We start from the raw sequence: 144,179 nt of genomic DNA, 5'->3' as shown, positions 1-144,179 counted from the left end.
ACATCCACGTCTGTCTACATCCACGTCTGTCTCGTCTGTCATCCCACGTCTGTCTACATCCACGTCTATCTACATCCACGTCTGTCTACACCCACGTCTGTCTACACACCACGTCTATCTACATCCACGTCTATCTACATCCACGTCTACATCCCACGTCTATCTACATCCACGTCTCATCTACATCTACACCCAGGTCTGTCTACATCCACGTCTACATCCACGTCTGGTCTACATCCACGTCTATCTACATCCACGTCTGTGTACATCCACGTCTGTCTACATCCACGTCTATCTACACCTGTCACATCTCTGTCTACATCCACGTCTGTCTACACCCGTCGTCTGTCTACATCCATCGTCTGTCTACACCCACGTCTCTCTACATCCACGTCTGTCTACATCCACGTCTGTCTACACATCCACGTCTACACATCCACGTCTGTCTACATCATCCACATCCACGTCTGTCTACATCCACGTCTACCTATCCATCCACGTCTATCTACATCCACGTCTGTCTACATCCACGTCTGTCTACATCCACGTCTATCTACATCCACGTCTGTCTACATCCACGTCTCGTCTACATCCACGTCTCTACATCCACGTCTGTCTACATCCACGTCTATCTACATCCACGTCTGTCTACACCCACGTCTATCTACATCCACGTCTGTCTACATCCACGTCAGTCTACATCCACGTCGGTCTCGACCCACGTCGGTCTCGACCCATGTCTGTCCACACCCACGTCTACAGCAACGTATATCTACCTGCACGTATACATTTACGTCTGTCTACCTGCACGTCTACCTACATCCATATTTATCAACATCCACGTCGACATCAACAGTCGTCCGCATCACGTGTATCAACATTCACACCTTTTTACCATGTCCTCCTACACAGGGTGGAAGAGCTGTCCACGCGAAATGTGGAGTTGCCCCCAAAGCAACTCTATTTCCTCGCTGGACAGTGAAAGAAGAACATGTGACACCAGAGTAATGGTAAGTTTTCCCTCGCATTTTCATTATTTTGCAAGTATATCAGGTTTTGCCATTTATCAGACGGGTCCAGAAATGTACAGGTCTTTCTATATTACCGTCCAAAAGAAAGTATACCAAATAATTTTGCCGTTTAAAATCTTAATTTTGAACCTAGATCCAGGAAAATTTACAGACACATGTTGCAAGGTAATTGCAGCTTATGTGTAATGACAAATTTCTCGTCTCGCGAACTGTCTTGCTCTAACGCTCATTTTCTGAAAAAGTAACATGCACGTACTTCACAAAATGCACGTGCATAAAAAACCGTATAAATGCAGCTCATGACACAAGGCATTGTCACAGAATAAAAAAGCACACAAGAAAAATGCCACGCCTGACCGCAGTACACAGAGAGGGAGCCGTAGGAATGGCCCAACAAGGAGGGTCACATGACCTCATCGCGAGAACCTTGGCTGCACCCGGGTATGCATCACCAAGTTGTTTCAGCGTCTCCGCCAGACAGGGCAGAGAGTAGACAGGCCGATAGGTGGCAGACCGCGGGTGACCACGCCCCAGGAAGTCCGCTACATCCGGGTAATCCTAATCAGGAACCGCTTCATCCGGGCAACAACAACGGCTCTCGGACATCGTATCAGTCGACAGACAGTATCACGACGACTGCGTGAACATGGTATTCGAGCACGGCGTCCATACCGTGGGGTGGTACTGACACAACAACATCGGCGTAACAGGCTCCAGTGGGCAAGACACCTTCGACGTTGGCAAGTCCGAGACTGGTCACGTGTCCTCTTTTCGGATGAGAGCAGGTTCTCCGTATTCACAACGGATGGCCGTCAACGTGTGTACAGACGTATTAGAGAACGTTTAGCTCCTAACCCCAGTCAACGTGCGACAGCTTGAACAGTGCCTGAGTGACGTCATTAGACGCTTGACGTCATCCATGCGCGAACGTATTAAGTTACCTCCACAAGATTCAGTTAAATAGGTAATTCATAATTAGCTGGGGTTAATCCATTCTATCAGATAGGGGAGTAAGGTGTGTTTTCTTTGCTATTTACCTACTCCACTGTCTCACAACTGGGAGTTCTCACAAATGGGAGTAGACCGTTGCTTGTGTCAATGCTCAAGGAGGACATACTCGCTACTGAGGCAGTGCATGGCACTAAATTGTGTACCTGGCTTTTTGACAAACATATGTTTTATATTTCATAAGAGTATTCATTCCTGCATTATTTAAACAAACACAAGTCAGAAATAACAATGATAAAGAAATGAAAAGGAAACACACATGAGGGTCCAAAAAGGGATCATAACAAGAAAACTGAACAAACAGAAATTTGTTGAAATCGTTTTTGTTGTCTTTTAATTGGCTTTCGAAACTAGTGGTATGCTTTCTTTTGGACGGTAGTGTATAATAGCTTGACACCCTCTCTATTTATTGCAATAACGCGGTAAGCGAGGGCACCCTCCGGAGTGTCGAAGCACTATCGCGGAAAATGATCGTTTCAATACGAAATATGACAACCTCATCAGAATTTTTTGCTGTCAATTCTTAGATATAGTTATTTTAGGTCTTCTTTCACAGTTTAGGCTGTAATGCGTCAGTATTTTTTCATTTATTGTCGAAAAATCAAACAGTACATTTTACATGGAGTTGTATTGCAACTGTCCATTGCGTTGGATGTTTACGTTGAACTATCCATGTATACTCAGTCCAAAAAGAAACTGTGCATCTCAAAAACCCGTATAGATCATTAAGGAATAGAAGTAAAGTTATGAAATAATATGATAAACGTGTTATTACCACATTGAATTGATTGTTACGCATTTCCCGATAAAATCATGCATCATGCGTGGGAAGTCACTACCATGTGATGTGCACGTGCAACCATACACCACTTTCAACAGTTGAAATCAGTGAATGCTGACAATAAAATTTGAAGCGTTGCACTGCATCCCTTAAAAAAAATACGAGAATTTGGCTGTTTATTCAGACAATATGCCACGACTGTCAAATGCACAACGTAATCAAGCAATTGGTTTGTTTGAAGCAGGTGTCAACAGACACATTGCCAGACGCGAACTAACCTGTAGAGGTTTAAGATTCTTTGAATATATTCCTCCTTGGGGTACTTATAAGCATTTAAATGTCCATTTAAATTCCCTACGACAGTTGTAACAATATTTGAATAAAATATTTACAAAACAAAAACTACGTTTTGTCTTGTGAGACCACCCTTACAGGGCCTTCCGGCCCCCTACAGTCAAGAGCAGGTAACTCTAGACCGTAACCTCGTACCTCACTTTCCATGCTGAACGAAGTCAGACAGAATGCGGGGAGGTGGGCGGGCGTACCCCAAGGAGGAATATATTCAAAGAATCTTAAACCTCTACAGGTTAGTTCGATTCTTTTTTATATATTCCTCCTTGGGGTACTTATAAGCATAAGACAGACTCCTAAAGACGGATCTCAGGAGCGGCATTCTGTCTGCTTAAACACCCCCGACAAGAAGTGGAATTTCCCAAGCTAATTATAGCAGAAAAGGCACACTTACCCGGTCACGTGTCCACCAAAGCCAATCAGGCGGGGGCATGAGCCAGGGTCAGGGTTAAACGTATGCAAATTTGTCCAGCGAAACCTCGCTAATGCAACGAACGAGACACACCCTCCCTCCTTCCCGTAATCTACTCGGAAGTGAAGATAAGGGTCCCGAATAAACCCAGAAACGAAATGCCGGAATATGAACAGCAAAGTTTCCAAGGGCAGTTTAGTCTAGAGCTTCTCGGTTAGAAAGCAAGAGACATGGGAATAAAAAACCAGCACCACATAAAACCCATCACCAAGGGAAAAATGTAACAAGATTTGTAAAACCCAACACCAGTGTTAAAAATTGGCAGATAATGGTTCACACAATAATGTTTTAAAACCTCGAAAGCTCAATCGGCTAGAGAGGTGGAACCATGCCCACTGGAGAGAACTGACTGACCGAACCGAGCACGCTCACTGGAGAGTCTGTCAAGTTGGTAATGACGGATGAACGTACTCGGACGGCTCCAAATAGCCGCGGAGCAGATCTCCTCAATGGGCAGGGCTGCAGCGTAAGCTGTCGATGTAGCCACTGCCCTAACCGAATGAGCTTTCAACCCAACAGGCGGGATACGCCCTGTTTGAGTATAACTCATATGTATGGCAGAGACAAGCCACCGAGAAATGGTCTGCTTGGTGCCGGAAGACCAGCCTGAACCCGCCATAACAACAAAACAATTGGTTACCCTTACGGGTACCCTTGTTCGTTTGATATAAGCCTGAAGTGTCTTCTGGGACATCTAAGGCGTGAGCGTCGTAGAGAGGTACCCGGACAGGGAAGGCTGAGTGAAAGCTGGGAGCTCAATAGGCGCCGTCACATGGAAGGGACTATCCTTCTTAGGACGGTAAGTCTCAGGCAGCCGAATGCTAACTCTGTCTTTGTGAAAAACAGTAAACGCGGGATCGGCCGACATTGCATGAATATCGCCAACCCGCCTGCCAGAAGTCACCGCCACAAAGCGCCGTCTTCCACGTCAACAGCTGGAGGAAAGAGCCGACAGATTGTGAAACAGTGGACGGACAGCCAATCAAGAACGATTGACAAGTCCCGCGGGGACTAATCCGTCGGACAACGGACGGATTCTGTCCACGCCTGCTAAAAGCTGTACAAGAGGGTGCTGCCCCAAGAGAGCACCGTCAACAGGAATATGAAACGCAGAAATAGCCGTAGAATATCCCGAACAGTGGAAGCCGCTAGACCGGCTTCCAACCGAACTGGAGGAATTCTAACACACAGACTAAATCTGTAGAAAGGGATCAAGAATCCCCTGTTGACACACCAGCGCGAATAACAGGCCCATCTATCCTCATATTGAGCGTTTGTCGAATCCCTCCATGCGAAGCCAGAATTGTGTCTGCAACTGGTGCAGGAATTCGCTTCGCATGGAAGCGATCCCTGATAGCGGCCAAGCCACCCACTGAATCCTGGGATTGGTGGGGCGCTCCGTTCTGGGATAGGAGGTCCGGTCGAAAAGGTAATAGAACAGGAGGCTGAGCCAGAAACCTGAAATTACGGAAACCAGCTTTGTGCCGACCAAAGGGGTGCCAGAAGCACAAGTAGCCGAGCTGGTTGTGCGGTCAGCTCGCGACAGGACCCTGGAAATCAGTGGTATCGGGGGGAACGCCCACAGTACCCTGTCCGTCCAATCTAGCTGAAAGGCGTCGTTGGCTAACGCACCCGGATCCGGAATCCGGGAGCAAAACACAGGAATCTGGTTCGTCACCCCAGACGCAAACAGATCCACCTGGAACGACCCGAACAACTGGGAGATAATCCCGAATATCTCCCGGTCGAGCATCCACTCGTGTGGGGCTAGTATACGCCGTGAGAGAGCATCTGCACGGACGTTGTCTACCCCCGGGAGATAAACAGGCAAAACCCGAATGTTGAACTGATCGCACCACAGTAGAAACTGCCACGCCTCCTGAAGGAGCGACGGAGACACTGTGCCGCCTTGCTTGAGAATGTAAGACATGGCCGTTTGATTGTCCATTTCTAGACGAACCACACGGCCCTGCACCAACACCCGGAAGCACTCGAACACCTTGCGGACTGCTCTCAGTTCTAACACATTGATGTGTAGGCTGACCTCCTGCTCCGACCAGAGGCCGGAGGCTGAGTGCTCGCCCAGGACCCCCCCCCAACCTGTGAGGGAGGCGTCCGTCTGAACTGAGAGGGAAGGTGTCGGGGTGTCGAGGGGGATCCCCCTGGACAAATTCCCGACTTCCGTCCACCATCGCAAGTGAGGGATTAACCACTCTGGCGTTATGAGCATAATCTCGTAGCCCTGCGAGTGGGACCACAGCTGAGCTAATGCTTGCTGAATTGGTGCATCCTCAAGCGCGCCGCGCCAAACCCGTCCACTGTCGCGCCATGTTGCCGAGCAGCGAAGCCATGTTGGGGCGGGCGCAGCGGGTGACTGGAGGAACTGTAGCACAGTCCTCCGGACTTTGGCGATGCGGTCGAACAGAAAACAATCCCTAAGCGCCGTGTTGAATCTGGCTCCCAAGAATATCAGATCCTGCGTCGGAGCGAGGTCTGATTTCTTGAGATTGATAATCCAGCCCAGTGACACCAGAGTATCCAGCACGCACAGTGTGGAGGCTCTGCTTAACTGAGCCCTAAGGCCCGTAGAAGCCAATCGTCCAGATGCGGGTGACAACACCTGCCCTGAGACCTGGCTAACTGAGCTGGGATTAGCATAAGTTTGGTGAACACCCTTGGCGCCGTGGAGATGCGAAGGGAGCACGCGAAACTGGTAGCACGTCCGTCGAAGGAGAACCGGAGGTACTTCTTGAATTCGAGTGCATTGGAACATGGAGGTATCGTCTTTGAGATCGATTGGCGTAAGCCAATCCCTGTCTCGGCGGAGGAGATCACTGACCTGAGTGTCTCCATCCTGAAAGGCGGCACCTCCAGTAATTTGTTCAGCCCTCTGAGATTCAGAATGGGTCTGAACCCTCCGTCCTTTGGTCACGAGGAAGTAGGTGGAATAAAACCCTCTTCGCTGACTCACAGGAACCACCTCGATGGCGCCTTGGTCAGTAAAGACTGAACCTCGACACGGAGGACATCCGCCTTGTCGGTCGCGGGGGTCGGCACAGGCGTGTGCGAACCCGGAGAAGGGCGGAGGAGGATCGCGCCTCCACTGTGGCAAATGGCCATCCCTGGCGTGGACAGGACCCAGGGATTTGAGGTGGCTGCCTCCCACTCCCGGAGGAATAGGGACAGCCGACGCCCGACGGGGGCGTGTGGCAGAGGCAGTGCACCCCACCGTCGGCAAGTCTCCGCTTGCGTGAGTGGGGGCAACAAGGGCTCTGGGGAATGAATCAGTGGGAAGCGGGGCTGGCTTCCCCTTGCCCGAAAAGACTGCTGCGCTGGAGCAGGCTTGCCCCTGCCTCTCGTCGCCTGCTCGCTTGGACTGCAAAGGGGCAGCCCACTTAACAACATCCTTCGCCCGAGGCAGAAGGGTAGCGGGCATAGCGGGGAGGACCGATGGCGAGGAGCGGAGGGCTGCTCTAACAAAGGCTTTGAGTCCTTAAAGGTAGAGACAGCCTCCGCGGCCTCCCTTACCACCTGCAAGGCCCCAGGGAACAGGGAAAGATCCCATGGTATAGGGCAATGACAGTAGAGCTTGCTGTGTGGCGGCGAATACAGCGCCACAGACAGCCACAGGCGGCGCAAGCCCATGGCGGCACCCATCATCTGGCTGGCACAGCACGAATGCTGTCCCGAGCCAGATCGCGAGTGCGATCCGTTAACTGCAGCGAGAGCACCGACTCCGATGAATCGGCACCGCCAAGCGCTGTGGGCCACCAGCTGTCCCTGCAACGCGCGACAGGTAGGCTGAATGGATGGCTACTTTAAGTTGCTGGGCGGCGCACGGTAACATTCTTGAATGACCGGTAGGCGAGACTTCAGCGGCAGTGGCGTACTAGCGGAAAAGGGGGAGCGCCCTGCCCTGCCTGGCGAGGCCAGGGAGGGCGAAAACGCGACCCTCCTAGCGTGACTGAGGCAAAGGCGCTTTTCGTCCACCACTGGTGGTTGAAGCGTCTCCTCACCTAACTGGTACCGCCTACCTCGTCAGGCAAATCAAAAGCGCGGCGAGTACCAGCCAGGGCGGATTCACCACCTCACTGACCAGTGATGGGAGAATGCGTGGCGTGCCTCTGCGACCGGTTAGGTCGAGAGCGCCTCCCCGGGGCGAAACTCCGGCGGGGTCGGGTGCGGGGCGGGAACAGCCACCTGCGGCAGGACTTGGCGATCTTATCCCGAACCTGCGCGGTGGCGAGAGGCAAAGTGCGGCACACCGCCTCCGATTCCACCGTCCCTTCCTCCTCCTCCATATCGACCTCGGCAGAATCCTCGGCCGCCATAATCTCAGACTCCTGAGAGAGCGCCGAGGAGCGCCCGAGCAGGACCAGAAAAACTCATAAGGTCAAGAGGAGCCAGGGGAAAAACATCGCCCTGCGGGAGGAACCCGCACCAGGTGGCCGAGTGGCCGAGAGGAACCTGCGCAACAGGCTTCCGGGCAACAGCAGACTGGCTGCCAGGCCGAGGTATCCCGAACTGGTGGCGCCTGGCGACCGCCAGTCGGGGACACCAGGCAATGACAGGGGCAAACCTGTATCGCCCGGCACCAGGCACCTGTGACAGACCAGTGCATAAAGCCAGGTCGCCACCAGGCGCCGAGGGCATGCCATCACCAGGGCGAAGCCAGGATCAAGCCGCCCGGGGCGGCGTTCTCGAGCGAAGCTTCGGGCGCAATAACCCCAGATGTGTCAGCCCGCCCCGGCGACCGGCGGCTGAGCTCCTTCACGGAACCCATAGCGCCCGTATCAATCAGGGACTTGACTGACGACATCTGCTCCTGGAAAAAAACGGTTAACGAATCAACAGGAACACTTTTTACAGGTGCTGAATCAAGAGGGGGGGTGGCGGGTACAGAGACGGAAGCAGTAGGAGATGCCGAAGGGGCATGAGTGCGTGAAGACGAAGCCGCCTTGGTCGCCTTAGCTTTCTTGGGAGCCGGCTCCGCGTGGGAAGCGGCTCCCGTGGACCCCTTTTTTTTACTATGGGAGCGCTTGGACGGGGGATCCTGTGCCCAGAGATCACCCCCCGCCCGAAGCAGGTTGCCGTAAAACAGCGTGTCTATCCGCCTCGCCCGAATGGTTTGGGGCGAGAACATGGCACATGCCGCACACCCCTCTTCCTCATGTTCCTTCTGCACTAAACAGCGTAAGCAGACCTCGTGGGTATCCCGTACGGGAATTGCAGCAAGGCACGAAGTACAGGGTTTAAACTGCAACAAGTAAAAAACCTGTGCAGCAATCTACCCTATACCCACATACAAATACATGTAAAAAGACGCATGGGCGACACAACTAATCACGACAAGCGTGGCATGCAGTTGACAACCTAGTACACACTGCAGCATAACTAACAATTCACGGTTTTAGCGTAATATAGAAAATCACGAGCAGTAGACATCGCCCTACACGTACAAAGTACAAATAAAAAACCACTAAAACCACCTGTAACATTGAAAAACCACATGGGAAACCAATGAACAGGAAGGCTAGCGAAGGGACCTGTCCGCCATCTTGACACGCACTAGCGAGCCGACCGCGACAGGTACCAAGTTACAACGAGAATTATGAATGAAAAATTCAGAAAAACCTCCAATTCGCCCATGCAGGGAAAAAAGAGAACCATACATACAGTTGCAGTTTCTGAAACACTCATAACTCTCTTAGTCGCAAGGAAAAACCTTCTGGTATGGACCCACGTCTTGTCGGTACAACGACAGCATGGAAAGTGAGGTGCGAGGTTCACGGTCTAGAGTTACCTGCTCTTGGCTGTAGGGGGCGGGAAGGCCCTGTAAGGAGGTCTCACAAGACAAAGCGTAGTTTTGTTTTGTAAATATTTTATTCAAATATTGTTACAACTGTCGTAGGGAATTTAAATGGACATTTAAATGCTTATAAGTACCCCAAGGAGGAATATATAAAAAGAATGCGGGGACACCAGAAATGGGCTTCACACATTGTGCCCATATGGGGATTCGAACCCGGGTCTTCGGCGTGACGAGCCAACGCTTTAACCATTAGGCTACCCCACCGCCCGGGTGTCTAGGAGGCTGGAGAACTGACCAAACTGTCATCCCCTCTCCTCTATGAGCCATGGCCGCACCCAGGAGTGCCTGAGTGCAGCTCTCCTGGCCCTTTGTGGTTGGAGTTGTAGCTGGTCTGGCTGCTGCTCGTCTTGTGTCATTTGGATTTCTGCTTTAACAACGGCCATTGACTTGTCCATATTGCTGGTGCCACCGGTGGGAACAAAGGAAGTCATTATTGTATTTGATTTCGCTCATTCAACATTGGTAGACGCTTAGTGATCTGCTTTACCCGAATGTGCAATACTAATATCTGAATGATAGTATGAACAATGTAATACTTTGGAATAACCTGGGCCCCGTTTCACAAAGCTCTCGTGCGCTAAAACTATCGTAAGTCATTGTTACAGTATAGTAAGTACGCATGCTACGAGAAAAGTTACGAGATTTTAGGCTTACGAGAGCTTTGTGAAACGGGGCCCAGGACTTGGTAATTCCTTAGGTAGATCATGTATTTGTATATTTGTTAATACACTTCTGATCGTACATGATTTTTGTTTTTACATCAAATCCCTGTCAGGGTGTACAATCGTACTTGATAATACAAAATCGTAATAAATACGCCAAAATACGCCAGGTAGGCAGGTCTACAACAAAACATTCTTCTTCACAACAAATATCTCTAGAATAACGTTTGATGACATGACGGTTAAAACTACAAACTGTCAACTCCTGGACAGTAAAATCCCAAAGCAATGGACAGTTTGTTTGCTAAACGTGAGCAACTCCATATAAAATGTACAGTTTGATTTTTCGACGATAACTGAAAGCATACTGACGCATTAAAGCCTAAACTCTTAATGAAGACCTAAAATAACTATATCTAAGAATTGACAGCACAAAAATGGCGTGTCTGCTGATGAGGTTGTCATATTTCTTGTAGAAACGATCATTTTCCACGATCTTGTTTCGAGACTCAGGAGGGTGCCCTCGCTTAACGCGTAATTGCAATAAATAGAAAGGGTGTCAAGTTATTATGGAAAGATCTGTACATTTCTAGACCCGTCTGCCAAATGGCAAAACCTGATATACTTGCAAAATAATGAAAATGCGAGGGAAAACTTACCGTTACTCTGGTGTCACGTGTTCCTCTTTCACTGTCCAGCGAGGAAATGGAGTTGCTTTTGGGGCAACTCCACATTTCGCGTGGACAGCGCTTCCACCCTGTGTTCACTGACCCCCAAGACTCTGCTGGTGATGCCCAGTGTTGAAAGGGATTCGGTAACAATCTGTCCGTTGTTATCAGACAGACCATTATATCAGGCGCGTACGTGGCAAGCCAATTTTTCTGTGTAAGCTTTATATTTAGATAGGATTGAGGGCTTGCCAAACCTTTTCAATAACAATCATGTGTAAGCCCGGGCTTTTTTCATAATGGCAGCTACGCCCCTGATTGACACGCCCTTTGAAAGAAAGAATCGCACTCTCACGAACGTCTCGTGGATAATGCAGTGTGCTATATTTAGACAGAGGAAAACCCATCTGCACCACAGGCCCTCGTGTCTTTGCGAGGATTAAAGATGTTAAAAACACATAAAACATTTGAGATGACCCCCGACTTCGATATGCTACACAGTACAATCACAATGTATTGTACTGTGTAGCATTTCGAGTCGGGGGTCATCTCAAAAACATTTTTATAAATCTTTAAATCTTCGCAAAGACACGAGGGCCCGTGATCTGCACCACTAAACTGTTTGTCCATACCGAGAGAGTTCGAATCTATTTTTAGACACGGTACAGTATTGTGATATGTTGGGAGTGCCAGAGGGATGGATGTCGTAGCAAGGGGTTGGAGAAGGGGATAGTTAGTTTACACGATAAACAAAACGGTTACGCCAAAAACATTGAGATACATGTCTAAAAAAACCTCAGATATGTTGATAGCTGTGACGTCTTAAATGTAGGCTATACCGTGAACTCGGTTATCTCGAATCCTTGATAACCCGAAGCTCGATGTAGTATCTGATTATAGTTCGTCTCTGATGCTCAGACACACTCGGGGCGGTGGGGTAGCCTAGTGGTTAAAGCGTTCACTCGTCACGCCGAAGACCCGGGTTCGATTCCCCACATGGGTACAATGCTTGAAGACCATTTCTGGTGTCCCCCGCCGTGAAATTGCTGGAATATTGCTAAAAGCGGCGTAAAACTAAACTCACTCACTCAGACACACCCTCTGTGGCTAACCTGTTTTGCTTGCTTTATTTTGTTGATTGTTGTGTAACACTGCACCAAGCAAATATCCGCCTACATTACGGCGTTCTGTAAATATTCATGACTAACAGATGGACCCGTGAAGATCCGGGTTAGAATAGATCTTCAGTAAACCATGCTTGTCGTAAGAGGCGACTAACGGGATCGGGTTGTCAGGTTCGCTGACTTGGTTGACACATGTCATCGTATCCCAACTGACCCGTGAAGATCCGGGGTAGAATAGGTCTTCAGCAACCCATGCTTGCCACAAAAATGCGACTATGCTTGTCGTGAGAGGCGACTAACGGGATCGGGTGGTCAGGCTCGCTGACTTGGTTGACACATGTCATCGGTTCCCAATTGCGCAGATCGATGCTCATGCTGTTGATCACTGGATTGTCTGGTCCAGACTCGATTATTTACAGATCGCTGCCATATAGCTGGAATATTGCTGAGTGTGGCGTAAAACTAAACTCATTCACTCTCTCACTCAACGTACCCCAACTGCGGAGATCGATGCTTTTGATTTTGATCACTGGATTGTCCGGTCCATAATTGATTATTTACAGACCAATACCTCTTACGACAAGCATGGGTTGCTGAAGACCAATACTAAACCGGATCTTCACATGTAAAAGATAAGATATATACCCAGGGTATGTAACATGAAAAGATAAAATATATTCTTATCAAAGGTGGATTAGTATGTATAATCTTGCTTCTGTTTCTTACGTCTGGACTGGACGTTGAATCCGCCAGCTGATTAGATCGTATGCTTGATAAGAAAATATCCCAACAGCGACATGAAAAACAATACAGACCAAATCATTTGGGACCAGCGTCAATATTCAAGAAGTCATTTTAACTGAAACACTGGTGACAACGGCGTAAATCGCACGCACGCACGCACGCACTGACTCTATAAGGGCAGAATTTTTATTTTCTGTGTTTCTCATCGCCCGCCCGACCCCCCAGAAAACCTTATTGTAACACCAACACCGCCGACTCGATCTTAAAACGTATAAAAATGTTTATCTTATAATCAGTCGCTGCCACAAGTCCAAAGAACGCGAGAAATTGTGGTAAGAATTATAATAAATGACAATCAAGAACATTATTCAGATAATTTTGTCTTTGAGTTGTTTTGGGTTGTTTTTTTCCCGACCGACCGACACATGTTCAAAATTTGGTGGCTCTGTAAAACACATAGAAAATGTTGCCCTAATAAGCCAATTCTGAACATGCCGATGACCCATCCATGCCGATGACCCCACAAACAGTGAACAGGTCACAGTCTATATTCATCTGAACTTAAAATATACCTTGCGTGATACAACCACGTCATTGGCAGCTTCTCCTGTAGTTTCGTGCCACGCTTGTCACGGAATAGTTAGCCTTTCTTTCGAACATACGGAATTTGATATAGAACCTCGTGTTCCTTAAAGAGATTTTTGTGGCAATATCATTAGTAGATGAATACAAGGCGATATTAAGTATTTATACACTATAGGTGAAGACAATATTACTGTTATACAGTGGAGGAACAACAGGGCCGTAGGCAGCCAGGGGGCAGCTGCCCCCCTAGAATCTTTTTACAGATTATTTTTTGCACATCAAAGTATTGATCTAACACTCTTTCAATGTGGATAGTGCCCTCACTATTAACAAAAGTTAACTACGGCCCTTAACAATATTACATTTATGAACACAGGAGGAGGCAGTGTTGCTCTGCTGTATGCAGCGGGAAGCAATATTACATTGTTGTACGCTATAGATTACACTAACGCTTAGTCCCTGAATATATATCATTTTGAGGGTAACAAATAAACCCATCTAAATTGAAAAGGAGCCCCAGTGAGTTGGGAGAACCTGGGAAATGTAGAGTTTCTTCATTTAGGGCTTTTGCATTGCAGGGAGGGCTTGGCAGTAGGGAAAATAATGTGGTTCAGGGACTGGGAGACAGACATGGATGAGTGAGTGTGGTTTTACGATGCTTTTGGCAATATTCTAGCACTGACTGACTGACTGAGTATGGTTTTACGCCGTTTTTAGCAATATTCCAGCAATAACACGGCGGGGACACCAGAAATGGGCTTCACAAATTGTACCCATGTGGGGAATCGAACCCGGGCCTTCGGCGTGACGAGCGAACGCTTTAACCACTAGGCTACCCCACCGCCCTCAATATTCTATCAACATCGGCTGGACGACAGTACAACCATGTGTGGAATCGTATCCGTGTCTTGGACCTGACGAGCAAACGCTTTAACCATTAGGAGGAGAAGGAGCAGGAGGAGGAGAGAATATACCCAGAAGCAGGACAAGTGATTACGTGGTTACAGTATGGATGAGGCAATATTACATTGTTATACACTATCGAGGAGCAATACTACGTGTTAATATTTTAATAGACATTTTAACTACATATGTTGCATGTAAAACTATCTGTACATATAAATTGACCCAATCGAAGTAGATGCATTACTTTGGAAACACAGTTATAGTTTGCATTGCATAAGTTTCCTTAGAGGTAGAGTGCTCTTTTGTCTATGTAATACTGAAGTATCGTGATACCGATGGCATCAAGTACAACACTGGAAGAGCGCATGTGAAGTCCCTGAACGTTTTTACAAAACTGACGTGGTCCAACTTTAAGCACATCATACCCTTTAAGAGGATATTTACCCCATAGATGGGTAAATAGAGGAGGCAATATTACATTGTTGTACCCTGTTGAGGAAGCAATATTACATTGTTGTACCCGGTTGAGGAAGCAATATTACATTTTTGTACCCGGATGAGGAAGAACATTACATTGTTGTACCCTGTTGAAGAAGCAATATTACATTGTTGTACCCTGTTGAGGAAGAATGTTACATTGTTGTACCTTGTTGAGGAAGCAATATTACATTGTTCTACACTATTGAGGAAGCAATATTATATTTAGTACATTGTGATATTACATTGTTGTACCCTGTTGAGTAAGCAATATTACATTGTTGTACCCTGTTGAGGAATAATATTACATTATTGTACCCGGATAAAGAAGCAATATTACATTGTTATACCCTGTTGAGGAAGAAGATCACATTGTTGTACATTGTTGTACCCTGTTGAGGAAGCAATATTACATTGCTGTACCCTGTTGAGGAAGAATATTACATGGTTGTACATTGTTGAAAAGCAATATTACATTGTTGTACCCTGTTGAGGAAGCAATATTATATTTCATACATGGTGATATTACATTGCTGTACCCTGTTGAGGAAGAATGTTATATTGTTGTACCCTGTTGAAAAGCAATATTACATTGTTGTACCCTGTTGAGGAAGAATATTACATTGTTGTACCCTGTTGAGGAAGCAATATTACATTGTTGTACACTGTTGAGGAAGCTATGTTACATTGTTGTATACTATTCAGGAAGCACTATTACATTTCATACATTGCGATAGGAGACGATATCACGTGGTTGTCGCTGTTGAGGAAGCAATATCACACTGCTGTATACTATTGAGGAAGCAATATTGCATTTCATACATTGCGATAGGAGACGATATTACGTGGTTGTCGCTGTTGAGGAAGCAATATTACATTTCATACACTGTGATAGGTGACGATATTACGTGGTTGTCACTGTGGAGGAAGCAATATTACATTTCATACACTGTGATAGGTGACGATATTACGTGGTTGTCACTGTGGAGGAAGCAATATTCATTTCATACACTGTGTTAGGAGACGATATTATGTGGTCCTCAATATGGAGGAAGCAATATTACATTTCATACATAGGAGACAATATAGGAGACTACATTTTATACACTGTGATAGGAGACGATATCACGTGGTTGTCGATGTTGAGGAAGCAATATCACACTGCTGTATACTATTGAGGAAGCAATATTGCATTTCATACATTGCGATAGGAGACGATATCACGTGGTTGTCGATAGGAAGCAATATCACACTGCTGTATACTATGGTTGTCGCATTTCATACATTGCGATAGGAGAAGATATCACGTGGTTGTCGCTGTTGAGGAAGCAATATCACACTGCTGTATACTATTGAGGAAGCAATACTAGTATTGCATTTCATACACTGCGATAGGAGACGATATTACGTGGTTGTCGCTGTTGAGGAGGCAATATTACATTGGTGTATACTATTGAGGAAGCAATATTGCATTTCATACATTGCGATAGGAGACGATATCACGTGGTTGTCGATGTTGAGGAAGCAATATCACACTGCTGTATACTATTGAGGAAGCAATATTGCATTTCATACATTGCGATAGGAGACGATATCACGTGGTTGTCACTGTGGAAGAAGCAATATTACATTTCATACACTGTGATAGGAGACGATATTACGTGGTTGTCGCTGTTGAGGAAGCAATATTACATTGGTGTATACTATTGAGGAAGCAATACTAGTGTTGCATTTCATACACTGCGATAGGAGACGATATTACGTGGTTGTCGCTGTTGAGGAGGCAATATTACATTGGTGTATACTATTGAGGAAGCAATACTAGTATTGCATTTCATACACTGCGATAGGAGACGATATTACGTGGTTGTCGCTGTTGAGGAGGCAATATTACATTTCATACACTGTGATAGGTGACGATATTACGTGGTTGTCACTGTGGAGGAAGCAATATTCATTTCATACACTGTGTTAGGAGACGATATTATGTGGTCCTCAATATGGAGGAAGCAATATAAAAATTTCATACACTGTGATAGGAGACAATATTACGTGGTTGTCACTACTGAGGAAGCAATATTACATTTTATACACTGTGATAGGAGACGATATTACGTGGTTGTCACTGTGGAGGAGGCAATATTGCTGGAAAGATTTCCGCCGTAACCCCCGTATTTTCTTTTAATCATTAATAAAAAAACTAAGCCTAACCCTAAACCTGACCCTAACCCGTCGAAATAATCCTAATAAATAGAATACATTTCAAGCGGGGGTTACAGGCGGAAACCTTACATATTGCTTTTATACACTGTGGTAGCAGACCATATTACGTGGTAATTCACTGTGTTGGAGGCAATATTACATTGTTGTACACTGGAGGAATTAGTGAGTGGGTATGGTTTTACACTGCTTATCGCAATATCCCACTCTACTCATGTGTGGAATCGTAGCCATGTCCAAGGACGTGACGAGCACCCGCTTTAACCATTAGACTTCCGCCACTGCCCTGCGAAGGGCACAGTTTTTTATGTGTTTCACGTAGCCACCAAATTCTGAACATGGGTCGGTCGGGAAAAAACAACAACAAAAAACCAAAGCAAACAATAAAGACAAAAATATCCAAATAAAGTTCTTGATTCTCACCTATTGGAATTCGTATTACAATTTCTCGCGTTCTTTGGACTTGTGGCAGCGACACAAAAAATTAAAATGATCAATGCTCCGTCAATACAGTTCGGTAAGAACTTCCCACAGTTCAGTTCAAGTGAAAGGCCATGTCTTCTAGCTACAGGTGCAGCATGCCTGAGGTGCAACCAATCTAAAACTGAAGTTACTTTATAAATTTACCATTTAAAAGTGTTATAGTGTGCAGGCGGTGAGGGGAATGAAGTGGGGACGGGTTGACATGACAAGGGAGGATTGACCTGTGGGGCAAAACCGTATGAAATGCTAAACTAACCTGTAGGGACATCACAGTTGAAACCAGTTGTTGATCTCCCGTGTGTAGGGACGGCTTGTGTGTTGTGCTGGTGCAGTGCTGAGCCCCAGTATTTTACACAAGGCCAATCAGGGGTAAGTTGTGATGAACAAAGGAGTGACCCAAGCTGTCCATCCCACCACCCACTTTAAAGTAGTTGAATTAAAGAATACTGAACAAGAGGTTGATGCCAAAAGTATACATCTGTACACACTTATTTTGATACAATAATGAAAAAGGTTTAATGCATTATTTCATCATGTGTCTGTGTGAGTGGCTGACTGTGTGCGTGCGCACGTGCAACAATGCAGCACACACAAGATTATACACTGTTGTAGGATGTATATATATGAACAAGTAATTTTGTCAGGTGCATAATTATATAAAAACAGAGTCATATAGTATCTTACGATAGTATCTTCGTCGTCATCATGCGTATGACGTCACAGTTAGTGACAATAGCAGAAGACGTATTAGGAATCATAGGTGATAATAACGCTAGGTTTGTGACGTCATCATGTTTTATGTGTGTGTCTGTGTGCGTGCGTGCGTGCGTGTGTGCCTGTCTTCTTCATACACATCCTTTTTAATACAATACTGAAAGAGGTGAATGCATTAGTTTGTCATATGTATATATATGTACCCGTGAAGATCCGGGTTAGAATTGGTCTTCAGCAGCCCATGCTTGTCGTAAGAGGCGACTAACGGATCGGGTGGTCATGCTCGCTGATTTAGTTGGCGCATGTCATCGCATCCCAATTGCGTGGATCTATGCTCATGCTGTTGCTCACTGGATTGTCTGGTCCAGACTCGATTATTTACAGACCGCCGCCATGTCGCCTCTTACGACAAGCATGGGTTGCTGAAAACCAATACTAACCCGGATCTTCACATGTAAAAGATAAAATATATATGTAACATGAAAAGTGTGTGTCTCCGTGTCTGTATGTTGTGTCTGTGAGTGTGTGTGCGTGCGTGCGTGCGTGCGTGCTTGTGTAACACTGCCACATAATCATGATCATACGGTGTGGTAGGAGTCTATATATGTGAATATACATCGTAGAAGGAGGTTATGCGCACTAATTTCACGTTGTTAAGCGATGTCATGTTCATGATTATAGTTAATGAGTGAGTGAGTTGAGTTTACGCCGCACTCAGCAATATTCCAGCTATATGGCGGCGGTATGTAAATAATCGAGTCTGGACCAAACAATCCAGTGATCAACAGCATGACCATCGATCTGCGCAATTGGGAATCGATGACATGTGTCAATCAAGTCAGCGAGCCTGACCACCCGATCCCGTTAGTCGTCTCTTACGACAAGCATGGGTTACTGAAGATCAATATTCTAACCCGGACCTTCACGAGTTTCATGATTACACATTGTCGAAGGCGATTATATGCAATAATTATACATTGTGGAAGGAGGTTATGTACAATAATTACACATTGTGGGGCGATGTTATGTTGATGATTATACATTGTCGAAAGCGATTATATATTATAATAATACATTGTGGGAGGAGGGAGGTTATGTAGGATAATTTTACACCGATACCAAGAATATTCCCTATGTTAGACACTCCTTAACATAAACACAATTCCAGTCTCCTTAGCCCCTCACTCACTCGTGTTTATACCTTCCTGGGTCACCTTGCCATAGACTGATACCACTGAAAGAGACCGAGTTTAACAACAGTAATCCACTCCCGAATTTTAATGTCGGTACCCCACTCACACAATAATGAAGAAGCTGTCTCCGCTCCCGCAACCAGGGAGAGAGAGACGAGGCCCAGATACCGCGGAGACTGCATTGACTACGCCCCACGTCTGACGTCGCTCTCGCCAGTGACGGGGATCTATCACCTTGGCGGCGACTTGACGTTTTGACAGCGTCGCCAGACGGACGCTATTAATAGTTGTTGCTAGGAAAGCCATACATCAAGTCCCCCGCCCAGTGCCATCTCGGGGGTGTTGCGCGTTCAACTGTCATATCACCAGTCGTGGTGTTGCCTTGGAGGAGTCGGCGTGGTAAACACAAAGCCAGAGTTGTCGATGGGCGCTTACGTCACCAAGAATGGAATGAAGACAAAAATACTGGTTTCTGTCTAGCAGGGTGATAAATTTGGAATGTGTATTTTGATCCCCGAGGCCTATATACAACCTTGGTTCAGGTGATATGAAGACTTAGGCCATTGACATATTCGTGTTCCCAAACATTCAATATGTGTGGGTGTAGGTAAAATCTGAAAGGCCAGTTGTTCCACCCAGTCATTGGACGGTGATTGTAATCAGTGGGATCTCTTTGGTGACAATTTACAGTGGTCTGTGATCTATATGAAACCGAGACACTGATTGCTCAGTTTGTGCTGTGTGTGAAATTGTGGCAATGTATGTTTGTACTTGGTGACGAGAGTGAAACTGGAACATTGTATGTGTGTAATTAGTGACGAGAGTGAAACTGGAACATTGTATGTTTGTAATTAGTGGCGAGAGTGAAACTGGAACATTGTATGTTTGTAATAAGTGACGAGAGTGAAACTGGAACATTGTATGTTTGTAATTAGTGGCGAGAGTGAAACTGGAACATTGTATGTTTGTACTTGGTGACGAGAGTGAAACTGGAACATTGTATGTTTGTAATTAGTGACGAGAGTGAAACTGGAACATTGTATGTTTGTAATTAGTGACGAGAGTGAAACTGGAACATTGTATGTTTGTAATTAGTGACGAGAGTGAAACTGGAACATTGTATGTTTGTAAATAGTGTCGAGAGTGAAACTGGAACATTGTGTGTGTGTAACAAGTGTCGAGAGTGAAACTGGAACATTGTATGTCTGTAATAAGTGGCGAGAGTGAAACTGGAACATTGTATGTTTGTAATTAATGGCCTATTTCCAAATGAGGCATTCTATGTGCGTAATTAATGGCATTCTATGTGCGTAATTAATGGCCTGTGTGAAACCTGTACACTGTGTGTTATTAGTGGCCTGTGTGAAACCTGTACATCGTCTGTGTGTAATTAATGGCCTGTGTGAAACCTGTACATCGTCTGTGTGTCATTAATGACCTGTGTGAAACCTGTACATCGTCTGTGTGTAATTAATGGCCTGTGTGAAACCTGTACATCGTCTGTGTGTAATTAGTGGCCTGTGTGAAACCTGTAAATCGTCTGTGTGTAATTAATGGCCTGTGTGAAACCTTTACATCGTCTGTGTGTCATTAATAGCCTGTGTGAAACCTGTACATCGTCTGTGTGTAATTAATGGCCTGTGTGAAGCCCGTACATTGTGTGTTATTAGTGGCCTGTGTGAAACCTGTACATCGTCTGTGTGTAATTAATGGCCTGTGTGAAACCTGTACATCGTCTGTGTGTAATTAGTGGCCTGTGTGAAACCTGTAAATCGCCTGTGTGTAGTTAATGGCCTGTGTGAAACCTGTACATCGTCTGTGTGTAATTAGTGGCCTGTGTGGAACCTGTACATCGTCTGTGTGTAATTAATGGCCTGTGTGAAACCTGTACACTGTGTGTTATTAGTGGCCTGTGTGGAACCTGTACATCGTCTGTGTGTAATTAATGGCCTGTGTTAAACCTGTACATCGTCTGTGTGTAATTAGTGGCCTGTGTGAAACCTGTACATCGTCTGTGTGTAATTAATGGCCTGTGTGAAACCTGTAAATCGTCTGTGTGTTATTAGTGGCCTGTGTGAAACCTGTACATCGTCTGTGTGTAATTAATGGCCTGTGTGAAACCTGTACATCGTCTGTGTGTAATTAGTGGCCTGTGTGAAACCTGTACATCGTCTGTGTGTAATTAATGGCCTGTGTGAAACTTGTACATTGTGTGTTATTAGTGGCATCATCTATGTAATACTTATGTAATACAAGCAATCTATTTACCTATGTAACATATTTACCTGCATCATCTATGTAATACTTATGTAATACAAACAATCTATTTACCTATGTACCATATTTACCTGCATCATCTATGTAATACTTATCAAATACAAGCAATCTATTTACCTGTGTACCATATTTACCTGCATCATCTATGTAATACTTATGTAATACAAGCAATCTATTTACCTATGTAACATATTTACCTGCATCATCTATGTAATACTTATGTAATACAAACAATCTATTTACCTATGTAACATATTTACCTGCATCATCTATGTAATACTTATCAAATACAAACAATCTATTTACCTATGTAACATATTTACCTGCATCATCTATGTAATACTTATCAAATACAAGCAATCTATTTACCTGTGTACCATATTTACCTGCATCATCTATATAATACTTATGTAATACAAGCAATCTATTTATTTATGTAACATATTTACCTGCATCATCTATATAATACTTATGTAATACAAGCAATCTATTTACCTATGTATCTATGTAATCTAAAGAACACATGCATAAACATATTTCTGCCTATGACCAATATATACAGATGTCTATGTAATGGATGTTTGTATAGTATTACAATTAACTACCAATATGTGTACACGTTTTGCATGCACTTTTCTATGCAATATAGTAGTATGACCAGAAATTATTGAGAACTTAAGGAATATGTTTAATTGGATTTCTAGTATAAACAACCTGGACCAGCTATCAAGTGTTTGGTTTCATTCAAGAGAGACAACTCCGTTAATCCGTTTTCATTAGTTTGTGAAGAGTTATCCCCCTTTGTTTACTTGCTAGCAGACGACATTTTCAGTGACCCAAAACATCGTTCAAAGCATTCACAGGCCTGGTTTCGGACCCAAAATATGACATTACTAGTTTGGCCAAGCTATTGCCCTGACCAAAAATACATATATTGATACACTTCCGTGCCCTCTCCCCTACACATTAACTAGCTCATCAAATTACCACATAACCTTGAACTCGAACCCGTGACTCCAAACTGTAAAATACCAGGCGATCCTCCAGCAATGTTACCTATTATTTATTTAAGTTTATAAATTTCACAACCAAAACGAAACTCAACAGGCATTGCAGAAAAGCAACTGCAAGACTGTCAGACAGTGATGATTTTCCAAAGAGGAATCCAGCATTAATCTTGTGTGAAAAGCAACATAGTTTGTTAGTTTTCGTATGACGAAAGTATTTTGCTTTCTAAAAGAATCCTTGGCTCCCGAATAAACCTCTGAGAAACGAGCCCGTATCATAGGGAGAAAAACGCTAATTTGACAGAAAATAATGCGGTTCATCCCAGAAGACACAGCTATGACGTCACAATGACGTCATACAGGTAACGCGATATGTGTGTTTGCTTAAGCCTCAGACGACGAAGAATGGAAGTTGCCAATATGAAGGTCGCCACGTGGATGGCTATATCTCTTGTTTCTGGATGAGAGTGCTCGCTGCTTAATGATGGAGAATTTTACTGGGCACGAGATACTCACAATGAATGCAAAGGTCTTTGATGAAAAACAATATTGTGATGCTTCGATATAAAAAGGTGGAATATTTACAAAGTGTAGTATCAGTTTAACTTCTCGTTCGTCGTATCTGTGTACATCTGTGTGTTATATGTACACGTGTGTGTGTGTGTGTGTGTGTGTGTGTGTGTGTGAGGGAAAGTTCATTACATGTTAAACGTACATTAACCGCATATACACATGTAGTTACACCTCAATATATATATATACATTAAATAAATTCCTCAAGGTAGATCTATAGTAATACACAATGCACGATAATAACATTATTGATGTACCGATGGGAAAGTTTAAATCCTAGAAATAAATACTTACTTAAATTTAACAATGTTTGAGGACTTGTGGAATTGATAAGATTAACAAATGCTGCAACAGAAGGATGTCCATGGTAGGCAGGGGGAATATATGATATTCGTAGATTTGAAAAGGCTTTGGATACAAGTGAGGAATGGAATTCATTTTCAGTTACATGACTGTGTGTGACCTTTGAACAGGCCCGTTTACACATTTGTGTGAACTATGTACATTTGAGTTAGTTAGTTTTACGCCGCACTCAGCAATATTCCAGCTATATGGCGGCGGTATGTAAATAATCGAGTCTGGAACGGATAATTCAGTGATCAACAGCATGAGCATCGATCTTCGCAATTAGGAACAGATAACATGACATTGTGTCAACCAAGTCAGCGAGCCTGACCACCCGATCCTGTTAGTCGCCTCTCACGACAAGCATGGGTTACGATCAATATGCTAACCCGGACCTTCACGGGTTTATGTACATTTGAATGTGCCCTGTGTACATTTGTGTGTTCTATGTAAACGAGTGCTCTAAAGAAAGTAAACAGTGTGTTTGACCAAATTTGAAAAGAAAGAAAAGCATAATATAAATGAACATCTGTTTAATTTCAACAGAGTATTCATACCGTTTGACTGACACTGAAATGTTGAATCAATAGTGAGTGTGACCACCACTAGCTTCCATACACGCCTAGACAGATCGACGCATTAGTGACGTAAGACGACGAGTGACGTAAGACGTGATCCGTTGCCATTGCTGCAGGAGACATTGTTCCAGTTGTTGAGCGGTGACAGGTGGTGTTGGTAGTCTTCTGATTTGTCGATCCAGGTAGTCCCCTATGTGATCTATTGGATTCATGTCGGGAGAACAATGCGGCCGTCATGGCTGTACAGGCAAAACCTACTCTCGTCGCTGAACATCACACATCGCCATTCCGTTGTCCTCCATCTCAGCCGTACACTTCTGTTGTCTTCCATCTCAACTGTACACTTCTGTTGTCCTCCATCTCAACCGTACACTTCTGTTGTCTTCCATCTCAACTGTACACTTCTGTTGTCCTCCATCTCAACTGTACACTTCTGTTGTCCTCCATCTCAACTGTACACTTCTGTTGTCCTCCATCTCAACTGTACACTTCTGTTGTCTTCCATCTCAACTGTACACTTCTGTTGTCCTCCATCTCAACTGTACACTTCTGTTGTCCTCCATCTCAACTGTACACTTCTGTTGTCTTCCATCTCAACTGTACACTTCTGTTGTCCTCCATCTCAACTGTACACTTCTGTTGTCCTCCATCTCAACTGTACACTTCTGTTGTCCTCCATCTCAACTGTACACTTCTGTTGTTGTCCTCCATCTCAACTGTACACTTCTGTTGTCCTCCATCTCAACTGTACACTTCTGTTGTCCTCCATCTCAACTGTACAGTTCTGTTGTCCTCCATCTCAACTGTACAGTTCTGTTGTCCTCCATCTCAACTGTACAGTTCTGTTGTCTTCCATCAACTGTACAGTTCTGTTGTTCTCCATCTCAACTGTATAAATCCGTTGTCCTCCATCTCAACTGTATAATTCTCTTTCCTCTATCTCAACTAAACAGTTCTGTTGTCAAATGTACAGTTCATTTGTTTAGCTTAACACCTTTTTTTAGCAAAATTCCAGCAATATCACGGAGGGGGACGCCAGAAATGGGCTTCACACATGTGGGGAATCGAACCCGGGTCTTCGGTCATCCAAAACGAAAATTGTTAGTTAAGTGTTTGACCGAAGTTAAATAATGTTCGATACCGATATATTTTCATTACCCCTTCCGTCATCTGGGAGGCAGTCATGGTTCTGGTGCACTAACACATTACAAGACCAGTTTTCGAAAAGACAAAAAAGCTTGCAACCCTCCCCGCGGGGCTGCCTACATAGCCTGGCTTCTGTTCCCAGCAGAAACAATTAAAAACCACCGACTCATGTAGGACTGGGCAACTTTTATCGGGAATCTAAACACCCCCTACGGCGCGTACCGATATATATGGCCTTTAATTGATGCACGGCTTGTTTACATCTGCCTTACAAAATAGCGCTGCTTGCTACCCTACCTGTTGTCATGACGTCAAAAGGGCAAATTCTGTACGAGCTCTGACGTCATAATTTCCACCTGTGTTCTGCACGTGAAAACAATCCGCCCGCAAATAGCCCCGGCGAGCTCGGTCGGTAGTGCCTATTCTGAGCTGAAACCGTCTTGGCTTCGATCAAAAACAGTGTTTGTCTTGCGCATGATACTGAAATAGTTCCGCGCATTGATAGAACATTCAAGTAAAGGAGAATTTTCATGGCTTCCTCGAAATGAGAACAGCCACGTACTTCCTCAAGACGCCAACTCCAACTATTGTAGGGTCGACGATGGTGGTAACAGTTTAGTGGGTGTTATTTGGTACAGTATGGCAGGGGCGTGGTGGTACTGGGTACAGTATGGCAGGGGCGTGGTGGTATTGGATACAGTATAGGAGGGGCGTGGTGGTATTGGATATAGTATAGCAGGTGGATGGTGGTATTGGATATAGTATATCAGTTTTGTGGGGGTATGAGCAGGTTTGTACAGTAGAGCAGGTTTGTGGGGAGTATGGTACAGTAGGGTACAGTAGAGCAGGTTTGTGGTGATATTGGGTACAGTAGAGCAGGTTTGTGGTGATATTGGGTAGAGCAGGTAGGTACAGTAGAGCAGGTGTGTGGTGATATATGGTACAGTATAGCAGGTTTGTGTTGATATATGGTACAGTAGAGCAGGTTTGTGGTGATATATGGTACAGTAGAGCAGGTTTGTGGTGATATATGGTACAGTAGAACAGGTTTGTGGTGATATTGGTACAGTAGAGCAGGTTTGTGGTGATATATGGTACAGTAGAGCAGGTTTGTGGTGATATATGGTACAGTAGAGCAGGTTTGTGGTGATATTGGGTACAGTAGAGCAGGTTTGTGGTGATATTGGGTACAGTAGAGCAGGTTTGTGGTGATATATGGGTACAGTAGAGCAGGTTTGTGGTGATATATGGTACAGTAGAACAGGTTTGTGGTGATATTGGGTACAGTAGAGCAGGTTTGTGCCAAGATTTGTCACAGTCTAGCCAGACGGTATATGTTTCATGGAAGATACCATGTCTGTACACTCATATTGCTGTGTATATTGACAGACCACGCCCACATTCCATTGCTCACCTGGAGATATGTCCAATAATAACACTGCTAAGTGTTCAGTCATGCATCTGACGTCAGAGCTGAACAGGTGTGAATGTTATTTGTAAATGTAGCTCATACAATAATAAATATCGAGAGGACATTGACGTACTTCGGCAGTTGATCATACACAAATACAAGGGTGAAGCAGTCGTTTGACGTGGGGGTCGCACGGGAGTAGGACTATGTAACTGTTTTTCACGCGTGTGAAACTAAGCCATGGGTGAGCCTACCTTTTCTATTTGGCAGCTGGTTCTGTGACAGTTGTTCAGGATGGACGAGTATATTAACTTTAACACCGAATGTATTCATTAACGCGTTAATGCCCAATGTGTTAAGGTGTCTTTGATAAAAATATCAATCAAAGACAAAAATATTTCAAGTTGTTACATCAAACGGAGCTTCTGCTTAAAAATGTCCGCAGGGGATCATCTCAACAATATTTTAAGTTGTTTCAACACACTGAGCTACGGCTTAAAATGACCGCAGGAGATCATCTCAACAATATTTCAAATTGTTTTAACACACGGAGCTTCGGCTTGGAAATGTCCGCACGGATTAAAATGTCCACAGGGGACCATCTCAACAACATTCCAAGTTGTTTTAACACACGGGCGTTTCAGCTTAAAAAATGTCCGCAGGGGACCATGTCAACAATTTTCCGGTCTAGCACATGACATCTTAAAAGCATGTATTGTACAACATCACGACGTGTACTGTACAACAACACGACGGTATACACTGTAAAGCATCACCTCTGAGTGGCGCGTGGACCGTGAAGATCATGGTTAGAATTGATTTTCAGTAACCCATGCTTGTCGTAAGAGGTGACTGACGGAATCGGGTGATCAGGCTCGCAAACTTCGTTTACACATGTCATCGGTTCCAAATTGCGTAGATCGATGCTCATGATGCTGATCACAGGATTGTTTGGTCCAGACTCGATCTTTTACAGACCGTCGGTATATAGCTGGAATATTGCTGAGTGCGGCGTTATACGTAATTCATTAGAACGACCTACTGATGACAGTACATACCTTGATGGCACAAAGCCCCTGTGTGATGATGTGCTATGATCCAATCACATGAATGACAAATGAATAAATGTATGCTCATTGGCATTGTATCAAATGTATCATATCATGTATGAATAATCGTATGGTCATTGGCATTGTATAAATACGTCAAATATAAATAAATGTGCAATGAATGATGTGAAAAAGTGTGCTCAAAATATGTGCTGTGTGCTCTTTGACCTTGTTGAATGTTGAAATATTGACAAATAAATAAATGGATATCTTAAACTCTTGACTGTTTCTGGTGGGGTAGGGGATGTTTGTCCTGCGATGCACTTTGGGGGGGGGGGTATTTTGTCCTCACTCACTCACTCAATTGTGTTGTGCGGGGTAAGTTATTGGAACAATGACGGTGTCACAGATGAGCGTTTTGGAGTGAATTTTATTTGAACATTTACGGTGCCGCCGTCCCAAAGTGCTGCCATAGCTGTCACTGATCTGAAAGCAGCCTGTCGCAGTTGCTGTCAAGTTATAGACAAATACACACGAGTGTGTGTATTACATGTCCACACACTTCAGCTCCACGCAGCTGTGCCTGGGGCTTGTCTCAAAAGTACCAAAGATATTTCACCCCATGACGGGCCTGGCTGACAGAGTGTCATTGCGCCTGACGATAAATCGAGGCACTTATTTCGATGAATACAAGCCACCGGGTCATAGCAGGCATTTGTCCCACAACGGCGTAAAACAACTATCATTCATATATCCACACGCCATGTACAGGGTCGTTGACTTCTGTCTGATATCTCCGTAAAACAACATTCACTCACTCACACACACACTATGTACAGGGCTGCTGAATACTGTCTGATATCGGCATAAAACAACACTCACTCACTCACTCACCATGTACAGGGTTGTTGACTTCTGACATTGGCGTAAAACAACATTCACTCACTCACTCACCACCATGTACAGGGTTGTTGACTTCTGTCTGATATCGGCGTAAAACAACATTCACTCACTCACTCACCATATACAGGGTTGTTGACTTCTGTCTGATGTCGGCGTAAATAACATTCACTCACTCACTCACCATGTACAGGGTTGTTGACTTCTGACATCGGTGTAAAACAACATTCACTCACTCACTCACCATGTATAGGGTTGTTGACTTCTGACATCGGTGTAAAACAACATTCACTCACTCACTCACCATGTACAGGGTTGTTGACTTCTGACATCGGTGTAAAACAACATTTACTCACTCACTCACTCACCATGTATAGGGTTGTTGACTCACATCGGTGTACAACATTCACTCACTCACTCACCATGGGGGTTGTTGACTTCTGACATCGGTGTAAAACAACATTTACAACATTCACTCACTCACTCACCATGTACAGGGTTGTTGACTTCTGACATCGGTGTAAAACAACATTCCTCACTCACTCACTCACCATGTATAGGGTTGTTGACTTCTGACATCGGTGTAAAACAACATTTACTCACTCACCATGTATAGGGTTGTTGACTTCTGACATCGGTGTAGAACAACATTCACTCACTCACTCACTCACTATGTATAGGGTTGTTGACTTCTGACATCGGTGTAAAACAACATTCACTCACTCACCATGTATAGGGTTGTTGACTTCTGACATCGGTGTAGAACAACATTCACTCACTCACTCACTCACCATGTACAGGGTTGTTGACTTCTGACATTGGCGTAAAACAACACTCACTCAACCTCCTCGTGTGAAACCTCACCCCTACAGCGCAGATTGTCGACTTACAACATCTGCTGGTGGATTTGGTTGAAAAGAGAATGGATCTGACAGAGGCTCTTGTGTTCAGATATCTGTCAGCACTATTCCTAGTTTAAGCAAGTCATAGTTCCCTAAAACATATAACTAAATCATTACAACCGATCTGCTAGTCTCCTTTTATACTTTTAATGATATTGCTGTAATTGATAAAAATACTTTATTCATTAAATGAATGAATTTTGAAAATAATTATTTTGTACATGTTAACAATAATATAACAAAAATGTTTTTAAGACGCAACTTACATGCGCCTACTTAAACTTATATATACTTTCTAAAACTACATGTATTTTAAGCACAATTTAGCGTATCATATTATGCAATGCTCTTATATAATTTAAATGCTATACCTTTTAAACACAATGGTTGTATATTCTCGCTAAGTCTTTTTATTTGTATTGTTCATTTTATACTCCATTTTGCAATATGCTTTCTTATATTTCATAAGCTTTAAATGGTTAGTGTCTCATAAGCCAGATATGACTGGATCACCGTTTTTTATGTAACTATTTTGAATGTCTTGATTGTACCTGTTGTAACTGTTATGTGACACTTTAATAAAACACTTCTGTCTGTCTGACTGTCTGTATCGTGTACGAAAACAACATTTGCAGCGCAGTCGGGAAGATTGAAGTCGTCCTCCCAGCGGGGTGAGAGTAAGGTTTCCTGGTGTCCTCCCCGTCAGCATCCTGCACGAGCTTCCTATGACGTCAGCAAGGTCATTGTCCCGTTTAATATGCATGCAAGCGCCCCTCAAGGTCACGGCTGGTGACCAGCTCGCTCAGTTGGGTGACAGAAGAAAGAAGAAAGAAAATTATTTTATTATAGTGTCACACACATAATTATGTGTCCGGCCAGACTGGCCTATGAGACACTTAGAGCATAAAATACATCATACATAAAATAGTATTTTAAAATGTAACATGACATACTGTAGTAAAATAATGGGCCATTATGCTATGTATGTCTAAGGTTTTGTCTAAATAAAAACATTTTCGACACTGTTGCGGCTATGGATTTTATATGATGTTCATTTGACATTAGATATGCAGCTTTATCCACTTGTGATAAGTTACTGAAAGTGTTATCATGTATATATATATATATATATATATATATATATATATATATATACATTTCCCCGGGGTCAAACCCGATGCCCATTAGTTGGGCGAACTGGTGTTTCAGCAATGATGTCGTCCTGTGAGGGGAGACCCTCGCTGAGTGCGGCGTTTAACAACAAACAAACCAATGTAATTGAAGGTCTCCGGTGGGGGCAGTCTGGGTGTGTCTGTGGGGCTTGGTGAGAGGGGGTGAGGTAGGGATATAGACTAACTCTTGATCACTAAAAATATATAATTTTAATAAAAACACATTATATTGGAAAAGTCAGATGGGAGATTCAGAACTTGAAGAAGATAAACATGTAAGGTTCCTTGACTCGCAAGCTCGGTCGATATTGTTTTACTCAGGTCAATAAAAACCGATATCGACGTCTACAAGAGTCTATAATTGTATAATACCAACCCATCTACAAACACTGATATCAACCCATCTACAGGCACTGATATCAACCATCTACAAGCACTTATATCAACCCATCTACAAACACCGATATCAACCCATCTACAAGCAATGATATCGATCTGTCTGATATCAACCATCTACAAACACTGATATCAACCATCTACAAGCACCAATATCAACCCATCTACAAACACTGATATCAACCCATCTACAGGCACTGATATCAACCATCTACAAGCACTGATATCAACCCATCTACTAACAACGATAGCAACCCATCTACAAGCACTGATATCAACCATCTACAAGCAATCATATTAACCAGTCTACAAGCACTGATATGAACCCATCTACAAGCACTGATATCAACCATCTACAAGCACTCATATCAACCATCTACAAGCACTCATATCAACCCATCTACAAGCACTGATATCAACCCATCTACAAGCACTGATATCAACATCTACAAGCACTCATATCAACCCATCTACAAGCACTGATATCAGCATATCTACAAAGACTGATATCGACATCTACAAACACTGACATTAACCATCTACAAGCACTGATATCGCCCCATCTACAAGCACTGATATCAACCCATCTACAGGCACTGATATCAGCATATCTACAAAGACTTATATCGACATCTACAAACACTGACATTAACCATCTACGAGCACTGATATCGCCCCATCTACAAGCACTGATATCGCCCCATCTACAGGCACTGATATCAACCATCTACAAACACTGATATCAACCCATCCACAAGCACTGATATCAACCCATCCACAAGCACTGACATCAACTATCAACAAGCACTGATATCAATTCCCTGTGATTGACTGTGGAGTTTTCATTTGTCCATAGTTGATATCGGGACGGGCACGAATTTTGTGAAGTTCCTTAACAGAGAATAACCTTGGATACCTGGAGAAATATGTAAACCGTATTGTGTGTTCGGCTCAAATGCACACTGTAAGCATTGAAACTATTGCGGATTGTTACGGGTGTACTTTATACCTTGAGTAGTTTGGCTCAGAACTTATCATCCACAGAAACCGCGTTGAGTATAACAGCAGTGTAGGGTGCATTGGCCTTGTGGTTACAGCATTCTCTCGTCACGCAGAAATCCCGGTTTCGATTCCCCACATGGATACATTATAGTGTCCCCGCAGTTAATGTTGATAGAATATTGGTAAAAGCGGCGTAAAACTTAACTCACACCCTCACTCATTCACACTCACTCGGACCAACTCACTCAATCACTTAAACCAGCTCACTCACTCACTCTCACTCACGTATCGGGCACAGGTGGCCAACTGATGCGCTGAGATCCTATTTCTCAGGTAAAATGTATAAATTATACATGATTGGAAAATCTATGCTAACGATACCAGCCCATAACATGTGTATTTAATGACTTCTTGCATAATGACGTTATTTGTGAGAGGCGGCGAGTGGTTCAGTGTTCCCAGGCGACTCTCGAACAGGGTGCGCTATCAATAACTGATCAATAATCTTTTACTGGAACAATTCTTGTCGTGTTCTATTCTATATATTCTTCTCTAGGCTTGTGATCTCAGTTTCGTCTCGTTATTTTCAACATCTTCGTCAATAATTTAGAAAGTTTCAAGTGGATATATAGTTGATTACAGCCTAGGCATGGAATCTAGGGCGCTTTGCATGACGGGAAGAAAAGAACGCACGTTGGAGGTGAAAATGAGTGAATATTGTTTTACGCTGCAATTAACAATTCGCGGTCTATATTACGTCAAAATAATAAAGTTGATTCGTACCTCAGTGACGAGGTGGGGGTAGTCCAGTGGTTAAACCGTTCGCTCGTCGCGCCAAGGCCCGGGTTCGATTCTCTACAATGTGCGAGGCCCATATCTGGTGTCCCCCGCCGTAATATTGCTGGAATATTGATAAAAGCGACGTAAAACCAAACTCACTCATTCACTCACTATACGTTCAGCCTGTTGATCCAGTAGTCCTCGGACAATAGTGGGGGCGGTGGGGTAGTCTAGTGGCTAAAGCGTATGTGTACAATGTGTGAAGTCCATTTCTGGAGTCCCCCGCCCTGATATTGCTGGAATATTGCTAAAAGCGGCGTAAAACTAAACTCACACACTCGCTCGCACAATATTGAGTGGCTGTCAAGATATAGGATGAGGATGAGCATGAGGATGAATGCTGCTGCTGCTGCTGGTTTTGGTGGAGGTGACGACGACGACGACGACGATGATTTTGGTGGAGGTGATGACGACGACGACGATGATGTTGGTGATGATGATGATGATGGTTTTGGTGGAGGTGATGACGACGACGACGACGACGATGATTTTGGTGGAGGTGATGACGACGACGACGACGATTTTGATGGGGGTGATGATGACGACGACGACGATGATGATGGTGATGATGATGATGATGATGATGATGGTGGTGGAGGTGACGACGACGACGATGATGATTGTGATGGTGATGATTTTGGTGGAGGTGATGACGACGACGATGACGATGACGATGATGATGATGTACAAAACTTAGTTAACATTTTGGAAAATGAAAACACGTTCGCTGGCATACAACTTCCTCGACGTCAGCGGAGTAGTTGAGGGCTCAAAGAATGTCAGCTAAAAATACTCCCAGCAGCCAGAGATCATTAATGAGGCTACATCCAACTCCTTGCCAATATCAACTTTGGATAAAATTACTATACAGCTTCAGAGTCATCTATTCTTACCATATCCAACAGAAAATAAACACAAACAAAAACAATCTCGCGTCTCTGCCCTTTCGCTCCACCCACGTGAGATGGGCGGTAAGGTTGATACGTATCCTCAGTAAGGGCTTGTATACATCTCCGCAGGACCCGCATCGAGCTGTGTATCGGCGTATAGGAGTCATGTGTCAGATGCGTGGACGGTAGAACACAGTGACTGCTGCAGGCGGCGAGTCTCGCCTCCCCCACATTGCTATTAACAGCCTGTGTGTACCTTCTATATTCGTTTCGATATATTGACTGCTGTTTTCTTCTGCAGTTACACAAACTTCCCTATATCGTCTGTGGAGGACTGGAAGAGCGTCACTTTGAAATTACGAAATTTATCATCATTTTCTTGATATACTTTATCATTTGTCATCAAACCGTTAGGGTTTCTTATTCAACATCTCCCTTATTTATCGCAATCATCATCATCATCATCATCATCATCATCATAAAGATCAGGATCACCATCGCCATCATCACCATGTTCATTATCGTAATATATTCATCATATACAGTATGTTTATTTGCTGTTTACGCCGCACTCGCAATATTCCAGCGGTACTGTAAATAATCGGGTCTGGACCAGACAATCCAGTGATCAACATCATAAGCATCGATCTCCGCAATTGGGATATAATGACATGTGTCAACTAAGTCAGCGAGCCTGGCAACCCGATCCACAACAAGCATGGGTTTTACTTCTTTGAGTGGCTTTTGGAGTTGATTGTTCACAACATGTGTTGCGGGGCGGTGGGGTGGCCTAGTGGTTGACGCGTTAGGTCGTCATGCCGAAGACCCGGGTTCTTCACGGGCACCCTTGATACAAATTATGGTATGTGGTAAAACTTGTCTCGATATATTTCCTACACCCTAATGCAGAAATATCAAAATTATCGCCAAGGTATATATTGTCTCTGCCGGAGTCTATGCACTAAAACAGCCATTATCTATTACTTTAGCAAATCTCCATTCCTTGTAGATAGTAGAGTGGTAAAACAATGGAATAACGTCACAAATGTAATTCACATATGCTCCCAGGGTAACGTGAGCCTGTCAGAACTATCGTGCTGGCCCACTGTGGCACCGTGCCGAATTTACCACAGATACCAATGTCAGTCAGTGAGTTTAGTTTTACGCCGCTTTTAGCAATATCCCAGCAACATCACGGCGGGGGACACCAGAAATGGGCTTCAGGCATTGTACCCATGTGGGGAATCGAACCCAGGTCTTCGGCGTGACGAGCGAACGTTTTAGCCACTAGGCTACCAAACCGCCCCACCAATGTCAGACGCACTATTCATCTTCTTTATGTTGATGGCGCTCGTCACACCGAAGTACCAGGTTCGATTGCCCGCCTGGGTACAATGTGAAACCCATTTTTGGTGTTCCCCGCCGTGATATTGCTGGAATATTGAAGCGGCGTCCAACCCAACTCACTCACTCACTCGTTATGTCGAACGCTAGGCACCGTCACAGCAAGTACAACGTTAACGTCTTTCGGTGTGACACCGACCTTCACCTTTCCAGACAGGCTCTGTATCCTCTAGTCTGTCTCACAGTCTCTGTACCACATTATTTTGCCTCCCGTCCAGCCCTTTCTACTCTGCTAAAGTGAGTGAGTGAGTTAGTTTTACGCCGCACTCAGCAATATTCCAGCTATATGGTGGCGGTCTGTAAATAATCGAGTCTGGAACAGACCATCCAGTGATCAACAGCATGAGCATCGATCTGCGCAATTGGGAACCGATGACGTGTGTCAACCAAGTCAGCGAGCCTGACCACCCGATCACGTTAGTCGCCTCTTACGACAAGCATGGGTTACTGAAGATCAATATTCTAACCCGGACCTTCACGGGTCATTGTGCTAAAGGTGAGGTGAAATTGGATTTTACGTCGTGCTTGAGAATATTTCGCTCATATGACGACGTGCATGCGTGTGTATGTGTATGTGCGGCTGCTTGTACTAGCCCAGACTGAAGCTGGTTTTATAGTGCTAGCCCACTGAGATACCATGCCGCAGTCAAGCATGAATACCCCACTCAGACACATTATACTGACTCCGAGCCGACCAGTCCTTGCTGTACCCATTAATGCCGAGCGCCAGGAAGGGACCAACAAGTACCATATTTTAACGTCTTTTGATATGACGCGGTCGGGGATCGAACCTGCGACCTTCCGCTCTCCGGGCGGACGCTCTTACCACTACACCACGGAGGCGGTCCATTGTGCTAAAGCCTAGATGAAGCAAGTGTAGAATTCCTCAGGTTCGGGATCTCCCATCTCACTGGGACTCCTTTTCAGTTTGTCTCTATCAAAATTACATGCATTCAGAGACTAAACGATAGTCTATGTATCCTCTGACGCGGTCAGGTGAGTCAGATCAGATACACCTGGAGATTTAAAGTAGCACATTCCGAGCCTACGCTGTCGCAGCCCCTGAACCACATCATTTTCACTTCAGCAATGTTGAAGCCCGAAATGAAGCAAGTCCAGATATCCTCTAGGGCTGGGACGGGTCCAAATTTTCTACCCGGGTACCCCATCCCCTACCGTACCCGGATACCCGTTACGTTAATTCCTGACATCAAATTTGTAAGAAAAGGCGATATATTCTTCAGCTCGGAGGCTAAAATTTCGAGTTTTTCAATATCTTAACCATGTATTATATTCAAAAGAAGTGACTGTAAATTATGTCTAAATCTTCAAAGACAATACAGCCTTTTAATCATGACAGAATAACATATTGCATTATTTAATCTATTAGTCACATGATCATAACGGGTAACAATAGTAATGATAATAAATGCATATTTATAATGCGCCCTTTCCACACCCTAAGACATGTATTTTAAAAGCGCTACAGAATATTTACACTGGAGTATTGAGACGGGTACCCTGGTCCAACTCATTACCCACCCGTCCCGGGTATCCGGGTTACCCGTCCCAGCCCTAATTTCCTCAGGGTCTGATCTCGCATCTCACTGTGGCTTCTTTTCAATTTAAAAAGTTTTTATCAAAATTATAAATATTCACCGACTAGGCGTTAGTATAGTCCCGATCCTAGTACATGCTTAACTTGCACAGGTGAGTACTTCAACCCACTAACAGGACGAAACTATCTGTCTATCCGTTGATGGTTTTTTGGGGTTGGTTTGTTGTTTTACGCCGCACTGAACAAAATTCCAGATATCTGACGGCGGTCTGTAAATAATAGTCTGGACCAGACAATCCAGTGATCAACAGCATGAGCATCGACCCAGGCAAATGGGATACGATGACCAGCCAGCGAGCCCGACCACCCGATCCCGTTAGTCGCCTTTTGCGACAAGCATGGGTTACTGAAGACCATTTCTAACCCGGATCTTAACGGTGAGTACGTCAACTCACTAATAGGACGAGACGAGCTGTCTATCCGTGACTTGTCTTGCAAGTCTTGCAGTTGGTTTCACAGGAAATCTCGAGAAGCGAAGCAATGACCTGGGTTTCATATAGGTTATATACTCATGCTCATAAAATACAGTCACTCCTTTACTAACACGCATATATGCTGAGAGAAACAAATAAAGGAACACAGGTAAATTACAGTGTTCCTTCAGTGTGTTCCAGTTTTCATCATCAGCTTTGAATAGCGCTGTGGGAGGAAATAAAGGAACACTGCCATTAAGTTGTGTTCCCTTATTTGTTTCCCTCAGTATATATAGGGGTCGACAACTTTATGGGTATATTTCAATTTTGTAGATGATATTTTGAATAAAAATACATTTCCGGGACAAAACGTAAGTCGTTGTTTGTGTTGTTATGCTGTTGTTGAAATATTCCTGTTGTTGCTGAGTGGCGGTGGGGAAGAACCTACTGGTTAAAGCGTTTGCTCGTCACCCAAAAGACCCGGGTTCGATTCCCCACATGCGTAGAATGTGTAGTCCATTTCTGGTGAAATTGAGCATTGCTAAAAGCGGCGTAAAACCACACTATTGCTACCAATGAACGATGGACACCATCACACAGGGCGACGTTAAACGCCTGCAGCCTGATACTAGTATGTCGTTCCAGGGTGAAAATGGCCGATGGGTTGATAACCACCTGATAGCAGAGACCATATAATAAATATGGTCTCTGCTGATAGGTTCATGACCAGAGTTCCTGATGTCGAGACCCATTCTTTCACTTACCCTTCCTTTACACATACAAAAATACGGCGAGTCTTCATCGTCGGCGTTGTGGTTGATGGGGTGGTGCCGTAGTTAACCGTGCAGTTTGCCCGCTCGTGTCCAAGAACTCGGCTTTGTCCGAGAGTGGGACAAGCTATACCGGTGGATGTGTTACTTCACTGACCTGTGTACAGGTCGTGACGTCACGTGACGTGGTGTTTACTGTTATTTACAGATAACACCGAGTGCTGATCGGAGGGGGCGTATAACTAGAGGGAAATAGCGAATATTTGCTAAAACTGTTAAACAAAGTATATGTAAAAACTGAAGCACAGAAGAAAGTACACACCTAGTGTTTTGGGATTAACCCCCCCCCCAAAAAAAAAAAACAAAAAACAAAAAACAAACAACAAAGAACAAAACAAAACAAAAACAAACAAACAAAACAAACAAACAAACAAACACACACACCCAAAACAACAACAAAAACAACACAAAAAACGACGTAAATAATTTAAAAACTATCTTACAGGTCAGAAACATTGTGTATGTGTTTTGTTTAGATAGGAATCCTAAGGCACCATTTGTGTGCTTTTTTTGCAAGCCATTTTATATGGGATTTCATGCATTTGGGAAACAAATTGAAACAGTTTATTATGTTTTGGCTAAAAAACCGTTTCACGTTGTTGAACGTTATGTTGTTGTTGAACGCCACACTTAGCAACATTCCAGCTATATGGTGGCGGTCTGTAAATAATCGTGGACCAGACAATCCAGTGATCAAAAGCATAGGCATCGATGTAACCAATTGGGACACGATGACACGTGTCAACCAAGTCAGCGACCCTGACCACCCGATCCCGTTAGTCGCCTCTTACGACAAGCATGGGTTGCAGAAGATCAATTCTAACCCATATCTCCATGGGTCTAAACGTTTAACGATGATTAAAGCGCTTCCATTATGTCATGAACACATGTAGTAACTTTCCAAGTACATAAGTCGTAAACATTTTCGTCTGTCCATATCACGCTCTGTGAGAATTACAAATATAATATTGCCTATAGGGGCTTGGTTTAATCCCATTCCGCCATGTTTAATATCCACCCGGACATAACCTACCACCCATCCCATCCACCCGGACATAACTTACCACCCATCCCATCCACCCGGACATAACTTACCACCCATCCAATCCACCCGGACATACCACCCATCCCCACCCGGATCCACCCGGACATAACTTACCACCCATCCCATCCACCCGGACACCCATCCCATCCACCCGGACATAACTTACCACCCATCCCATCCACCCGGACATAACTTACCACCCATCCCATCCACCCGGACATAACTGACCACCCATCCCATCCACCCGGACATAACTTACCACCCATCCCATCCACCCGGACATAACTGACCACCCATCCCATCCACCCTACCCACATCATGAAACACTTATGAAATTGGTCGGAATGTTAGTGTAGATAATTTGGAGTGAGTGAGAAAAAGTTGATTACGCCGCAGCTATTTATATTCTGAAAAGGATGTCATTCCTGATTTTTACACTTTAACGGAACTTCGATTAATTTCTGTGGAACACTTGCCATTACTCTGTAACATTAATCATAATATGAATATTTTGACAATGATTTGCTATGCAATCTCAATGTAAGCCTTCTTGTAAGGTCTACTGTGTTAATAGATTGTATGAGAATATTGCCATTGATTGTTTCTCTGTATCAGAAATAGACTGTTTGAATTGAAGCCAACAATTGGTTATACCTACTTGGGTTGTCAGTCAAGACGTGATGAGGTAATTTTACGACGATGTCGTATTGGCCACAGTCGGTTTACTCATGACTATCTGCTGAAAACGGATGGGGATGGACCCCCCATGTGCGTCTCTTGCGATGAGGTTTTCACCATCAAGCATATCCTGCTTGAATGCGTGGACTTATCGTCTGCAAGGGACTCACATTATGATGCAACAAATCTGAAAGATCTGTTCTCCCGCGTGAGGGCTCATCTCATAGTGAACTACCTGAGGGAAGTTGATCTGTATCATAAATTGTAACTGTGAAATGTAACTATCATAAATTGTAACTGTGAAATGTGACTAACAAATTGCCTGCCTTTATATTTGGTGCTATGACTTTTTCTGCTTTTAAATGACAATGTAATGAATATATGTTTTTGAAATAAAACTCATTCCGAGTATGTACTTACAATGTTTATTAATGCAAACTTGTTCTCGTCACTATATGGCTGGAATAATGCCGATGTGACGCAAAACCCAACTCAACTCAACTCAACTCAATTCTCTGTATCAGAGAATTATTGTCATTGTAACCATTGTCTCTGAGTACAACCATGCTTGGTTGTCATGCTTGTAACCTGATTGTGCTGGAATTACTTTGGAGCATGACCAGTGAGTGAGTGAGTGAGTGAGTGAGTGAGTGAGTGAGTGAGTGAGTGAGTGAGTGAGTGAGTGAGTGAGTGAGTGAGTGAGTGAGTGAGTGAGTGAGTGAGTGAGTGAGTGAGTGAGTGAGTGAGTGAGTGAGTGAGTGAGTGAGTGAGTGAGTGAGTGAGTGAGTGAGTGAGTGAGGGAGGGAGGGAGGGAGGGAGGGAGGAGGAGCGAGCGAGCGAGCGAGCGAGCAATATCCCAGCTATATGGCGGCGGTCTCTACATAATCGACCTGACTGGTAGAAGTCAGCGTCCGGTGAGGTGAACAATAGGTTCAGAGTTGGTAAGTCTGTGGTTAGCAGACAATGGGACGGGTACCAACAGACAAAACATGTTCACAATCGATCCCATTCATGACGTCAAGGGTCAACGACAAGGGTACAGTTTCGACAGATCCGAATCGAGTACGACTCACCATGCACTTCCTTGGCAAGTGTGGCCGTGCCTGACGACGTCGAAAGGACATCCGGATTTAGTACTAGGTCGGTTAATGTGTGGTACGTTATCCCTGTACTTCGATCCACAATTCATAATGTGAAGGGCCGATGGGGTAGCCTAGTGGTTAAAGCGTTCGTCGTCACGCGGAAGGCCCGGGTTCGATTCCCCACATGGGTACAATGTGTGAAGCCCATTTCTGGTGTCCCCCCGCCGTGATATTGTTGGAATATTGCTAAAAGTGGCGTAAACATAGACTGAGTCACACACTCATGACAGGTTCTGTCCTCCAACATATATCAAATGTGGCTGTTTTCACCTGTACGGTGAGTACTTGGATCTGTACTTGGATCTGTACTTGGATCTGTACTTGGATCTGTACATGGATCTGTACTTGGATATGGATCTGTACTTGGATCTGTACTTGGATCTGTACTTGGATCTGTACTTGGATCTGTACGTGGATCTGTACTTGGATCTGTACATGGATCTGCACTTGGATCTGTACTTGGATCTGTACTTGGATCTGTACATGGATCTGCACTTGGATCTGTACTTGAACATTGCTAAAAGCCGCGTTAAGCCCCGACTCACTCACACGATGTGCAAGGAGAGGTCTCTACAGAACCATCAGGACACCCTCCAGCACCACAACACCCATGTAATGCCATGACCAGCAATAATGCCGACCAGTTGCCTGAACTTGGCGAGGCGCTGCATGAGGAGTCGGACGGTTTTCCTTAAATTGCCATTGGAAGACTCATTTGCAGTGTTCTTCGTCGAGTGAATGAGCGTTTGAAAATCGAGGCGGTTTTATACACTACAAATACGTTCCCATCCACCCATCAGTATTGTGTTTCGAACTGCCCCCGTGCTGTAGTGGTTAGATCGTCCACCCGGAGAGCCCGGAGTTCGACCCCCGCCCGCGTCATACCAAAAGACCTTAAAATATGGTACTTGTTGGTCCCTGCCTGGCGCTCGGCATGAATGGGTTAATCAAGGACTGGTCGCCTCGGAGTCAGCTGCTACAACAACTAATACTACTGCTGCTACAACAACTACTGCTACTGCTGCTGCTGCTACAACAACAACTACTACTTCTACTGCTGCTGCTGCTACAACTACTACTACTGCTGCTACTACTGCTACTGCTACTAACAGCTACTACTACTTCTACTATTACTTGCAGACGATACGTATTGCATTATTTTTCAGAATATTTTCTGAGAACCGCGTATTGGGTAAAGGGTTGCAACCGGTCTTCTGTCATAATCGTTATGGTTTCAGTTAAAACCAACACATTCATTCGCCTCTGAAGTTTCCCTTCCAGTTAATTATACTTAATTAACAAAACGGTATAATATACATACTGTGAATTGTCTTAAAAAGAAATACTTCTTAACTATCCAATCTATTTCTTAGGCTTATGTTATCAGAATCATATCATTTGGATCCATGGCCTCACGCACTCACTGTCAGCTCCCAATATGTCGGAATACGTATGGCAATACGCATACCAGTATTGCAATATACAGAGATCATTACACGAGCATGTGTGTCATACGACTTATACGGAACGTGTGTGAAAGTTTGTATTGCCCGAGCGAGAGCGAGGGCGAGGGCATTACATAATTTTGCACGATCGTCGTATGCCATATGACACTTGCTAGAGTGTAATAATTTCTTTATTATCCATTTTATTCATGTACATTTGTGCAGTAAAACACGGAAAGACAGTGTGACCGTCCTCTTCATTGACGTCATGTTCAATTGTTTAATGACGTCACAGATGACGAAATACAGAAACAATGGTTGCTAGGCAACAGTGATATGTGCACATGTGTAATATGATGTATATGACACTGGTTATGTTTCACCATAACAATACAATGTATTTTCTAATGCACAGCTCAAGTACTACACATTCATCTGCAGTTTGATCCACATCTACATCTGCGACATGTACTACATTTAGGTCTACATCTACTCCATCCATGTACTACAACTTCATCTACTACAACCGCCTCCGTGGTGTAGTGGTTAGAGCGTCCGCCCGGAGGGCGGAAGGTCGCGGGATCGATCCCTGACCGCGTCATATCAAAAGACGTTAAAATATGGTACTTGTTGGTCCCTTCTTGGCGCTCGGCATTAATGGGTACAACAAGGACTGGTCGGCTCGGAGTCAGTATAATGTGTCTGAGTGGGGTATTCACGCTTCACTGCGGCATGGTATCTCAGTGGGGTAGCACTATAAAACCAGCTTCAGTCTGGGCTAGTACAAGCAGCCGCACATACACATACACACGCATGCACGTCGTCATATGAGCGAAATATTCTCAAGCACGACGATAAACCCAATTTCACCTCACCTCACCTCATCTACCACATCTACACCGTCATCTACCACGTCTACTTCTACTACATCTACGACTACACCTACAGCATCTATATACTACAAGTTCATCTACTACATCTACATCGTCATCTACCACGTCTACTTCTACTACATCTACGACTACACCTACAGCATCTATATACTACAAGTTCATCTACTACATCTACATCGTCATCTACCTCGTCTACTTCTGATACTTTACGTCTACATCTACTACATCCATGGACTAGTTTCTACTACGTCTTCATCGCCATCTACCACGCCTACTGCAAATACAAATACGACTACATCTACTACATCCATGTACGACAACTTCATCTACATCGTCATCTACCACGTCTACTTCTACTACATATATGTCCTACTTCATCTACTCCATCTACATCGTCATCTAACTCGTCTACTTCTACTACATCTACATCTACGACTACATCTACTACATCTATGTACTAAAACTTCATCTACTCCATCTACATCGCCATCTACCACGTCTACTTCCAATACAAACATGACTACACCTACAACATCTATGTCCTACAACTTCGTCTACTACATCTAGATCGTCATCTAACTCGTCTACTTCTACTACATCTACGACTACATCTACTACATCTATGTACTAAAACTTCATCTACTCCATCTACATCGCCATCTACCACGTCTACTTCCAATACAAACATGACTACACCTACAACATCTATGTCCTACAACTTCGTCTACTACATCTAGATCGTCATCTAACTCGTCTACTTCTACTACATCTACGACTACATCTACTACATCTATGTACTAAAACTTCATCTACTCCATCTACATCGCCATCTACCACGTCTACTTCCAATACAAACACGACTACATCTACAACATCTATGTACTACAACTTCATCTACTCCATCTGCATCGTCATCTACCACGTCTACTTCTACTACATCTACGACTACATCTACTACACCTATGCACTACAACTTTATCAACTACATCTACATCGTCATCTACCACGTCTACATCTACTACATCTACGACTACACCTACAACATCTATGTACAACAACTTCGTCTACTACATCTAGATCGTCATCTAACTCGTCTACTTCTACTACATCTACATTTACGACTACATCTACTACATCTATGTACTAAAACTTCGTCTACTACATCTATCGTCATCTACCACGTCTACTGTTATTTTATTGACATCATCTATATCGTATCATCACTATAGCCAGAAACAATATATTTTCCCTCAAATTTTACCCACGTTTGTATATATGTATTTTCCAAAATAATCCATCACACATAAATGTCAGGTACTCCGCCTGCCAGTACACACGAACTCGAACTCACGTAACACAGGTGTCACATTCTAGTTATAAATCACCCCCACGGAACAAATATCTCTGAACGCCCCCTCCCTCTACAGTAGACGCTCCATCGACCCTCCAGAAACACCTAGCGACCTCGTCCACGCGACATAACTATCACTACAAACCTCCTTGTTGCTATACCAACAGATCTTAATTAAAAATATTCCTTTACCTCCAAAAATGGAATAAGTCGATAACAGCCGATGAACAAGTACTCTATGACGTCACATTGAAGCTAACTTGGGCCTATCTTTAAATGCTGAGCCATTGTGACGTCATGCTAGCGTGACGTCACAAAGGGTCGATATATTGGGACACACACTCGTCGCAGAAGCTATTCATAGACGAGTTCCATAACAATGCACTTACTGTACACTCGTATCAGCGGGCAACGATAGAATTAACTGCTAACGCCCTCCGTATACCGAACCCCCACCCCCACCCCTCTCCTCCAAACTCCCTCTCCTCCCCACCCCTATCCTCAACGCCAACGACTACCTTTACCTATAGATATATGCATTCCGTTGGTAGCGTCTCAGATCATGCCTTCTCGTTGTAGCTATATATCCTGGGTTTATTTTTAACCTGGTACCTAGTCGCATTGATTCAATCGAAGAACTATGCACAGACCCCAAGCGAGGTCTTGTCTGGTTAGCGTTCAGTCCAGCGCGTGGTGTTTTGTGACGTCACGCTGGTAAGCTCCGTTGCCTGTTTGGGGGGCCGTCTCGCGCTGAACGGAATAGGCAGAGAAACCGATGTAATAACAAATCTGTTTTCCCACAATCAAATTGTCGTAGATCGCGTGAAGTGTTTTGTCGGAAAGTGATTATGATGTTGAGAACAGAATTGTTTATCTCACAGGGCTAAAAAGGTTCCTAGGAGTAAACTCAACGTACAGTTAAATTAAGAATTCGATGAAATGGGGAATAAAACTAATTTGCATGCTGCTTGTTTAAATGATATTTTCCATAAGTTAATTTCATGTACACATGTGTTGCCTATATTATGACGTTTCTGTAAATTATCATTATTTATTGAAAAAGACAACATAAAAACTTTCATTATTATGATTATTATAGCAAAAAATGTCATTTATGTGCAAATATTGCTTTAATTACCCAAAACTTTAAAAATATAATTAAACGAAATTGCATTTTAATATCACATGATAAATGCAGATTCACATTAGGTTTTCTACAATGTTAAAAAACCAAGTAAACAAATATGAAAATGATATTTGTCGGTGGGCGATAAGCTTATATATTCACCTATAAACAATGCCATATGTTCGCCTGTACGGAAGATATTACGCAACGGTGAAACATACCGTTCATGCTCATCCATTATGTCTCCATTTAAAGGAACAAACTCGCGTTCGTGATTAACACACAGTGTTGTTTTAACAGTAAATTTGCGTGGCCTAGAATATTGCCTGAGCAACATAGCAACCAGCAAATACGAAACTCGGCCTGCGAATTCAATACTGAGTTGTTTTGACGTCACAGATACGTCACAGAGGATTTAGGCTGCTAGCGCCATGCAAGTTGTGATTGAGTGAAAGATGTCGGCTTGTAAAGGTGGAACAGTTCTTCACACTCGCTTTAAAACTATGTGGAGTAAAGAAATATGCAGCTTGATCCTCTGACGAGGAGATATGGTCATGGCCGATCGAGCCAAGGGGCAGATCCGGGTTGGATTTTACGATATAGAACGCACGATCGGAAAAGGCAATTTCGCTGTTGTGAAACTAGCGAAACACCGAATCACCAAAACTGAGGTTTGTGTTGTTTAAGTAGAAAAAGTGCAACTCATAAGTGTTGTAGCGTGTCAAGAGGTATGTGTTTCCGAGCAGTTTGTGCAGGTGCTTGATCAGATTTCACTGACCAGATAGCAGCTTTCTTCCTTCCTTTCTTCATGGATACAAAGAAGGAAGGATTGAAAGAGGGGAAGTGGGGACAAGTTTGCGGATACCGGCACAGAAACAAATTCCTACCTGGCATAACGCCATTCAAGATGTTTATAACTTGTCATGTAATACGTGAGATATTTATGTTTTTAAATACCAACTTTCAGATAAGGGTCAAGGCTTCAAGTTGTCGTCTGTTCCACAACCAGTTACCACTCTACTCCTCCATACAAAGATATTCGGCATGTTTTGTTTTCTAATGTCTGTTGAGAAACATGTATTTCTTTATTTGACAGTTTGGTTTCTTAGACGTAAGCTATTGGTTCTAATATTCTGTGTAAATGTTAATATTAAGACAGCAAGATATGGTATGGATTTACATTCACCTGATGAAGGGGCAAGAAGTAGCCCAGAAATGTTGTGTTGTAAATATTAAAGAAGTTGTAAATCCATACCATACGTTAATATTAAGGGTTTGTAGAAATCACTGCGCATGGTATGTACCTGTATGTTTAATGTTTCCCATACTTAAAATGAAGGCCCACCCACTGTCATTCCTTATCGCCCCATATCACACTAGTGTAATTTGTGTTTGGATATGCGTGGTGTATACAGACAATATTCACTGACTATGCAGTGTGTATTAGTCCTGTTGACCCCCCATGAACACAGCCCATACCTCCCTTAGATCAATACTAATTTGTATGTTTGTGTACTACATTCATTGACTATAGAGGTGGATAATTGCGCAGAATATACAATTTCACATTGTGCTCGTTAAGGTGCTAAGTTGGTTGTATATTCTGTCACCACCACCGTGCGTCACAAATTCATATCTGTTGTGTGTGGTTGTATATTCTGTTACCACCGCCATGTGTCACAGATTCATCTCTGCTGTCTATATCTGTGGTTGTATATTCTGTTACCACCAGCCATGTGTCACAGATTCATCTCTGCTGTCTATATCTGTAGTTGTATATTCTGTTACCACCGCCATGTGTCACAGATTCATCTCTGTTGTCTATATCTGTGGTTGTATATTCTGTTACCACCACCACGTGTGACAGATTCATCTCTGCTGTCTATATCTGTGGTTGTATATTCTGTTACCACCACCATGTGTCACAGATTCATCTCTGCTGTCTATATCTGTAGTTGTATATTCTGTTACCACTGCCACGTGTGACAGATTCATCTCTGCTGTGTATATCTGTGGTTGTATATTCTGTTACCACCACCACGTGTGACAGATTCATCTCTGCTGTGTATATCTGTGGTTGTATATTCTGTTACCACCACCACGTGTCACAGATTCATCTCTGCTGTGTATATCTGTGGTTGTATATTCTGTTACCACCACCACGTGTCACAGATTCATCTTTGCTGTCTATATCTCTGGTTGTATGTTCTGTTACCACCGCCACGTGTCACAGATTCATCTTTGCTGTCTATATCTGTAGTTGTATGTTCTGTTACCACCACCACATGTGACAGGTTCATCTCTGCTGTCTATATCTGTGGTTGTATATTCTGTTACCACCACCATGTGTCACAGATTCATCTTTGTATATCTGTGGTTGTATTTTCTGTTACCACCGCCACGTGTGACAGATTCATCTCTGCTGTCTATATCTGTGGTTGTATGGTTCTGTTACCACCACCACATGTGACAGATTCATCTCTGCTGTCTATATATGTGGTTGTATATTCTGTTACCACCACCGCCATGTGTCACAGATTCGTCCATACTGTTCATGATATATTGCTTGTATAGTGTGTTCATTGCTAACATGAAGGATTGTCTAAAGGCCCAGGGTACTAGTGGACACCAGGGTTGTTCCAGGGACCAGTGTATTTGATAATGTCATGACTGTCCAAGTGGCAGTGCATTTGTCGATGCCATGATTGTTTAACACGTTTAAGGGTCCACTGCATTTGTTGACTCAATGATTGTCTACATGTTGATGATGGGGGCACGGTGGGGTAGCGTAGTGGTTAAAGCGTTCGTTCGTCACGCCGATGACCCGGGTTCGATTCCCCACATGGGTACAATATGTGAAGCCAATTTCTGGTGTCCCCCGCTGTGATATAGCTGGAATATTGCTAAAAGCGGTGTAAAACTAAACTAACTCACTCACTCACTCACTCACTGATCGTTGATCGTTTGAGTAGAACTAAAAGTGTATTTGGAGAAGTGTTGATTGTTCAAGACCAGGGTTATACCTTGACCAACAAAATTATGGTCCACAGGACTCACTAATTTCAAGGGTCTGTACATGATATACGATGGTTCTGTACAGTAATGAAATCAGTCCCTTCTGCATTCAGGGATGAATTTTTCAGAATTCCGTGGCAAATTTAAGTAAATTCTGCATCCCATTTCTCAAAATTCTGCAGTTAAAAGCAACAAAATAATGAAATTTTATCTGATTTTGTGAACATAATTGCAGTGTCAGTGTCCACTCACTAATTTCAAGGGTCTGTACATGATATACGATGGTTCTGTACAGTAATGAAATCAGTCCCTTCTGCATTCCGGGATGAATTTTTCAGAATTCTGTGGCAAATTTAAGTAAATTCTGCATTCCATTTCTCAAAATTCTGCAGTTAAAAGCAACAAAATAATGAAATTTTATCTGATTTTGTGAACATAATTGCAGTGTCAGTGTCCACTCACTAATTTCAAGGGTCTGTACATGATATACGATGGTTATGTACAGTAATGAAATCAGTCCCTTCTGCATTCCGGGATGAATTTTTCAGAATTCTGTGGCAAATTTAAGTAAATTTTGCATCCCATTTCTCAAAATTCTGCAGTTAAAAGCATCAAAATAATGAAATTTTATCTGATTTTGTGAACATAATTGCAGTTTCAGATTCAAATAATATTATTCTAAGGTGCTTAAGAAAAGATTACTTTATCAATAAATCATCTTTATTCGTGAATATTTTGAAAAATATCATTATAAAAAATGTCTCCTTTCGTTTTTTGTATAAATAAATAATAAATAAAAATAGATAATAACTGATTTGTATAGCACCTTCCTTCCAACTTTTGCTGCTCAGTGGCGCTTAAATCAGTCATACTTGTGACATCTACCTCTACTTCGGTTGATAGTCAATCTTGATTCAACTTTCGAAATAAGTCAATTCCACGGCAGAAAAATGGGAAATTCTGAAGGTATTCTGCATAAAAATACATTTTCTGCGGACTTTCTACATCAAAAGGTAATTTCCACAATTTATTCTGGAATCGTGGAATCTAGGAGGGGCTCAGGGGTGATGTGGTAGACTGTTCAGTAAGATTTAGTGATTATTCTAATTCAGGGATTTACAGGACATGAATTAATGTGTCCTATACGCATAACAATTGACAATGGATGCATCGAAATTAATTAGCGCGTCCATGTTGACGAGAAAAAAGTCCAAATACTTTTTTTTTTAAATGTCGATCAAGTAATCTTGTAGTGCTAATGAAATCTAACAGACAAAACCAACCTTGTGAAAAATATTGTTATTGCAAAAAAATGTTCCAAAATTGATTGTGTTCGATTATGAAAAAACATGATCGATTGCTTGGTTGTTTTGTCATTGCGACCAATCTTCGAATATTTCAATTAATCGGACCACCACTACCCAGGACCCTTGAAAATTAAGAGTATGAGTCCCAGGGACCCTCAAATACAGGACTGAAGGTAAATCCCTGCTAATTACATGAACTTGGTTTCTTGTCCTGAAGTTTGAACAGTGCACACTGTCTCCAACGCTTGAAAACTTTAAGCATCATCTCAAAACCTTTCTCTGCAAAACGTTTTATATCAATGGACTTCATTAACTCTTTATTCATGGTTAGCGCTATGAGCATACCTGGTGTGGAGTTTAGCGCTATATGAATGGGCTCATTATTATTATCATCATTATTATGTTATTGAGCGTCCCAGGGGACACAATGTTCAGTTCTGTGTAATGGACGTACATTTATGCATTGCGTAAAAGCCTGCGAGAGTCCAAGGATTGTCTGATGATCCATTGGTATTTGTTGATACGAGGAGTGTCTGATGATCCATGGTATTGTTGATACGAGGAGTGTCTTATGATCCATGGTATTTGTTGATACGAAGAGTGTCTGATGATCCATGGTATTGTTGATACGAGGAGTGTCTGATGATCCATTGGTATTTGTTGATACGAGGAGTGTCTGATGATCCATGGTATTGTTGATACGAGGAGTGTCTTATGATCCATGGTATTTGTTGATACCAGGATTGCCTAATGATCCATGGTATTGTTGATACAAGGATTTGTCAAGGATCCATGGTATTTCTAGATATTTTTATTGCAGTATACATTGTATTTGTTGCTGCAAGGATTGTTCAAGGGTCCATTGTATTTGTTGATACAAGAATTGTTCAAGGGTCCATTGTATTTGTTGATACAAGAATTGTTCAAGGGTCCTTTGTATTTGTTGATACAAGAATTGTTCAAGGGTCCATTGTATTTGTTGATACAAGAATTGTTCAAGGGTCCATTGTATTTGTTGATACAAGAATTGTTCAAGGGTCCATTGTATTTGTTGATACAAGGATTGTTCAAGGATCAATTGTATTTGTTTCTACAAGGATTGTTCAAGGGTCCTTTGTATTTGTTGATACAAGGATTGTTCAAGGGTCCATTGTATTTGTTGATACAAGAATTGTTCAAGGGTCCAGTGTATTTGTTGCTACAAGGATTGTTCAAGGGTCCAGTGTATTTGTTGCTACAAGAATTGTTCAAGGGTCCTTTGTATTTGTCCATTGCAAGAATTGTTCAAGGGTCCATTGTATTTGTTGATACAAGGATTGTTCAAGGATCAATTGTATTTGTTTCTACAAGGATTGTTCAAGGGTCCTTTGTATTTGTTGATACAAGGATTGTTCAAGGGTCCATTGTATTTGTTGATACAAGAATTGTTCAAGGGTCCTTTGTATTTGTTGATACAAGAATTGTTCAAGGGTCCTTTGTATTTGTTAATACAAGAATTGTTCAAGGGTCCATTGTATTTGTTGATACAAGGATTGTTCAAGGATCAATTGTATTTGTTTCTACAAGGATTGTTCAAGGGTCCTTTGTATTTGTTGATACAAGGATTGTTAAGGATCCATTGTATTTGTTGCTACAAGAATTGTTCAAGGGTCCATTGCATTTGTTGCTACAAGGATTGTTCAAGGATCCATTGTATTTGTTGCTACAAGGATTGTTCAAGGGTCCATTGTATTTGTTGCTACAAGGATTGTTCAAGGGTCCGTTGCAAGAATTGTTCAAGGGTCCTTTGTATTTGTTGCTAAAAGGATTGTTCAAGGGTCCATTGCATTTGTTGCTACAAGGATTGTTCAAGGGTCCATTGCAAGAATTGTTCAAGGGTCCAGTGCATTTGTTGATACAAGGATTGTTAAGGATCCATTGTATTTGTTGATACAAGGATTGTTCAAGGGTCAAGTGCATTTGTTGCTGCAAGGATTGTTCAAGGGTCCAGAGCATTTGTTGCTACAAGGATTGTTCAAGGGTCCATTGCAAAAATTGTTCAAGGGTCCTTTGTATTTGTTGCTAAAAGGATTGTTCAAGGGTCCAGTGCATTTGTTGCTACAAGGATTGTTCAAGAGTCCATTGCAAGAATTGTTCAAGGGTCCAGTGCATTTGTTGATACAAGGATTGTTAAGGATCCATTGTATTTGTTGCTACAAGGATTGTTCAAGGATCCATTGTATTTGTTGCTACAAGGATTGTTCAAGGGTCCATTGTATTTGTTGCTACAAGGATTGTTCAAGGGTCCACTGTAAGAATTGTTCAAGGGTCCTTTGTATTTGTTGCTAAAAGGATTGTTCAAGGGTCCATTGCATTTGTTGCTACAAGGATTGTTCAAGGATCCATTGCAAGAATTGTTCAAGGGTCCAGTGCATTTGTTGATACAAGGATTGTTAAGGATCCATTGTATTTGTTGATACAAGGATTGTTCAAGGGTCCAGTGCATTTGTTGCTACAAGGATTGTTCAAGGGTCCTTTATATTTGTTGCTACAAGGATTGTTCAAGGGTCCATTGCAAGAATTGTTCAAGGGTCCAGTGCATTTGTTGATACAAGGATTGTTAAGGATCCATTGTATTTGTTGCTACAAGGATTGTTCAAGGGTCCATTGCAAAAATTGTTCAAGGGTCCTTTGTATTTGTTGCTAAAAGGATTGTTCAAGGGTCCATTGCATTTGTTGCTACAAGGATTGTTCAAGGATCCATTGCAAGAATTGTTCAAGGGTCCAGTGCATTTGTTGATACAAGGATTGTTAAGGATCCATTGTATTTGTTGCTACAAGGATTGTTCAAGGGTCCAGTGCATTTGTTGCTACAAGGATTGTTCAAGGGTCCTTTATATTTGTTGCTACAAGGATTGTTCAAGGGTCCATTGCAAGAATTGTTCAAGGGTCCAGTGCATTTGTTGATACAAGGATTGTTCAGGATCCATTGTATTTGTTGCTAAAAGGATTGTTCAAGGGTCCATTGCATTTGTTGCTACAAGGATTGTTCAAGAGTCCATTGCAAGAATTGTTCAAGGGTCCAGTGCATTTGTTGATACAAGGATTGTTAAGGATCCATTGTATTTGTTGCTACAAAGATTGTTCAAGGATCCGTTGTATTTGCTGCTACAAGGATTGTTCAAGGGTCCATTGTATTTGTTGCTACAAGGATTGTTCAAGGGTCCACTGTAAGAATTGTTCAAGGGTCCTTTGTATTTGTTGCTAAAAGGATTGTTCAAGGGTCCATTGCATTTGTTGCTACAAGGATTGTTCAAGGATCCATTGCAAGAATTGTTCAAGGGTCCAGTGCATTTGTTGATACAAGGATTGTTAAGGATCCATTGTATTTGTTGCTACAAGGATTGTTCAAGGGTCCAGTGCATTTGTTGCTACAAGGATTGTTCAAGGGTCCTTTATATTTGTTGCTACAAGGATTGTTCAAGGGTCCATTGCAAGAATTGTTCAAGGGTCCAGTGCATTTGTTGCTACAAGGATTGTTAAGGATCCATTGTATTTGTTGCTACAAGGATTGTTCAAGGGTCCAGTGCATTTGTTGATACAAGGATTGTTAAGGATCCATTGTATTTGTTGCTACAAGGATTGTTCAAGGGTCCAGTGCATTTGTTGCTACAAGGATTGTTCAAGGGTCCAGTGCATTTGTTGCTACAAGGATTGTTCAAGGGTCCATTGCAAGAATTGTTCAAGGGTCCAGTGCATTTGTTGATACAAGAATTGTTCAAGGGTCCTTTGTATTTGTTGATACAAGAATTGTTCAAGGGTCCTTTGTATTTGTTAATACAAGAATTGTTCAAGGGTCCATTGTATTTGTTGATACAAGGATTGTTCAAGGATCAATTGTATTTGTTTCTACAAGGATTGTTCAAGGGTCCTATTTGTTGATACAAGGATTGTTAAGGATCCATTGTATTTGTTGCTACAAGAATTGTTCAAGGGTCCATTGCATTTGTTGCTACAAGGATTGTTCAAGGATCCATTGTATTTGTTGCTACAAGGATTGTTCAAGGGTCCATTGTATTTGTTGCTACAAGGATTGTTCAAGGGTCCGTTGCAAGAATTGTTCAAGGGTCCTTTGTATTTGTTGCTAAAAGGATTGTTCAAGGGTCCATTGCATTTGTTGCTACAAGGATTGTTCAAGGGTCCATTGCAAGAATTGTTCAAGGGTCCAGTGCATTTGTTGATACAAGGATTGTTAAGGATCCATTGTATTTGTTGCTACAAGGATTGTTCAAGGGTCCAGTGCATTTGTTGCTACAAGGATTGTTCAAGGGTCCAGTGCATTTGTTGCTACAAGGATTGTTCAAGGGTCCATTGCAAGAATTGTTCAAGGGTCCTTTGTATTTGTTGCTAAAAGGATTGTTCAAGGGTCCAGTGCATTTGTTGCTACAAGGATTGTTCAAGAGTCCATTGCAAGAATTGTTCAAGGGTCCAGTGCATTTGTTGATACAAGGATTGTTAAGGATCCATTGTATTTGTTGATACAAGGATTGTTCAAGGATCCATTGTATTTGTTGCTACAAGGATTGTTCAAGGGTCCATTGTAAGAATTGTTCAAGGGTCCTTTGTATTTGTTGCTAAAAGGATTGTTCAAGGGTCCATTGCATTTGTTGCTACAAGGATTGTTCAAGGATCCATTGCAAGAATTGTTCAAGGGTCCAGTGCATTTGTTGATACAAGGGTCCATTGTATTTGTTGCTACAAGGATTGTTCAAGGGTTGCTACAAGGATTGTTCAAGGGTCCTTTTTGTTGCTACAAGGATTGTTCAAGGATCCATTGCAAGAATTGTTCAAGGGTCCAGTGCATTTGTTGATACAAGGATTGTTCAGGATCCATTGTATTTGTTGCTACAAGGATTGTTCAAGGGTCCAGTGCATTTGTTGATACAAGGATTGTTAAGGATCCATTGTATTTGTTGCTACAAGGATTGTTCAAGGGTCCAGTGCATTTGTTGCTACAAGGATTGTTCAAGGGTCCAGTGCATTTGTTGCTACAAGGATTGTTCAAGGGTCCATTGCAAGAATTGTTCAAGGGTCCAGTGCATTTGTTGATACAAGGATTGTTAAGGATCCATTGTATTTGTTGCTACAAGGATTGTTCAAGGGTCCAGTGCATTTGTTGCTACAAGGATTGTTCAAGGGTCCAGTGCATTTGTTGCTACAAGGATTGTTCAAGGGTCCATTGCAAGAATTGTTCAAGGGTCCAGTGCATTTGTTGATACAAGGATTGTTAAGGATCCATTGTATTTGTTGCTACAAGGATTGTTCAAGGGTCCATTGTATGTTTCATACAAGGATTCCTCAAATGTACATTGTATTCATTGATACAAGGATTTCATGAGGTTCAGGTGTACCTGTTGATCAGATTGTATTGTCGCTATCTGTAAGTGTAACAGCCTGACACAAGAAGCGTGGGTTGTACTTACATCAAAGTCTGATAACAAGGGGCTATTAATAGCAGAGTATGTTGATCCTTATCATATCTGATATTTATAGATGCAATGCATTGTCTGCCTTGCGACCTGGTATCATCCATGCAGCCACTTTAACAGGCGTTATGAGCCATATCACACAAGAGAGCTGATAGCAGGGATAGAAATAGCAAGCAGATAACAGGCAGATGTGTTAACAATAAATATGATAATTATCAATAACCATAATAATAACCTGGGCTGCAGGTAGAGTGAGCAAGGGTGCTTGAGCTGATGATGAGCCAAACTAGCCTGACTATGGCACGATCACCGAGACCCCTCCCTGCTGCATTTATTTTAATCTGTAAATTATCATAATAAACACTTAATGGTTGCTTGGCTACTCTTTGCAAATACTGACTGATGGTTGCAAGGCTCTCCACCCAAATAATGTCTGATTGTTCTTAGGCTGTTCTACCCCACTACTGCCAGATGGTTGCTAGGCTGTTCTGGCCCACTACTGCCAGATGATTTGCTAGGCTGTTCTGGCCGACTACTGCCAGATGGTTGCTAGGCTGTTCTGGCCCACTACTGCCAGATGGTTGCTAGGCTGTTCTGCCCCACTACTGCCAGATGGTTGCTAGGCTGTTCTGCCCCACTACTGCCAGACTGTTGCTAGGCTGTTCTGTCCCTCTACTGCGAGATGGTTGCTAGGCTGTTCTGCCCCTCTACTGCCAGATGCTGCCCCTCTACTGCCAGATGGTTGCTATGCTGTTCTACCCCATTACTACCAGATGGTTGCTAGGCTGTTCAACCCCACTTCTGCCAGACGGTTGCTGGGCTGTTCTGCCCCTTTACTGCCAGACAGTTGCTAGGCTGTTCTACCCCACTACTACCAGACGGTTGCTAGGCTGTTCAACCCCACTACTGCCAGATGGTTGCTGGGCTGTTCTGCCCCTCTACTGCCAGATGCTGCCCCTCTACTGCCAGATGGTTGCTAGGCTGTTCTACCCCATTACTACCAGATGGTTTCTAGGCTGTTCAACCCCACTTCTGCCAGACGGTTGCTGGGCTGTTCTGCCCCTTTACTGCCAGACAGTTGCTAGGCTGTTCTACCCCACTACTACCAGACGGTTGCTAGGCTGTTCTAACCCACTACTGCCAGACTACTGCCAGATGGTTTGCTGGGCTGTTCTGCCCCACTACTACCAGATGGTTGCTAGGCTGTTCAATCCAACCAGACTGCCAGTTGCTAGGCTGTTCTACCCCACTACCCAGACAGTTGCTACTACTGCCAGATGGTTGCTAGACTGTTCTACCCCATTACTACCAGACAGTTGCTAGGCTGTTCTACCCCACTACTACCAGATGGTTGCTAGGTTGTTCTACCCCACTACTGACAGATGGTTGCTAGGCTGTTCTACCCCACTACTGCCAGATGGTTGCTAGGCTGTTCTACCCCACTACTGCCAGATGGTTGCTAGGCTGTTCTACCCCACTACTGCCAGATGGTTGCTAGGCTGTTCTACCCCACTACTGCCAGACAGTTGCTAGGCTGTTCTACCCCACTACTGCCAGATGGTTGCTAGGCTGTTCTACCCCATTACTACCAGATGGTTGCTAGGCTGTTCTACCCCACTACTGCCAGATGGTTGCTAGGCTGTTCTGGCCCTCTACTGCCAGATGGTTGCTAGGCTGTTCTACCTCACTACTACCATACGGTTGCTAGGCTGTTCAACCCCACTACTGACAGATGGTTGCTAGGCTGTTCTACCCCATTACTACCAGACAGTTGCTTGGCTGTTCTGCCCCTCTACTGCCAGATGGTTGCTAGGCTGTTCTACCCCAGCTAGTTCTTTTCTCTGATCTTATTGTCCAAGTCAGTGTGGGGGATATTAGCAAAATAAGAATTTTATCTTGTTGAAATTTCGAAGAATGTTATTTACCATATCTTTAATATGATACACATCGTAATAGATTGTGAAACAGGTGTCCTCATTGTGATACACATTGTGATAGATTGTGAAACAGGTGTCCTTATTGTGATACACATTGTGATAGATTGTAGGGGAGATAACTCTGATATCAATTCATAAATGTGATTCTCGATCATCAGTTCTCTTTCAGAAAGAAGCCCTTGTAGTCAAAGGTCCATCAATACAATGATTTATTATCATAATGATGTGTATACTCACACATCGACCACTGGTTACCAGTTCTGATCTGATCCAGTGTGCAGTCATGCATTGTGTTGTCAAGGCATTGTTAGGTACTCATGCGTCGACCACTGGGTGTTGCTAGGTACTCACACACCACGACCACTGGGTGTTGCTAGGTACTCACACATCAACCATGGGTGTTGCTAGGTACTCACACACCGACCACTGGGTGTTGCTAGGTACTCACACACCAACCACTGGGTTTTGCTAGGTACTCACACATCAACCATGGGTGTTGCTAGGTACTCACACATCGACCATTGGGTGTTGCTAGGTACTCACACATCAACCATTGGGTGTTGCTAGGTACTCACACATCGACCATTGGGTTGCTAGGTACTCACACATCGACCATTGGGTGTTGCTAGGTACTCACACATCGACCATTGGGTGTTGCTAGGTACTCACACATCGACCATTGGGTGCTAGGTGCTAGGTACTCACACACATCGACCACTGGGTGTTGCTAGGTACTTACACATCAACCATTGGGTGTTGCTAGGTACTCACACATCGACCACTGGGTGTTGCTAGGTACTCACACATCAACCATTGGGTGTTGCTAGGTACTCACACATCAACCATTGGGTGTTGCTAGGTACTCACACATCGACCATTGGGTGTTGGTAGGTACTCACACACCGACCACTGGGTGTTGCTAGGTACTCACACATCGACCATTGGGTGTTGCTAGGTACTCACACATCGACCACTGGGTGTTGCTAGGTACTCACACATCGAAGATTGGGTGTTGCTAGGTACTCACACATCGACCACTGGGTGTTGCTAGGTACTCACACATCAATCATTAGGTGTTGCTAGGTACTCACACATCAACCATTGGGTGCTGCTAGGTACTCACACATCGACCATTGGGTGTTGCTAGGTACTCACACATCAACCACTGGGTGTTGCTAGGTACTCACACATCAACCATTGGGTGTTGCTAGGTACTCACACATCAACCACTTAGTTTTGTGAAGTCATGTATCATAGAAAATAGCTTTTGACGTGCTTCCTTCACCCTTTCCATGTATGGTATCATCAGAGCTTGCAAAATTCTTTTATGTCAGTGATAACGATTTGACAATTATTTTCAGGTGGCCATTAAAATTATTGACAAGACCCAGCTTGACGAAGCCAACTTGAAGAAGGTGTACCGTGAAGTTCAGATCATGAAGCTGTTATCTCATCCACACGTCATCAAGCTGTACCAGGTGAGTGCTGAATACACAACGTAATTTCAGACGACACAAGATTTTACTGTGCGGTACAACTGTGTGATACGACTGATATGACAGTGATACAACTGTGTGATACCACTGTGGCACAACTGTATGATACGACAGTGATACAACTGTGATACAACTGTGTGATACAATTGTGTGATACAACTGTGATAAAACTGTGTGATACGACTGTGATACAACTGTGTGATGCCACTGTGGGACGAGTGTGTGATACGACTGTGATACAACTGTGTGATACAATTGTGTGATAAAACTGTGTGATACGGCTGTGTGATATGACTGTGATACAACTGTGTGGTACAACTGTGTGATATGACTGTGATACAACTGAGTGATACGACTGTGATACAACTGCGTGATATGACTGTGATACAACTGCGTGATACGACTGTGATACAACTGCGTGATACAACTGCGTGATACGACTGTAATACGACAGTGTGATACGACAGTGATACAACTGCGTGATACGACAATGTGATACGATAGTGTGATACGACAGTGTGATACGACTGTGATACAACTGTGTGATACAACTGTGTGATATGACTGATACAACTGCGTGATACGACTGTGATACAACTTCGTGATACAACTGTGATACAACTGTGATATGACAGCGTGATACGACAGCGTGATACGACAGCGTGATACGATAGTGTGATACGACAGTGATACAACTGTGTGATAAAAGTGTATGATGCAGCTGTCTGATGCATATGGTAGAACAGCCAGGTGTGCGAGATACACGTGTGCGATTGAAATTGAAATTTCACTACACGCTTGTTGATTACGTGGCTGTTCTACAAAAATGATCGTTTGTTAAACAACTCTTTTATTCAGGGTGTCCAAAATTATGAGACAAATCATCAGAGTTGGTCTGTCGATTTTATGTGACTGTGCAAAATTTGGTTTTGTTGCAATTATTACATTTTGTATTGGTGAACAATTCATTCCTTAGACTGACCAGCGGATTTATTGTGCTGGGACTATTTTCAGGTGATGGAGACTAAGAACATGCTCTATTTGGTGTCGGAATATGCGCCCAACGGGGAGATTTTCGGTGAGTACAGCTAACAAATTCGTAGTAAAACTCTCACATCATTCACCAAAGATTATTCATGATTTTAGCAGGCTCTTACTGAGCAATACATTGTGCCAATATCCATGGCAATTGAGGTTAGAGGCAAATCATTTGCTCTGTGAGTCCGATAGGATGATATCATATTGCTAAAACCAATTTAATTATGGCGGGGGGAAAACATGCATGTAAACATTATCTATCCATCTTTGTTAATAATAATGACTGTATCAATAATTACACAATCACAAATACTTCTGTTTGGTATTATGTGCATAGTTGTTTATCTGGTATCTTGCTGCCTTCGTGAGACGACTGCTTTGTATGTTTCCCATGGAGCTGAGATTTTAGGTTGAGTTAGTGATTCCCGATTAATTGAAATAATTGAAGATTGGTCGTAGTGACCATACTACCAAGCAATCAATCATTTTCTCACAATTGAGCACAAACAATTTTGGAACTACTGTTTTAGTGTTTGAAACACTTGAGGATGGAACATATCAGATGGTGTCAGTGCCTTAAAAATTGTTTAATTCTTAGAAAACTCGTGATATGTTCATGTCATATTGGTCATCACTTAGTCATCAAGTAGAAAGCTGAATCATCTTACATTGGATGTCAAATTTGCAAATGCAACTTGCACAGTTTCTAAATAAAACAAAAAGCAACCAGTTCCCAACACTAGGTAGAGTGCACACTGATCTGAAGACCAGGGTTAATCGTAACTCGTTATCTTACCTTCATGTAAAATACTGAAATTTCATTGGTCAATGACGCTTTTACAAGTTTCCGTGTCACCCATTGCACACTCAACTTAAACATAATTAACCATTTTTTTAGCAGTTTTAAGCTTCTGAGAATATGTTTCACTGATTTTGAAAATGCAATACAATTTATTTGCCACTAAACTCACTCACTCACTCAATGAGAACAGGTGAGCTCCGGTTCTAATTTGTTCATATGTGTTAAGCTGTCTGAGCTACAGCTGCTGGTGACTGGTCAGCTGTTTGACTCTTTTATAAAATCAAAGAAAGCCTTTAACAGCATGTTGACTGACCTTTGTCAGTTTTAGATGTACACATGGGACAAGATTCCAGACTTACTAGATTTCAACCACTTTAAAAGTATGTGATGAATATTGCTCACATACTTAGAGAATATTTGCAAGTTATATGTTATTGCTGTTACACTGCTGGAATGTTGCTGTTATTCCTCTGGAATGTTCCTGTTATACTTCTGGAATGTTCCTGTTATACTGCTGGAATGTTCCTGTTATACTGCTGGAATGTTCCTGTTATACTTCTGGAACGTTGCTGTTAATGTTCCTGTTATACTGCTGGAATGTTGCTGTTACACTGCTGGAATGTTGCTGTTACACTGCTGGAATGTTGCTGTTACACTGCTGGAATGTTGCACTGCTGGAATGTTGCTGTTACACTGCTGGAATGTTGCACTACTGGAATGTTGCTGTTACACTGCTGGAATGTTGCTGTTACACTGCTGGAATGTTACACTGCTGGAATGCTGCTGTTACATACTGCTGGAATGTTGCTGTTGTATACTGCTGGAATGTTGCTGTTATACTGCTGGAATGTTGCTGGAATGTTGCAGTTATACTGCTGGAATGTTGCTGGAATGTTGCACTGCTGGAATGTTGTGTTATACTGCTGGACTGTTGCTGTTATACTGCTGGAATGTTGCTGTTACACTACTGGAATGTTGCTGTTACACTACTGGAATGTTGCACTGCTGGAATGTTGCTGTTACACTACTGGCATGTTGTATACTGCTGGAATGTTGCTGTTATACTGCTGGAATGTTGCTGTTATACTGCTGGAATGTTGCTGTTACACTGCTGGAATGTTGCTTGTATACTGCTGGAATGTTGCACTGCTGGAATGTTGCTGTTACACTGCTGGAATGTTACACTACTGGAATGTTGCTGTTATACTGCTGGAATGTTGCTGTTATACTGCTATAATGTTGCTGGAATGTTGCACTACTGGAATGTTGCACTGCTGGAATGTTGTGGTATACTGCTATAATGTTGCTGTTATACTGCTGGAATGTTGCTGTTATACTGCTGGAATGTTGCTGTTATACTGCTGGAATGTTGCTGTTATTACTGCTGGAATGTTACTTTTATACCACTGGAATATTGCTGTTATACTGCTATAATGTTGTGGTATACTGCTGGAATGTTGCTAGTATACTGCTGGAATGTTGCTTTTATACCACTGGAATATTGCTGTTATACTGCTGGAATGTTGCTAGTATACTGCTGGAATGTTGCTGTTATGATACTGGAATGTTGTTATACTTCTGGAATGTTGCTGGTATACTTCTGGAATGTTGCTGATGTTCTGTGATGTTGCTAGTATATTACTTGAATACTGCTGGAATTCTGCTAGTATATTGCTGGAATGTTCTTAATATATTGCTGGAATGTTCCCAGTATTTTGCTGGAATATTGCTGGCATATTGCTGGAATGTTCCCAGTATATTGCTGGAATGTTCTTAATATATTGCTGGAATGTTCCCAGTATTTTGCTGGAATATTGCTGGTATATTGCTAGAATGTTCCAAGTATACTACTGGATTATGATGGGATACTTCTGGAATGTTTCAGAATGTTGTCAATACACTGCTGATATGTTATGAGAATGTTGCCAGCATATTGCTTAACACGAGAGCTCATTCCGTCACCCTTGACCTCACCCATTGTCAAGTGAACCATGACCACAGGTACTTCTGTATACTTCCGGCAAGTGATAGTTGTGTGTGCCTGGGACAGGGGAGGTCACACCTGCTAATGATAGGCTCTCTGCCTCAGCAAACCCTTTGTCCAGTGATCCATGACTGAGAGTGCTACTCTGTACTTCCGGGCAAGTGACAGTTGTGTGGGACAAGGGAGGTCACACTAGTGATTGACAGGCTGTCAGCGTTAGCCGACCCTGATGAATGCTGATGTCACATTTTACAACCTAAATCTGCCAGAAGATCCTGAGGCGAAGTCATCACGCATAAAGTCAATCTTTGTGAATGAGCAAGAAGGATCACAGAACAATGATTCCTTTCCTCTGTCAAAACATTTTGTCAGCCGACAGTTCGTTGGAGGGACTGGAGGAGATTGTGAAAACTGACAAATATAATATCTCAATTTTAGCAATATTCTTGGTGTATGAAACAGTTTTGAAGAAAATCCCCATGATATTATGCATGGAGTTATATTCAAATTCGCTTAGTCTTAATTATTATGATTTGAATTTCCCATAGGGCTTGAAAAGGTAAGATCTAACACAGGCTGATAGAGTACAGTAACCTGGATGTGTCATATCAGTATTTTTTTTTTTTATCACTTTATTTCTTTAAAATGGGTACATAATTTATGCATTTGTGGTACATGTAAATATTATAAAACAAGGACATGGGTGGTAGATAATCCGTAGGCGATAAGAATACATTTGTTGTTGCAATTTATGTGAAGAGGTTATGGCAAGATGACCAAAAGGTGAAGAATTTACCATAGTTGCATTGCGAAAAGGCAGCACATTTGTCAATTTCAGACAAGTTGTGTAGATAATGTTTTAATCCAGCAATCTGTGGATGCGAATTGGAACATCTCTTTGCATATATATAGTATTTTGTTGCGATGATAATAAGGTTTAGTACATCATTTCTTTTTTTTATATCCAAAGATGATATGTTTTGCATATCAGTTTCACTGTACTCTGCACTCAGACAGACAGGGCCGGTGGGGTAGCCTAGTGGTGAAAGCGTTCACTCCACACGCTGAAGACCCGGATGGATTCCCTACATGGGTACAATGTGTGAAGCCAATTTCTGGTGTTCCCCCGCCGATGATATTGCTGGAATATTGCTAAAAGCGGCGTAAAGCTAAACTCACTCACTCACTGTACACAGACAGAAAACCACGAGTATCTTTTGATGTATACTGTACCAGTGTATAGAAGGTTGAATATCATACACGAGCCAAGGAGTGAACAAGTTATTTACGGTTGTTGATATATTTGATGTCATATTACATAAGAGTGAACCAGATTCTGCCAGCGTCTTCAGTTTGACCGGGGCCGTGGGGTAGCGTAGTGGTTAAAGCATTTGCTTGTCACGCTGAAGGCCTGGGTTCTATTCCCCATCTGGGTACAATGTGTGAAGCCCATTTCTAGTGTCTCCCGCCGTGATATTGCTGGAATAGTGCTAAAAGCGTCGTAAAACCCCCACTCACTCACTCGCTCATCCGTGGTTCGTTTCAAGAATCAGAGCTGATAGGTAGGGATTCTATTATCATCAAGACCATTAAATGGTTTCTACAGACTTCATAATGAGTGGTCTATCAGCCGTCTGACTTGTATTTGTGTACGTCTGCTTCAGTGTTTATAATTAGGATGCAGGTGTCGTTGAAGTTTTCTACGATTTTATATGCATTGGGTCGCACTAAGTAGTTTAAAATTATGACCCTTGACATGTTGAATTTTGTACACTGTTGTTGCAGCAACTTATCAAATTTGTTTCCATGGTAACCTGTACACACTGACTTTGCCTACTCAAGTTCCTCATGTGGCATAATTACCTGTTGCGGTGGTTACAGATTTGTAAATGCCATGGACATATCCTGTAAGTTAAAATTAAAATATCCATAACATTTTTAATTCACTATTTTCATGATGAATAATGCATGTCCTGGTTATTAAATAGAATTTGCCGTGTGGAAACCTTCCCAAGACAGGAATTGGCGAAAACATCAGATTTCACTGACGTCAGTGGTTTTGGAAAGAAAAGTTTTTTAATATACCAGCAAAATCAATAATCTCCCAGTACAGATGTACCTGTGTTCATTTGACCCAGTTTACCTTAGAGCCAGGTCTGTTTCGTCTCCTGTGAAGCCATATTTGGCCAAGAGACTGACCTTGCCCCTGGTGCCTGTCCTCTGTTAGGTCTGGATGTATCAAATGTGTTCGTTTTTCGTTTTGGTTAATCTTGTGTCCGATGTTCACGTCCGGTCTTCCTGGTTGTGTGTTGACTGTTGGTACTGTTTCATGTTGTAGAGGATAGCCCTGTGTCAAGATATGTTACACTTGTCCAAAGCTCACCTCTAGTAAAATCCTGTATGGTCTAGTGAAGTGAGATAACCATATGGTTATATATAGAGGATAGCCCTGTGTCAAGATATGTTACACTTGTCCAAAGCTCACCTCTAGTAAAATCCTGTATGGTCTAGTGAAGTCAAATAACCTTATGGCTATAGATAGAGGATAGCCCTGTGTCAAGATATGTTACACTTGTCCAAAGCCCACCTCTAGTAAAATCCTGTATGGTCTAGTGAAGTCAAATAACCTTATGGCCATAGATAGAGGATAGCCCTGTGTCAAGATATGTTACACTTGTCCAAAGCTCACCTCTAGTAAAATCCTGTATGGTCTAGTGAAGTCAAATAACCTTATGGTTATAGATAGAGGATAGCCCTGTGTCAAGATATGTTACACTTGTCCAAAGCCCACCTCTAGTAAAATCCTGTATAGTCTAGTGAAGTCAAATAACCATATGGCCATAGATAGAGGATAGCCCTTTGTCAAGATATGTTACACTTGTCCAAAGCTCACCTCTAGTAAAATCCTGTATGGTCTAGTGAAGTCAAATAACCTTATGGCCATAGATAGAGGATAGCCCTGTGTCAAGATATGTTACACTTGTCCAAAGCTCACCTCTAGTAAAATCCTGTATGGTCTAGTGAAGTGAGATAACCTTTATAGATAGAGGATAGCCCTGTGTCAAGATATGTTACACTTGTCCAAAGCCCACCTCTAGTAAAATCCTGTATGGCTTTAGTGAAGTCAAATAACCATATGGCCATAGATAGAGGATAGCCCTTTGTCAAGATATGTTACACTTGTCCAAAGCTCACCTCTAGTAAAATCCTGTATGGTCTAGTGAAGTGAGATAACCATATGGTTATATATAGAGGATAGCCCTGTGTCAAGATATGTTACACTTGTCCAAAGCTCACCTCTAGTAAAATCCTGTATGGTCTAGTGAAGTCAAATAACCTTATGGTTATATATAGAGGATAGCCCTTTGTCAAGATATGTTACACTTGTCCAAAGCTCACCTATAGTAAAATCCTGTATGGTCTAGTGAAGTCAAATAACCTTTATAGATAGAGGATAGCCCTGTGTCAAGATATGTTACACTTGTCCAAAGCTCACCTCTAGTAAAATCCTGTATGGTTTTAGTGAAGTCAAATAACCATATGGTTATATATAGAGGATAGCCCTGTGTCAAGATATATTACACTTGTCCAAAGCTCACCTCTAGTAAAATCCTGTATGGTCTAGTGAAGTGAGATAACCATATGGTTATATATAGAGGATAGCCCTGTGTCAAGATATGTTACACTTGTCCAAAGCTCACCTCTAGTAAACTCCTGTATGGTCTAGTGAAGTCAAATAACCTTATGGTTATATATAGAGGATAGCCCTTTGTCAAGATATGTTACACTTGTCCAAAGCTCACCTATAGTAAAATCCTGTATGGTCTAGTGAAGTCAAATAACCTTATGGTTATATATAGAGGATAGCCCTTTGTCAAGATATGTTACACTTGTCCAAAGCTCACCTCTAGTAAAATCCTGTATGGTCTAGTGAAGTGAGATAACCATATGGTTATAGATAGAGGATAGCCCTGTGTCAAGATATGTTACACTTGTCCAAAGCTCACCTCTAGTAAAATCCTGTATGGTCTAGTGAAGTCAAATAACCTTTATAGATAGAGGATAGCCCTGTGTCAAGATATGTTACACTTGTCCAAAGCTCACCTCTAGTAAAATCCTGTATGGTCTAGTGAAGTGAGATAACCATATGGTTATAGATAGAGAGATATTGCCTGTGTGTCAAGATATGTTACACTTGTCCAAAGCTCACCTCTAGTAAAAATCCTGTATGGTCTAGTGAAGTCAAATAACCTTATGGTTATATATAGAGGATAGCCCTTTGTCAAGATATGTTACACTTGTCCAAAGCTCACCTATAGTAAAATCCTGTAATGGTCTAGTGAAGTCAAATAACCTTATGGTTATATATAGAGGATAGCCCTTTGTCAAGATATGTTACACTTGTCCAAAAGCTCACCTATAGTAAAATCCTGTATGGTCTAGTGAAGTCAAATAACCTTATGGTTATATATAGAGGATAGCCCTTTGTCAAGATATGTTACACTTGTCCAAAGCTCACCTCTAGTAAAATCCTGTATGGTCTAGTGAGAGTGAGATAACCATATGGTTATAGATAGAGGATAGCCCTGTGTCAAGATATGTTACACTTGTCCAAAGCTCACCTCTAGTAAAATCCTGTATGGTCTAGTGAAGTCAAATAACCTTTATAGATAGAGGATAGCCCTGTGTCAAGATATGTTACACTTGTCCAAAGCTCACCTCTAGTAAAATCCTGTATTGTTTAGTGAAGTGAGATAACCATATGGTTATAGATAGAGGATAGCCCTGTGTCAAGATATATTACACTTGTCCAAAGCTCACCTCTAGTAAAATCCTGTATAGTCTAGTGAAGTCAAATAACCTTTAAAGATAGAGGATAGCCCTGTGTCAAGATATGTTACACTTGTCCAAAGCCCACCTCTAGTAAAATCCTGTATGGTCTAGTGAAGTCAAATAACCATATGGTTATATATAGAGGATAGCTCTGTGTCAAGATATCTTACACTTGTCCAAAGCTCACCTCTAGTAAAATCCTGTATGGTTTAGTGAAGTCAAATAACCATATGGTTATATATAGAGGATAGCTCTGTGTCAAGATATGTTACACTTGTCCAAAGCCCACCTCTAGTAAAATCCTGTATGGTTTAGTGAAGTCAAATAACCTTATGGTTATATATAGAGGATAGCTCTGTGTCAAGATATGTTACACTTGTCCAAAGCTCACCTCTAGTAAAATCCTGTATGGTTTAGTGAAGTCAAATAACCTTATGGTTATATATAGAGGATAGCTCTGTGTCAAGATATGTTACACTTGTCCAAAGCCCACCTCTAGTAAAATCCTGTATGGTTTAGTGAAGTCAAATAACCTTATGGTTATATATAGAGGATAGCTCTGTGTCAAGATATGTTACACTTGTCCAAAGCTCACCTCTAGTAAAATCCTGTATGGTTTAGTGAAGTCAAATAACCTTATGGTTATATATAGAGGATAGCTCTGTGTCAAGATATGTTACACTTGTCCAAAGCCCACCTCTAGTAAAATCCTGTATGGTCTAGTGAAGTGAGATAACCATATGGTTATAGATAGAGGATAGCCCTGTGTCAAGATATGTTACACTTGTCCAAAGCTCACCTCTAGTAAAATCCTGTATGGTCTAGTGAAGTGAGATAACCATATGGTTATAGATAGAGGATAGCCCTGTGTCAAGATATGTTACACTTGTCCAAAGCTCACCTCTAGTAAAATCCTGTATAGTCTAGTGAAGTCAAATAACCTTTATAGATAGAGGATAGCCCTGCGTCAAGATATGTTACACTTGTCCAAAGCTCACCTCTAGTAAAATCCTGTATGGTTTTAGTGAAGTCAAATAACCATATGGTTATAGATAGAGGATAGCCCTGTGTCAAGATATGTTACACTTGTCCAAAGCCCACCTCTAGTAAAATCCTGTATGGTCTAGTGAAGTCTAGTTTGTAGCCAACCACGAAACGACGCTTAATTATGTAAAAGTGTACTAGTTTATTTTGCTGACTGTTGAAAAAATTATAAGTGTCCAAACTGAAAGACAAAATTATAGGATATGAAAAGCTGACATTGTCAAGAGTAAGACCTCGTTAATTTCATTGGCCATAATGCGTGGAAACTAAGTTTGACATTTTTTATGGTTTCAGTGTGACAAAAAAGTGGATTTAAGAACACTATGATATGAATTAATGGCATTTCTTAATGATTTATGGTGATCGTAATGTATTGTAAAAGGGGAGATCTTTGATAAATATGTTCTTTGTGAATTATAAACTAGGGTGAAACAGTATACCGCGGTATAATATTGCAATCCAAAAATTCAGTATTTTCGATTTTCGTACCGTCATTTTATTAACCTTTTGAAACCTTTTCTAAAATGTCTAGAAATCGAATCATTTGTTCACAATCTATGCATTTCTTTGCTAGACAATGATTTAGAACAATGACAAAAATCAGTCACACAACTGTAACTGTCTTATGACAGCTGTGTTGTGTTAATTTGTTTAATATATTTATCACTGATGTCATCAACAGAGTCATATTCAACAAAATGTGATTTGTGTGTTTGTTTTTTAATCATACTTGGCAGCTTACTAATTTGCCACACTGCTGTGAGTTCCTTGGTTCCAGTGATACTTTAGTTCTTCGATCTTGTCTTAAAATGACAGTTTTGTTCATTCAAAATAGCAAAGATTATAGTTATTTTTTTTCCATGTTATTAATCAATGTAAGGTTTAGCTTTTGTTGTTAATTTTCTGCATTATGATCATACCTCATAACCAGTGTGCGAAATAGCCACTGGCCCGCTAGCCTGTGGCTAGTGAAAATCCAGTCGGGACAGTAAATCTCCATAGTCACTGGCCCGACTGGCTAGTGAATTTTCATGGGGTCATATTTTAAATATATCACTCTTATCGACTTGTTAAGTTATAAAACACATTTAAATCATGCAAGATTATGGCCTGATAAAAATGGTCATCATATTTGCAGCTTAATGATGAAACCTGTGTCATGCCGACACTATCTTATTCTCATCTATATTTTTGTAATCTTTTGCATCGTTTCCACATTCAAATGTCGGGCTAGTGAATTATTTTTGTGGGCTAGTAACTTTCGGGCATAGTTAGCCCAACTGGCTAGCTAAATTTGGACACTATTTCGCACAATGCTCATAACCAAACTAAAACGGACTGAACCGAAGGCCTTGTACCGCAATACGTACAGTACTGTGGTAAAACTGTGGTAAGAGTGTACCGTTTCACCCCTTATTATTATTCAGATAGGCTGATATGTAAACAATATGATATAATCTAATAGTACAAAAATAATGCTGTATGACACTGTTTAGGGGTGGAAATAACCCATTGCCCGACGTCCGAGTCCAGTGTTTCTGTCGGGCAAGCAAATTTGTATATTACACTGTACCGGTGTCCAGTTGACTTTCCAATGCTACTTATGTTGTTTATTTAAAACATCAACAAGAAAACGGCCGGTATGGTGGAAAAATTATCAGGGCAAGTGATTTTACATGTGCCACTGTACCGGAGTACACTAGCAAATTTAAAGTTATTTCCACCCCTGCTGTTCTGTTCCTCAAACATTCCCATCAAGAACATTTATACAGGCAATATAGTTTACTGTTGGCAGCCTTAAAAGGTGACAGTAATATTTGGATATGTCTCCCATGGGCATATTTGCATAGTGTGTTGTAATAACTCATCAAAGTGTCACAAAAATCCTTTGTGCGACAGAGTAATTCATCACACACAACATTATCATAAACAAAAAAAATAGATTGATTCTTTGATACGGCCCCTCAGTACATATTTGCCATTGTAGCTAGTGAGATTTCCAGCTTGAACGTCATCTATTTATCTGCTCCGTATTGATAGAGCTGTTGATGACGTCAACTCCTACTGCACTGACAACACCGGCCACTATGACAATGGCTACATCCCAGCTACATAAACACTTCATTGTTGTGACGTATCTCCTGCCGTAGTCAGGACAAAGCTGATGACTCGTTCAGCTTTTTGTGCAATCTGTTACACATATGCTGTGTAAATATAGATTATCTTCCGTTAGGGGGTCCTTCACTGGATCTTATGAGGACACTGAAAACTATTTTGAAATTGTGTTTTTTACGCAGTAGCAAATTAGTTGATGCTTATTTTCTGAAATAAAAAAGTAAAGTTATTTGTGATCAAGAAACCGAAACTGTATGTTCCCACTTTTCATATGAGTACTAGTGTTGGGAATTGGTTTAAATCTCATAATTGATGATTGGTTCATTACAACAGATCAATCATCGAAAATAATTGGTTAGCGCATTTATCAAATTTTCCTGGTTATGTTTGTTAATGCACAAAAGATAAAGAAAAAAACATGTAGTTCTTTCGTTTTCTTTGCAAATTGCACAAAATGCATTTGCAAATTTCACATCTTTAAAGGATGACTAGCATGTTAGGAACATGAATTTCATGGAGTCTTTAAAATAAATTCAATCATGAATTGGAAGAGCTTGTAGTGCTAATGAAATCTAACAGAAAAAAACATACTTGTGAAAAATATTGTTATTGCAAACAAGTGTTCCAAAATTGATTGTGTTCGATTATGAGAAAACATGATCGATTGCTTGGTCGTTTTGTCATTGCGACCAATCTTCGATTATTTCAATTAATCGGACCACCACTAATGAGTATATGAATAGCATCTGTAACGTAATTGATTTTCTGATCAACCTTTCATGAACAGTGTCATCACTAGAGCTGGTAATTGATATATATCAGAATCGTTACCTAAATATCCATCAATTATCGATAAATATTGGAGAAAATGAAAATACAAAAGAAAATGAAAAGTGAAATATTTAAGTCATGAAATCAACATGTTTTATGTCACTAGTAAGTGGTGACACATATATGCATGAGAAAAATGGGTTTCTGAACATATTTTCAATAAAGCCATGAATAAATACTTAATTGTGTGTATTCTGTGTCTAAATTTGAACTGTGTTTCTTAACAATAGTTGACACAAAATAGTATTTTTGTCACAGTTTCAATGGCAATGTTACTTCCCATTGACAATTCATTTGATTATCATTATAATAGTCAGCCTTAGGGGCGGGCGGTTGGTGGGGAGCACAGCATCCTGTTCATAGTCACGTGTGTTGATGAGACTTCAGGTGTACTTCAGGTGTACTTCAGGTGTACTGTGGGTGATGTAGTCTCTCTCAGGATCCTGATCATATATAGGTGTGTTGATGAGACTTCAGGTGTACTTCAGGTGTACTCCAGGTGTACTGTGGGTGATGTAGTCTCTCTCAGGATCCTGATCATATATAGGTGTGTTGATGAGACTTCAGGTGTACTTCAGGTGTACTCCAGGTGTACTGTGGGTGATGTAGTCTCTCTCAGTCCTACTGTGGGTGATGTAGTCTCTCTCAGTGGGTGATGTAGTCTCTCTCAGGATCCTGATCATATATAGGTGTGTTGATGAGACTTCAGGTGTACTTCAGGTGTACTCCAGGTGTACTGTGGGTGATGTAGTCTCTCTCAGGATCCTGATCATATATAGGTGTGTTGATGAGACTTCAGGTGTACTTCAGGTGTACTTCAGGTGTACTGTGGGTGATGTAGTCTCTCTCAGGATCCTGATCACTTCAGGTGTACTTCAGTGTACTCAGGTGATGTAGTGATCTCTCAGGATCCTGATCATATATAGGTGTGTTGATGAGACTTCAGGTGTACTTCAGGTGTACTTCAGGTGTACTGTGGGTGATGTGGTGATGTAGTCTCTCTCAGGATCCTGATCATATATAGGTGTGTTGATGAGACTTCAGGTGTACTTCAGGTGTACTCCAGGTGTACTGTGGGTGATGTAGTCTCTCTCAGGATCCTGATCATATATAGGTGTGTTGATGAGACTTCAGGTGTACTTCAGGTGTACTCAGGTGTACTGTGGGTGATGTAGCCTCTCTCAGGATCCTGTTCATGTACAGGTGTGTTGATGAGACATCAGCCCTACGAGTGCCAACTTCAGGTGTACGTGTATTGTTCCAGTATGGTTTGCCGACTGACATTTGAAGAGTTAACTGGCCATGGCACACATAGATGTACATGCCGCCTCCTGCTGATTGTGGGAGACCTTGATATTTGGGGAGAGTCCAGGAACCCTGGATGTGAGTGACCCACAGAACAATGTGATGTAATCCTGTCGGGAAAGGTGCACAGATGGGCTGGGAATGTGATGGCTGGATTGTGGAGGAGGGAGGCGGAATAGGAAGGGGAGGTTGAAAGAAGGGCAGGGTTGTAGGTGTGTGATGAGATTAATTTGATACCTTTCCCTTAATGTATGTTAGCTCTTCATCCATGGTGGATTATACCTAGAGGGGTTAAAGAGCACATCCCACCACCTGTGGTCAGACACCTGTGTTCAGACACCTCACTTGTCAATACCTAGAGGTGTTGAGGTGCACATCCCACCACCTGTGTTCACACTTGTCAATACCTAGAGATATTCTCCTCACTTGTGTGCGCATGCACACCCACACTCTCTCTCTCTCCTCTCTCTCTCTCTCTCTCTCTCTCTCTCTCTCTCTCTCTCTCTCTCTCTCTCTCTTCTCTCTCTCCTCCCCCCACACTCTTCCTCACCTCCTGCTGTGTTATGGGGCTGGACACATCCTCCCCAGTAAAAGTCTATGCAAACAAACCCCTCTCCTGTACAACAGACAGGCTTACAACATCACAAACTTGCGTCAGCACCTGGGCGGTACTTGTCTGTTGTCATAGCAACAAGAAACAAGCATCTTGGGCCAATGTGGAAAATTCTAAAGACATATTAAGGATGAGATTTGTGATCAATTGCTGACTCCTGCTGCGAGTATGACGAAGGTAGGCTGTAATGCAGGGATCAATGCTGGCTGGACCACATTCTTCTGTTGTTATTCTCAGTGCCACACTACCAGGAATGGTGCACTCCAAGAGTCACTTCAACCTGCTGCATGGCACCTGATGGAATTTAACATAAAACTAATGCTTCACTTGTTCTGTGGTGCTACCAATATTCACTAGTGTTATCTATATTCTGTGATGATCTAGAATTCTCTAGTGTTATCTATATTCTGTGATGATCTAGAATTCTCTAGTGTTATCTATATTCTCTGATGATCTAGAATTCTGTAGTGTTATCTATATTCTCTGATGATCTAGAATTCTCTAGTGTTATCTATATTCTCTGATGATCTAGAATTCTCTAGTGTTATCTATATTCTCTGATGATCTACAATTCTCTAGTGTTATCTATATTCTCAGATGATCTACAAATCACAGGTGTTATCAATGTGGGGCAGTGGGGTAGTCTAGAGGTTAAAGCGTTGGCTCGTCACGCTGAAGACCCGGATTCGATTTCCCACATGGGCACAATGTGTGAAGCCCATTTCTGGTGTCCCCACCGTGATATTGCTGGAATATTGCTAAAATCGGCGTAAAACTAAACTCACTGTTATCAATGTTCCAAGGTGTTGTCTATATTCTATGGTGTTATCAATGCTCCAAGGTGTTGTCTATATTCTATGGTGTTATCAATGCTCCAAGGTGTTGTCTATATTCTATGGTGTTATCAATGCTCCAAGGTGTTGTCTATATTCTATGGTGTTATCAATGCTCCAAGGTGTTGTCTATATTCTATGGTGTTATCAATGCTCCAAGGTGTTGTCTATATTCTATGGTGTTATCAATGCTCCAAGGTGTTGTCTATATTCTATGGTGTTATCAATGCTCCAAGGTGTTGTCTATATTCTATGGTGTTATCAATGCTCCAAGGTGTTGTCTATATTCTATGGTGTTATCAATGCTCCAAGGTGTTGTCTATATTCTATGGTGTTATCAATGCTCCAAGGTGTTGTCTATATTCTATGGTGTTATCTGCTCACTATGGTGTTATGCTCCAAGGTGTTGTCTATATTCTATGGTGTTATCAATGTTGCCCAAGGTGTTGTCTATATTCTATGGTGTTATCAATGCTCCAAGGTGTTGTCTATATTCTATGGTGTTATCAATGCTCCAAGGTGTTGTCTATATTCTATGGTGTTATCAATGCTCCAAGGTGTTGTCTATATTCTATGGTGTTATCAATGTTCCAAGGTGTTGTCTATATTCTATGGTGTTATCAATGCTCCAAGGTGTTGTCTATATTCTATGGTGTTATCAATGTTCCAAGGTGTTGTCTATATTCTATGGTGTTATCAATGCTCCAAGGTGTTGTCTATATTCTATGGTGTTATCAATGTTCCAAGGTGTTGTCTATATTCTATGGTGTTATCTTATGTTCTATGGTGTTATGTTCCAAGGTGTTGTCTATATATTCTATGGTGTTATCAATGCTCCAAGGTGTTGTCTATATTCTATGGTGTTATCAATGTTCCAAGGTGTTGTCTATATTCTATGGTGTTATCAATATTCCATGGTGTTATCAATATTTTTGATGATCTATGTTCCATGTTGTCGTTTCTGTTCCATAACAGGTGAGACACGTAGCCCACTGATCTGGATAGGTCACTTGTAGACCCCTGAGCCTGATAATGGTTCCATAGTCTTGTGGGGTGGTGGGGTAGCCTAATGGCTAAAGCGTTGGCTCGTCACACCGAAGACCCGGGTTCGAATCCCCACATGGGCACAATGTGTGAAGCCCATTTCTGGTGTCCCCCGCCGTGATGTTGCTGGAATATTGCTAAAATCAGCGTAAAACCAAACTCAGTCAGTCAGTCCATAGTCTTGTAGTGAGTTTGGTTTTACACCACCTTTAGCAAGAGTCCATGTGGGGAGTCAAACCCAAGTCTTCAGCATGATGAGCCAATGCCTTAACCATTAGGCAACTCCACCGCCCCTCCATAGTCTTGTAATTGCTTTGTGAAAGGCTCGGCTAGGACCGAAGCTGAGTGTCATGTCTGTAGTCAGTCGATGACATTGTTGTGATGAACTTCTGTCGGTCATGGCATGTTTTCACTTACTGTACAGTTGTGATGACAGACTGTGAAAACACATCTTTTTCATAGACCAACAATTTCATGTTTCAATGATACTCCATGTTTTTGCGTTCCCCCACTTTTTCAGTATTTTTTGGACATGCTTTATTCCACCTGCCTAGATCACTCTTGAGTTATGCAGACATAGGGAATTCATATTTGGTATCCATTGTCTATGAATATCGGCAAAACTCTATAGAGATAATTCCAGTTTTTCTATTTTGTGTTTCTTTTTTGGCAGAGTTTATGTTCTGTAGTTTTGCTTGTAGCCCATTTTGTTGTCTCTATGTCATGGACGAAGAGGTAGACTAGTGGTTAAAGTGTTCGCTCTCCATGCCAAAGATCCGGGTTCTATTCTCTACACGGGTTCAATGTGTGATGCCCATTTCTGGTGTCCCTCGCCGTGATATTGCTGGAATAATTCTAGAAATGGCATAAAGCCATACTCACTCACTCACTCACTCACTATGCCATAAAGTTGTCTACATTCTATGTTATATGTAAAAAGCACAGTGTCAACTGATGTCTTAGTGGTATGGAAATTCCATGGGATTTTCTTTATCTGTTGTGGTTATCTTTCTCAACAGAGGGGCGGTGGGGTAGCCTACCCACTTTCTCAACAGAGGGCCGTGGGGGTAACCTATTTACTTTCTCAACAGAGGGTGGGGGGTAGCCTACTCACTTTCTCAAAGAGAGGCGGGGTGGGGTAGCCTACTCACCCTCTCAACTGAGGGGCTGTGGGGTAGCCGAATCACTTTCTCAACAGGGTACGGTGGGGTAGCCTACTTACTTTCTCAACAGAGGGTCGTTGGGGTAGCCTACTCACTTTCTCAACAGAGGGGCGGTGGGGTAGCCTACCCACTTTCTCAACAAAGGGGCGGTGGGGTAGCCTACTCACTTTCTCAACAGAGGGGCGGTGGGGTAGCCTACTCACTTTCTCAACAGAGTGGCGGGGGGTAGCCTACTCACTTTCTCAACAAGGGTAGCCTACGCGTGGGGTAGCCTACTCACTTTCTCAACAGAGGGGCGGTGGTGGGGTAGCCTACACTTTCTCAACAGAGGGGCAGTGGGGCCTACTTTCTCAACAGAGGGGCAGTGGGGTCCTACCCACTTTCTCAACAGTTGTGGATTTTTTAGCTCTACGATACCTCTAGTGATGTCTGTTTCTTGGACCCTGAAGATTCTGTTGTGTTTTCCAGATTACATCGCCCAACATGGTAGAATGGCGGAGCCTGAAGCACGAACCAAATTTTGGCAAATTATCTCAGCTGTGGAGTACTGTCATAATAGGAGGATTGTACACAGAGACCTCAAGGTGAGTTGACTGTGGAGTACTGTCATAACAGGAGGATTGTACACAGAGACCTCAAGGTGAGTTGACTGTGGAGTACTGTCATAATAGGAGGATTGTACATGGAGACCTCAAGGTGAGTTGACTGTGGAGTACTGTCATAATAGGAGGATTGTACACAGAGACCTCAAGGTGAGTTGACTGTGGAGTACTGTCATAATAGGAGGATTGTACACAGAGACCTCAAGGTGAGTTGACTGTGGAGTACTGTCATAATAGGTGGATTGTACACGGAGACCTCAAGGTGAGTTGACTGTGGAGTACTGTTGTAATAGGTGGATTGTACACAGAGACCGCAAGGTGAGTTGAATGTGGAGTACTGTTGTAATAGGTTGATTGTACACAGAGACCTCAAGGTGAGTTGACTGTGGAGTACTGTTGTAATAGGTTGATTGTACACAGAGACCTCAAGGTGAGTTGACTTTGGAGTACTGTTGTAATAGGAGGATTGTACACAGAGACCTCAAGGTGAGTTGACTGTGGAGTACTGTTGTAATAGGAGGATTGTACACAGAGACCTCAAGGTGAGTTGACTGTGGAGTACTGTTGTAATAGGAGGATTGTACACAGAGACCTCAAGGTGAGTTGACTGTGGAGTACTGTTGTAATAGGAGGATTGTACACGGAGACCTCAAGGTGAGTTGACTGTGGAGTACTGTTGTAATAGGATTGTACACGGAGACCTCAAGGTGAGTTGACTGTGGAGTACTGTCATAATAGGTGGATTGTACACGGAGACCTCAAGGTGAGTTGACTGTGGAGTACTGTCATAATAGGAGGATTGTACACAGAGACCTCAAGGTGAGTTGACTGTGGAGTACTGTCATAATAGGAAGATTCATTGTATAGGATGTCCATTTGAGTGTTGAGGGTAATGGATGATGATGATGATGCATGATTGGTGAAAGATTGTCAGTTAACTTCATTCGGTATAATGAAAGGGTATGCAAAGACATAATGAAGATAATTAGTATCTCTATCATGAAATGATAAAAGACATTTAGCTGTTGGAAAAATGGTAATGATACACTCACTCACTCACTCACTCAAAACCCACCCACCCACCCACTCACTCACTCACTCACCCACTCACTCACTCACTCACTCACACAGCAAAAACAGTATCCAGGTGTTGTCAAGAGCAGCAAGTTTAAGTTGACCATGTCTGTTTACCTCCACCATGGCAAAGTGCAGACACACATGCAAGCTGTCTCATTGTGTCTCATTGTGCCCACAGTCTCGCAGTGATTGCCCCTCACACGTGGGCTATGCTTGTTCTGTCAGGTGCTGTGGTGGGGTTATTAGAGGCTCATGTAACAGGTGATTACCCATAATGTGCTTGTGAACAGAGAGAACAAGGCGCTGTCACGTGAAGGTTGGGAACGAATGATGTTATTTCAGGTTAAGAGGTCAAAAGTTCAGATATCTGTAGAAGATAACCGGCAAGATTTTGTTTCTGAAAGTCACAGTGAATATCAAAGGTTGGATTCGGAGACATTCCTACCCCAGGTAGCCACCGACCAACCACTACTCCAAAATCTGCCCTCCACCCTAACATTCTCAAACCTGGTATTCCAACCACATTCCTGTCAATCCTATAAAGTACATCCTCGATAATCTCCAGGGTATACGTTCTGATAAATCTCCTCTATATCCTGGATGCATCTACGGCTCGAGCCGATGATTTTATTACCTCCCTTGGTTGGCTTTTTATCCAATCAGATGTCGACGCTGGGAAGTAGAAAGAGCGTACCAATCACAACTCACTTTCACTTTTTAAATTATCTAACCATGGTAACACAATAATATATTGTTGCAGAGGTACTCTGAAGGAGGTAGAAGGAGTTCTTGCATATATTTTTTTAAGGTTTCAGACCTGTCAATTTGTCTGTATGTTCCCCGCCCCAAATCTGAGTTGCACTACGAACAAACTTTTGCGGCTGCGACCGCTATCTTTGTTGACATTAGCAAGCTCGGTTGTAACGGCGGCTGATTGGCTATTGTGAGAATAGCGGAGCCAGCAAATGGAGGTAATAAAATCATCAACTCGAACCGTGGATGCATCCAGGGTATAGTGGAGATTTATCGGAACGTATACCTGGAGATTATCGATGACAAAGTAGGGCTGTAACAATGCATCAAACTATCGAACTATCTGTGGATTGCAATTGTTGAGTCCCCAATAGCAATTAACCGATGGTAGAAAAAACGAAAAACTATCGATGCATCGATAGTATGGGTGACTATCGATAGTTTAGTAATTGACTTCCGTTGATAAATGCGCAGTGCAAAATACAGGATGTTTGGGTGCAGACTTGCAGCTTCACTGAGTTTATGTTTTAACTGTTTACTTCATCTGGGTTGCAAGTTTCTTGTCACTCATTAAAAGAGACTGAAATTATTTCAACTTGTTCTTATTTCATATAAACTATACATTCATTTGGGAAGGAGAAAAAAACTATTGCAATAGTGGGTCGCAATAGACTACCGCTATCACAACAGTATGTTGCAATAGAGTATCGCTATCGCTATCGCAATAGTGGTTCCCCCTCAATAGTCACCCCTACTACAAAGATCGTCACCTACCCATCTCAAGTCCAAACTCTGCCCTCTCCCAACCTGAAGGTACCCAAGTCTCTTGCATACCCACAATGGACGAATAACTGAGTTCTAATAATTGTATATTACTTTCTCTTACTTCTTAACACAATCACCCGTAAAGATCCAGGGTTAGATTTGATCTTCAGTAACCCATGCTCGTTGTAAGAGGCGACTAACGGGATCGGGTGATCACTCGTTGACTTGGTTGACATATGTCATCGTATCCCAATTTCGTAGATCAATGTGTATGCTATTGATCACTGGATTGTCTGGTCCAGACTCAGTTATCTGCAGATCACTGCCATATAGCTGGAATATTGCTGAGTGCGGCGTTAAACAACAACCCAACCAACCTAAACACAATCTGGACGCAGCTGTTGAAGATGCAGTCTTGGCATAGGGCAGATCTGTAGACACATTGTATACTCCCAAAATTTCATTTTTCCAAATAATGAGCAAAATGTTCCTTGACCTACATCCAGGACTGATGAGTGTAGGTGTAACGTGTGGCTAGCTCCTACTGCTAATAAACAGGTAGGGAGGCTACCGTGTTGGAGGCCAGTTAATGCTGTAATTATAGAGAATTTATGGCACCCTGTGAAGATTGAGATTGAAACCTGATAATTTGCAGCACAAGGTACCTGTGCTTTCTCACGTTATGTTGTGGAAGGAACATCAATAGCCACCTCATTGTGGGATATTCTTATTGTCTACCTGTATGTACACACATTGTTCCCCCATGTGACATGTTCATTGTCTACCTGTATGATGCACACATTGTTCCCCCAATGTGACAAGTTCATTGTCTACCTGTATGATACACACATTGTTCCCCCATGTGACAAGTTCATTGTCTACCTGTATGATACACACATTGTTCCCCATGTGACAAGTTCATTGTCTACCTGTATGATACACACATTGTTCCCCATGTGACAAGTTCATTGTCTACCTGTATGATACACACATTGTTCCCCATGTGACAAGTTCATTGTCTACCTGTATGATACACACATTGTTCCCCATGTGACAAGTTCATTGTCTACCTGTATGATACACACATTGTTCCCCCATGTGACAAGTTCATTGTCTACCTGTATGATGCACACATTGTTCCCCATGTGACAAGTTCATTGTCTACCTGTATGATACACACATTGTTCCCCTGTGTGACAAGTTCATTGTCTACCTGTATGATACACACATTGTTCCCCATGTGACAAGTTCATTGTCTACCTGTATGATACACACATTGTTCCCCATGTGACAAGTTCATTGTCTACTTGTATGATACACACATTGTTCCCCCGTATGTGACAAGTTCATTGTCTACCTGTATGCTACACACATTGTTCCCCATGTGACAAGTTCATTGTCTACCTGTATAATACACATTGTTCCCCCATGTGACAAGTTCATTGTCTACCTGTATGATACACATTGTTCCCCATGTGACAAGTTCATTGTCTACCTGTATAATACACACATTGTTCCCCATGTGACAAGTTCATTGTCTACCTGTATGATACAAGTTCCCCATGTGACAAGTTCATTGTCTACCTGTATGATACACACATTGTTCCCCATGTGACAAGTTCATTGTCTACCTGTATAATACACACATTGTTCCCCATGTGACAAGTTCATTGTCTACCTGTATGATACACACATTGTTCCCCTGTGTGACAAGTTCATTGTCTACCTGTATAATACACATTGCTTCCCCTATGTGACAAGTTCATTGTCTACCTGTATGATACACACATTGTTCCCCATGTGACAAGTTCATTGTCTACCTGTATGATACACACATTGTTCCCCATGTGACAAGTTCATTGTCTACCTGTATGATACACACATTGTTCCCCATGTGACAAGTTCATTGTCTACCTGTATAATACACACATTGTTCCCCTATGTGACAAGTTCATTGTCTACCTGTATGATACACACATTGTTCCCCATGTGACAAGTTCATTGTCTACCTGTATGATACACACATTGTTCCCCATGTGACAAGTTCATTGTCTACCTGTATGATACACACATTGTTCCCCATGTGACAAGTTCATTGTCTACCTGTATGATACACACATTGTTCCCCATGTGACAAGTTCATTGTCTCTACCTGATATGATACACATTGTTCCCCATGTGACAAGTTCATTGTCTACCTGTATAATACACATTGTTCCCCCATGTGACAAGTTTATTGTCTACCTGTATGCTACACACATTGTTCCCCCTATGTGACAAGTTCATTGTCTACCTGTATAATACACACATTGTTCCCCATGTGACAAGTTCATTGTCTACCTGTATGATACACACATTGTTCCCCATGTGACAAGTTCATTGTCTACCTGTATGATACACACATTGTTCCCATGTGACAAGTTCATTGTCTACCTGTAATAATACACACATTGTTCCCCCATGTGACAAGTTCATTGTCTCTGCCTGTATGATACACATTGTTCCCCCATGACACAGTTTCATTTGTCTACCTGTATAATACACACATTGCTCCCCATGTGACAAGTTCATTGCCTACCTGTATGATACACACATTGTTCCCCATGTGACAAGTTCATTGTGTACCTGTATGATACACACATTGTTCCCCATGTGACCAGTTCATTGTCTACCTGTATGATACACACATTGTTCCCCCATGTGACAAGTTCATTGTCTGACCTGTATGATACACACATTGCTCCCCATGTGATATGTTCATTGTCTGCCTGTATGATACACATTGTTCCCCCATGTGACAAGTTCATTGTCTACCTGTATGATACACACATTGTTCCTGTGTGACAAGTTCATTGTCTGCCTGTATGATACACACATTGTTCCCCATGTGACCGGTTCATTGTCTACCTGTATGATACACACATTGTTCGCCTGTGTGACAAGTTCATTGTCTACCTGTATGATACACACATTGTTCCCCTGTGTGACAAGTTCATTGTCTACCTGTATGATACACACATTGTTCCCCATGTGACAAGTTCATTGTCTACCTGTATGATACACACATTGTTCCCCATGTGACAAGTTCATTGTCTACCTGTATGATACACACATTGTTCCCCCATGTGACAAGTTCATTGTCTACCTGTATGATACACACATTGTTCCCCATGTGACAAGTTCATTGTCTACCTGTATGATACACACATTGTTCCCCTTGTGACAAGTTCATTGTCTACCTGTATGATACACACATTGTTCCCCATGTGACCAGTTCATTGTCTACCTGTATGATACACACATTGTTCCCCATGTGACAAGTTCATTGTCTACCTGTATGATACACATTGCTCCCCATGTGACAAGTTCATTGTCTACCTGTATGATACACACATTGTTCCCCATGTGACAAGTTCATTGTCTACCTGTATGATACACACATTGTTCCCCTGTGTGACAAGTTCATTGTCTACCTGTATGATACACACATTGTTCCCCATGTGACAAGTTCATTGTCTACCTGTATGATACACACATTGTTCCCCATGTGACAAGTTCATTGTCTACCTGTATGATACACACATTGTTCCCCATGTGACAAGTTCATTGTCTACTTAAGCTATGATACACATTGTTCCCCCATGTGACAAGTTCATTGTCTACCTGTATGATACACACATTGTTCCCCATGTGACAAGTTCATTGTCTACCTGTATGATACACATATTGTTCCCCTGTGTGACAAGTTCATTGTCTACCTGTATGATACACACATTGTTCCCTGTGTGACAAGTTCATTGTCTACCTGTATGATACACACATTGTTCCCCATGTGACAAGTTCATTGTCTACCTGTATGATACACACATTGTTCCCCATGTGACAAGTTCATTGTCTACCTGTATGATACACACATTGTTCCCCCATGTGACAAGTTCATTGTCTACCTGTATGATACACACATTGTTCCCCATGTGACAAGTTCATTGTCTACCTGTATGATACACACATTGTTCCCCCATGTGACAAGTTCATTGTCTACCTGTATGATACACATTGTTCCCCCAGTGTGACCAGTTCATTGTCTACCTGTATGATACACAGATTGCTCCCCATGTGACAAGTTCATTGTCTACCTGTATGCTACACATTGCTCCCCATGTGACAAGTTCATTGTCTACCTGTATGATACACACATTGTTCCCCATGTGACAAGTTCATTGTCTACCTGTATGATACACACATTGTTCCCCATGTGACAAGTTCATTGTCTACCTGTATGATACACACATTGTTCCCCATGTGACCAGTTCATTGTCTACCTGTATGATACACACATTGTTCCCCCATGTAACAAGTTCATTGTCTACCTGTATGATACACACATTGTTCCCCTGTGTGACAAGTTCATTGTCTACCTGTATGATACACACATTGTTCCCCAGTGTGATATATTCCTTGTTACACGGTGTGACATGTTCATTGTATCGCTGTGTGATCTGTTCACTATTCCCTGTGCCTGACATGTGTTCCACACTGATACAGATCCACGCCACTAGACATTAGGGGTGAAACGGTACGCTCTTACCTTGGTACGGTACGTATTGCGGTACAAGACCTTCGGTTCATTTAGTTTCGGTTCGGTATATGAGATATGATCATAATGCAGAAAATTGACATTTGGCAAAGAAATGCATAGATTTTGACAAAACAATTTGAGTTCTAGACATTTTAGGAAAGGAATTAAAAGGTAAAGAAATTGACGATACAAAAGCTGAAAAAATACCGATTTTTTTTATTGCTTTACGGTATACTGAACCGAAGGCACAATACTGCGGTTCGACTAATACTGCTGTATACTGTTTCACCCCTACTAAACATCACTTGTCGGCCATGATCTCGAGACAGCCAAACACCGACTAGGACATGAAACATCCATGCCTTGTTTACTGGATCGCACAAACATTGAACTGGTCAGCCATGTTTCTCTGCTGAGTGTGTGTGTGTCAGCTGTTTGCTTACACCTGTCAGTTCCATGTCTTCAAGTGGCCAAGTGTTCGAGACTGGGTGACACAATTCAACACCACACACTGCATGTTTGGTTACACTACTGTCAGCTGAACACAGCACCAACCGAGTTACATGGTAGCAACCCCGTGAAGATCCGGGTTATAATTGATCTTCAGTAACCCATGCTTGTGATCAGGTAGGAACTTGGTTGACACATGTCACCGTATCCCAATTGCGTAGAGTGATGCTCATGCTGTTGATCACTGGATTGTCTGGTCCAGACTTGATTATTTACAGACCGCCGCCATATAGCTGGAATATTGCCAAGTGCCGCGTAAAACTAAACTCCCTCAGTCGGAAAGTATCCAGGATAAGAGTATCCAGGGTGAGAATATCTGGAGTAGAGAGCAGGCCAGCCGGCCCTGACTGGTTACTGAGATACGGTTGTTTTTACAATACCTACAGGGGTGATAGTAGTATGTCATACAGTCAGGGGTGGATCCAGAAGGGAGGTGTGGGGGTCATCATCATCAACCAAACCACCACCCCCCCCACCCCCCAAATTTGCCTCTTGAAAAAACATTCCCATAGAAGTATTACCCCCTAACCTTTTGGACTTCATGACTTTCTGATATACGTGCATCCTCACTTCTCCAAAGTCCTGGATCCACCCGTGAAACAAACATGCCCAATACAGTCTATGCAAGGCTGCAATGTGTGGCAAGTGTAGATTCACAATTTGAAAAGGAAGAAAGTCTCTGGGTTCCTTTTTAATATATTGTATTAACATAAAAAAAAAAATTCTGTAAAATATGTGCATTTCTGAGACCAGCTGTTATCTAGGGTGACAGCAGGTAGTAAGGCTGCTGATGATGACCAGCCCCGCCCTCACTAGTCATGAGAACACATTACTTCTCTAAGGGCAATAAAATGATATTGCAATATGGGTTTGATATTCTACCACTACTACTACTACTACTACTAACAAATGCCACTAGGTATACTGCCACTATTCCTGCTACTGCCACTATTCCTGCTACTGCTACTACTACTACTACTACTACTACTACTACTAGTACTACCACTACTACTACTACTACTACTACTACTACTACCAGTACTACTACTACCACTGCTACTACCACTACCACTACCACTGTCATATGAGCGAAATATTTTCAAGCTCGACGTTGAACCCAATTTCACCTCCTCACCTCACCTCACCACTACCACCACCACTACTACTACTACCACTGCTACTACCACTACCACTACCACTGTCGTCATATGAGCGAAATATTCTCAAGCACGACATTAAACCCAATTTCACTACTACCACTACCACTACCACTACCACCACCACCAGTGTTTGAGTGTCCTATACATTTCCAGCATTTCCGGAGGTGCTTTGTTTATTATTATGGCCTATCGTGCAATAATCATTACTACTCAGATGCCCTTTACTTTACAAAAGACACTTTAAGTGAGATAGTTGGAAGGGAACATGCAGCATAGTGTGAATGCTGACGCACATGTGAGACACTCCGGCCATACCAGCAAGTGTTGACTCTTCGCTCACTAAACAATCCTTTAATTGTTGGTTTGTTTGATTCTGGCAGCTTGAATCTTCATACAGAAAGTCTCTTTGTGGATTTGACACTTTGTCAAATAAAATCGTTTCGACGTTGTTGCTGTAAGTGGGAATGTTGAAGCAGGGAATGTTCATGTAAGAATGTTTCACACCTGCTGGCGGAAAGTAAAACATCCGTTTTTCTTGTTGTTGGATTGATTTGATAAGTGTATTTACAAATTATGAATGTTTGTGATCTGAAATATTGAGACATTTCTTGTCCCAGGTTCCAGACCGACAATACTACAGATTTTTGCTGAGAGAATATTTTGTTTCAATCAAATATTCATTTTTTTCTGCATTTGGTTTTTATGGTCCCTAGCTTTGAAGTTGAGGTTAAGTTGAGGTTTAAGTGATGGGATTAAGTCTTGAGGATCTCCATCATTTCCAGAACATATTTAAATGACTTTTTTGGCATCCCAGTCAAATTTTCTCACCCTAATTAACTACTTCGTTAGAAATGACAGTCCTATGGATGTGAAGAACAAATCCCTTGTGAAGAAGTTGAACATTTTTCTTCACACATCTGTTTTCAGTTTTGCCTACACAGTGTGTGAAATTTATGCTGGTCCTGTGGTCTCTGGCTAGTAAAAATTCATCAGGACCACTAAATGATAAGTTTGCAGTGGTCCTGGTGGCCAATGAATTTTGTATTGATAGTTACGTAAATCTACAAATGTTATTTTGGACCAGTGCAGGGGTGGAATTAACCCATTGCCCGACACCCCAGTCCAGTGTTTTTTTCTGTCGGGCAAGCAAATTGGTATGTCACTCTGTACCAGTGTCCAGTTGACTTTCCAATGTTAATTATGTCGTTTATTTAAAAAGTCAACAAGAAAATCAGCCAGTATAGTTGAACAATTATCAGGGCAAGTGATTTTACATGTGCCACTGTACCGGAGTACATTAGCAATTTTAAATTATTTCCACCCCTGCAGTGAAGTACAGACACTACCACTTACTATTGTCCACTCACTGGTCCTGTGGTCTAGTGGGAAATTTTGAAAGGTTTCTATCCCTGCTACACACAATACAATATGATATGATTATGTCAGAGCCTTGTCTGTACTGGGTTGGGCTGAACAGGATGATGTGTTGGGCTGAACAGGATGATGTGTTGATCAGGGTTACCTTAATAGCTAATCGTACACCAAAGTGTCACAAAATGTTCTTATGTGGCAGATATTTCACAATTTAACCAAAGGGGGGCCATTATTTATCTCCCTTTATGCTTCTTTGGCGTTCACTCTCTTAAGAGTGTTATACTCCTCTTTGGAATCACTGGCATTTGATTTTTGGATTTTCCTTGTTGTGTAGACCATTTCATTTGGCTTAATTCAGTACAGTAGCAGATCGTCGTGGTTACGGAGAATGACGTAAAACGTGACCTCAATATATCAACTCTGAGGTCGTTGGTTGGTCAGGTCCTTGAGGCAACGCTAGGATCAATAACAGAGTGGAGAGTCTGTGCCCCGCTCGTACCATCTCAGTTGTGTGAGTGACACAAACCGCTGTAGAAGTGACAGGGACGTTGACGTGGAATCAGTGTTGTTTGTATTTACCAGGGACATAAGTAATTGTAATTAAACAAAAATGTTATGTGAACACACAATACAACATGTGAGTGAGTGAGTAAGTTTAATTGACACTGCACTCAGCAACATTCCAGCTATATGGCAGCGTTCTGTAAATAATCCAGTCTGGACCACACAATCCAGTGATCAACAGCATGATAATACATCATGTGAACATGCTGCCACAGTAGGATTCAAAATATATTTTGGAAAATATAAAAGAGTGTCATCAAAGTTAATGAAAGGAAAACCAAGTTATGACTGTTTGTTGTCTTGCTCAGGGTCCCAAATTTGTGCGTCCAAGACGCACAAATGTAGGAAATGGATGCAGAAAAAAAAATACACTTCATCCAGGGGAATGCACAATATTATTCATTGTACGCACAACGCATCTATGACTTTGCTATTTGTTTGGTTGTGTCTTTCAGAGAAGTTACATACATCAGATCATCCATCAGTCCACATGATCAATGATTCATTCTGGCTCTAATTAATAATAATAATAATAATAATAATAATAGGAAGTCTTATAATGCCTCCAAAAGCACCCTTAAAATTAATTATTATTAGGGTTGACTCCCATGTTTGTGAGTCGAGGTAAAACCTAGTCTGTCTCAACAGTCCCATGAACCACATTAATTTTCCAAACTACTGCCTAAGCCCTCTCTGCAGTACTACTGAAGCCCTAAATAAAGTCAAGCTCTAGATTTCACCCATCAGGGCTTCTGAATCTCTGGTCTCCCTGATTTGGACCTGGGCCTTTGCTCAATATATCAATGGGTTTGTTTACTTACTATCCTGCAAACCCTTATATATAATTAGAGACTAAGCCTTAGTCGAGGTAAAACCCTGCTTGTTCATGATAAGGTGACAGCAACTGAGCTTGAAGATGGTTAAAGAGAATAGCCTCTATTGTCACACTCGAAGTCCACTCCCAAACTCTTTGTGATGACTCTTTTAAAAAGGGAAAGTTCTATCCTTGATCAAGTTGGACATCATGCTCATACACTGCGATGTTTCAAATAGAAATCAGGGGTGGAAATAACCCATTGCCCGACGTCCGAGTCCAGTGTTTTTTTCTGTTGGGCAAGCAAATTTGTATATCACACTGTACCAGTGTCCAGTTGAGTTTCCAATGTTAATTATGTTATTTATTTAAAAAATCAGCAAGAAAACGGTCGGTATAGTGGGAAAATTATCAGGTTAAGTGACTTTACATGTGCCACTGTACCGAATACACTATAAATTTTAAAGTTATTTCCACCCCTGGAAATATTATTCACAGCTGCTGAAATTTTGCTGAGTCGGTTGTTTAGACACAAGCCTGATTGTGATCTTCATTAATACTGATAATATTTCTGCATTTCAGCAGCTTGTGATGTTGATAACGACTGTGGGGCATGATGATCAAACTGATAATTGATGGTCACGCAATAAATGTCAGAATATTGATATTAGACCTGTGTGAGCTGAAGAAGATCAGGATATATGGTATACTGATTGTGATGTCAAGATATTGATATTAGACCTGTGTGAAATGATGAAGATCGCTATACATGATATACTGATTGTGATGTCAAGATATTGATATAAGACCTGTGTGAAATGATGAAGATCGCTATACATGATATACTGATTGTGATGTCAAGATATTGATATGAAGATCCTACATGTGATGATAATATTAGACCTGAAGATGAAGATTGCTATACATGATATACTGATTGTGATGTCAAGATATTGATATATGAAGACCATGATGATTGTGATGTCAAGATATTGATGAAGTGAAATGATGAAGATCGCTATACATGATATACTGATTGTGATGTCAAGATATTGATATAAGACCTGTGTGAAATGATGAAGATCGCTATACATGATATACTGATTGTGATGTCAAGATATTGATATAAGACCTGTGTGAAATGATGAAGATCGCTATACATGATATACTGATTGTGATGTCAAGATATTGATATAAGACCTGTGTGAAATGATGAAGATCGCTATACATGATATACTGATTGTGATGTCAAGATATTGATATTAGACCTGTGTGAAATGAAGGTCATGCAGGAGATGCAAGATTGATAACCTTTTCAGATTGAGGATTTTTCTTTTCAAGCGTATTATTTGACTACAATGAAAATAATAGAGACCTTTTTTTTAAGTGTTCTAACACAGTTTCTTTTATTTCTCAGGCGGAAAATCTTCTGTTGGATGGCAACATGAACATCAAGATTGCAGGTGAGTTAATATCAACTGTCAATAGTTTGTATAATGCAGCAGAATGAGTGAGCGAGTTAAGTTTTATGCCTCTTTTAGCAATATTCCCAGCAATATCATGGCAGGAGACACCAGAAATGGGCTTCACACATTGTGCCATGTGGGAAATAGAACCAAGGTCTTTGGCATGATGAGCGAACGCTTTAACCGCTGGGCTACCCCACTGCCCTGTTGGTGCAAGAAACACGTAATTCTGTTCATGGTTGTACAAATGTCTTTGTCCACAACCAATACAAAAGGATGACAATGGAATGTTCAAGCCACTTTCACTGTATGTTCTTGAATATTGACCACTTTCTAAATGGCATTGTGTATTCAATACATATACTGGGGGGTAGCCTAGTGGCTAAAGCGTTGGCTCGTCACACCAAAGACCCGGTTCAATCCCCACATGGGTACAATGTGTAAAGCCCATTTCTGGTGTCCCCCGCCGTGATGTTGCTGGAATATTGCTAAAAGTGGCGTAAAACCAAACTCAGTCAGTCAGTCTTGAATATTCTTTCAGAATTATTGTTGACATTTTTACGTAATGTAAGTTTTCAATCCCAAGTTTCATGATGTTAATTATCCGTTCTCATTTTATTGACTGTCACTGAAATGAAGAAGATGGTGATGGTGGTAGTTTTTCAGAATTACTGACAGCAGGTGCCTTTTGCAATACTAGTGTGTTTTTAATTTACACAATCATCTCTCAGCACAATATACCTCGTCTCTTTCAGATTTTGGTTTTGGTAATTTCTTCAAAGCGGGTGAGCAGTTGGCGACCTGGTGTGGAAGTCCCCCCTATGCAGCTCCAGAGGTGTTCGAGGGCAAAAAGTACCTTGGACCTCAAATAGACATCTGGGTACGTGTCCCCTAATTGATTGAAGTATGAAGCACAGCCTGCTTAAAGGCTGACTGCAGCATAAATGAACAGTTCGTGAGTGAGATAGAGGATACTGAACGACCTTCCGTGAAATACCATTTTTATTAAATGCGAATGTTAATGATTTGATGCTAAATCTTTCATGAGTTTAATAAAAATGGTATTTCACGGAAGCGAGTTTAGTATTCTGTTTATTACTCTCCAACATAAACTGATAGAAACTGCCTACAAAGTGTGATGACTCTCAGCTTTCTACGAGTCAAGCAAGTAATATCATTGTGATGGAGGTATTAGTACTGTGACGTCATAACTGTAACCATTATGATGTCATACGTCTAGCGGTATTGCCGTAAAAATATTACACTGCAGTATCTTCCACGGGCGAGTAATAATTAGTTTTACGCCGCACTCAGCAATATTCCAGCTATATGGCGCTGGTTTGTAAATAACGGAGTCTAGACCAGGCAATCCAGTGATCAACATCATGAGCATCAATCTACGCAATTGGGACATACCGTATACCGGGAAATTTTCGAGGTATCTAATTTTCGAGGTTTTCGAGGTTAGAAACGCAACCTCGAAAATATTATATCCACGAATTTTTCCGAACTTCGTACCTTTGGGCTAGATTTCCTATCGATAAGCATTTCAACTGCTGGCAAACAATGACTTCCTGACATGCGCATTATCTCTGCAATGCCTGTCAACAACCACGCTATTAGACTCATTTTGTCTCGTCAAAATGTAACGACATCGACTGAAACAAACTTTTATTCGTGCGATGGCACGTTTGAGTCAAGCTACTTACATGTATACACTATCGTAAACAAAAGAGTTCAACTTGTCAGCTTTCTAACAACAACATAGTTTCAGCAGAGACCCATGCAAACATGCTTATAATTAGTTGTTAAGAAAACAATATCGTCTGAGAAAAAATGGCGTCATGTTTGAACGCCGACAGAGTGTTTCGTGGGCCATTTATCATAACAAAGGATCAAACGTTTGTTGTCATGGACTGGTATACCGGTTGTTATAACAGTCAGACGGCAGTTATCACTGGCTAATGGAAGTTTTGCCGATAGCTCAGTGAGTATTGGTCCGTTAAGTGATGTTTCTAGCCACTTTCTTCTAACCTCGAAATTAACATTGTCTAAAATATTTACATATTTTAGGTCCCCAAACCTCGAAATTTAAATCACCTCGAAAGCTCTGGGGGTCTCAAACCTCGAAATTTTAATACCTTGAAAATTTCCCGGTATACGGTAATGACGTGTGTGAACTGAGTCAGCGAGCCTGACTACCCGATCCCGTTAGTCACCTCTTACATGGTGCAATCATGGCATGTGTTCTGTATGTTTGTGTTCCAGAGCCTGGGGGTTGTGCTGTATGTTCTGGTCTGCGGCACTCTGTGTGATATGTTCTGTATGTTTGTGTTCCAGAGCCTGGGGGTTGTGCTGTATGTTCTGGTCTGCGGCACTCTGTGTGATATGTTCTGTATGTTTGTGTTCCAGAGCCTGGGGGTTGTGCTGTATGTTCTGGTCTGTGTGATATGTTCTGTATGTTTGGTTCCAGCTCTGCCGCCGTTCGATGGTCCAAACTTGCAGACATTGCGGGACCGTGTGTTGTCAGGACGATTCCGGATCCCCTTCTTCATGTCAACAGGTTGGTGTCCCTTGTCTTACATGGTGTTTTCCCCAGGATCCCAAAAGGGCTGGACAACAGAATTTCAAAAGGGTCACCCCTATCAGATTGCCATGTATTATGTTAAGTTAACCATGCATATGATTCTTAAAGACTCTGTTCAGTTATATCACTTAACTTCAACATGAAATAGAAACTAAAAACCTCCAAGTGTTGATATCAGTTATTGTATTAAAAAGAAAGGCAAGGCGCCAATGTGAAAGGCAGGGTGCTGTACCCTGCTGAAAATCGTCTCGTGGAAACACTATGACAGCATTCTGTCTGTTTTCACTGGCAGGCTTGTCAGTATTCCTGTAGTAATAATAGGGCTGCGCAATATAACCGGTTTACCGGTATTTACCTGTTCAGACATGAAAACGATACGTATTGCGATACGCTGATCGAAAACCGGTATTTTGACTTGCATTCAGAAAACTTCGTAACGCTCGGAAATCTTCGGATATTTCCTTGTTTCGTTTGTGCCAAATATTATTTACATTTATATTTTTGTCATGATTAAAAGTTTCTAATAAAGCTTAATCAAGCATTGTGATTTTGTTGCGTTCATGCTTTATAAATCAAGCATTAACCCTATTATAAGTAGTTTTGTGTTAAAAATACTTCTTGCAATATATAGCAATACATATCGCAATATATGCTTTCGCATCGCAATATGAAAATTCTCTGCAATACCCAGCCCTAAGTAATAATCAGTGATGAGTATTAAGAATGAGTATTTAATTTGTCTTTTGTCTGTGATAATATTAAAGTGGTATGTATGCATTGGTCAGTGTGTGGTAATATTAAAGTGGTATGTATGATATTGACCAGTGTGTGGTGCCACAATTATCTGTGCAGAATTGCATCTCTTTGATTACCAGGATGTGCTGATTCTTTGTGTAATAAATTTCCCTGTAACTACCATATAATAAGTCCAATCTAAAACACCTTGTTTGTTGAATGCAGTAGTAATACAATGGAAACTGACAGTGTTTCATTTGGCCAGTGATGATGAAATTGATAAATGCAGTGCAGCAGAAGTCTTTACTTGTTATTATATCAAAACCTGATGAACAAAGCGAAATCGCTTTACATGATGCAAAGATCAATCACCCCTGCCCAGAAATGTCAGCTTCGTGTGACGGTTACTGATATAGTGATTGATTGCCTCAAGGGCAAGCCATTCTTTCATTCCTCTCACCATGGTTGTAAAAAAATGTATCAGCATTCTAAAGGGTGTTGGGGGAGTGTAGGGCCATTAGTCTTTTGAGATGGTGCATAGACTGTATTCTGTGTGCGAAATAGTTTCCAAAGACTAGTTATGCCTGAAAGTTACTAGCCCACAAAATAATTCACTAGCCCGAAATTTGAATGTATAGTGGAAGCAAAGCAAATATTACCAAAATAGAGGAGATATTGTCGGCATGACACGGGTTTCATCATCATGATGCTAATATGATGCAATTTTTATCAGGCCGTAATCTTGCAGGGGTGGTGGGGGATCCTAGTGGTTAAAGCGTTCGCTCGTCACGCCGAAGGCCCGGGTTCGATTCCCGACATGGGTACAATTTGTGAAGCCCATTTCTGGTGTCCCCCGCCGTGATATTGCTGGAATATTGCTAAAAACGGCATAAAACCATACCCCATGAATATTCACTAGCCAGTCAGGCCAGTGACTTTACTGGCCCGATTTACTGGCCCGAATGGATTTTTACTAGCCATGGACTAGCAGGCCAGTGGCTATTTCGCACACTGACTTTATTAACCACTGTGAACTGAATTGTTTCAGAGTGTGAGCATCTGATCCGGCGGATGTTGGTGCTGGACCCAGCCAAGCGCTTCACAATGGAACAAATCAAGAACCACAGGTGGATGCAGCTGGATGGGGGGCAGCCCAAACAACCACCCCCTAGTCCCATCATCGGATACAACGCCAAGGTTGGGGAGTTCAATGAGCAGATTCTCCGTATCATGCAGAGTCTCGGCATTGACCAGAAGAAGACGATGGAGGTAGGGAGGAGTGATGGGGGAGGTGGGGAGTCAAGGATAGTGGCAAGAAGAGTAAGGCAGCAGCGAGGTGGGTCTCAAGTCCACCTATCAGTCTTAATTTGTGACATTATGTAGCCTTGGTGAGGTGTGGCTTAGGTGTGTGTGTGTGTGCGCGTGCATGCGTGTGTGTGGTGATCGTATGTGAGTTGTGAGTGTGCAAGGGGTGTTGACATCTGTGAGTGTGTGTGAGTTGTGTGGGGGATGTGTGTTCTGTGAGTGTGTGTCAGTGATTGAGTGAATGTGGGATTGCGTGTGGTGTGTGTGTGACTTCTGTGAGTGCATTTGGGGGGATGTAAGTTCTGTTAGTGTGTGTGGGAGGGTGTAATTTATGAGTTCTGTTAGTGGTGTGTGTGTGTGTGCATGCGTGTGTGCGTGCATGCGTGTGTGTGGTGATGGTATGTGAGTTAATTGAATGTAAGATTGCGTGTGGTGTGTGTGTGACTTCTGTGAGTGCATTTGGGGGATGTAAGTTCTGTTAGTGTGTGAAGGGGATGTAATTTATGAGTTCTGTTAGTGTCTGTGTGTGTGTGTGTGTGTGTGAGTGTGTGAGTGAGTGAGAACTATGTTTTCCTCAGCTACAAAAAAACATTAACCTTTACATCAAGTATGAATCAACAAGTATGAAGTAAAAACAAAAATAACATACATTGGAATCCATGTGAGCAGTTAAAGGGAGATAACTCCATTTAATACTCTCAGAACCAGGTTGTACCAGTATGCTTGTATATAGCCTTAACTTTAGATAGGTGTAAGTCACTGTTTATATTGATGACATCATGGCAGGAGCTGTATCATCTTCTCTCTGCTGCAGGCTCTGCGAAATGACTCGTACGACCATTACACAGCAATCTACTACCTTCTACTTGATCGACTGAGACATCATCGCAGCAGTTACCCAACAGAGAACAGAATCGATGCCCGACGCCGTCGCCCAAGTACGATTGCCGAACAAGCCATGATGAGGAGCAAGGCCCACCCAGGGAGCATCCATCGTCCGTCACTAGGCAGCGTCAAGCAAGGAGTGTTCAGCAGGACTACAGACTGTGCCAGTCCACCAGTTCAACCCCCGCAGTTGTTGGCCGTTAAACATCCAACCTTAGACCTCGACATTGTCCCTCCGACGAGCATCCCGCACTGTTTACATGATGTCCTGCCACCACCTTTCTTGAAAACAATGCAATCTGTGGCGGGGCATGTGATCACGACGTCTATTGATGAAGGTGTCGAGGTGGACATTTTAGATAGAGACTCTCAGAGTGACTTGCATCATCGACAATCTACAGACGGGAATGTGATGGCCCCCGCGCTCGTGCCCAGCTGTATGTATGGAGATATAAGCAATCTACTCAGCAATAACAGTAGCACGTCTCTCAATGCGGCAGGATCTTTACAGTCTCCCTTCGCAAGCTTTGATTCCTCCCTAGAGGCTGATGTCAATTCTAGTCTCACTTCTTGTGTTCAGAGTAGTTTCAGTTCATGTGCGTATAATGCATCCAGCCCTATGTATTCTAGTGGAAGTAATTGTAGTAATGGTGTCCATGGCAACCCGAGCCTACTGCAGGTGGGCACTCGGTGTAACAGTCCATCGTCCACAAGCGTGGCGTCAAATCCCGGTGATACAAACATTAACACGCAAGTGGCTGATGAGCCAACTCAAGATCGGAGTCAGACACGATCTCCTGTGAATTTCAGAGAAGGGAGGAGAGCGTCTGATGGACTCGTAGCGCAAGGAATAATAGCATTCCGACAGCGTTTGCGAGAAAGTATGCGAGCAAAAGGTATGGTGGAGCTGCGACAGGAGCATCAGCAGCTTCAGAACATGTTTCAGCAACATATCCCGGTGCCTCCCAATCCCCATCCCCTGCCCCATCGCAAGCTGTCTGCTCCCCACCACCCGTCCTTCAGACAATGGTCGCTTGATGAGCAGCCCGTTCATCCTCCAAGAAGACGTCCCCTGATGAAGCGAATGAGCCTGCCATCAGAGAGTTTTGACATCCAGCCTCATCGCCTCCTGGCTCTTAAGCAGTCCATGCAGGTCGAGCAGCAGATGGACCGTGTGGGCAGCCAGGACAATGTCCACCCTCATGGAGGGGTTGGCGGAGGCTACGGGGGGATGGAGTTCCACATGACCAACAAGCCTCTTCAGCATCAGCTGATGCAGCATCGACTGCAGCAGAAACGACAGACGTTTCAGAAACATGGCCAGCTGAGCAATCAGTTTCAGCAGCTCCACATAGACCCACAGAACATGCCGGTCATCGACTTTGGGCACAGCGGACCTGGTCAGTCGGGTTTACAGAGCTATCCATACGCCGAGAATCTCATCTCCCAGCCTCATCAAGACCTTGTCACCTCGACTGGCTTCTCTTCTCCCCTCCCTCCCAACCCTTTCGACACCCCCACCCCACTGGACGTCCCAACCCCCAAGCCACAAGAAATTCTTACCCCCATGATTTCCCAGCCAAACACTTCACAAGGATACTCCTCTACCGAGTCACAGTACCTTCCCTGGACTCCCCTCAAGCGAGCAGACGCGGCCATATTGGCTCAGTTGGAACAAGGGTCAGCATTGAAATCACAGGAGTCCAAGTCACCGTGGATGAGATACCAGGAGACTTCCGAACAGGGGTCACACTTGGGTCATGACACGACCATGACCTCCACGTCATCTGATCCTCCGGTTTCTAAAGCAGACTTTGACCAACAATTCAAGGCAATGCCTGCCCCAACTATTCATGAATCATCCAAAATGTCCTTCTTTCACACGCAAATGAATAACAATGATAGCCCAATCTACACAAGTCCTTCTTCACTTGGTGCAAGCACAGTCGTCGGGGGAACGTGGCAACGATGGAATGGAACATGCAACCCAAGCCTACTTCGGTCCACTGACCGAAGAACACATGGACCTGACCTGATCTTCTCTCAACGAATGGTGTCTTAGTGCTATTTTGTGTTGGCATGCATGTTACAGTGTGTTTAGACAGATTGCAAATCATATCATCCAGTGTTGTGCAACACTCGCTGCAACATGGCAGGTGCAAATAGTGGACGTCAGAGTGTGTTACTGGCCATTCTGTTTTATGGATTTTCCCCTTTGAACATTTACGTAGAGGGACAAGTTTTAAGTTTATATGAAGAAAGGCCGAGAGGAAAGATGAGATAAGGACAATCATTATCTACACAATCACTGTGGCCTTTAGTCGTGCCTGTGTCCATTAATCAGTTTTGCACCTAGGTGAAACAGGAAGTGCTAAAATAGCTTCTCAGTGGATGAGGAGACATACTGATGTTGCATCACCATGGTAACCACTGTTAAGAGATGTGAAGTTTCTGGGGTTAAAGGTCCATAATGAGTTCTTAGAATGATTTAGTCCAAAATCAGTTTTACAACCAATTCAGAATCATTATTAAGAGCTGGGCATTCTAGGAAGGCTGCTGTTTGTGGACAAATAGTGTTCGAGGGTCTATCTTGCTAAAAAGACAATATCATACCACAAATGGCAGTTACATTTCCTAATTTGCAATATCTTTCTGATTCTTGCTATTGCAAATATATCATATGTTTTACGGCTAAACTGGACAGAAGAACAGGAGGATGGTTTAATGTTCAGGTTGGCAATATTGCATTTGTTTTAATGTTATATACATTTAACCTATCAATACAGGAAAATATCTAGAAGACCTATTTTCAGAGAATAATTGTTTTACAATTGTCCTGCCAAAGTGCACTTTTATACCCCTGAATCCAGTAATGAATTATTTTCACTTAAAAGCAAATCTTGGTCATGGTTGTAGGACAGCATTTCTGTTGCATCATGGGTTGTAGCTAAGGGAGGCTACTCTGGCCTGCATATTGTCAGATGATGGAAACAAGATGACAGGCTGGTGTGGATAGTGAGTGATGAAATCAGTCTGTTATGCCTCCCCCAGCTGGCTGTGTTTGGGAGACATGCTCCATCACAAGATAGTAGAAAAAACAGTTTCATTGATTTATCACTGACATTGTCCATTACATGATAATTGCTGCCATGATGAAAGTCGGAGATTGTACAAATAAGGAAAACTCAATCATTTGGTCTCTTTACCAAGGGAGGTAACTCTTCAACTTTTATTCAACAGAAACCTCACTAGGCCAAAGTGGATGCGACATATTTATCATGATGTTATTATCTGATACAACAATATTAAGTGATTCCTGTAGTTAGTTGATGAGCTGTAGCAATCTTTGCTGTTGCCATGTTTGGACTGACCTTGACCTCGTGAGAGGTTATTTGCCAGTTGGGATTCATCTTGGAAGGGGGGTGGTGGGGTAGCCTAATGGTTAAAGAGTTGGCTCGTCACGCTGAAGACCCGGGTTCGAATCCCCACATGGGTACAATGTGTGAAGCCCATTTCTGGTGTCCCCCGCCGTGATGATGCTGGAATATTGCTAAAAGCGGCGTAAAACCAAACTCACTCACTCACTCATCTTGGAAGGGTTAATCCTGCAGGTTCAGGATGCAACACTTACTCTCGCTCTAATCAATAATCTTTCTTCTTTTACACAGTTGACATTCACATTTCCTGGTCATACACATCTGGTCATGTAAAGCTGAAAATATTTTCACCTTGTACTAATTATTAGGGGTGTCGCGATACGCGAATGTATCGATGCATCGATACATTTTTTACTGACGATACGATACGCGATACATGCTTGCGTGTATCGATTCCTATTTTAAAACTTTATCGATTCAAATTTTTATGCTATTTCTATCTCCTTCAAAGTCTTGATAGTAAAATTATACGAGACCGCTCCGATAAATAGATGTAGATAGCTTTACTTAAAAAATAGGTTGGAAACTAACAGCTTTTGTGATTTGCTAGACTATTTTGATGGACCAATCAGCGAGCGCGTACGTTGCCGGTAAGGTAATGCTAAGAAAAGGCGCGAAAGTTATGTATCGCGATACGTATCGTATCGTGACCTTAAAATCGTGATACGTATCGTATCGTGAGATTGGTGTATCGTGACACCCCTACTAATTATATCTTTAGATGGAAATCAGGAACATTTTCTTCAGACACTGCATCTGGTCTAGGTGGAGATATTTTCACCCCCGAGATTTGGCATACCGTGTTATGGAAAACTTTCTATTTTCCTATTATATACAATGTGTGATTGTTAGTTCTCACCGCTGAAAACACCTGGCTACTTTGGTCTGCCCATTGTGAAGATGACTAAAACAGTGCCCAGTACTCAATCTCCAGTCTCCAGAATTAATGCATAACAGCAAGCTTCATTTGGATGTGGGTAGAAGTGTCTCGCGCAACAACTACACCTTAAGAATTTCCCCACAAGAGTGTTTCAAATATTGTAACTACTTATAGTTGTTTTCTGATCAAATAGCTGTATTTTCACAAATTCTGTCAGAAATCTCATATTGATTCACACCTCATCTGTCGAAACTACAGAAGCTGGTCTATAGAGTGTCACAGGAACGTCATGCCAAAGACAAGCCTTGAAATGTAACCATGGTAACCATCACGCCATGTTAAGTATCAGGTGGACATAGTTATATTTGTTGATGCAGATTGAATGTAAGGTGTACATCATACGTGTTTCCATTTATTTTTGTTATTGGATTTTTTCCGATGTTACGAAAGCCAAAAGAAGTAGGCAGTGTAGGATTGTAGAGGCTTCCTGACAGGTTATCGTTGTACAGAAGGAAGCTTGTTGTTGTACAGAGAGCGTCTTACTTTATGCAACAGTGAGCAATCTGTGTGTTTTTTGTCATGAAACAGTGTGTGGAGCTCTTTATGTTTAGGCTAAAACCAAAACAATTGGTTCTCAAGCAACGACTGTGTTAATAGCAGGAAGCCATGGACGGATCCAATGGGGGTGGGGTTCAGGGGGTTCGAAAAACACCCCAACCCCCGCCCCTTTTTTAAAATGACTTAACACCACATTGAAGATTTTGTATTTGCGTTGGCAGAGCCAGGGGTAGGGGGTGTTCTGGGGTTCGAAGTTCCCCCTTTTTTTCAATTCCTGGATCCGCCCATGGAATCGATATATTTGATGAAATGGTATTCCTCTCCAATGGAGCTGAGTAACCTGTCAACGAAAGCAGCCTGAGAACTAAGCACAGCCTTCACTGTAAATCAAAACTTACAAGCACCTATGAGAGAATGTCCGTTGTGTTGCTGTGGAGATAGCAGCTAGACTACCATATCAAAAGTCATGATCTATGACGGTTCTTTAATCAAACAGGGTTTACAAAGTAAAGCAGTGGTGATATATTTATGGATACAGCAGTATTTATAATTGTACGTGTAGATTGTATAGTTCCGTCTCCTATTCTCGCGGGTTTCCTATTCTCGCGGTAAACACGTTTCCTGCTGATGCACGACACAGAGCGGTTGTTAACCATGCCGATCGGTAACTAGGAAGTGGCCCAAGTCATCAAAATCTTGCAATGTCACGAATATTGGAGAGTTTATACCAACTTGGACATATCATAACTCTTCCCAGCCTTTTCGGCAGGATTGCTCTTCTTACACCCCATAACGTTACTTCCTCGTTAAACTGCGAGAATGGAAGAAGCCTCATTTCGTCATAGACGGATGGAATTGTTTATCACCGGGCTCACAAGTGGTAATTCACCTGATCATCTAGCAGCTGATAGATGCAGATGTTCGAGGAGAAGGCCCTTCATTTATACACAACAAGCATTCATACGATAAGAATTGTTTGTGTTATTTTTTCAGCCGATATCCGAAAGTACCGCGAGAATAGGAAACGCCTTCATATATTTATGTTTAGGTTACCATGTTCAAGGCCATAGTCACAATGCCTTGTATATTATTGCTCGGGGTTGTCTCATTAATTGTCATCATTTTTCATGAAGTTTTACGGTTACAAGCATAAATGGCATTGATATGCAAGTTCTAGTGTGTTCATTTAGTATACGGATGGCTCCGCAGATTTCTTTTTGTAGGTTACTCGTCTGTTTAATGTCGAGATGCGAAAGTAAAAAAATCTGTTGGTTTGGATCTTACGACCGAAAAACTTCATTTCATATTTGAGATGGCCCCTGAACAATTCACATGATTGAGATGATTATGTCACTGTGTAGGATCTGTTTAATATGTACATGCTGCAATTAGATCAAAATATATTTTTTGAATTAGCTGCGTCAGCTTGTATGATCAGTGTATAGTGTTATGTGTATTTGTGTGAAGTTTTCAGAAATGTATGCAAACATATTCACAGGTTCCCATGGTAACAGATGTGCCTCAATTTGTCCATGTCTGTTTCTGAGAAAAAGGAACTTCAGTCAGTGGTATACCCCGTCATGGTACTCCAGTGCAAGACATGGTGTTGCAATACATGGAGCGTGGTATGCTCGTACAAAATGTGTATCACAACACAGTGTTTGCAAATACGTATGCATAGACTGTTATACGATCATTGTCATGGTAGAATGTTACAGTATGGCTACAATGTATGTATCATGGCACACTGTCACGTGTGTAATGATACAGTGATATTAAGAGTGTATCATGGTACAATGTCACGTGTGTAATGATACAGTGATATTAAGAGTGTATCATGGTACAGTGTCACATGTGTAATGATACAGTGATATATAGAGTGTATTATGGTACACTGTTACGTGTGTAATGATACAGTGATATAAAGACTGTAACATGGTACATGCTCTTATAGTGTCTTGTTTCATTGTACATTTAGAAAGTGTATTGTTTTAAAGTATTTTGTTACAACTGTGAAAAATCAGTCGGTTAACCAAGAAGTCTACTGTTAACATCAACAAAAAAGATTAAACAAAATTTCGGTGATAAGTCACCAAGCCATAAGGACGGACCATTTTGATTTTCATCTGATCTTTATTTAAGTTAATAATGTGAATTATTTAAATTTTTTCACTTCAGGAAGCAACATAACATAGTACAGTCATACCCAAAAGTTAAGCATAGTCGAAATTCCAATTACACTGATACATTGAATGAAACTTGCCAGTGAAGTGAAAAGTTGTTGGTTAAAAACTAAGATTTGCTGAAATACTGTTGTGACACATCACCATGTAATCACGGTAGAAGGCAAGTGTCACGTCACAGAGTCATTGAGGACATCCAAAGAACTGCTATTCAGTCCCGATTGTTCCTGATCTTCGGCTACCTGGATTTGCATGCTGGTCATTATGTTAAACATGTTGCATGACATTCCAGTTGCCGACAGCTTGTAATGGTATATGCCCTCTGTGGCACCTGTCTCTGTGGCACTTGGCAAATTAATTGATCTGGGTCAAGATTCCCTGTGTGGCACATGCCCTCCACACAATTGCCCTGTGTGGTACTTGTAATCAGTGATGTGTGAAAGACGCACAGAGGGAAACCACGCTTTGCAATTGTTTGTCTACTTGTCAGAAAAAGGTCCATCTATGCTTAACTTTCGGGCTTGATGCTATACAGAGGAGTTGTTTCTGAGAAGTTTCGAGAAATTTCACATTAATTTTTTGTAATGATCATGTTTGGCCTGAATCTTCAACATTCAGACATGGCATTGACTGAGACAAGGAGTATGATTTATGTAACTTGATGTAAAAGTCCTTTAGTGGTCTTTCAGCATAATATTGAAATCATTCTAACATGGATAAATATCTAGCAGTTACTTATGCCATAATATTAACAGGTTGTGTTTTGAGGATTATAAGGTTATTCTTAGACTGTAGTCTGACAACTGTCATATTTAGCCATGCAATCTCCTGGCCATGTGCTTAATCTTGAATCTAAATGGGTCAGAATCTAAATGGGTCAAACTCCGCCCTTCATTGTCCACCATTTGTGCACTGTTTAGAAAATGACACAACTTTATGAACTTGATTGAATATTGGATAAATCACTGTTTAAATAAATTGGTTCTCTTTTAATAAAAGATTCTTGACACTTTGAACACGAAACTCAACATTTGGAAATACCGATAAAATGTCCATAATAAATTTACCTTTAATTTTCTTAGTAAGGTGACGAACCACAGTGCAACAGGGACGCATATACATTCTTAATTGGAACCTATCTGTGTATTTTGCTGGGTTTCCATGCATAACAGACCCCATTTATATTCAAGATGGCATCCAGTTGTGGAATTACCCATGAGTCCGTAGTGCCATTTAAAGGGAGATCACTCTGATGTGTGTTAGGAACCAGTCACAGCTTAATGGTAAAAAGTAGGCTGTACACAATATGTCACTTGGCACATGTTATAAGCATTATTTTGTTGTTAAGTTTCCAGTGATATATCTTCACAAATTTGTGGTCATTATATATTTATTACGCAAAGACATGGAGTTGCTATTATGGATGAATTTGTTGGTTTTCTTGTGTACTTACTGAGATGGTGAAAAGAGTCAGAGTTTCTTGTTATGTTGGTAACGTTTAAAGACGTGGCTTTAGGGCAGGGATTCCATGGCATGTTCCTGGCTTGCCCCGGGTCTTCAATGCGAAACAGTTGGAACACAGGGATCTTTAAAGAAGCTCAAAGAGCTGCTAGCAACCTCCAACGCTTGATGAGAAGGTACAGATTTGTGGAAAGGTTTTTTGAAGTTGTTAAGCTGCTTTCAGTTCAGGAACTGACAGATATAACAAATATCTTTTGTTGAGTGCAGTGCAGGGGATATCAATCGTAACCATGATGTTGACACGTGGTTCGAGAACATCCACTTTCATGGGATACTAGAAGATATAGTCAGCTGGAAAATGCGCGTTTCTTCTCAAACCATGATCTAGTCAGATGAATCGTTCTTGACCACGCCTGGGCACAAGAACAAAGCTCAGAGCAACTAATCCTATCGGCGTGTCACCCACCTAGTGATAAGTCATGGCAACCATTTCAACTGCGATGAAGCATTGGTATCAGTTTGGTCAGGAATAAAAACAAGTTTGGTTTTTGTCTGTTGTTTTGGAGCAGTAAACCCTCTGGGTTGAGTTCAGGAACAGGTTTACGTTTGCGTCCTGTTCTGATGCACTAAACCCACTAGGTTGAGTTCAGGAACAGGTTTACGTTTAGTTTACGTCCTGTTCTGATGCACTAAACCCACTGGGTTGAGTTCAAGAACAGGATCATATCTGAGTCGGGTTCAGGGATGGTGACCATTAGATGGTGTATAGGAATGGTAGCTACTGGGTGGTCGTGTCATTTTTGGGGCCTCGAGTGACTGACCATCATCCATAATAGCAACCTCTGTAAGTCAGGCCACAGCTGTATTGTTGAAGCAGCTTGTATGATGTACAGAGTGCCCTTCGGGTGTGTCTATAGTGTACATACATAGGAGTAGAACGTTACGCACAGTCACAACAGTGTGGAGTTGTATTCAGTTGTTGGCGTGTTCAGACATGGATGAATGCATAGATGTTTATGTGGTTGTATACCGCACAGGAATAAAACAGCTGCATTGAAATCAGTTGCTTTGGTTTTCATTTTTTCATCAAAAGGTTGATATTTCAGAAGAGGGAGTGAGGGTGCAAGGTTGTCTCCGCTTTCAGCACTATTGGTTATTTCAGTAATATCACTGTTGGGAACACAAGAGGAACGTATTATGCCCATGTTGTATGAATCAGAAGGAACAATTCAGATGGTTGTATTTAAATCTTATAGAAAAATCCTTGTGTTATTTTAATTTTGCTTCTGTAATTGTATATTTTGAAAAATAACAAGAATCATAACTTGAGAGGCTCAGATTCGAACCCATTGACCCCGGATCCCGCTTGTGGCATGGATGTTTAAACAGAAGAGAAACAAACATTGTGGTCGTGTGGCTGCAAAATACTACAAATGTGAAAACAGTGACCATAACTGATTCAAATAGTGAACACATATAGAACCAAAGAAATGAATCGGTCATGGTGAGTTTGGTGGGAATCGACTTTGATAACTCACAGTAATACTTCTAGTAGATGATTTCCTGGATATTTCGCGACATGAAAGGTTACGTCTTTCCCGCAGTGAGTGAGTTTAGTTTCACGCCGCACTCGGCAATATTCCAGCTATATGGCGGCGGTCTGTAAATAATCGAGTCTGGACCAGACAATCCAGTGATCAACAGCATGAGCATCGATCTGGATGACATGTGTCAACCAAGCCAGCGAGCCAGACCACCCGACCCCGTTAGTCGTCTCTTACGACAAGCATGGGTTACTGAAGGATAATTCTAACCCGGATCTTCACGGGTCTCTCTTCCCGGAAGCAAACTTTTTGTTTCACGTTATGGCAGGTGTTACAACAAGCACCTACTGCAACACCGGAATACTCATATCTGTATATGTATATTTGCCAGGCAAGATGAGATATTAAGACGGGGTAAAGGGAAGTGCGGGAAACTATCCGCAATGACTTGGCTTAACACTGTCCCTTGGTGAAGCATGACTTTGAGCTCACTTAAACACTCAATGATTACACAATGTCATTTAGAATGTGGAAGTCGCGGTGGCTGAGCGGGTAAGGCGGCTGACTTTGTGTGCTGGCGATTAGCAATACTAAAATCTTAAATGACTTAAACACACTCAATGCTATTCTGTAAAGAAATAGCAAAATGACAGTGGAAGAGGGGCAGTGACATAAAGACATAAATGTGGCCACTTTTGAGGCAGGGTACTGAACATACCCATGGAAAGGGCTCAGCTACACATATTTCTGGTACCTCACAATCGAAATTGTCGTAATATTGCTGAAATATTGCTAAAAAGCGGCATAAAACCATACTCACTCACTCATTTCTACGAAGCTATCATTTTATAAACTGTTTATATCACACAAGTTAAATCTTAAAAAAATAAATCATAGTTGTTTATGTAAAATTTACATTTTGAACAGTTCGTTTTTTTAAACCTTCTTTCTATTCCAAAAAGCATCTAATATCTTAAGGATTAAACCTACATAAATGAAAAGAATAAGATTATGTGTCCGTCAAATTGATCATTCTTCAATACTTTGTCACGTTTGTCTCAACAAATATCTGCACTTCCTCATCCAGTGATTCTACCGGTCCTTAAAGACAGTGGAGTTGCCTGTTTAGTAGCACAAAAATATCCATAAAGTAGATGGTTGTTTAAGTTACTGGGCAGCTCCTAAATTGACACGTAATTGGATATGTACTTAATGGTCATCAGATAAGGCTGTAAAGATGAGATTGATTTTAGAGATGTACATCGGAACGACGATGACATCGGAAATGCCAACTCAGATAAGCTTTTCCCATCCTATAAACACAAAGTCTGATCTGGAATCGAGACCAATGTTTAACGAAAGGAACAGCAGGAAAGTTTCAGCATTCTGATCAAGATGTATATTCTGTTGTTGTCTGTTCTGGGACTGACAAAAGCCTCGATTTTAATTTCGAAGTGGACACAGATTTCTGAACCTATTCCAGATGACCATGTGATCACCCAGGAGATATTCCGTTCAACATTTAGTTATCGTCTCTGTTTATACCGATGCGGGGCAATGGAAGGATGTCAGAGTATTTGTGTTCATAAATCAACAAACATCTCATTGGTTTGCACATTTTATGTGCAAAGGTCGTCCACAAACATCGCAGTCACTCGGATGCCGTGCATTGACGCCCCAGTTCAACGGTGCCTGGCACGCTCACGAAAGGCTCATGTCAACTCAACCGATCAGAAATCAAAGGTGATGAGTTCTATCATGGAACATTCGACAAGGGATAAGAAACTGTCACCAAGAAATACACCACCTGCACTCACCGGACCGGTTTGTACTAGTGATTTCACCGGGATAAAAACAACAGAGAGACCACAAATTAAACCAGCCAGGAATAGAAAGCGGAATAAACATACCGGATCAAGGTCATTCTGGAGAAAGTCTTTAGCCCATCAAAACAGAAGATGTAGATGTACCAATCTGGTTACAGATTACAGACATGTGTTGAGTTCGAACCCAGTGATGGCATACGGACATTCAATTTCATTTGGAATAAAGACCGAAGTATATGCGCATTTGGCGCATCGCGGACATTTTGTCAACCTGGGAATACAGGTGAGAGGTAATGTCAACGCTGTTTTTATTGATATGAAGATGTGTAGAGTAATCCTGCACAGGAAACATGATTGTGTCTCTCAATGCCAACGAGGAAATCCCAAACAAACTGAAATCATCAAAAATCAATGTAAAACGGTTTGGTATGACAAGGGCTTTCTGATCTACATTACCGTCCGCAAAAGTGAATGTGTGCACGTGAAGAAGTTGTTACGAAATCTTCCGGCACATGTAGTAATGTGTACTTTCGATTCTCTAACAATAGACTACTCTCGTACAGAAATCATTTTCATCAGAGATAAGATCCTGTACCGTGTCAACTATGTAGATCAAATACCTAACGTTCGGAGATGGATGGAGTTGGAAGATCAAGTAACCCGGTTGGCAGCCTCGGTAACCAACAGGGTACTAGCATGGTGGAATGGTGGTCCCCAGGTTTATATCTATTCAACAGGTACCAGAGAGAAGAAAGTACTACTGATAGGAAACGAAGAACCATGTGCCAACCTTAGGATATATCGGGACTATATGTATCTGGAAACACGTAACCGTACAGTGCATGTTTACAACATCAATGGGGAGTATCTGTACAACTTCTTTCGTCAAGACATGAAAATACGTCTTTTATAAGCAGAATCAAGAAGCTTCTCCCCTCACTGTTGACTGTTTGTGTCACGTTGATGGAAAGAAACATTGAACTCTCAACACAGACTTTGATATCAGCTTACAAGTGGGAAATTTCTTGTTATGTTGATCCTTCTCTGATGTAGATTTACCAGTTGTAAGTATGTAGTTGTATGAAATATAGCAAAGAAGTTAAGCCAATATAACTTGGTATGTCTTTTGTCCAATCCACACACATATGTATTAGACCGCCTCCGTGGTGTAGTTGTTAGAGCGTCCGCCCGGAGTGCGGAAGGTCGCGGGTGCGATCCCCGACCGCGTCATACCAAAAGACGTTAAAATATGGTACTTGTTGGTCCCTGCCTGGCGCTCGGTATTAATGGGTACAACAAGGACTGGTTGGCTCGGAGTCAGTATAATGTGTCAGAGTGGGGTATTCATGCTTCACTGCGGCATGGTTTCTCAGTGGGCTAGCACTATAAAACCAGCTTCAGTCTGGGCTAGTGCAAGCAGCCGCATATACACATACACACGCATGCACGTCGTCATATGAGCGAAATATTCTCAAGCACGACGTTAAACCCAATTCCACCACCACCACCACCACACATATGTATTACATGGAACTGTATATTTCACGGTAGTTACAGCTGCACAATGCCTGAGGATGCGGTGATTGCATGCCACGGGTTGCAGTTTGAAATTGCATACTCTGCTTGGTCTTGCTGAGAGACGAATAATTGCCTGTTCGTGAACGCTACACTCGGCTCATGTGTTGCAATTCCATCCGCGATTATCGAGTCCTGAGACGGACAGTCATTAAACATTTGCAATGAACAAGTTTTGGGGTTTGTTGGTTTGTTTTGTGTTTAATGCCGCACTCAGCAATATTCCAGCTATATGGCCGCGGTCTGTAAATAATCGGGTCTGGATCAGACAATCCAGTGATAAACATTATGAACATCGGTTATGGGCGACATTTTTAAAGCGACATTTCAAATGATATAGGTAGAGTCAGTCAGTTATTATTTAACGTTACATCGGCAATATTTCAGCCATATCGTGACGAGAACATTTGACATTGAAATAGAATATATACTCTCCCAAAAAAAGAAACGCATATAGGAATTTCAACTGTATTTTTATGTTTATTTTGAAACATCTCGAGGAACCAACGCGAGGAAAATGTTTGAGTGTCACATGGAGACGTGTGGTGGCGCTGAGGTCATACCTCGTGTGACCACCGTGGGCATCCAGAACTGCACGGCATCGCCTCGGCATCGATCGAATAAGTCTCAGAATCTCGTGTTGCCCAATCGCAGCCCACTCTGCCTGTGGTGCCTGTGAAGTTGCTGAAGTTTCTGGGGCTGAGGGTTATGGCGTCGCACCCGTCTGTCCAGGGCATCCCACAGATGTTCGATCGGGTTTAAGTCCGGTGATCTTGAGGGCCAGGGGAGTACATTGTATTGTGGCTCTGGAGGAAGTCTCCAGTGTGACGTGCTGTGTGGGGCCTGGCATTGACCTGTTGAAACAACTCCCTCTGGCGATCAATGATTGGAAGGAGGTGTGGGCGTAGGATTTCGTCACAGTACCGTTGAGCTGTCAGGTTGCCCTGGATCATCACCAAATAACTTCTCCTACGGCAGGTGATCGCTCCCCACATCATAACACTTTCCCGGCTGAATCTGTCCACCTGGGGAACGCAAGCGTCGGCGAAACGTTCATGTCGACGTCCGTACACCCGCATTCTTCCATCGCGTCGTTCCAATAGAAACCGTGATTCATCACTGAACCAGATTCTACGCCAATTCGGTAGGTTCCAGGCCTGAACGTTGGTGCACCATTGAACTCGATGTCGACGATGTTGTTGTCGAAGCACAGGGCCAAAATAAGGTCTTCTGGCACGTAAACCAGCCTCTCTCAACCTGTTCCTGACGGTCTGTGCAGAAAGCCTCCTCAATCCGGGTATTTGTCGAGCGGTACTGGTCGCCGTAGCTATTCGATGACGCAGGTGATGTACCCGGATGTAGCGATCCTGCGCCGCAGTGGTCGCTCGAGGTCGTCCACTACGAGGGGCATCTGCTACCGCATACTGCCGGCGATATCTCTCCCAGAGCCGTGAAATGGTGCTTTGGTGAACATTCATGCGTCGGACAACTGCACGTTGAGACTGGCCGGCTTCAAGCAAAGCAATGGCGATATGACGTTTGGCTTCACTTAGACATGGCATTTTACGTTCGTCAACAATATTCCAAATACAGTGAATAATCGACAGACAGCGAGAAACCTTTTATACACATCATTGAGACTATCTGATCCACAACTTTCACGTGCATTACATGTGAATTGTGTATTCTGTGACACTACACGCCGAAATTGAAAATCATGCCGTTAAATACTGGTATTTTACGGATGGTGCGTTTTGTTGTGATGTTTCAAAACATAAACACCATAGGACTCACGTTTTAATTCATTGCTACATGAAATTGCTATTTTCATGATGCGTTTCTTTTTTGGGAGAGTATATATAGATATTATAAAAACCTGTCGACGAAGGACAGTAAAACAACTAGAATATCACAGATATACATGTAAAACTAGTAATTGAATCTAACACATTTTAACTATAGGGGGACAATACAATAGAAAAATAGGCTATAGATCGCCAGCAACTGAGGGTAGATCACCATACTAGGGACCATGGGGACTTACAGCGCCTTTGCTACCTACATGGACCCTAGCTGGATTTACATCATCCCTTCAGCTGCTGGTGATTGTAAGAAATAATAGCCAAGGTTAAAATTACAGGAATACTACGTTTAAAAATCCTGGTAAGTTTAAATTGACTTTGAAAATTTTGGGACTTACGTACCCTCTCAGGAGGACAATAATTTTACAGTACTTTAACCCCCCTTTGAGGGTACAGCCACTAACAATTGCAGTTACTAATCTAAACTACCAATAATAAATTATTTATCTATTTACAAATCATTTAACAAATCTAATTCTTTTAGAAATGCAATAATTAAAGGAGAACTGACATTAGTAAAAAGATCGTTCATAGTTCGTGATTTGAAATAGATAACCCTTGTGATTCTTTCATCACAAGAGATACAAAACGGAGGATCCTCACCTTTAAGCAAATATTCATGTGTATATCTTGTGTGGCCAATACGACATCGTCGTATGATGACCTCTTCAAATCTGGACTGACAACCCAAGTAGGTGTAACCAATATAGGGTTTTATTTCATGTAATTTATTAATACCTACTTGGTTGTCCCACTTCTTCTGCATCAGATCGCGGATGTAAGTTCTAATGCTGGCTTTGTAATCAGAGTATGGAATAAGAAGTGGTGTCACAGATTTGTTGAGTGCTGCCTTGGCCACAAGATCGGCCATTGTATTCCCAGAAATGCCAACGTGGCTGGGTAACCAACAAAAGACGATGTCGCATTCGCCAGTAGCAAGTTCATTGTACAATTCAATAATTTCTATTAAAAGTGGATGTTTACCATCCTTGGACCCATCTGTAAATAAGTATTTGTATGTATTATATATAGTTTTTAGTTGTTTATATTCTTGTTTATATTGTAATTCATTAGTTTCAGATTTCTTAAACTTTGTCAGAGTAAGGTCAACTTCAGGCCTCACCAGTTGCCAAGGAGGAGAAGAAAGAAGACGGGAAGGAGCTATATTTTCCAGCTCAATGCCGGCAGCAGACATGAAGGGTTTAATTCTGTGCCCAAGAGGCGGAACAATAGAAGATTTTGTGTTGTATAAATCCTCATAGAGGGGATTAAAGACACAGTTAAATGCAGGGTTAGACTCGCTAGAGTATAGTTTAGTAATGTATTATAAAGATAATTTTATATGGCGTTGGGTAAGTGATGACTCATCTGCTTCAACATAGAGACTATCAATAGGAGAGGTTCTAAAAGACCCAAGACAAAGTCTTAGGCCTTGGTGGTGGACAGAATCAAGTAGTTTTAGGTTGCTTTTGCAGGCTCCACCATGTACGATGGAGCCATAATCAAGTTTCGAGCGGACCAATGATTGATATAGGTGGATGAGGGTAGCTTGATCCCCTCCCCACTTTGAGTTGGAAACAACTTTCAACTAATTGAGTGCCCTCAGGCATTTAGCTTTAATGGATTTAATATGCGGCAAAAAAGTTTAATGGGAGTCGAAAATTAGACCCAAGAACTTGGCCTCCTTGACAACTTTGATGGGAGATCCATTTAAAGATAGTTCAGGGTCTTTATGCGGCTTATATTTTCTACAAAAATGTAGACAATTAGTTTTGGACTTGGAAAATTTAAAACCGTTTTCAAGACACCATTTATTTTATTTAAACACAACTGCAATTGCCGTTTAATAGTATGCATATTTTTACCACGACAAGAAATATTAAAATCATCCACAAAAAGTGATCCATCAAATGAATCGTTTAAAACGGTGGATAAACTGTTGATCTTAATGCTAAACAATGTTAAAGACAAAATACTGCCTTGAGGGACACCCTGATCCTGATTATAATGATCAGACAGGGTTGAACCCCATCGGACTTGAAATTGCCTGTTTCTTAAAACAGGTATAAAAGATATAAAAAGAGGTAAACGACCCCTCAAACCAAAATCATGTAAATCCTTTAAAATGCCATGCTTTCAGGTCGTATCATAAGCTTTTTCAAGATCAAAGAAAATTGATACAGCATGTTGTTTATTTACTATAGCATTTTTAACAAAGGATTCTAAACGTACCAAATGATCAATGGTACTACGATTTTTCCTGAAACCACATTGAATATTTGTTATAAGGTTATTGGTTTCAAGATACCAGGTTAATCTATTATTCACCATACGTTCCATGGTTTTACAGACACAGCTAGTTAGAGATATTGGTCTGTAATTTGACCGATCTGTATGATCCCGGCCAGGTTTTGGTATTGGGACTACAATGGCATTACGCCATGAAGGAAGGAATTCTCCAGACGTCAATATTTGGTCAAATATATCCAAACGTGTCATCAGACATGGTTCAGGTAAGTATTTCAGTAGCTGGTAATGTATATTGTCATCACCCGCTGCAGTGTCATGAGCTTGCTCAATAGCAGTATGTAGTTCATGTAATGAAAACACTTCGTTATAATCTCCACATTTATTTGATTCGAAATTAAGTTTTGTCTTTTCCTGTTGTTTCTGATATTTCTGAAACTCAGGGACATAATTTGCCGAAGAAGAATTTTTGCTAAGAGTTTCGCCAATTTTATCTGCAATTTTAGACTTGTCAGTAATTAAATTATCACCAGATTTTGAACCTTTGCCTTTAATTCTTTGAACCACGTTCCATACCTTGGACATTGGCGTACGTGAGTTTATTTTGGAAAGATAGTTCCTCCAAGGTTGCCGTTTGTTTTGTTTGAAGGTGCGACGTGCCTTCGCATTGAGCATTTTAAATTTATTTAAATTGTGTACAGTTGGGTGATGGCGGAAATATTTATCTGCCTTTTTCCTCGCTTTTCTAGCATTTTCACAGCCTGCATTAATCTATGGCTTTCGTACATGTGGAGTTGTAGAGGACTTTGGTATACACTCATCAGCTATTACATTTAAAACGTCAGAAAATACCTGAATAGGATCTGCAATATCACTGAAATATTTGGTCTTAGTTTAGATGTGCATAAAGTTTGAAATAAGGACCAGTCTGCCTTGGAAAAATTCCATCTTGTATAAGATGGAGAATCAGTTGGATAAGTTCCTGATAGTATCGTTGGAAAGTGATCACTTCCACAGAGGTCACTGTGGACTGACCAATCAAATTTATTAAGTAGATTAGAGTCTGCAAGAGACAAATCCAGAGAAGAGTAGGTGCCTGTAGCAGGATGCAGATAAGTGCTTGAATAATCATTGAATATGCACAGGTCATTATTTGAGATAAAATCTTCCAGTAGTTTACCTTTAGTGTTAGTATTTGAACCACCCCAGAGTGGATTATGGCCATTAAGATCACCCATTATAATGCAGGGTTTCGGAAGTTGATCACAGAGAGCTTGAAGATCAGACAGGTGAAGTGTTGAAGAAGGCGGAATATACATTGAACATAATGTAAAGACAACATGAAGTGTAAGTCTCACTGCAACGGCTTGAAGATTAGTTGTAAGTGGGACAGGGCTGTGAATAATATTCTGCTTAACAAGGATTGATGATCCACCAGTGGCTCTATCACCAGGAGGTGAGAAGTAATGATATGCATCGTACTGACGTAGATTAAAAGTATCTGTCTGTTTCAGATGGGTTTCTTGCAGACAGAATGATGATGGTGCTAGATCTTGGACTAATAGATGTAACTCATTAAATTTGGTCCTTAATCCTCTACAATTCCACTGTACTATATTTCTGGAAGACATTATCTTTTTGCTGGGTTGATTGGGGATCTACCCCGCACTTTCTTTGAGGGCGACGAGCTATGTGCCCGAGGATGGATGTTATCTGACACATCCATATCTTCCAATGACCCAAACGTATTAGATAGTTTGATCTTGTCTGACCCTTTAGGGGCTGGATTTATTCTTGAAGTTTCTGATCTTGGTTTAACTTTTGTTTTTCCTGTTTGTTTTTCATTATTCTCAAGTTGAGATCGAGTGAGTGAAATAGGAGATTGTTGTTGAGAGAGGTTTTGCTGATCAGGAAGTGATTTTGCTGTCTGTGTTGATTGTTCAGGGGAAAAGAGTTCAGGAGTTTCCGTGATTAACCATGTCAAGTCTGTTTGACAGGTATGTGACAAAGTAATTACTGGTGAAGTATTTTCTTTTGGGGTTGTTTCTGATGGTTTCCTGGCGATGGCTGCATTAGTATCAGTTGACTGTGTCAACTTTTTGGCTTCAGCAAAACTGACATTATTGTTGAATTTATTCCTGTTGATCTCCATCTGTTTTTATCAAATGGGACAATCCTTAGAAAAGGCTGAATGATGACTGTGGCAGTTTCCACATTATTTTGGAACTACTGTCACAATCTTCTGTTACATGTGTATTCTCAGTACAGTGAGCACATGTAACAGACAATGTGCAAGTGTTCACACCATGTCCATACTTTTGTCATTTAAAACACCGCATAGGTTTGGGGATGTACAAATCAACGTTAACATTGCAGTAACTTGCCCTGATTGATTTTGGCGGATTCGGTGCAGAAAACGAAAACAGATATGTGTTAGTTCTAACAGTCTCATTATTTTTCCGGGTTGAAAATCTTTTTACATATATCACTCCTTGATCCTTCATTTCTGATATAATGATGTCAATCTCAGTCATATCTGCCAATAGACGATCTCGATCTCTTACAATACCCTCTTACAATAACATTTCGGTGGACAGCAGGTTGGTTGCTTGCTGCTTTCTATTACATTCAAGCAATAGCGAACCTGAACGCAAGCGTTCCACGCCTTTAATTTCTCCTGCTATTCCGTGGACACCCTTTGATATCGCAAACGGATTCAGCTTTAAGGGAGTCTGATCAAGAGTCTCAAGAATCAGAAAACGAGGCCAGTAATCAACGGATTTCGAGGGTCGCTGTTCGTTGTCATCATTGTCGAGTGGACGTTTCGTTTTTTTGTTTGGGGTTTGGTATTCCATGGTGAGTTGTATTGAATTCGTCATCCGGGCTCCCCACCCCCCACGGAGTATCACTATGACAATGCTAAAAACAGGCGGGTTTCCAGCCTGCAGCACCAAGGATACCCTGATGATATACTCAAGCAGAATAATCAACAAGTAATTATTCCACCAGATTGGCCCATGAGCCACTGCCTTCTGGACATAGGACAATTGGAGTTGTACAATCAAGATTCAAATATATATTCATGAAGCCAAGTCAACTGACAAAAAGTTTAAATAATTTCTAAAATTTGAGCAGCAAAATTTACATGTACAGGGCTTAGCATGACCAGCCGATTGATAGAACGGGGCCCATTCTACCACCCGTCTAGGTGAAGTAAGGGGCGAAGTGGTGTGTTGGGCAATAGGAACACGGTTCCAGACTCCCAGTGCCCTCAACAACGAGTCCACCACCGACACAGGGGCGCAACCCACGGCAAACGGGTTGGTGGACCAAATATACCCCCGGGTACACAACAGGGGGTTGAAGAGGTCTTAGCGTTACCCAGCACCCACCACGAGGAGGTGGCTCTTCACGGGTGCCTATATAGGTAGAATACAGTGGGGCTTTACCTGCCATATTTTTGGTTCAGTGATTTTAATTTGGGCTTTCCTGGCACTGAGAAAGAACATCAGAGACAAAAGAATTTGAATGATTCAGAGCTTTATTGAACCGTACCCTAGTTAATATAAATACATTAATACTATTGATACAGCATATATTTGAACTGATATTGATACATGACAAATCGTTTCACGGCAAATCATGTTCAGTGTCACATCTGCAACCTCGCCAATTGGGTTGTTGATGAGGTCATTCTTCAAGGACTGGAGTCGAGTGACAATATTGTGGTACTTGCGTTTTCTGCCTGGTTCTGTCCCGCGTGCAACGATACGCTGGATGGCAACCTCAGTGTTCTACTGCTCGCGCTGCTCAACACACAAGTGTTTACTGCATCTGACCGTCTCCACGAACATAATTCGAACCTGTGCATTAGCCATTTTAGTAACAATCATTCCTTCACTTCATGTTTATATGGGATGGAACTATAAGGATGAACTCAGTGTCTGTTTATAGCTTACACAACAAAGTAACAAAACTGTCTGATATATTGTTTCAAACTATTTGTTTTTAAACTTTCTTTACTTATAGCATGGCTTCTCACATTTTAATAAGATTAATTTGGATGAAACAGAACTTCTCACATGTTTGTTTAACAAACCAAACACATGAACGCTCAACTCATTGGTACCAACTCATTTATCTGAAGTTTTCTTTGCAACTACCGGGCAATACCCGACAGAACCAGGCTTGACGCTTTCCCGGGCATACTGAAAACTGAAATGTCGCTTCTCCGGGCCGACACCCGAACATTTTCGCAATAGGGATATGACATGTGTCAACTGGGTCAGCGAGCCTGACCACCCAATCTCGTTAGTCGCCTCTTACAACAAGCATGGGTTGCTGAAGATCAATTCTAGTCCGGATCTTCACAGTTTAGATACTTTGGGGGACATACAAATGCTATTTAATGTATTATTGATAAATATACCTCAGATTTATGTTAATATCGTGAATTATTTAGCTGATATTGACATAAAATCAGACAAAAACAATGTCCACTATTTAAATCGGAAATGGCAACAGAGAGAAATTTCAAATTTCTGAGAGCGGCGGGTCAAGTTTTCAAGGTCAAGATCACATGCTATCATTTACGTCCGCACAGAGTATTGCGAACTGCCTGATACCTTCTGTCCATGAGCATACAGCAGCTGTTGGAGAGGCTGTGGTTGTCGTACACGTCGATCCAACTCGTCCCACAAACGTTCTATTGGGTTTATATCTGGCTATCCGGACGACCACAATAAAACGTCAACGTTGTTGTTGTGTTTGTATGCAGCTGTTAAATGTGCTGCATCTGAAGCGTGGCGTAGTCTTGCTGGAATTCGGCGTTGGTCATGTCGCTGACGGGAATGTGATCAGTGAAGAGTTGCGCTATTAGGTTGCCCTTTCAATGGATCAGGTAGACCCTGGCCTTGTGGAAGATGGCTATCCACATCATTACATTGTCACCAACAAACCTGTCTACTTTCTGCATGAGGTGTGCCATCTTGGCAACGTGGCATAAAATCTCGCTGAAATAGCCATCTTCATCATTGGAGCCACACCCGATGCACCTGTGATAAGTGCAGTCTCTGCTGACAATGACACCTTGAACTGGACGTCTTGAAGATCTTCCTCACGTAAGTGCTCATGCCCGATATTGTCCCTATAGTTAACACTACCATGGTCCTTCGTTGACTAGGCGGCATACCGCGTTATAGATCGCCAACAACTGAAGTATATCACCATCATCATGGGGACTTACAGTGCCTTTGCTACCTGCATGGACCCTAGTTGGATTTAAATCCACCCCTTCAGCCGCTGGTGATTGTAGGAAAAGTTTAGCCGAATTTTAAAAGAACAAATGTACTACGATTGAAATCCGGAAAGCTCAAATTTAACTTTGTTGGGACTTACGTACCAACTCAGGAGGACAATAATTTTACAATACTTCAACCCCCTTTGAGAGTACAGCCACTAACAATCGAAGTTGATAATCTAAACTACCAATTATTAAATCCTTATCTATTTACAAAACATATACAGTGATTAAATGATAACTAACATTATTGAAAAGGTCCTTTACTGTTTTGATATTGAAATATTTATCCCTAATGATGTCTTGGGTAGCGGTGGTAACAAGTGCCGCAAATAGACGTGGTGCTTGTGGCGGCCATATTAAAGGTCAAGCGGTCGATGACGTTGTATGTCTGCGCTTCTCTAAGTCGAGGCATCTCTTCACCTTGATTACAGTCCAAAGAAAAACAAAAGCCCTCCCTTTTTGTGTGGTTAGTGATGGTGTTTCACTTGCAGTACATGTACATTCATTGAGTGTGTGGTTTGCACGTGACTGCTTTCTGGTGACAAAATAAGTTTTGCATCTAACGATTCAAACAAAAAGAATTTCACTGACATTTAGATCGTATGCACCAAACCTGAACCAGACTCCTCTCTTCATATTTCATCTATTTTGTTTTTCATTTCTGAGGAATACATTGATTAGCATTAATAATATCAATCAGCCGTCCCCTGAATATCAGAAAACAAACTGTTGAAGAACTGAAAACAGTCTTGCTGGCAGCACACATCCCTGGCGCACTCCTCTTCTCGCAGGGAACAAGCCGGTGTTACAAGTAATTACTTGAAGATGTGGCCAAGTATTGCCCTGCATGGACTGAACAACAAGGAAAAATTTACGATAGTTTATACCACACATAGTTTACAGTAGTTTACACCACCGATAGCTCCGGTTCACCTTATCTAATGCTTTCGTTCGGGTTCGATTCCGCAAATGGGTACAATGTGTGAAGCCCATTTCTGGAGTCCGTCGCCGTGATGCTGGAATATTGCTAAAAGCGGAGTAAAACAATACTCACTTACTCATTGTCGCTTCCATGCACAACAGTATGAGCACACATGCATTCTAGTACACACGTGTACCTGGACATTACATAGTATCAGTGTCCAGCAGTATCTGTGTCAACAGACACCCCTGAAGTCTCACAGTCCTCTCCGTGAAGACACACTCCAGAATCAGAGCAGTTCAGTTGAGTATCAGTAAACAGCCGTATCAGAACACAAGTATTATCAGTACACGAGTGTACCTGAACATTATAGTATCAATGCACCGCAGTACTGAACACTCGTGACGTGTCACTAAAATTACATTTGCTTATGTCTAGGGTTGCGTATTGCCAATTCTTTTGTATTGCAATATACGGTGATATTTTGGCGGATTGCAGTATTGGAATTATCGTGAAAGTGTAACACATGGGCTAAGATAATAAAATTTCCTTTATTTTCTTTTGAAACAATGCCACTGGCCACTGTCAGGACTCAGATGTGATTGTACAAGAGATCAAAATTGAAGACTTCGCACTAAAGTTTGGAACTCGAGAAAAGCGTCTTCAGCATGGTCTGCCATATTGGTTGGTTTATCCCTACAGCGAATGCTGGTTCCAATCTATTTTAATTATTTATATGGTTTAAAAGCCACACAAATGCAATTATATGACCAATAAACATCTCAAAATATTTAAGATATACTAATGTAAAGAAGATATAAATGTTATTAGTATGTTTGACTATTTTACGAGAATTAGCGATCAAGGTCATGGAGATTGCCGATCTTATCGGGTGAACCGGTTCGCGAAAAATGTACCGCAATATATCATGTTGTGAAGTTCGAATTGCAATATACCGGTTAACCGGTATTATCGTCCACCGCTACTTATGTCATTATCTTCTGTGTTCCTGTTCAAAGTTGTCTTTTATTGAGAACACCTTCTTCCTACAAACTAATAAGACACAATCAGTGTGAAATGCATACCTATTTCCCTGACAAGAATCTACAGCATTTCAATGATCCACAAGCTTGATATGTGCTATCGTGAACTCATCTGTCTTGCCGCACTCTCATTTGTTGTTAACAAAATACTGATAGTCATCACATAAAACATGTATATCATAATTAGCAACCATTATACACATATCTACTTAGGCGTCAATCTACAACGAAGTAGCTAAGTGACCGCAAAGTGGTTTTAAAGCGAGTTTTAAACTGACAATATCAAACTCTGCAGGACAATACAAGATAGGCATCAAAGCAGTGGAGCCTCTGTAGAAGTAAGACAAAATATCTGTTTGTGCTATTATGGCTACCCTCTTGGGCAATCGGGCGGCGGGTAGTGTGGTTAAAGCTTCACGCCGAAAACCCGTGTTCTTTCCCCACATGGCAATCAGTCACTGTCCCCGCCGAAAATCTGGAACTAAAAGCGGCGTAAAACCATATGCAATCTAACTTTAATCTAACCTTATGCACTTTGAGTAACCACAAAAATGGTTTTCATTGGCCCAATCAACCATTTTGCAAATCATGGAACGAGTCATTGACAAGTCACACCAAATGGAACGAGTCATTGACAAGTACACAACACCTGTCAATAGCAGGTATGGGTTCCACAAGATGAAGGGCATACTGAAACCTTAGGGTCCAATTAGCTTAGATATTTAAAACCAAATTTGACCCCAACATGATAGTTTTCTGTTGAATCCATGATTTGATCCTTAGCAAAGTGTGAACAGTATATAATGACACTCACTGAGAGCATTTTCAAGCTCGGAGCTTACAACATTCATGGCCTCGTGTTGAAAGAATTGTTTTGAAAAGACAATGGGGAGCATATGTTTTTAAATGTTAAAAAAAATAAAAACGAGACAAAGAAGAGTAGTAATCACAAACCGTAGCGAACATGTACTCGCCAAGCTCACCCTGAAGGTATGTATAGTCACTGGGTCGTGTTATGGAACAGGATCATATCTGAGTCAGGTTCATGGACGGTGGCTATTGGGTTGCATTCAGGAACAGGATCATATCTGAGTCAGGTTCATGGACGGTGGCTACTGGGTCGTGTTATGGAACAGGATCATATCTGAGTCAGGTTCATGGATGGTGGCTACTGGGTTGCATTCAGGAACAGGATCATATCTGAGTCAGGTTCATGGACGGTGGCTACTGGGTCGTGTTATGGAACAGGATCATATCTGAGTCAGGTTCATGGACGGTGGTTACTGGGTTGCATTCAGGAACAGGATCATATCTGAGTCAGGTTCATGGACGGTGGCAACTGGATCGTGTTATGGAACAGGATCATATCTGAGTCAGGTTCATGGACGGTGGCTACTGGGTCGTGTTATGGAACAGGATCATATCTGAGTCAGGTTCATGGACGGTGGCTACTGGCTCGTGTTATGGAACAGGATCATATCTGAGTCAGGTTCAGGGACGGTGGCTACTGGGTCGCATTCAGGAACAGGATCATATCTGAGTCAGGATCATGGACGGTGGCTACTGGGTTGCATTCAGGAACAGGATCATATCTGAGTCAGGTTCATGGATGGTGGCTTCTGAGTCGTGTTATGGAACAGGATCATATCTGAGTCAGGATCATGGACGGTGGCTACTGGGTCGTGTTATGGAACAGGATCATATCTGAGTCAGGTTTAGGGACGGTGGCTACTGGGTCGCATTCAGGAACAGGATCATATCTGAGTCAGGTTTATGGACGGTGGCTACTGGGTCGCATTCAGGAACAGGATCATATCTGAGTCAGGTTCAGCGACGGTGGCGACTGGGTTGCATTCAGGAACAGGGTCATATCTGAGTAAGGTTCAGGAACGGTGGCTACTGGGTCGTTTTATGGAACAGGATCATATCTGAGTCAGGTTCAGGCACGGTGGCTACTGGGTCGCATTCAGGAACAGGATCATATCTGAGACAGGTTCATGGACGGTGGCTACTGGGTCGTGTTATGGAACAGAATCGTTGTTGGGTAACTTCGAGTGACTTACCATCATCCATAATAGCATTTAGGGAATTAGCATTGTAGGAAGGATTGAGCAGAAATAGAAATAATGTGGTTGAGGAGTTTGTGGTTTGATCAACGTCATAGTTTCTCCCTCCATCAGTAGCTTTAAACCAGTGAAGGTCAGGATTAAAATTGATCTTCAGTAACCCATGCATGTCGTACGAGCCGATGAACGGGATCGGGTGGTCAGGCTCGCTGACTTGGTTGACACTACGTCATCGGTTTACTGCGCAGATCGATGATCATGCTGTTGATCACTGGGTTGTCTGGTCCAGATCCGATTATTTACAAATACATTGGTGCTAACGTTTTTGTGAAGATGTTTACCATTTTCAAAAACATGACGTCAATACTGATTTTCTTATATTTTCAAATGTTTCAAATAGTTTTGCTTTTTACGTCAAACGGGATTCATGTTTGAGGAAATTCAAGAGAGTGTCTATTTGCATCAAATATGCTATATACAAATGTTAAATATTCTTATTTCTTTTTCCTCACAGGTCCGGGTATGTATCAGGTTATCAGGTTTCTATGTCCTCAATGAAACCATGCACAACATTGTTCCAAACCCAACATTTTCTCGAAAATTCATTTGACTCCCTCACTAAAATACATACAATGCATGTTAAGTTAGACAGCTGATTTGGGGTGATCTCGATGCCTGAATCTGAGAGGGTGAGTTCGAATCCCGGTTGGGACTCAACCCAACAAAAGTACAAGAATCTGTACTGAGACAATATATTCCCAAGAATATCATATGATACATTTGACCACTTTCTAAATGGCATTGTGTATTCAATACATATGCGGGGGCGGTAGGGTAGCCTAATGGTTAAAGCGTTCGCTCATCACGCCGAAGACCCGGGTTCGATTCCCCACATGGGTACAATGAGTGAAGGCCATTTCTGGTGTCCCCCGCCATGATATAGCTGGAATATTGCTAAAGGCGGCGTAAAACTAAACTCACTCACTCAATACATGTACGATAATTATACGAGAGATGTTAATACACTGTACACCAATCAAATTGTTCAGTGTCCACCGGCGATCTTTTAACATGGCACGTTTCCTAATAAACTGATTTAGAGTTAAAAAGACACAGTCTTCAATATTGATACACAGTATAACAGAATCCTTAAGAGGAAATCAACAAGTCAGCTTCTTGCCATATGTACAATCGAAACCCATATGAGACTCAATCCCAAAATTACTAGATATAACACACAGCTCAGATATAACACATAGCCCAGATATAACATATAGCCCAGATATAACACATAGCCCAGATATAACATATAGCCCAGATATAACACATAACCAGATATAACACATAGCCCAGACATAACATATAGCCCAGATATAACACATAGCCCAGATATAACCTATAGCCATAGCCCAGATATAACACATAGCCCAGAAATAACACATAGCCCAGATATAACACACAGCCCAGATATAACGTATAGCCCAGATATAACACATAGCCAATATATAACACATAGCCCAGATATAACATATAGCCCAGATATAACACATAGCCCAGATATAACACATAGCCCAGATATAACACATAGCCTAGATATAACATATAGCCCAGATATAACACATAGCCCATATATAACACATAGCCAGATATAACACATATCCCAGATATAACATATAGCCCAGATATAACACGTAGCCAGATATAACACATAGCCCAGATATAACATATAGCCATAGCTGCATGCTAACGTTAGTAAATACGAATCGATGCACATGAGTGTCCTTTATGCGGATATTATTAAGACAACTTGGTGTCATGTTATCGTTACATCTCTATGAATAGTGTGGAAGTAACGCACAGAGATAATATGTTATCTGAAATGATAATGATAATCTGAAATAATAATGTATAACATCACACATGCCTTTCAGAAAATTGTTTTATGTACAGGGGCGGATACAGCTTTTTGAGAAGCGCACACTCTTGAGAAACGGGGTGTGCACACTTCATTTCCATGAGAGTTTCAATGGTCATTTAATACACTTTCAGGATAAAAAAGGGGGGGAGGGGGATGCGCACCCCTGGAAACATCCCCTTGCCCTCTCTCTCTCCCTGATCCGCCTGTGAATGTAACATGTTGATGGATGGGGCAGTACACAAATTACGATCAAGGCAAGTAGTTGTCAGACTTCCATTTCCGGGGATATGTGGCCGAGGGGGTTAGAGCCCTCGATTTGGGTGCTGGCGATTAGATGCCTTATTCTGAAAGTGTAGGTTAGAATCCTGCACGAGGCTAGAAAAAATACAATTGCTAAAATTTGTGCTTTACCGAGAAAATATAAGCCCAAATATAACATATAATGTATAGGCTATATGGTAAAGTTAGTAAATAGGAATTAATGAATCAAGGAAAGAAGATTAAAGAAGAGACCTCATTCAGTCGGCTCTTTTAAGTGACACACTATGTTCAGGGGAAGGTGGTTAAAGCGTTCGCTCGTCACGCCGATGTCCTGGGTTCGATTCCCACATGGGTAGAATGTGTGAAGCCCATTTCTGGTGTCCCCAGCCATGATATTCCTGAAAGCGGTGTCTCACTCACAAGGAAACAAAACAAAATGTTAAGACCTTTTAAACTCCACGGAGCTAATAACAAAGGACTGTTCTACTACTTGTTTCATATTAATTGAAACCGTGAGTCAATGTTCAACACTGATGAAATTTCCTGCGTGACGACAAACACATCAAAAAACGGGAAGGAGGAAGTATTTCAATCAGATAATTTGTGGGCTGTATGTTGGAGGGTTTGGGACCGCAAACCAGTGAAAGCCTTTTTCATCTTTACTTGGGACAGATCATGCGCTTGAGGTCACTGGCAGTTAATCTGATCAGCTCTGCGAATTGGTAAAGTAAGTACTAGTATGTTTAGGTCGTATATGATTCCGTTAATTATTGATTTATTATAAATACTTAAATTGTCGTTTTGTTTGAATAATTGTGAAGGTAAACTTTCACTACAGGGACATTAATTAATTGAGTGTCGGTCAAAAGTAGTCGGTCTCGACCTAGAAAATGAGACAAATGCAACTGTTTTTATGTTATATTTTTCTGCATACTTTCTGGTAATCTTAAGCAAATTGGTTTATGCCATGTTCCAGCCTCTCCCGATTCGGACTGTCTCACCCAGAAACAGTTATCTATATGTAACAGTGAATATGTCAAATTAGCTGATATTTTATATGACATATTTATGCAACTATTTTAAATCTATAAAGGTTATTTTTCTTTGATTTTCATTGAATTATTTGATATTTTTATGACATATTTATACAGCTATTTTAAATCTATTAAGGGTATTTTTCTTATGATTTTGACACGTTTTGTCTGTACTTTAATACAAGCAGTATTGTGAAAACAAACACCGAGAATGCGCCATATTCATTTAAGGGAATATGTCAAATAAAATTGTCGATTTTGAGGGATTTTGTAAAACCTCTAAGAATTTTGTGAAACCAACGAGGATCTAGTACTGTCCTGCGTTGACAGGATTTTATGTATTACATGTATGTATTATGAATTTTAACTAGGTTTAGTCACGATATTGATGGCTTATTGAAATATTACCGATGTAACTTTTAACTCACTCACTACCTTCACTTCACTCACTCACCACACTCACTCATACAAGGAGTAAGGATATACCCCGAAACATTGTGTTCTCTCATAATAAAGAAGTTAACATGCATTAAACTCTCTTCCTTATGTGTATAACTTCTAAATGCCATTCATAGACCTAACATCTGAAATGAAAAACATTAAAAGAACAGCCCTTTGAAGTTTAGAAGGTCTTAACATTAGTTTTGTTTGTTTGCTTGTGAGTGAGTGTGTGTAGTTTTACACCACTTTCAGCACTATTCCAGCAATATCACAGCTGGGGACACCATTTTACCCATGTGGGGGGAATCAAAAACGGGTTTCAGCGTGACGAGGGGCGCTTTAACCATTAGGCTACCCCACCGCCCCTTGTCTGCTTGAATTGATTGTGGCTATAGATATGAATACCCTATCATTCGTAACTCTTTACTTACAGGCTACTTACTGAACAGAGCCCCTGCACCAGTGATGGGCGCCATTACCTTTGTGCTTCTTGTAACTGGTATGTTGTCTGTACCAGTGTGTGTTTCATCATGCAGCTCATAAAGATTATATAACCTTACGGACGAAAGAAACGTCACCAAAATGACTATTTTTTTTCTTTTATCGTACACGTAGTGATTATTCATATCTGTAGTTCACACTTTCATCATCCAGAATGTTGTAAATCCATTAATCTTTCACATATGATTGTTAAATTTCCAAAATCTGAGTTTTGTGTGTGTGACCTGTTAAAAAAGCAAGGTGACGTTTCTTTTCGCCCGCGAGTTTATTTGACAAAGCGACATTAACGTTTCCTTAACGTAATATACTTTCACTGACACACTGACGTACTGATGAGGACGGATATTGTGTCCTGAAACTGTTCGTTTGAGAAGCCGCAGGGTGAGCGGGTTGTGCGGCAGACTTTGTGTGCTGGCGATCAGGTACCTGGCTTTGAGCGTATGGGTTCGAACCCGATAGGACTCAAACAAACGGAAATATTAGAATCTATACTTTATTGAGAAAGCGTAATCCCAAACATAGAATATGTTACATTTCACCACTTTCTAAATACCATTGTGTATTCATGGCTGCTTGACACTCCAACAAATCTGTTCCTTTCAAAAGCACTTTTGATATTTGACATTAGTCATAACAAATTAACTAATCGTTAATATTCTAATATAACTAAATGCATATACTCCCAAGGAGGCTAATGTTTCCTTTAACCGACATATGTCTATTTACTTTCACTGACACCAGCAGTTGCGGTGGAGGGAAGGATATTGTGTCCAGAAATCGGTCTGCTTGGGGCTCCCACAAACCTGACCTGCATAGAAGCAAGTAGAAGCCACTCCTTCATAACACCCAATGGACACACAGCAGGATCATGTAACACAACAGCTGGGTATTGCATAAACACTGGCAACTTCACAGCGTCTGTCATCAATACCACCTCCAGTGTTCTCACCATACCTGTCTTGTTGAAGTCACACGCTGGTACCTGGATGTGTAGCAGTGATGGCGATATGCCCGATCCTCCTAGCTGCCAGATGACTGTGGCAAGTAAGTAGACATCATGTACACGTGTTTGTTGTTGTTCAAGCTGCCCGATGACTGTGGCAAGTAAGTAGACATCATGTACATGTGTTTGTTGTTGTCCTGGCTGCCAGATGACTGTGGCAAGTAAGCAGACATCATGTACAGGTGTTTGTTGTTGTCCGTCCTGTCAGATGACTGTGGTAAGTAAGTAGACATCATGTACAGGTGTTTGTTGTTTTCCTGGCTGCCAGATGACTGGCAAGTGAGTGAGTGAGTTTAGTTTTATGCCACACTATTCCAGCTATATGGCGGCGGTCTGTAAATAATCGAGTCTGGAGCAGACAATCCAGTGATCAACAGCATGAGCATCGATCTGAGCAATTGGGAACCGATGACATGTGTCAACCAAGTCAGCGAGCCTGACCACCCGATCCCTTTAGTCGCCTTTTACGACAAGCATGGGTTACTGAAGATCAATATTCTAACCCGGATCTTCCCGGGTCCTGTGGCAAGGTAGACGTGTGTTTATTGATCTTCTACTAAGCATTGACACAATGTAGATACTCTTCATCAGCTGTATTCAGTATTAGGCTTGTACATATATGTGATGTTGTCATGTCAAGCTCTGAACACACATAGACACCCATCCGAACAACAGGAAGCTGCATGTAGTCTGAATAACAGGTACCTTTGTGTAAGAAATACAATGATAACTGCTGCTTCATTAAAGGATTGATAGTTATTTCTTTGCTTTGAAACAGCTGACTTCTATTTGCGTGATGAAACCCTAAAACAATCATTAAAAACACAGGTCGTAGTCACCACTGAGATTACAATCTAATAGTGATATCACTGTAACTATCTATGCTATGTTAAAGGCACGGCCGATTGTATATGCTGAATCCGACTATATCAGGAACATGTTCTTTGTTCACCGCAAACTGATAATCGTCCGGAATGGATGGGTTGATGACATGCTGTGATGGGATATGGGTGTGTTGATGTCAACGAGGTGGGTTGGGATATGGATGGGTTGATGTTGACGAGGTGTGATGGGATATGGATGGGTTGATTCATGCAGCATGGCCTGATGGATAAGGATGGTTTCGTGTTGACGTGGTGCGGATGGATATGGATGCGTTGATGAACGTGGTGCAGTTGAGATATGGATGCGTTGATGCAGACATGGTGCGTTGATGTCAACAAGGTGAGGATATGGATATGTTGATGTCAACGTGGTGTGAAGGATATGGATATGTTGATGTCAGCGTGGTGTGATGGGATATGGATGCGATGCTGTTGACATGAGGTGATAGGATATGGATATGTTAATGTCAACGTGGTGTGATGGGATATGGATGTTTTCATGTCGACGTGAGGTGATGGGATATGGGTGTGTTGATGGTGGCAAGGCGTGATGGGATATGGATGTGTTGATGTCAACGTGGTGTGATGGGATATGGAAGTGTTGATGGTGACGTGGTGTGATGGGGTATGGATGTGTTGATGGTGACGTGGTGTGATGGGGTATGGATGTGTTGATGGTGACGTGGTGTGATAGGATATGGATCTGTTGATGTACACATGGTGTTTTGATGTCAACGAGGTGTGAGAGGATATGGATGGGTTGATGTCAACGTGGTGTGAGGGGATATGGACTGGTTGATGTCAACGTGGTGTGATAGGATATGGATGGGTTCGTGTTGACGTGGCGTGATGGGATATGGATGGGTTGTGTTGTCGTGGTGTGGTGGGATATGGATGGGTTGATGTCAACGTGGTGTGAGGGGATATGGATGGGTTCGTGTTGACGTGGTGTGATGGGATATGGATGGGTTCGTGTTGACGTGGTGTGATGGGATATGGATGGGTTCGTGTTGACGTTGTGTGATGGGATATGGAAGGGTTCGTGTTGACGTTGCGTGATGGGATATGGATGGGTTCGTGTTGACGTGGTGTGGCGGGATATGGATGGGTTGATGTCAACGTAGTGTGATGGATATGGATGGGTTCGTGTTGACGTGGTGCGATGGGATATGGATGTATTGTCGAACGGTGCGATGGGATATGGATGCAGTTGATGGTGACGTGGTGTGATGGGGTATGGATGTGTTGATGGTGACGTGGTGATAGGATATGGACTCGCTGATGTACAACACATGGTGTGATGAGATATGGATGTGTTGATGACGATTTTGGATGGACATGGATGTTGATGCGTCAATATGGTGTGATGGAACATGGATGTGTTGATGGTGACGTGGTGTGATAGGATATACGGATTTGTTGATGGTGACGTGGTGCGATGGCATATGGATGTGTTGGTGTTGATATGGTGATGAGATATGGATGAATAATAGAACCAAGGCGGCTACAGACACGCATCACGTACATGCAGGTCACCTTATTACGCACAGCAATCTATTTCACCGCTTAACTTGACCCCAGCAGGCTAATGAATCAGCCACGTGTACCTCCACTGCAATCTTTACGGCTGGCGAAAACATTTGCTAACTGGACTTGATTTGTTACAGAATTCCCAGCATGCACTATAACAAGAAGGCAGAATGATGACAGTGACTTCACCGGGGACGAGGAAGTGGCGTTGAAGGTGAACGTAACTGGAGACTACTGTTCTGAGTCGGTCCAGTTTCAGTTGCAAACAGGAAACATTCAAACGGGTTGGAACAGCTCACAATGGACGGTGAACACAGATGTCATATTCAATCTGACTGAGTCCCACCTCGGGGAAGTGAAACTGGTCTTCATCTGTGGAGGATACAGACAAGCGTTACCATGTGAAGAGATTCAACAACTGAGTGAGTGTAATACAATTTGAATGTTGAACACAGGTTTAATTCATGGATGCTGATATTGGATAAGATGGTAGAATGATGACACATGGCATCACGTGGCTTGGCATGAAGCGATGTAAGGTAATGAAGGTGACGGAAGCTGAAAGGACGTGACATGACGTTACATGTCATGAGTCTGTCGGTGAAAGTAGTTAGTGACTGAATATGGTTTTACGCCGCTTTTAGCAATATTCCAGCAATATCACGGAGGGGAACACCATAAATGGGTTTCACACATTGTACCCATGTGGAAATCCAAAGAGGGTCTTCGGCGTGATGAGCGAACGTTTTAACCAATAGGGCTACCCCACCGCCCCTCGCTGAAAGTAATACCTTTGCAGTAATATGACGTGACGTGATGTGACGTTGCAGTAAGATTTCTTACATATAGTGTCAGTGCATGAATTCATGGATTCATGACGACGTTGTGTTAATGGATTGTTACATGAAATGAACCGACGTGATATGGCAGTGAAATGTAATTTGACCTGACATGGTGTGATGCGATATGATGTGGCGGCATATTTTGATGTGATGTGAGACAAGATAATATATTCAATGATAAGAAAAACGTGTACACTCTTTGCCTACGGAATCAGTTAGTTTGAGTTCACTGAGCCAAAGTTACTGACTAAGACGTCAATACATGGCGTTCCGTGACGTCATTGAAAGGTACGTCATTATCATTGGACAGTTGGTGTGAAACTGTAGAGATAGTGAGTAGTTTTGGTAGAGACCTGTAATTGTAACAGTCATTTGATACAGCAGTTAATGTGCGATCCCAGTTCATGTCAATAGAAAATGCATGACAGTCCTTCTTACTTTGCTCTTAGATACCAAATGATATGAAACAGTTCAACTCTCCTGGTATGCTGTTTCATGTATTGCCGACATTGTTTATATTCCCCTGATTGTAGTCAAAATGGCCAAAGGACAAAAGGGGCAAAATTGAAAAATTTAAATGGGCCAAAGAAAAGTCAAAAGGGTCAAAGAAAAGTCAAAAGGGTCATAGACTTAAGTGAAAAGGGCCGTAGATCAAATTCCAAAAAGAACATACTGTTTTATCATATTTGTATCAATATGTATACTAGGCACATAAGGATTCAAACGCAGAGATTAGTGACATGTATCCAACATGCATTCACGTGCCACGTTCCGTGACGTCAGTGGGTTCGTCCTTGAGACGTGCAATACGTTGTTGCACGTGCATTCCGGGAAAGAGAAACAGAGCAAATTAATGCCACACAATACCGTCACTTTGGAAAGCTCAACCCCTGCTCTTGCGATCGTTCAAAAAATTAAACGGCTATTGAAACGCATAGCATGTCAAGGCTCACGTCTGCACAACGTCATGAGGCCATTGGGATGGTTCGTGGGGGAATATCTCAACAAGTGGCTGCACATTTCCACTGCCACCGGAACACCATTTCTGCACTGGTGAGACGCTACCAGAACACAAATGACGTCATCGATCGGCCACGTTCCTGACGTCCACGTGTAACAACGCCAAGACAGGACATATGGATAAGGGTGACCCATCTTCGCCACAGGTTTCAGACTGCAGTGATGACTGCCCGAACCATCCCACGACTTCGCCGTATCCACCCCAACACAGTTCAACAACGTTTACGTCATCACGGGATCAGACCACGACGTCCCGCCATACGGCCTATCCTGACACAACGTCATCGACAAGCTCGCCGAATGTGGTGCCGAAATCATGTCCGCAGACCCTTGTTTTGGTGGAGAAATGTTGTTTTTACAGATGAGTCCAGGTTTAACATTTCCCATAGTGATTGACGTCAACGTGCCTATAGACGCGTGGGAGAACGTTATGCACAGGCCTGTGTCTTGGAGAGGAATCGCTTTGGTGGTAGTTCCGTGATGATTTGGGGTGGAATAACAGCACCCCAAAGAACTCCTTTGGTGATTGTTCAGGGCAACTTAACTGGTTTGGGCTATAGGGATCAGATTCTTCGACCTGTGGCAATTCCTTTTCTGCAACGTCATGGCCCTTGGTTAACATTCCAACAGGACAATGTCCGCCCTCATATGGCAAGGGTTGCTATGGATTTCTTGCAACACCACAACGTTGACTTACTCCCCGACAGAGCATGTTTGAGACGAGATGGATCGACGTCTACGCCGTCTTCCTCATCCGCCAAATAACGTCCTTGACCTTGCAACAGAACTTGAGAGAATCTGGCGTGACATCCCACAAGCCTTCCTTGCACGTTTGATAGGCTCTATGCATCGTCGATGCACTGCTGTTCTCACTGAGGATGGTGGACATACCCGTTATTGAGCTTGTGACATGGTCGTTTTACCCCTGTCCCGCTTGTGGACAATTGAATTGAAATTCTCCCGACTTGTTATGGTCTCATGATCCCTCCATTAAAGTTTATATGTACCTTTGACATTGTTATCGTACTTATTAACTGGGATAATATTTTGACAATGCACAGTTTCTTTATGTGGCTAGAATAGTAACACCAGTAATGATATATAGTGCGATCATCATACATTCGACTGTTCATATGTGATCAAAGATTATTCATAAGTGGTTCAACTCTTCATAATTCACATATTTTGAAAGTTCACTACAGACATCATCACTCCACACATCCTCATGCACATCAATCATTCCATTGACGCGGTGGGGCCATAGATCCGTGAACACAAGTTCAGGAGTGCAGCAGGGCTTAGTGCTTTGGCCCTTTTCATCTTTTCAATTTTGGCCTTTTTGTCCTTTTGTCCCTTTTGACCTGTTCTCATATTTCCTTAGTCACGTTCAACCCCTGCTGTTACCTGCTTACATTTCAGGGCTGGTGAAAACCTTTGACGACGACAGTACAAGTGGTAAAGGTATGTCACTGTCCATCCACTGCAGAAATAGTTGACATTAAACTGCCTGTTAAAATGTATAATCCATGCTCTTGATGGTGACTGAACATGAAGCATACAAGATAACAGGGTGGAAATAACTTTAAAATTGCTAGTGTACTTCCGGTACAGTGGCACATGTAAAATCACTTGCCCTGATAATTTGTCCACTATACTGGCCGATTTTCTTGTTGATTTGTTTTAGATAAACAACATAATTAACATGGGAAAGTCAACTGGACACCGGTACAGTCTAACAAACCAATTGCTTGCCCGACAGAAAACAAAAACCCCACTGGAATGGGGCGTCGTCCAGTGGGTTATTTCCACCCTGATAATCAGGCCTCGATAGTGGATCTATCACAAGAGGAAAGTAATGCAGTGTCGTAATATGACTTGACGTGATGACGTGCGCCAGGTGTAAATATTATATTCCTTTATATACATTTCAATTGTATGAACCGTTTGAGTGAGTGAGTGAGTGAGTGAGGAGGAGGTTAGTTGTATGCTGCACTCAGCAATATTCCAGCTAACTGGCGGCGGTCTGTAAATAATCGAGTCTGGACCAGACAATCAAGTGATCAACAGCATGACCATCGATCTGCGCAATTGGTAACGTATGACGCGTGTCATCCAAGTCAGCGAACCTTGACCACCCAACCCTGTTAGTCGCCTCCTTACGACAAGCATGGGTTACTGAAGATGAATATTCTAACCGGAACTTCACGTTTATGAACCGTTTGAAGCGGGACTCGATTATACGTTAAAACATCCTCCTTAAGTTTACAATGTAAAATAACGATGGGGTTATTTGCGTGATCACTGGACGGCAGGTGGTCGCAAAAATAGGTGAACAGTAATACGCCATTGGAAGCTCAGATCTCCCACACATGGAATATATTGTAACCAATTCTGTAGACGTTTCTGACAGATGTTTTTTGCAGAGGAATATTGCTGCCCACAGTTGTCATTGCCGGAACTGTAGGTGCCGTCGTGATCCTCATCAACGTCCTCGCTGTCATCGTATGTCTGCGGAGACATCATTGTCAGAACAAACAGCCACCTGTTGGTTACCTTGGCGCCGTATACGTCCCCGGCAGCGCAGCTTCTGACTACGGATATGCCACCGTCGATGATGTGGGTTGCGCAAGGGTCAATACCTACCCCAACTGTTGGCTAAGTCATAGATACATCATTTCTATACTGAACCCATCGCTCCTTTCCGTTCGTGGTAGCATCGGACTGTTGTACTACAGACAGATACTACAACCTGCACATACTGGAAGGAGACACACTTTGTGCTTACTGAGGAGTGGGTGAGTGAGTGAGTTAAACTTTTTCATAACATCGGCAATATTTCAGCCATATCGTGACGAGAAGAATTAATTGTATACACAGTAGTTAATGGCAGATTGTAAAAACCTGTCAACGAAGGACAGTAAAATAACTAGATTATCACAGATTCAAATTTAAAACTAGTAATTAGATGTAAAACAGTTTAACTATAGATGACAATACAATATAAAACAGGCTATATTTTGCCAACAACTGAAGGTAGATCACTATACTAGGGACCATCGGGACTTACAGTACATTTGCTTCCTGCATTGGCCCTAGCTGGATTTACATCATCCCGTCAGCTGTTAGCAAATGAGACAAATCTAGCCAAATAGTACAATTACATATATTCTACGATTAAAAAGGTGGGGTTTTCATTTACTGGGAATGTCTTGGGACTTACGTACCCTCTCAGGAGGAAAATAACTTTACTGTACTTTAACCCGCCTCGAGCATACAGCCACTAACAATCTGAGTTATTAATTCAAACTTCAATGATAAAATACTTACCTATTTACAAATCATTAAACAAATTTAACTCTTCTTAAAATGCAATAATTAAATTAGAACTGATATTATTAAAAAGATCCTTCATAGTTCGTGATTTGAAATAGTTCTTCCTTGTGATGGAATATTCAACACAGTTAAGCAAGACAAACTTAGACCGTGATTCTTTCATCACAAAAGATTCAAAACGGAGGATCCTCACCTATCAATAGGTATTCATGAGTATATCTTGTTTGGCCAATACACGACATCGTCGCATGATGACTTCTTCAAATCTGACTGACAAATCACGTGCTAAGCAGGTATAACCAATATAGGGTTTTATTTCATGTAATTTATTTACACCTACTTGGGTGTCCCACTTCTTCTGCATCAGATCACGGATATAAGTTCTAGTGACAGCTTTGTAATCAGAGTATGGGATGAGAAGTGGTGTCACAGATTTGTTGAGTGCTGCCTTAGCAGCAAGATCGGCCATTGTGTTACTCAGATATGACAACATGGCTGGTAATCAACAGATGTCCTATTGGCCAGTAGGAAGATCATTAAATAATTCAATAATCTAATTAATAATGGATGTTTGTCAGAATATATATTTATATATATTTAAGCGCTGTTAATATGGCTTGTTCTGCGCCACCATCCTTGGACACATCTGTAAAAAGGATTTGTATGTATTAAATGTACTTTTCAATTGTTTATATTCTTGTTTATATTGTTATTCGTTAGTTTCAGATTTTTTAAACTTTGTCAGTGTTAGGTCAAATTGTGGCCTCACTACGGAAGCGTAGTAGGGCCACGGTGAAATATTTTTTTTGGGTCACTATCTCCTACGTAGTACTTAGTATCTCCTAAGTGGGTATCTCCTACGTAGGACTTAGTATCTCCTACGTAGGACTTAGTATCTCCTTCGTAAGACTTAGTATCACCAACGTAGGACTTACTATCTCCTACGTAGGGCATACTATCTCCTACGTAGGAGTTAGTATCTCCTAAGTGGGTATCTCCTACGTGGGACTTAGTATCTCCTACGTAGGACTTACTATCTCCTACGTAGTACTTAATATATCCTTTTTAAGGTTCGGATTATGAAGTATGGTTATTTAGTTAATAAATGTTTGGCTATGCAGGAAGTTAGATAGTCGAAATGTGAGTCAGTGAATATTCATGACACTAACGCAGTGCTACTATACAGTGTTATTGTGTGTGCATTACGTTAGGGGTGACGTGGACCCTGTTCTAATTGCAGTTATGGAGGTTTGGGTATGGTTATGTTTAATGTTATGTTGGGTTGAGGTTCTCATATGAAACTCGGTTATAACACGACCTCCGCAAGTTGTTGCTTGTCTTTATGGGGCTAGGTTGGATCGGTTGCAACGCTCGTTTGCAGCATTTTTCGTAATTGTTTACAGGTTGAATTGACTGGAGTGTACAAGTGTTGAGTGCGGCGTAAAACAATACGAAATTAAAAAAGGCAAAGAGTTGTCATTATAGTTATTTGTATAAAAATAAGGGGATACGTACACATAGATTGCCTAATAGTAGAGCAAACTGAACACACGGCATTAACGTATAACAGTCGGTCCAACACAGTAATGTGCAACAATTAGTTGAACACATGACCCTAATAGTGAAGGAAACTGTAGACTCTAACAGTAAATGAAACACATAACTGTAGACTCTAATAGTGAATGAAACGAATGACTGTAGAATCTCACAGTGACTGGAACAGTGAAACAGGAGATTGTGTGCGTGTCGCGGGGATTTAAGTCGACCGTTTCAGATTAATCTATATAACCGTATATCGATTATCTCCTACAGGAAATATTAAGTACTACGTAGGAGATACTATGTCCTACGTAGGAGATAGTAAGTCCTACGTAGGAGATATTAAGTCCCACGTAGGAGATACTAAATGACTAAGTAGGAGATATAAAGTCCTACGTAGGAGATACTATGTCCTACGTAGGACTTAGTATCTCCTACGTAGGACATAGAGATATTAAGTCCTACGTAGGAGATACTATGTCCTACGTAGGAAATACCCACTTAGGAGATACTAACTCCTACGTAGGACATATTAAGTCCTACGTAGAAGATACTAAGTCCTACGTAGGAGATACGAAGTCCTAAGTAGGAGACACTAAGTCCTACGTAGAAGATATTAAGTCCTACGTAGGAGATACCCACTTAGGAGATACTAACTCCTACATAGGAGATACTAAGTCCTACGTAGGAGATATTAAGTCCTACGAAGGAGATACTAAGTTCTACGTAGGAGACACTAAGTCCTACGTAGGAGATACTATGTCCTACGTAGGAGATACCCACTTAGGAGATACTAAGTCCTACGTAGGATATATTAAGTCCTATGTAGGAGATACTAAGTCCTACGTAGGCGATACTAAGTCCTACGTAGGAGATACCCACTTAGGAGATACTAAGTCCTACGTAGGATATATTAAGTCCTATGTAGGAGATACCTACTTAGGAGATACTAACTCCTACATAGGAGATACTAAGTCCTACGTAGGAAATATTACGTCCTACGTAGGAGATATTAAGTCCTACGTAGGAGTTAGTATCTCCTAAGTGGGTATCTCCTACGTAGGACATAGTATATTAAGTCCTACGTAGGAGATACTAAGCCCTACGTAGGAGATATTAAGTACTACATAGGAGATAGTAAGACCAAAAAAGAATTTCACCGTGGCCCCACTACGCTTCCGTACCTCACCAAATGCCAAGGGGGAGAAAAAAGAAAAAGGGAAGGAGCTATATTTTCTAGCCCAATGCCAGAAGCGAAAATGAAAGGTTTGACTCTTAGTCCCAGAGGCAGAACAAGAGAAGACTCTTTGCTGTATAGATCCTCATATAGAGAGCTGAAAACACAGCTGAACGCAGGGTTAGACTCGTTATACTTTTGTTACATACTGTATGGATAGTTTTATACGGAGATGGTTAAGAGAGAGCTCATCGGCCTCGACGTAAAGACTGTCAACAGGAGAAGTTCTAAAAGAGAAAGTCTTAGACCCTGGTGATGGATAGAATCAAGTAGTTTGAGGCTGCTTTTACAGCCCCCACCATATACGATGGAGTCGTAATCAAGTTTCGATCGGACTTTTGATCTATACAAATGAAGGAGTGTAGTTTGGTCCCCTCCCCAGTTTGAATTTGAAATGACATGCAATAAGTCGAGTGCCTTCAGGCATTGGATTTTAGATGTTTGATATGTGGCAGAACGGTTAAATGCGAGTCAAAGTTGAGACCAATTAATTTAGCTTCCTTGCCAACTTTGATGGGTGTGCTTTTTAATGATAGTTCAGGGTCTTTATGGGGTGAGTATTTCCTACAAAAATGTATACAATTGGGTTTGGGTTTTGAAAATTTAAACCCGTTTTCCATACACCATCTATTAATTTTGTTGAGACAAATTTGTAATTGTCTCTCAATAGTTCGCATATTTTTACCACAGCAAGAAATATTCAGATCATCGACAAAGAGGGATCCATCGATTGAATCACTTAAAATCTTTGAAAGACTACTTATTTTAATACTAAATAGATTGACAGACAAAATACTGCCTTGTGGGACACCCTGATCCTGATTGTAATAATCAGGGTAGAACCCACGCGGACTTGAAATTGCCTGTCAGTTAAAAAGTTGGATATAAATTGAGGCAAACGGCCTCTCAATCCAGATTCTAAACGCAGACTGGTACTTCTGTTTTTTACGGAAACCACATTGAATATATCTTATAAGGTTATTAACTGTCCAAGTACAACACAATTCGATTATGTATCATGCGTACCATGGTCTTGCAAACGCAGCTAGTTAGTGAGATTGGTCGATAATTATCAGTATCAGATTTAGTATGATCACGTCCAGGTTTAGGGATGGGTACAATAATAGCATCGCGCCATGAAGAAGGAAATTGTCCAGACGTCCAAATATCATCAAAAATGTTTAAGAGGGTCTCTAAACACGATTCCGGCGAGTGCGAGTTTTCTTTTCCTGTTGTGTTTTATATTTTCGGAATTGAGGTACATAATTCGACGAGGAATAATTTTGGGCCAGTGTTTCTCCAAGTTTATTTGCTATATCGGATTTATACTAGTTAGGAATTCGTCTCCGTCTTAAGATGCTTAATGCTAGATTGAGAGCCTTTACCTTTTATATTTTGGATCATATCATACCTTTGATATCAGCGTTCGTGAATTTATTTTTGACACATATTTTCACCAGGATTGACGTTTACTTTGCTTGAAGGTATGTCATGCCTTAGCATTTACAATTTTAAATGTATTCAAATAATGGACCATAGGATGGCAACGGAAATAATGCTCAGACTTCTTGCGTGCCTTTCTAGCCTGTTTGCACTCATTGTTGAACCATCATTTTTGAATGTGTGGAATTGCAGAGGATTTGGGGATACATTCATCAGCTATATTTTTTAGTTCATCAGAAAAATCCTTTATCGCATCAGGAACATTTATAATAAGTTCAGGTTTAAGTCTGTTACAACACAGAGTTTGATATAAATGCCAGTTAGCTTTTTTAAATTTCCATCTTGAGAATGGGGCAATATCAGATGGGTTCACAGGCTATAATACTGTTGGAAAATGATCACTTCCACAGAGGTTATTGTGGACTGACGATTCAAATTCATTCAAAAGGTGTGAGTCTGTAATTGATAAACCAAGAGCTGAATATTTCCTGGGCCAGGATGTAAATATGTGTTGGAACTGTCATTATATATACGTAAATCATTTTATCTGACCAGATCTCTTCCAATAGTTTACCTTTATCATAAATAGTTGTACCACCCCAAAGTAGGTTGTGGCCATTTAAATCCCCCGATAATAATACAGGGCTTCGGGAGTTGGTCATATAGGTTTTGAAGTTCAGTCTTCTGAAGGGTTGAAGACAGTGAGATATACAAAGAGCATAATGTGAGCTCAAAATGTAGAGTGAGTCGAACGGCAACAGCCTGGAGATTAGTATTAAGTGAAACAGGGCTATGGATAACTGTCTGTTTGATAAGGATCGAAGATCCTCCAGTAGCCTTATCACCTGGATGACGCTCTAACCACTGCACCACGGAGGCGGTATTATCACCTGGGGGTGAAAGATAATGATATGCATTGAAATGGTGTAGTTCAAAAGAATCTGTCTGTTTTAAAATGTCTCCTGCAGACAGATCGCTCATGACTAAACTCTTGGACTAAGAGCTGCAATTCATTGAAATTAGTCTTTAGTCTTCTGCAATTCCACTGTATGATATTATTCGGATAATCTTTCTTTTGAGGGGATTCATTGGGGATCTACCTCGCACATTTTTGGTGGACGACAAGCTGTGTGCCCTGGAACGGACGTTTTCAGACACGTCCATGTCTTCAAATGATCCATATCTGTTGAACAATTGAATTTTATTTTCTGACCCTTTTGGGACTCTGCCACTTAGCTTCTTCGAGGAATCTGGCTTGTTACTTTTGGTTTTATTGAGTTGAGACCTTGTTGGCGACTGAGAAGATAGTTAATGATCAGAGGATGTCTCTGATTGAATTTGAGTTGTACCAGGAAGTGATTCCGGTGTTTGAGTAGATATGGCAGGTGAGAGAGGTTGAGGGGAATCCTTTCTCACCCAAGACAAGTTTGTCTGACAGCTTGCAGATACTTTCGTTATTGTAGATTTTGCTTCTGGATTTGATCTGGCAATGGAAGCATAGCTTTCTGTTTGTATTGAGCTCTGGATCATTTTTGTTGCATCTGCAAAACTGATGTTTTGGGTAAACTTTATTCTATTAATAGCCATTTGCTGTTTCCAGACAGGACATTATTTACAGAAAGATGGGTGATCCCCTTCGCAGTTGGTACACTTTTTGACATTACTGTCACAATCATCTGTTGAGTATTTACGCCATGGCCAAACTTTTGGCATTTGGAACACCCAAGGGGATTCGGAATATATGTGTCAACACTGATATTACAGTACCCTGCCTTAAGTGACGTTGGAGCAATAGTTGACGAGAAGCAAAACAGATAAGTGTTAGTTTTAATGCGGGTTGAGAAACGTTTGACAGGTTGGATGACTGTTGTCTTTGCTACACTCAATCAACGGCGCACCAGAACATAATCTTCTGATATTCTTTACATAGCCGGCAATGCATTGGATACCCTTGGACACAGCAAAAGGGTTTAACTTTAATGGTGTGTTATCTTTGGTCTCAATGACAACAAAACGTGGCCAGTAATCAATTTGTTTAGACAGTCTGAGTTCGTTCTCAGCAGGATCATTTTTAAGAGGGCATTTGCTTTTTTTTATGTGTGTTTCATAAGCCATGTTTAGTTATTTAGATGTCATCATGCAAGCACCCCACCCACCACAGAGTATCACAAGGACAATGCTAAAAACAAGTGGACTTCCTACTTGCATCACCAAGGATACTCGGATGATATACTCCAGCAGAAAAATTAAAACATTAATAATTTCACCAGATTGTCCCATGAGCCACCGCCTTCTGGGCATAAGACTCTAAGCATAAACATAGATGAAATTATGTATTTGGAATCCTGAGATAAAAAAATGCCGTCCAGACTTAAAAAATCATTTAAACGCAAAATATGCAACATTATACAGTTGTAGCACAGGGCTTGGCGTGACCAGACGACTGATTGAACCGGGTCCATTCAATCACCCGCCTAGGTGAAGGAAGGGGCAAAGTGGTGTGTAGGGCAAAGGAACGCTGCTCCTGGAACCAATGCCCTCAACCAACTCCCGTCCTCCACCGAAACAGGGGCGCAACCCACGGCAAACGGGTTGCCCAATTTAAAACTAGTAACTAAATCTAAAATACTTTAAGTATAGAGGACGATACGATAAAAACAGGATATAGATTGTCAACAACTTAAGGTAGATCACCATACCAGGGACCATGGGGACTTACAGTGCCTTTGATACCTGCATGGACCCTAGTTGGATATAAAATCATCCCTTCAGCCGCTGGCAGTTGCAGAAAAAGTTTAGCCGAATTTAAAAAAACAAAAAATACTACGATTAAAATCCGGAAAGCTCAAATTTAACTTTGAAAGTTTTGGGACTTACGTACCCTCTCAGGAGGACAATAATTTTACAATACTCCTCTGAGAGCACAGCCTCTAACAATCGAAGTTGATAATCTAAACTACTAATTATAAAACCTTATCTCTTTACAAAACATATATCAAAATTTATTTAACAAATCTCTCTTTTTAAAAAAAAATCAGTGATTAAATGATAACTAACATTATTGAAAAGGTCCTTTACTGTTTTGATATTGAAATATTTATCCCTTATGATGTCTTGGGTAGCGGTGGTAACATGTGCCATAAATAGACATGGTGCTTGTGGCGGCCATATTAAATGCACAACAGTATGAGCACACATGCATTCTAGTACACACGTGTACCTGGACATTATAGTATCAGTGTCCAGCAGTATCTGTGTCAACAGACACCCCTGAAGTCTCACAGTCCTCTCCGTGAAGACACACTCCAGAATCAGCAGATCTGTTGAGTATCAGTAAACAGCCGTAACAGAACACAAGTATTATCAGTACACGAGTGTACCTGAACATTAAAGTATCAATGCACAGCAGTACTGAACACTCGTGTCGTGTCACTAAAATTACATTTGCATATGTCTAGGGTTGGGTATTGCCAAATGTTTTGTATTGCGATATACTGTGATATGTGTTGGCGGATTGCAATATGTATTGCAATATATTGTGAAAGTGTAACACATGGGCTAAGATAATGAAATTTCCTTTACTTTCTTTTGAAACAATTCCACTGGCCACTGTCAGGACTCAGATGTGATTGTACAAGAGATCAAAATTGAAGACTTCGCACTAAAGTTTGGAACTCGAGAAAAAGTGTCTTCAGCAGCGTCTGCCATATTGGTTGGTTTATCCCTACAGTGAATGCTGGTTCCAATCTATTTTTAATTATTTATATGGTTTAAAAGCCGCGCCAATGCAATTATATGACCAATAAACATTCTCAAAATATTTAAGATATAATAATATAAAGGAGATAAAAATGTTATTAGTATATTTGACTATTTTACGAGAATTACCGATCAAGGTCACGGAGATTGCCGATCTTATCGGGTGAACCGGTTCGCGAAAAATGTACCGCAATATATCGCGTTGTGAAGTTCGAACTGCAATATACCGGTTAACCGGTATGATCGTCCAACGCTACTTATGTCATTATCTTCTTGTTCCTGTTCAAAGTTGTCTTTTATTGTGAACACCTTCTTCCTACAAACCACATAAGACACAATCAGTGTGAAATGCATACCTCTTTCCCTGACAAGAATCTACAGCATTTCAATGATCCACAAACTTGATATGTGCTATCGTGATCTCATCTGTCTTGACGCACTCTCATTTGATGCTAACAAAATACTGATAGTCATCACATAAAAAAATGTATATCATAATTAGCAATCATTATACATATATATACTTAGGCGTCAATCTACAATGAAGTAGCTAAGTGACCACAAAGTGGTTTTCAGAGCGAGTTTTAAACTGGCAATGTCAAACTCTGCAGGACAATACAAGATAGGCATCAAAGCACTGGAGCCTCTGTAGAAGTAAGACAAAATATATGTTTATGTTTACGAAGTGGCTTCCCTCTTTAGGCAATCGGGGCGGCGGGGTAGCCTAGAGGTTATAGCGTTTGCTCGTCACGCTGAAGACCCTGGATCAATTCCCCACATGGGTACATTGTGTGAAGCCC

At 41.9% G+C, this 144,179-nt stretch overlaps 2 protein-coding genes and 1 long non-coding RNA gene across 4 annotated transcripts; all 3 read left to right on the top strand.

Moving 5' to 3' along the window:
* Positions 1-46,138: 46,138 nt before the first annotated feature.
* On the top strand, positions 46,139-98,917 carry LOC124255895 (serine/threonine-protein kinase SIK1-like). Of its 2 annotated transcripts, none has more exons than XM_046689842.1 (10): positions 46,139-46,395; positions 58,813-58,929; positions 59,962-60,025; positions 77,021-77,136; positions 90,168-90,213; positions 90,972-91,096; positions 92,485-92,519; positions 92,688-92,779; positions 94,587-94,807; positions 95,658-98,917. In XM_046689842.1, the coding sequence occupies exons 1-10, from the start codon at positions 46,273-46,275 to the stop codon at positions 97,788-97,790; spliced, it is 3,072 nt and encodes a 1,023-aa protein (XP_046545798.1). In that variant the 5' UTR covers positions 46,139-46,272; the 3' UTR covers positions 97,791-98,917. The 2 variants fall into 2 exon arrangements, with proteins under 2 accessions (XP_046545798.1, XP_046545797.1); XM_046689841.1 differs by having other exon boundaries at positions 92,485-92,591.
* A 951-nt stretch (positions 98,918-99,868) lies between these two features.
* LOC124255896 lies at positions 99,869-105,306 on the top strand. Its single transcript, XR_006892784.1, has 2 exons — positions 99,869-104,903; positions 104,967-105,306. It is a non-coding gene; the product is annotated as an uncharacterized LOC124255896 (long non-coding RNA).
* Positions 105,307-125,426: 20,120 nt separating this feature from the next.
* LOC124255904 lies at positions 125,427-135,220 on the top strand. Its single transcript, XM_046689851.1, has 7 exons — positions 125,427-125,540; positions 126,722-126,787; positions 127,531-127,833; positions 130,344-130,628; positions 133,488-133,529; positions 134,512-134,684; positions 135,188-135,220. Exons 2-7 carry the CDS (start codon positions 126,754-126,756, stop codon positions 135,218-135,220), a joined length of 870 nt encoding a protein of 289 aa, XP_046545807.1. The 5' UTR covers positions 125,427-125,540; positions 126,722-126,753.
* Positions 135,221-144,179: the final 8,959 nt, after the last annotated feature.

This window comes from Haliotis rubra, unplaced genomic scaffold, assembly GCF_003918875.1.
Source record: "Haliotis rubra isolate DU_JTF1 unplaced genomic scaffold, ASM391887v1 Scf611, whole genome shotgun sequence".
Classification (NCBI taxonomy): Eukaryota; Metazoa; Mollusca; class Gastropoda; order Lepetellida; family Haliotidae; genus Haliotis; species Haliotis rubra.
This window is presented reverse-complemented; position numbering and strand designations above follow the sequence as displayed.

Excerpts from the sequence above, each read along its gene's own strand:
- LOC124255895 (XM_046689841.1), top strand. The coding sequence starts at position 46,273 with ATGGTCATGGCCGATCGAGCCAAGGGGCAGATCCGGGTTGGATTTTAC. Across the intron at positions 60,026-77,020 it reads GCCCAACGGGGAGATTTTCG|ATTACATCGCCCAACATGGT; the intron begins GTGAGTACAGCT and ends TGTGTTTTCCAG. Across the intron at positions 92,780-94,586 it reads CCCCTTCTTCATGTCAACAG|AGTGTGAGCATCTGATCCGG; the intron begins GTTGGTGTCCCT and ends GAATTGTTTCAG.
- LOC124255904 (XM_046689851.1), top strand. The coding sequence starts at position 126,754 with ATGGGCGCCATTACCTTTGTGCTTCTTGTAACTG. Across the intron at positions 126,788-127,530 it reads CTTTGTGCTTCTTGTAACTG|CAGTTGCGGTGGAGGGAAGG; the intron begins GTATGTTGTCTG and ends CACTGACACCAG. Across the intron at positions 133,530-134,511 it reads CGACAGTACAAGTGGTAAAG|TTGTCATTGCCGGAACTGTA; the intron begins GTATGTCACTGT and ends TGCTGCCCACAG.